Source organism: Melospiza georgiana, chromosome 8, assembly GCF_028018845.1.
Source record: "Melospiza georgiana isolate bMelGeo1 chromosome 8, bMelGeo1.pri, whole genome shotgun sequence".
NCBI classification, from domain to species: Eukaryota; Metazoa; Chordata; class Aves; order Passeriformes; family Passerellidae; genus Melospiza; species Melospiza georgiana.
This window is the reverse complement of record NC_080437.1, coordinates 34,519,036-34,640,931: the sequence shown is the minus strand read 5'-3', so window position 1 is coordinate 34,640,931 and position 121,896 is coordinate 34,519,036. Positions and strand designations below refer to the sequence as shown.

The following is a 121,896-nucleotide window of genomic DNA, read 5'->3' as shown; positions in this document are numbered from 1 at the left end:
ATGTGGAACAAACTGTACTAATACCATCCTAGCTGACTCTTCATCTCATTTTAATCCAAATTTAAAATGTTTTTTATTCTCTTCCCAATGAATTATCTTTATTTCTCCCTCCTCCTGCAGCTCTGGAAAGTGTTAACTCTCTAGCACAAATGAATATTGTACTTATGAACTGAAAACAAAGCTGGTCTTGCTTTTCTAAACAACAGAAAGAGAACAGAAAACAGATTAAGATATCCCATTACATTAAAAAAAAGCAACAATAAATTAGAATAAAATCTCATTTAGGCCTCCTATCATCTGTCTTAAGCTGTCTTGGTGTTTAAATTGTTCTTAAAGCCATTTTCTGAAACAGCCAAGGAAAAACTGTACTTGCAAAAGGCAGACAGAGATAGGAGTTTGCTTTTGATGTCATCATGCAAATGGAGAATAAAAGCCCAGATCTGCTGTGGGGCTGACAGTTCTGTGGGTGCTGTCCTAGCCCAGCTCTACAGCAGATAATGAGATAAGCAATGGTTTTATTAAGCAAATGCTGCTGAGGAATATGGTAATACACAAAGAAAACTTGGTTTGAGCTGTCCTTTGTTTCTGATTATGAACACTCAGGGCGTTCAGACAGTGCTCCACACCAAACCAGTCCATCCCAGTCCTTTCCTGGGCTGACCTGGGATTGAATCACACCCAGCCAAGTTTATTGGATAAACATGGACAGTTTCAGCTCAATTCTCATAGCATTTCCATCCAATACTGGGAACCACTGAGGTAAAATTAGATACTTTTTTATATCCTGACTTGAAACACTTTGTTCTGCATCAATCCATCACTGGCTGTCAGTACTTTTAAGAGCACTAATGCAAAATATTTTACCAGACAGCAGGACCTTAAGTGGGAATTAAAACACAATAGAAGTGTGAGACATCTGTGCTGCTGGTGTCTCTCTCACTGGTGAAAATTCTCTGCTTTAGTTTTACACTTTGCTCAATAAACTGTAATTTAGTTACAGTATAAGCAAGGTTAAATGCTGCTGTCTGTGGGCCAAGAGAGAAGTAACAGAGTCTTCAAATGAGAGGGGTTTTTTCACATTTATTTGCTGTCTCTTGGCCAGGCACCAAGCTTTCATATTCATAGCAGCATAAAGAGCAACCAAAACAACAACAAGAACTCCTGCTGAGACTATTAAAGTGTCATTTTCAGCAGCAGGACTCCATAAATCACAGAGACATCCTCCCCTCAGGTTCTGCCCCTGCAGCCACTGCAGCTGCTTTGCCCACACAGGTGACTGCATCAGCTTTGTTATGTACAAGGAGACCCCTGTGCCATGCCCTGCTTTTAGCTCAGGAAACTTCTTCCACGAGGATTTCCTGTGCCACAATGCAGCTCTCAGCCAGCTTTCCCCCTTGCATGCCCTGCCTTGGGCTGTGCACGATCAGCTGCAGGTCCAGCCCAGCCTGGGCTCACAGCCCTGCAACCCAGCAGTCTCAGATCGTGGAAAAACAGAGGCTCAGCAAGATCATCCAGCCCCAGGGAATAACTCAGGTGCTGGGCAGGTAAAACACAGCCCTCATTAGGAAAAACACAGTTCAGGTTAATTGCCAGCTCCAGATCTGGAGTGCAGAGGAGACATCGGGTCACGGATCAGCCACACGAACAGAAGGAGGAAATATCAAAATACACCAGCACACATCTTTGTGTTAAAAGGGAAAATTATCAAAGCCTGAGGACTAAAATAATTCAAGGTTAGGAGCAGCCCCTCCACTTCCAGCTGCAAAGATGCTGCTCCACATCCCACTGGAGGGATTTGGCATCAAAGAGTCTGGGTTGGGAAATAGGATGGAAGGAGGAACTGCTCTGGACAGCATCTGCTGGTCCTCATTTAACAACAATAAACTCTAATTCTGATGTCAACAGGCAGGATGTCTCACCTTCACATTTCACAGGCTTTATTCACCACATTATAAAGTAAATTTAATCTAAAGCCCTCTATTTAAACAACATTCTTGGGCTAAAAAAAAAGAAGTGACACCCTTAAATTCCCACTGCTATTGCAAAATATTTCTGCTGAAATGGGGGAGGAAAAATGTGGAAGAAAGGTCTCTGTAATGCCACTGAGAGCACAGATCAAATTCTTTTAAATCACACCCAGAAAATCCTCCTCTCCTGAAAGATTTAATAGCAAAGCTGCAAGGAGTAGCTGTGTATTAAGGAGTCTTTATTAAATATCCAGAATATGTTGTGTGGTATTTATTCCTTTCCTAGTGTGCATTATCATCAGCACTTGCACAATAATATATAATTTATATCAATAGCAAAGTTCTCATTGATATCTTTGAAAGCAGCTTATACCTAATTTACTAAAAGCACTCATCTGCAGAAAGTGTTTTGTTATTTATTAGAATTAATTAAATTCTTCTGTATAATATTAAAGCACACATCTTGTAAGTCCTTGAAGGCCTGCCTGAAAGGAAAAATAAAGTTTTACAGGCCCTATTTTAGCAGAGATAAATAAAGTCAATCAGTCAGCAACCTAGTCTGTTAAAACATGATCACAAAAGGAAAACTAGTTTCAAAATATTTCATTTTCAAATAGTAAAATGTTCTTCTTGATTTGGTAACATTTTAATCTGCTTTCTTGTATTACACATACCAAAAAGGGAGAACAAAAAAAAATTGCTGTGGTATGACAATTCAAATTTGTTCAGTGAACCAGGAATATTGCTGTCCAATTCTCAGTGTTTAGGAGATGAGCCTGTACTGCAAATGAGGAAATCAGAGTGCTACTGCTGCTAAATATGTGAAAAACAAGGAAAATGCAGGACAATAGCAAATCATGTGTTTGTTTCAAGATGTTTTAATATTAATTTTACCCTGAAAAATCCTTAATGTTGTTTTAAGATGACTTTTACCAAAAAAAACCTTTTGTGGGATTGAACTCCCAATCCCCTCCTGACATTTCTGCCTTATTGAGTAATTTGGGGCCCATTTGGCAGAGGCAGAGACCCCAAAGGCAGGGACTTTGTAACAACAAGCAGGGAGGGGTGGAACACAAAATCAGACAAACAGGGTGGATTAGAGGGACCCATGAAGGTCAGAGGAAAAGTGGAATCCAAATGCAGCAGAACAGCCTAACTGAGCATGAAAACTGGACATTATCAGCACCCTGGTGATAACTGCCCTCTGGAGCTAAAATAAAAAGTGTTATTTCATATTTGTCTTACAGCACAGCTCAGCCAAGATTAGGAAGCTATTTTGCTACTTTTGAGTCCTCAGAGTTGGAGTTACTTTACATCAATAATGTTTTTTCTGTTTTTTCTTCCACCACCTTCCAAGGCCACTTCTGGTGCCCTTGAAGCATTAGAACTGGGATTTTTTCATGTATTAAGTGTATTTTAACTGCAGCAAAAGCTGCTAAAGCCTCCCAAGACCTCCGGGCTCATCCACAGAGTGCAATAAAAAGAGTTTTTGCTGCTGTGACTCACCGGAGCCCAGCACAGAGCACAAAGGCAGAGCCCTGCCCGTGGCTGCAGCACCCAGGGGTGCAGCTTTGTGCAGGGATTAGCTCCCACATGCCAGCCCTGCAATCACAGCCAGAGCTCCAGAGCCTCCCCCAGCAGCCACAAAGGTCAGGCTCAGCTGCTTTGCCCAATTATTCCCCAGCCTGGACAAGAGCAAACACTGGGACTCACGGGCTGGACTCAATGCTGAACTGCAAAATCTGCTCAGCTTCTCTTTCTGCTTCCATTGCTGCCATTTGGAAGATTTTTTGGTGGTTATTTTTTTAAAATATATTTTCTCCAGGCTCACTGGGGTTGTTAAACCATCCAGAGTGAGACAAGCAGACCACAAAGGCAGCTGGACACCGAGCCTGGACTTTTAAACCCAAGAGCTGTGAAATACTAATCCTGGAGCGAGGAAAAATGGATTTGCTCAGGTTTAGGGGGCCAAAATGATCAATCAGCACACAAAGGACTCCTTCCATCACTAACGTGCTTTTGCTGGGAATAATATATGTAAGAAAATGGAGTATTTAACCTTTTCTCCAGAGAACCACTGCTTGTCAGAATTACTGGACGGCAGCGACGGGGATGAAGAGGAAATTCTTGTCTGTGGAGAAGATTTAGAGCTTAATCCTTTTGATGGCTTGCCTTACTCCTCCCGTTACTACAGACTGATGAAGGAGAGAGAAGAGCTTCCAATATGGCAGGAAAAATGTACTTTCATGGAAACTTTGCTTCATAATCAAATTGTGATTGTGTCAGGAGATGCTAAGACTGGCAAGAGCTCCCAGGTCAGTACAACAGACTTGGTTGGGGTTTTTAAATGCAGTTTTAGAACATTTAATGAGGTGTGAATTTCAGAGTCACTGTAACTATTGTAATCCAAGTATTAAGGCCAGAAAGGGAAAGTGAAATGCAGAAAGTGAATAAAGATTAATGGAGTCAAGTACAGATTTGAAATATATTAAACATTTTAATAACTTTCTTCAAGCACTCAAAAAAATTTGAAGTTACTCTGTGTTTTGCTTCTGGTTAATGCTGTATCAGGAAAGAAATACAGGGGGATTTGTCATAAGATAAAGTGACAAAACATTCGCAGGGAATGAAGGATTGAAATCAGCAGGGCTGATTCTCAGGGAGAATTAATGGTCTTTCACCCTCTTCATCCAGGAGCAAATGTTCTCTCCAACAGCACAAAATTACTTTACAAAACTCCTGTTAAAAGAAACCACTGAAGCCACAATCTCAGCTGAGTCTAAGCTCACAAGTATCAGTCAGACTATGAAATTCTGCTTTACCAATATATAACAAGCCAGGTCTGCTGTCACAGAGAGTAGAAAAGAATTTTCAAGTAAGTGCTATCAGCCAAAATACTGTTGTTTATGACTGGGATCAGGAGAAAAATTTCTCACAGGTAGAGCTGCAGGATAATTACTGTTTCAGGGCATCTCATATATCCTACAGACTTCAATGCTGGACACTTCTAGAGATCACATTTTAAACTAGACACATCACACCTCTCCCTGAAAATTCCTATGTTCCCATAAAAATGATTCACGTCCATATAATTTTTGGAGTGCCAAGTTTTTACCCCTTGTTATTGCCTGTAATTTACACACAAAAAACTTGTGTAATAGTAAACAACTTGCTAAGAAATGTTAGCTTTTAAATTGTCCTTTAACAAGGCAAATTTTATGGAACCTTCAATAAGATGTAGCACATTGCTGGTTGGTTTTTAAACGTTTCTAGAAATGTGTATAACTATACAGAAATAAATTATATGTGGCTGATGCACCTAGCTTTAGATGTTGATTCAACGAAGGATTTAAAACCTAATACATCCATTAAATAATATTTTTAGTGCAATTTTAATTTCTCATAACAACAAGACATGGATATTTTCCAGTGTTGATGTTAGTAAACATATAAACTAAGGAGCTGCTGGGTAAGTTCCTGGAGTAGTTCATGTGTTTGCAGAGTAATTCATCTGAAATTACAGATATTGGCTGTGGCATTTGTCAGTTTGAAATCCAGGGATATGTTCTCCATGGATATGATCCAGCAGGGGCAGGTTTGCTGCTGAGCCAGCCCTGAACACAACTGCACCGACCTCGCTGTGATGCCTCGGGTTTAGCTTTTATATTTTTCAGATTCTATTCTGCTTTAGTGTGCAAGTCTAGGCTTCATATTAGGGGATGGTGAGTTCTCTGCACGTAGCAGGGAGACAAAACAATTCCTGCTCCAGCTGGGCACCAAGGACAAATGACCCAAATCTCAGCCCAGGAGCACAAACACCGTGGGCTGGAGAGAGAAAAACAAGACAGGACTTCATAATCTAAAGCTGTAATTGGACAATTAATTCCAATATGCAAATGGAGCAGAACTGACCAAAGTGAGAGACCTGGTGACCAGTTGTCCATTTTGGGGCCATTTTGGGATGTGCTGCCCAAGGTGGACCTATTTGAGGCCTCTTAATGAATCCCTACTTTATTCTTTAGCTCTGTCCAGCCTCTGTTCTAGGGCAGCCTTCACAAGGCATCAGCTGGATCCATCAGCACGTGCTTGCAGTGCCCCTGCTGTCACCTCCTCCCCAGATGCCCCTTCTGCAGCAAATTCCAACCAACCTGAGTCCAGCTGAGCAATTCCCAGAAAAACCTTCTAATCCATGTTGAGAATTTAAGAGATTCCAAGAGCTGATATGGGTAATTCCCATGCATGGTGCAGGCCCTGTGAGCAGCGAGCTCTCAAGCTTGGTTTTGCTGTTCCACACTGCTGAGAACATTCCAGCTGTTCAAAATTCCAGTCCTGGAATGAGCTCCTAACAGCAATTAGCCTATGGGAAATTAAACTAATAATAATTAGTCCTTTATAATCTAATCAAATACAAACCCCACAGTTTGTATACCTCACCCTCTTTAAAATAAACATGTGTTTAGTCCAGAAAATACTTATTAGTCTTGAGATAATGGGATAAATCCATTATCCCAATATAAAGGTTCAGAAAATGTTATCATTGGTTTTGCAGTATATTCATTTTAATTTCCTTTACTGGACTCTTTCACGGAATTCACAGAATTTGCAGACTTCACAGAATCACTGGGCTGGAACAGACCTTCAAGATCATCAAGTCCCACCCAGCCCCAACCCCTCAACTGAACCCTGGCCCCCAGTGCCACATCCAGGCTTTGTTAAACACACCCAGGGATGGGGACTGCACCACCTCCCCGGGCAGCCATTCCAGAACTTTATCACTCTATTTTTCCTGATATCCAGCCTGTATTTCCCTTGAGGCTGTGTGCTCTGGCTGTGTCAGTGCTGCTGGAGACAGAGCCCAGCCCCAGCTGAGCACAGGCACCTTTCAGGAGCTGTGAGAGTGATGGGGGCAGCCCTGAGTCTCCTTTTCTCCAGGCTGAGCACCCCCACCTCCCTCAGGGGTTCCTCTTTACAAAATGAAAATGACGGGGGAAAAAAGATTAAATTCATAAGGCACTTTTGACAACATTGATTCGCTAAGCTCATAGCTTTGGTTTCCTAAGGAGCTGAGCGTGCTGATGCCGTGCAGCCCTCACCCTGGTGCTGTGCTGTCCCCGCAGGTCCCTCAGTGCTGTGCCGAGCACCGCATGGCCCTGCAGCCCCGCGGTGGTTTCCAGGAGCCCATCCAGCCCTCACCCTGGTGTCCTGCTGTCCCCGCAGGTCCCTCAGTGGTGTGCCGAGCACTGCCTGGCCCTGCAGCCCCGCGGGGCCGTGGTGTGCACGCAGGTGCTGCCCCGGGCCGCCGTGGCGCTGGCCCTGCGTGTGGCCGATCAGATGGAGCTCGGCGTGGGCCATGAGGTGGGGTACTGCGTGCCCTTCGAGAGCTGCTGCGCGCCCGACACCATCCTCAGGTTGGTGCCAATCCCTTGCTTCTGAAAATTTAAAAGTAATAAAATGGTTATAAAAATAGTCATACAGTTAGAGTAATAATAATTTGGACAATTTGGATTAGGACAATATAAGACAATAGAAACAAACAGTTGCGGATGTCCGGGTACCTTTTTCTGGGCAGTGTAAGCCCAAAACAGAACCCACGTTAACAGAGGATTAAGCCTTAAAAACAACAACCTGTTGCATATTCATACACCTCATACACGATGCATAAATTCCATTCACACGCAGGATTCTGTGTGGTCATCGTCAATTTCTTCCTCATAATCCTAACAGCGTCATCCTGCCCGAGCAAGGCAGGAAGAAGTTCATTTCTCCTGATAATGGAGCAATAAATTCTCTTTCTCTGAAAGGTTCAGGTGTCCTGTGGCTGCTATCTCGGAGTCTTATCTTTAGAAAATAAAGTGTCCTACATAGCATAGTTTCTACTTTAACATTTTGTTATAACCTAAAACTGTATTTAACACATTACTTAAGAGAATTAATACAGCATAACTTTCTAACACAACACATATAACATTTATTTGAATATTTGCAAAAAACCAGTCATAAAATACACATTTTTCACAGTGCCTTTGGAGGCCTTCGGGACAAGGTGTGGCTGGGGAAGCTGGCAGCACTGCAGATCTTGTAAATAAAAATCAAAGCTGCTTTGGAAAGTTGTAGAATTTTAAAATCACGGTGTATTGAGGTAGAAGGGACCCCAGAGGGATCACCCAGTGCAGCACAGGCACCCCAACAATCCCACCCTGGGTATCCCTGCAGTGTTGTCCAAACTCCTGGACAACTCCTCGGGGCCGTGCCCATTCCCAGCACCCTCTGAGGGAGAACCTTTCCCTAAATCCAGCCTGAACCCCTCCAGCCATTCATTCCCTCAGTCCTGGGCACCCTGAGCTCTGATCAGAGCCTCACATGAGACTGCAGTGAATGGGCTCTCTCCTCTGTTCTGCAGAGATTTTGTGATGAATCAGTAAGCACTAAAAGGTTTGAAGGAGGCATTCTGGGATAAATCATAGCAGAGATTTAACTAGGCAAGGTTACTGTCCATGCAAAACTTCATTAAGCACCTCAGTAACCTCTTTTTCTTTTCCTCTACTTTTGTTTTCTATTTTCCAGTACAGGAATGTTCATTACCAGAAGAGAACAGGAGATAATTTTTGCCAAGTTTAAATTCAAAAGCAATCAAAAAACATGGCTAGAAGGGGATATATCCATCAACAAGAGGACAATAGCATTCAGGGGGATTTTTGGGAGATAACAAATGCACTTAATGTAACAAGTACAGGCAGGTGACAGCAGGAACAGAGGATTCAGCTTTTGAGCCTCCCAGAAAGTTATGAGAGTTATTTTCTCTGGTTCCTTAATATGGGAGGCACAAAGTATCATGTCTAGACCACAAGTTTTTTTCTCAGCCCCCGGGTTCAAGTGAAGAAGAGGATACTCACCACTTCTGAAAATCAATTTCCACCACTCTTCCTCTTGCCTGTCCTTTGTCTGTGGAGAACTCCCTGCAGCTGCTCCTGTTGAGAGGGAGATGAATCCCTTCCTCTCACACATCAAAACCTGCTTCAAGAATTCCAAGTCCTGCTGTGCCACCAACAAAAATAATATCCTTTAAAAAACCTGTCAGCAGCAGGGATAGAAGAGAGGAGGGCCTTATGGTATAAATTAATTGTTCATCTTGATTCTGGCTCTTCCTCAAGTGCACCTTCTTTTCCTCATCCAAAGGGATTTGTTCCTAGCTCAGGAGTTGTTTATGGCATGTGATGGAAGATGAACAGATGATTTCAGGGCAGGAGGATTTCTGCTTTTGCCTGGAGCATCCTTTCCACCACTGTGTCTCTGAGTGTCATTGAATCACATCAGGTTTGTAGCTGCCAAAGGAAGGATTTGAACATGTAACTGAGACTAAAAATACTCCCTGTTCTTATCAAACCTTTCCTGTTGGAACAGAAAGAACCAAGCTGCCCCCAAGACACTGAATTAATTTCCTGCAATAATAGTCCAAGGCTTTTGGTACATTTTTGTTGCTCTGTTGGTGGAGTGCTGTGTGTGTGTGTGTTTCAGGTACTGCACAGATGAGATGCTGCAGAGGGAGATGATGTCCACGCCCCTGCTGAGCTGCTACAGCGTCATCGTCCTGGACGACGTGCACCAAAGGACGGTGGCCACAGACGCCCTGCTGGGCCTGCTGAAGGGGGTGCTGGCAGCCAGGGCAGAGCTGAGGCTGGTGCTGCTCACTGCCCCCCACATGTGCAGCGCCCTGCAGGGGTTCTGTGGCAGCGTGCCCGTGCTGCGCGTGCGGGGCCGGCACCGCGCCCAGGCCGTGTTCTCCTGCAGCCCCCACGGGGACCCCTTCCTGCCGGCCCTCAGGCTGCTCCTGGAGATCCACCACGCCAGGGAGAGGGGGGACATCGTCATCTTCCTGGCATCTGAGCAGGTGAGTTGTTCAACTGGTGCCTTAAGGTTTAGCTTTCGTGTTTTCCGCGTGGGAAATAACTCTGAACTTCATATAAAGTGTTAGCAAGTTCTCCTCACGGCCCAGTCACACAGAACAATCCTTTTCCAGGCCCCAAAAAGGGCAAACAGCAAACTGGGGAGAGCAACCTGGGAGGATGAGACTTCATAACCTGGAGCTGGAATTGGACAATGAACCCCAGAATGGAAATGGAGCAGAACTCATAAAAATGTGAAAACTCGTGACACGCCGTCCATCTTGGGTCCATCTACATTAGAAACAGAATCAATATTGTCTCCTATTTTTTAGCAAAATGCTGCGCAAAGAAACTTTGATTAAACTCCTGGCTGTCCATTCCAGTCAGATATTCTGAAAGCAACAACATTTCAACATTAACCCCCGTATGGAAATGGACCAAAGCTTATACAAGTGTGAAACCTCGTGACTCATTGTCCATCTTGGGTGTAGCCATGGCCAGGCTCTTGTACTGCCCAACGTGTATCCTGTGAAGGCCTTTAATAAATCCGTGTTTTATTCCTTTAACTCTATCTAGCCTCTGTCCTAGGTAGCTTGTCTAGGAACTAAACCTGTTCTCTTTCTGATTCTAATCAGGAAATGTGTTTTTTTAATCTGACCCATAAATACCTTGCTAAGGTATTTTTAAGTCGGATTAAAAAACTGCTGTCTTAGTAGCTAAGACAGCAGATGTGCCACCAGGTTTTATAATTTCATGGTTTTCCTTGAAAGAAGTCATGGCATACATAACACTGTGTTTTATTCACATAAAACATCTATAAAACACATAAATATTGTGTAGAAAGTATATATTTTTTTGCAGGTTGAAAGAAAGGCCACCATCCTTTTGTGTGATGCAAAAAGCTGTAGAAGCAGCACAAGGGCAGGGATTTAATAACCTGTCCTGGCATTGGGCATCCCACAGTTTGTGTTATCCCTGTTGGCTGGGAATGGACACACGGACACAGGTCCAGCCTCATCAATGCCCTACAGCACAGGGGGGTTTTACCTTCAACCTCCCAAGGAGATTTTTCCATTTGGATTCTTCTCCCCAACCATTTGTGTGCACAGTAGCAGGAGGAAAATGTCACTCCAGAGGTGTGGCAGAAAATCCAGGAATCTGCACAGGCTTGGCCATTCTAAATAGTGACACCTTTGAATCTCTGTAGACAGCAGTGGTTCCCTGAATTCACTGCACCAGCAAGTCCTTTAGAGCTGCCAAAGTAACCTCACAATCAAATAAATATTGCAGTATTTGTGATTATTATTATTATTATTTTCCTGATAATGATCCCCAATCTTCCACTGTGTGTCATTAAATCTGCTTTAGAACAACAAAATCCCCAGGAAATAATGACTTTTCTCAGCAAAGATAATTTACCACAAGCTACCCAGGTAGTGTTTGTTGCTTTTTGCTGTTAAAAGAGGGATGGATATGAAACACTTTTAATAATGTCAATAATCAGTTTTAAACCTTATAGACACCAATTTTACAAATGATAAAGTAATGAATTCTCTGTGTTAGTCCCCTTATTTACAATAGATAATGTCAGAGAAAAAACACACTCTCTTTCCACTTCAAAAGTTTCATTTCTGCTTAAAAAGGTTGGGTTTTTTTTGACAGGTAAATTCCCCACAAAACTAAAATAGGAATTTCTTTCTTGCCAAGAAGAGATCACTCATTTTTCTCTCTCTCAATGAACAGAACACTCATTATGGACCAGAACATCCCATGAATTCTTGTTTAACTGTGATTTAAAGTTTCATAGTGGTAATGGCTCACTGTTCCCAAGCACTCAGCTGTCTTTTAAACTAAACAAAAATATGAATTAACCAAGAACATCAGGATTTATGAGCTACCCTGCTGCCAGCCTTGCTCTTAGATGTCACTCTTGTATCTTTATAACAATTTTTATGGAGCACTTTCAACCTATAACTGCTGGAAATGTGGTGTCACTCTCAAAGAGAAACTCAGTCTGGCTTTTCAATTTTGCAAAACCTTTGCTAATAAAAATGCTTTTAAAAAAATTCCCTCTCAGACTGAGCAAGGCCATGAATTATTTTTGTATGCCTCTCAAAAAATGGTGCAGAGCATAAATGGTTTCTTTTTAACCCCCCCAACAAAAAAACACTAAAACCACAACAAAAAGCTTTTACAATTCCTGTCTAACCTCTGGATCTGTGAACTCTTTTAAAGGTGATACAAGTTAGGGACATTTTATTGACTTTATTAAATCTTTATAAGGTTTATTAATCATTGGGGGGGGGGAAATTCAAACCTTTACAATAATTACATCTTCTCAAATATAATAATTAAGGGAAAGTAGGGAGGTTTCTGCATATTTTGATCATTTTATGTGATGCAATTGGACTAAGAATATAACAATTTTGTAAGGAAAAAATGTATTTCTCTTGATTCCAGGAAATTGAGAAAGCTTATCAGCTGATCAGACAGGAACAGCCCAATTTAAACCCTGACCTTGGAGAACTCATCCCCATCCCTTTGTACCCCACAAAACAAGACCTGACTCCCAAACTCATTCAAAACAAGCAGAAATGCTGCCAAAAATACAGGAGGAAAGTGCTGCTCACCACCAGCTCTGGAGAACCTCTGATCTGGACCAAAAACGTGACTTTTGTCATCGATGTGGGTGTGGAGACAAGAAAGGTCAGTGAAGGGGAGCAGAGGCACTTTGTCCAAAATAAACTCTGCAAAAGGGCTTTCCAGGGCAGGGGAGAGGGAATTGTGCAGCTCAGATTAATGCAAATAATCTCTAGAGGATCATGTGGTTCTCTCTTCTTTCACAGCACAGGTTCTATGATATTTTTAACAAGCAAATTAATAGAATTTAAATCATTTTCATGGACATCTCATGAAAACCAAGCAAGAAATCGCAGTTACTTCCCAAATCCAATCAGAAATTGGATTTTTGAAGTTTCTAAAAGCAGATGAACACTTCCAGTTGAAATTGCCACTCATTTGGGCACCAAACCCATGACAGATTGTTTGCAAAATAAATCTCACCTGAGTCTGGCCTATCAGTCATGAATCTCTCTTCAGTATTTCATCCATAAAGCAAAATAAATCACTTCTTAGACACCTGTTGGTAGATGTGGTTTAGGAGATTATTCTTATCCCTTATTTAATTATTTAGTAATTGCCCTCACAGGGAATCTCTATTTTTTCAAGCTGCTTGTGCTCCTCCTGGCCATGTGCTCCCTTCCAAATACTGCAATTTATCTAATTGCATTAGAAATACTTAGATAAATTAACTAAATAAACTGATTTATCTAATTCATACTTAACCTTTTCCAGTTCATTCTAAGTTTGACTTCATTTTTTTGTTTTCCACCCTGGGAAGGATTAGTACAGCTGCAAAAAAAAAAAAATTTTAAAAAATCTCATTTGTTTTATTTCTACAAAACTGAAGTCCTAAGGGATGAGTGTAGGAACATGAACTGGAGAGCTGCACCACTACAGGTTTTGTAACTGTCTGGTTAAAATAAAAATTCCAGTAAGAGGCAAAAGAAACAATGTAATACATTTCCTTTCTATAGTACAAGGTGGAATAACCAAAATTGGAGTTAAGTGTTCCCAACATTTTGGAGCAGGAATCATTCATCCTGATTGGCCTTGCAGGTATTTCAGGGAAAAGCTTGTGAACTACCAGTACCTTTCATTTTCACTGCACAAATCTGCCATTTTAAAAGGTTTTTAACTGGGAATTATGAACTAACTCAGTCTCAAGGCAAGTTTAAAAAAGTTACAGTTTTGTGTGCCAGGAAGAAGAGCCCAAAAGCAGTTTTCAATTAGACCATGCTTATTTCTTAAACTTATTCCTACAACTGCAGTTTTCTTGGATGGCAGACATGAATTTCACTGCCATGGTCACCTGAAGCCCAGAGTACAATTCAACAAATTACAAATGTTGTGAATTTAAAATACAAATCAGTGAGAACAAACCAGATCCAACAGTCCTGATGTCTATCAAATCCCCTCCATCAATCAGTGATGCAATTTTTACCTTTAATTCAATTCTTTTGTTCAGTCCTCCCTCACCAGTTCAAACTCCCCTTCAGCCAAAGCCAGCTGAGCACAGAGGGAACAGGAAAAGTTCAGTGCAGAGCAAAATATCCCACCTGATCCTTACAGCTGGGGTAAATCAGCAATTCACCTGCAGGAAAGGAAATTTGTGCCCTGCACTGAAGGATGTTTTTTTTTAATTTTTATCATTTTTTTAATCTGCTTCAAGCAGGTAGAGTTGACTCATAAGGCAGGAGTAGAGAGCTGCCTTATCCTGGCAGTTTTAAGTCTTGCTGGACACCACAGGCTTGTGGCCAGAGCAGTGAATCAGCTCCTCAGCTTAATCCAAATAAAGCATAATTAAGATAACTATAAAACAATGCATCATATATCTCCAATACAGCCCTCATCTCCTGTAGTTCCAATATTAAGACAAAAATCTGGAGCTAGGGAGCAAAATGCTGTCAGAAAAGGTTGGGATTCTGTCACTGCAAGAAATAAATAATATTTTCTGATGTTTTTCTTGATGATAGCATTTTCTGCTTCAGTAAGGTACATTTCTTCAGGGGGGAAAAGAAGACATTTATCTCAGAGCACACTTAGAGTGACTGCAGAACATCTGTCAGTTTGTCAGGGTGCTGAGTGCTCTCCTTCCCAAGCTGCTGAAACGAAAAGAAATGAAAACTGTTACTACCCTTTCTGTGAAATGACCTAGAGAGAAATTGAGTACAGACCATTCATATTTTTGCAGCCCTTGTGTACTTGTCTGATGCTTGGTGTCTCTTTCATTTAAAGGTGTACAATCCTAGAATCAGAGCAGACTCTGTTCTAACCCAGCCTATCAGCCAAAGTCAAGCAGAGGTGCATAAACAAATTCTGGGCATGTCTCCATCAGGTAGAAATATTAGCTCAAAATTTCAATCCATTAGCTCAAATTTATTAATACAACCAACGTGGCAACGTGAGGATGAAGCATTTTAAAAAAGGTAATTTTCCTGAATTCTCTTCCAGGGAAAATCTTCTGCTTGTACCCTGAAGAATTTACACACAAGGAAATGAAGGCAGAAATTCCAGCTAAAGTTCAGGAATCCAACCTCATCAGCTTGGTCCTGTTCCTGAAGAGGATGGACATAGCAGGCTTTGCTCACTGTGACTTCATCAGCAGCCCAGGTAAGAGGATTCACCAATTTCTCATATTTTTATCATTATTTTAGAAGTTTTTTCCAGGTTAATTTTACCCTGTCACTCACAGGATTGTTTTTTATTTAAAGACTTGTAATAATATCACCCTGCTTTTCCCACTTACCTGCTGCAGCAGTTCTCAGCTCAATAGCACTTAGAAAAAAGACCATAAAGTATCTGAATGGAATTGGAATGCTAAAAAAAAAAATCAATATTCCAAGTATCTTCTCATCTAGGTTACATATTATTTTCCTGTAAGCCACAAAGAAAATTTGTGCCCTGTTGTACAAGGCATTGTACAGATATCCAATGAAATACATTCCTTTAATCAAAAGTTTACAAGCCAAATAAAGCACTGCTGTTACCTGGGGGATGTGTGTGGAGGAAATGAGCTTCCTCCTTATCCTCCAGCATCTCCCACCTCAAATTTACACTGGGCTGTTCCTTAGGGCAATATTCCTTATAAAATAAAGCCAAATACACTTGCAATACTAGCCAGGGAAAACACTGAATTTGAGGTAAGAGAATAAAGGAAGTTTTTCCCTGACTTTATAATTGAGGTTTTTTTCTATAGGATATTTTCCTCTTTTCTGGCTTATCACAAACCCCAAATGCCACTGCAGGTTCTTTGAAACCCATTAAAGTGAGGGAAATAGCCCTGATTTCAGCTTTGGGGATTGCTGGCTTCATTCTTGAAAATTTTCCAGTACAAACAGGAACATTTCTTATATTATCTTGCCTTTCCTTGTGCACTTACACAAAATTGGAATGATCTCTTCTATGTGTTGTTCACTGTAATTAATCAGTAATAAAGTGCTAATTCTCACTGCTGGATGTTGCAATAGATGGTTAAGTGGAATTTTCAAGAAAAATTTATTGTATTTTTCCCTTGTGTGTTGTTTAGCAGAAACATGCCTAATAGAAATAGGGAAAAAGCATGACCAGTCTGATGGTAATTAATTCAAAACCAATGAGAATTGGAGTATTTTGGCCTTGTGTCATCTCCTGTGCTGAACCCACAAAATCTGCATGGAAAATGCTTATGGAATAATTTGCTTCCACTCAAATTTAAAACATATTTTACTATTAAAAAATACACTAAAACATTTTAATGCTTTTCCTGGATATGAAGAAATTTGGTCTTGAACTGTAGAAGAAATTAGTAGAATTATATCAGGGAAAGCATTCAGCATTTTTGGATTTAAATGGGACAGCATTCAGAGAGAATGAAATGCTAGAGGCACATAAGGGTTTCACAGATACAGGAATTCTAAGTTTTAGCTGTATTTTTGGATAATGCAGCTGAAGAAAGATGTGTGAAAATTGTGAAGGTATTTGGTGAGTGAAAGAATTGGCTTTACTTGGATGGACAACACATATGACAAAGCTTTTGCTGACTAGATCAAGAGTGTCAGGTGTTGGTATTGAACAGTTTTAGGAATTACTGAATTATTGTCCACTTAGTACAGTGGACAAACTGGCTGAAGAAAGGAAAAATCCCACAAACACTGCAGAGGTGCTCTGAAAGGAGAGGAGAAATTCTGCACAATTTCCTTGTTTGCTTCCTGCCTTACACAATTGAACATTTGAGACACAGCTTTGGTGATCCAGCACAGCTCCTCCTTTAACCAGGACACCTCACACATTGGCTTTCTTTCCACTTTGGAGCAGACAGGGAACTTTTTTCCTACCAGCACTTGGACTGATCCCTACAGAACCCTCCAGGGATGAGTGCAAAGCTCCCACAGTCAGAACACAGAGTCTGGAGTGCCTGCTGTGAAATTCTCTAAAAGAAACTGGAGAGCCCAAGGGATAAATTTGTCAGGAGAGTCAGTTCCTGTGTTGGAGCAGCTCACAGAACTCCAAACACATCAGCCTTTCAAGCACACAAACCAAGAATGGTTTGGGCTGGAAGGGAACTTAAAGATCACCCAGTTCCATCCCTGCCATGGGTTTGGCTGTTCCATGGCTCTTCCCCTCCTTGGAGCTGAGTTCCCTTGGAGTAAAAGGAATAAAAACATTGCAGCATCCCCTGGGTGCCACAGGCTTCCCCTCCTCTGTTTCTGTCCAACATTCTCACCTTGTCTTTGCAGCTGAAACACAGGGAGGCTTTAGGAGTTTCAGGTGAATTTCTCCTGAACAAAGTCAAGTTTTCACTGAGATAACTGTGGAACAAACAAATCAGAAGGACACTGAAATCCATAGCAAGAAGTTCTTCTCAATCTGTCTCCTGCACATGGAGAACGTGCAGCAGATAAGAGACAAAAAATACATCAGTAAAACATTTTATTTCTGCTCAGCAACAATGTGCACAAGGGATTTTTTTTTTCCTGCTGCTCTTTGAGGAGAAATAAAAGCCTGGATTAGGTCTGACTCATTACTGCATTATGAAAGCAACAAACATGTCAGGCTTACAGCTGCTGCATTTAATTCATGCCATAATGGAGAGCAGCAAATGCAGCAGAGCTCGCTCCCCTTTCTGGAATTCATGAGCCAGAGGAAAATGAACCTGGCACTGCAGCTCCAAAGTGCATCAGAGGGATTCCTGTGCCCCTAGAACAGGGATGTGATCACAAGAACAGGGATGTGATTACATTCTGATAGGAAATCAGGATTCCTGTGCCCCTAGAACAGGGATGTGATTACAAGAACAGGAGATGTGTTTATACTCTGATCAGGAAATCAGGATTCCTGTGCCCCTAGAACAGGGATGTGATTACATTGTGATAGGAAATCAGGATTCCTGTGCCCCTAGAACAGGGATGTGATTACATTGTGATAGGAAATCAGGATTCCTGTGCCCCTAGAACAGGGATGTGTTTATACTCTGATCAGTAAATCAGATAGATCTTTGCTGGGGTTTATAAAGGGACAAAAGAATCCCAATGCCATAGATTGCAGCAAGGTTGAGTACTTTTGTAAATCACTGGAAAATCCTTATTTAAGCTAAGTGAATCATTAGAAAGATGAAGCCATGTGAAATTTCTCTGTGGGATCAAGGGGAAAGCATTTGCAGATTCTGCATTCATTCAGAATTTCCCTAAACAATTTGCAGATTAAAGGATGTATCAATGGTCATGGCCATGACATTTGAGAGCTATGCTTTCACAACCCCCTGGAGAATATATTTCTAGAAAATCCAGAATAACAAGAGTTGTATAAATTTACATAATTTCAAATTGTTTCAGAAAAATTAATTGTTGGCATATTTTTACTGGAGACTGTCAAAGACAGAAACTCAATCCACCATGTAAACTCTGCTCAGCAGAGATCACTTCAGGGCAGGTTTATTATCTTAAATTTACTTGTTAATTCTTTGTTGTATTAAATTCTGGATTTCATCAATTAAATGATGTGTGCAGACATTTTTCAGTAAATTCTGTCAGGACAGGGCAGGTCAGGCCCTTCCTGGCAGAAAAGCACAGCAGGGACCATCACCAGCCAGGCTGGAGGAGTGATGAAGCAGCATGAGGGGGAATGGAAATACTGCAAAGGATGAGCTTGGGGAGGTAATTTTTAATGATCAACTATCATTTCAAAATAATAGCTATAACTGGTGCCTTCAGAGCAGAACAGACACATAAAAAATCCTGACTCAGAAGGTACAGGGGGGGAAAAGAGAATCAGGACAGAGAAACTTGTGCTTGCAGAAGAAAAATCTTTGCATAATTTGAGGAAAACTTGGCACAGAGTCCTCCTTGTTCTCAGTTTGCTGTCCAAGGAGCAGTGTTGGGAAGCAGGAACAGCAAACACCCTTCCCAGGACTGCTCTCCCTGCAGGAATTGCTTTGGCAATTCTTTCTGCTGTTCAGCCCAACAGAACCTGCACAACCTGGGGTGTGCCAGGCAGAGCATCAGCTCCTTATGCACAACATCCCTTCACCTGACAGCCATGGCAGCTCTTTATTTAAGTTATTCCTCTGAAAGGAAAAGATCTATCAAAAAAAAGGTATTTTACATCCTCAGCATTTGCAGAGTAGGAGACCAGAACACAGGAGCTGTGGATCTCCAGAGAAGCACAAGAGAGCAGTTAAATGGACTATTAAAATCCCAAAATTTAAGTTTCATTCCTATCTTTATTATCCATTTATTACAGACCAAATCCCTAAATCACTTGCTTCCTGAAGCAGCAAGGATAATACTTTTTAATTTATTTGCTCACACCTTGAGCACTTGCATTTCAGCCAGCTGGGATGTGGTGCTGAGGACTACAGGTATAGCTGCCTTTAGAGACAGAATTTACTCTGTTCACATCAAAGTTACAGAAATACAAAACCAAGAATATCATTTTAAGTAGCTTGAAACTTTCAGATAAACAATTCCAGTGCTAACAATAACATTAAGTTATATATTTGCTTTCCTAAGCCTAAGAAGGATCACAAGCAGAATCTGTATTTACATAAAACTGGTCAGATTCCCTGAAATGAGTCCAGAGCAGCCAAAGAACACAGAGCAGGGAAAGAAAATATCAGATTAGGAAATACCTTTTAAAATTCCAGGGATGTGACAGCTTCTTGTTGAAAGCCCAGGACACATCTTGAGAGGTTTTTTGAGCTTTGCTGCTGTGAAAGCAGCAGTGGAGTCACAAATCCTCGTGGTTCACACCTCAAGGCAGCAGTGGCTGCTGCTGGCAAGAAGCCCTAAAAAACCCTACTCTGGTTTTTTATTTTTGCTTTTTTACTGTGCCTTCACCTGCTCTAATCCACCTTTACTGTCTTGTCCTTTCTAGAGCAATAAAACTCCAGGAATCTTTTTTTTTCTTTTTATTTTTTTTCCAGAACACTCATAGCAAGACAGGGAAGTAATTTGTGCTTATAAATCTCAAGACAACTAACTCTAGGGCATAAAAATGCAAATTACTGATGCCATCAGGGGGTTGAAATTGGCTGCCATATAACCATGTATTTTGTGAGCTCTAGCACAAACTACTTTGTTGAATTCTGGAAAACAGCTTTCCATGATCTCCTAGTAATTACTGCACATCTGAGGGACCCTTTTACTATCCCTGATTTTCAATCACTGATTTTTATTTCCTGTCACTGACTCATATTCATCATCAGCTGCTACTTCTCATTTCTTTAAAACTCCTAAGTATTTTCTTCTCAGATACTTCAGTTTTTGCAAGGGCTCATTGTTTATCCCACTAAACCCCATATTTTTTATAATAAATGTCTTCTCTGGATAGAATTGTACAGGCAGAGGGAGGAACTCTGAGACTGAAATGAAGCAGTTTCAAAATGAATTTGCAGGTTCCTCAGAGAATTTGTCTGAATACTGGGTGGTTTAAACTTAACCAAAGTCACATTAGCAGGTTGAGATGATGGAAAAGAACACGTAAGGGGAATTAATAAATGATTTTTCCCCTTCAGACATAACAGAATGAGGTTAAAAGCAACAGGTGCTTGTTTACTTCCCATTTTACTTTTACTGGTTAATTCCAGAGAGATGGCAATAAACAATTTTTTACTTTTACTGGTTAATTCCAGAGAGATGGCAATAAACAATTCACTGCCAATGAAGTCAAAACCTGACCTCAAGATTTTCTTGCAGATTGTGTGGGGAAAGTGTGGCTAAATGTGACCTAGCAGCTAATCACAGCCTCTTAGTCTTGGTGATGCCATTCCCACTCTTAATGAATGCAAGAAATTATTTCTGGCCATCTGCTAATGAAGATGCAAGTGCAGATGCACCCGCTGCCTGTGTGGGCAGCTGTGCTTGTGGCCTGGATATTTTATTTAGGGATTTTTCCCCATTAATGGACAGACTGACAGCAGCTGACAAATGGCCAGTGCAGCTTCCCAGGGCTGGGGTGAAGCCAAGTCCTGCTGCAGTGGAATTTCTGCCACCAGCTTCAAATTTAACTTGTTATCCATAAAACTGAGAAAATATCAACCAGTTCCTCAGGCTGGAGTGAGGAGAAAGTTTCTGCAGTGGTTGGAGAGCAGTTGTGAATGTAAATGAACTGCTAACCATGACAGGTATTGACCATTCAATATAACCTGGAATAGAAATCTACCTTGGAAAAGAGCTGGGAGGAAAAGAACCTTAAAGAACCTTCACACTTCAGGAGCTCCCAAATTTCCACCCATGTTTTTCATGCTCTGAAAACAATTTTTTGGGGTGTAGGCCTGACAACTTCAACTTGAGGATCCCTCTCTCAACCACATAAAGCTCTTCTATGCTTGTTTGACCTCCTTTTATCACCATCAGATTTCCTTTCAGACCTGCTCAGTCCCTAATTTTAAGGGTTGATTTGTTTAATCCTGTCCTCTCAGGACATTTTCTTATTTCCCTCATTATTTTTGCTGCCTCACTGTTCTCACTTCTACCTATGGAGGTTGTAAGGAAGTTATCACCCACACTAAGGGAAAACTGAGCATTGAATTTTGTGGAGTGAGAAAGTACAGCCAGTTGCTGGGGAGACATTTTCTTTTACTACATTCCCATTTTTCTTCTGGTGTTATTAGAATCTATGTAAAAAAAGTATAAAAATTAAAAAGGCAGTCAAGAGAACTTCAAAGACCTGCAAGAATGAAAGTTATAACTTCTGTAAATATCAGAATATCTCCTCTGGTTAAAAAAGATCTTTCCTAGACCTGTTCTGTATCTCAGCACCCCTCAAAAATGTGACCACCCCTCTTAAAAAAGAATAGACATAAAAAATCCACCTGAAATCTGCCAATAATGGAAGGAGTTTTGACAGAATCTAGGGGTATTGAGGATTGTGTCTGAGCTTCTGACATTAAAGTATCAAAAAAGTGATATGCAGCTTATGATTGTTACCTCTTCTTCCTCCAGAATTTTCTCAGCCTTTCATTCATCCATTACTTTTTGTTCTTAATCGTTTATTTTTGTTCTTATTTTTGTTCAAATAAAAGTATCATTTTCCCACAGCTGAAATATTACAGTGAGACTTCACACATTCATTCCTGTGTACCACTCTCAAGAACTGGAATTCTCTTCCCTTTTTCCTTAGCTCCTGAAAGCCTGATGCAGGCTTTGGAAGATCTGGATTATCTGGCAGCACTGGACAACGATGGAAACCTCTCTGAATTTGGGATTATTATGTCAGAATTCCCCCTGGATCCTCAGCTGTCCAAGTCACTGCTGGCTTCCTGTGAATTTGAGTGTGTGGATGAGATGCTCACCATTGCAGCCATGGTCACAGGTACTGCTGGATCAGCTCTCACTGCAGGCCTTGTGCCACCTGACCAATCCAGATTCCTTCCAAATCTATCCACAAAAGCAAATTTTTGTTATTCACATCCTGTTTATTTCAAGTAAATGAATAGATTTGGTTGTAAAAATCTTAACTGTAAGGATACAAGGAAAGCTAAGTAAAGAATTCCCACATGGAATTCCATTTCCAGGCTTTAGCTGCCCATTGGCTTTCTACCTTTTGTAAGAAACATCCCTTCAAAATGAAACTTTCTTATTTTAATCTATATTTGTGACAGATCAGTGCAGCAAAATAAAGAAAGTTCTAATTATAAAACATTGAACTGTTTACCTACAAAGAATTACTTTGTGATCTTGTCTCTCTGACAGAACCTTGGAGTCTTGGGCAGCAAACACATGAACCACAGGCTATCAGTCTGCATGAGTTGTTCTCCTTGTAGGACAACTTTTTATGCCCAAACTGGGTTGATTTTTAACTTGTGATGGTTTTTCTAAAGTACATATAACAAATGTAAATGTTTGAGCATAGGCACAATTCAGTTTTAGAAAAGCTCAAAAGACACAAAAGTAAAATGCACTGGAAGCAGAAATTTCAACATAGAGGAGCAAATTAAGGCATTAAATCAAAAGATGTCTTTTTATAATAAAGAAACCATTTGTTGGATTCTGGTTGAATTAGGTTGTCACATTAGGAAGCTTTTTTGGCATCAGTCTGGGAGAAAGCTGCTCTTTTGTGTTTGCAATACATATTAACTAAACAATATCATTGTCAAGTGCTAGAAATGAAGGGATGGGGCAATTTTCAGGCTAAGAACAATTTATTGCTCAGACAAACATCAGTCTCAGAGGCCCTGAGATTTCAGAGGAGCAAGCATTCTGCCATAGCTCAGAGCAGTCACAAGTTCTTTGTTGCAAGGCAATCTAGAACTTTCTAACCCCATGGACAGCTGCCACAGGGTTTATTTTGCTTTTCTGACCCATCACCTTTACTCACTTCTGCTGCACTGAGGATGCTTTTGTCCAATGGGCTTCTGTCTCACAGGCACACATCTGCTTCTGTTCTAACTTCTGAACTCTCAGCTCGTTCCATACAGCCCCACCCCTGCATTATAAACCTTCACCATCTCATCAGTGCAGTTTCTCACTCACTTCAGGCAGATTCTTACTTACAGCTATAGAAATAGGAGTTTATGATTTTTCTGCTTAATATCTGTGTATTGTATTTTTACATCAATCCAAGGCTGCAGATCAAACCCTCCAGTGTCTGTGGGAGTTTTTCTGATTCGCACAAAACAAGACTGGTAGAACACCCACAAAATAAACACTTAGTGAATGCAGCAGGTTCAGTTCTTCAGCACTGATCCAATACTGGGGGTTAAATGCAACCAAGGAGGGAAAAACCCCAAAATACCAATGGGTTTTGTGCATGCACCTCTGTGTTTTCACCGCTGGCTGGTTTTCCCTCAGCTCCCAGCTGCTTCCTGCCCGCCCCTCCCGGCACAGAGGAGATCGCTCGGAGCCGCTGGCGCCGCTTCTCCCACCCTGCCGGAGATCACTGCACCCTCATCAACGTCTTCAACGCCTTCAGGGCAGCCACTGCCGGCCCCACTCACACAGGCAAGTGTGCCCTGGGACCAGTGTGGGAAAAAAAGCAAACCCAAAAACCTGGTGGTTGTTTCTAGAATTGCTGATATGCGGGGAGAAACCTATGGGAGTAGCTATTGCTGATGAATATTAATTTACTAATTAATTAAAAATATCCTAGGACAGCATCTCTGAACCAACAGGGATCCATAACCATATTCCAGCTGTCCTTTGAAGTGGCACTGTGCAAAGCCAGAATGATGGTTCCTCCTGTAGAAGCACAAAATCCAAGTTTAGGGTGAATAGAAGCTGTTGAGGAGGACCTCAATTCCTCCAACAGCCCAACAATTCTGGTGGGGTTTTGATAGCTGTGATCTGAAAGGAAAAGTTATAGGACAAATGGAAAGTAGTAAATGTGATGATGTTTGCAGGGGTCTTAGGATGAGGGAAGAGACAAGAATGTTGACTCCCTATTTCAGAAGGCTTGATTTATTATTTTATTATATATATTATATTAAAACTATACTAAAAGAATAGAAGAAAGGATTTCATCAGAAGGCTAGCTAAGAATAGAAAAGGAATGGAAATGGAATCATTTACCCAGTGAGGTGGTGGAGTCATCATCCCTTGAAGAATTCAAAAAAAGACTGGATGTGGCACTTGCTGCCATGATCTAGTTGAACAGTTAGAACATGGGCTGGACTTGATGATCTTATAGGTCTCTTCCAGCCTTGAACTTCTGTGATTCTGTGAAATGATAACAAAGGCTTGTGACTGACCAAGACAGTCTGGACAGCTGACTGTGATTGGCCATTAATTACAAACAACCACATGGGCCAATCCCAGATGCACCTGTTGCATCCCACAGCAGCAGATAATCATTGTTTACATTTTGTTCCTGAGGCCTCCCAGCTTCTCAGGAGAAAAAATCCTAAGGAAAGGATTTTTCATAAAACATGTCTGTGACAAGTAAAGTCCACATTTGAGGGAACACAAATAAAAGCCAGGAGACTGCAGAGCAGCAGAAGCTCTTCACTGCATTTTCCCCTGCTCCAGTTCATTTCTGAGTCCAGTGCTCAGACAGCAGAGGGATAAATTTGCACTCACTGAGTAAAAACCTGGGACAGGGAAGCAGGATTGTCTCCTGTTCATGTGGAATGCTGAAGGGAGCTCCAGTCCTTTACCACAGTGCAGCACCAGCACTACAGGTGCGATTTGAACTCCATATCCTGGCCTAAATCTACAAGGCCTGAAAAATAGAATTGCTATTCATTCTGTGGTAAGCTTTATTCATAACAGAGCAAAGAAGGGATTAGATTGAGGAAGAAATAGCTGCAATTCTGTAAAACTAACTGAGTTATCAAGTATTGCCCACTTTGTGAGCTGAGCCTAAGGTGTCTGCATGGCTCGTTACCAGAACTTTGGACATGTCTGCAGCAGTGCAAGAGCATTTATTGCACAGAGCAGCACCTGTGCAGCAGTGGGATTCTGCTTTAAGCCAAACCATTGTTTGTCCCCACAGAGCTCAGCAGGGAGCAGTGGTGCTGTGAGTGTTTCCTGAGCTGCTCTGCCCTGAGCATGGCAGAGATGATCAGGGCCGAGCTGGTGGAGATCATGAAGCGCATTGAGCTGCCCATCTCAGAACCAGACTTTGGATCAGAAGCAAATCTGCTGAGCATCAAGAAAGCTCTTTTATCTGGTTACTTCATGCATGTAAGGAAAAACTCTGTGGCTTCATCTTCCTGCACTGTTAAATTATTTCAGAAAACCTAAGCTCATTAGTGAAATCTCTTGATTACCATAAAAGCCATTTTTTTTCTCAGTGTATCACACTTCTCATTTCAGCCTTTTCTCTGGGGTTCTTCTCTCAGTGCATGGAGTTCACACTCTCCACAGCAAGAAAAAAACTGCCAATATGCCTTTCACTCAAAGAACTCTTACACCTCAAAAAAACCTCTTGAAATTGCAATATTCTCCCAGGAATTACCTCCTTTTTGAAGGTGAAAATTGCCTGGAAATAGAGAAATACTTGGATATATTTAGGTGTGCATAGCAGACAGCTTGCCTCATCTCAGGAAGGCACTCTAACTGTAGCTGTAAATGTAAACTAGATTGATTTATTCCCACTTGAGTCCCCAGGCTTTCCTTCACATCCCTGTGCAGTCTCCATACCAAAATTACCTCTCCCAGCTGCACATTTCATGGCCTGACACTTTGTATTTAAAGTCTATGAAAAGTAAATGTGCTAAAGAATAGATGTTTGTATGTCTTCACACAGACCTGCAAAGCCAAACCCAGAGAGTTTTGCACTTACTTGTTGCAGCTTCCTTTCAAATAAACAAATGAACATTTTCTTTAAGTCTCATTTCATGGTATCCACTCCCAAGCTTTCCCACACAAGCTTGGGAAGTGGCTCCAGTTGAAAGTATCTGAAGGAAATTTTAATTTCTGGTTAAAATCTAAAAGGCACTGATCAGTTCAATCATGGATAACTCTCCACATTGTTTTTGGTTGTTTTTTTTTTTTTAGATTGCTCGTGATGTGGATGGCTCAGGGAATTATTTAATGTTAACACACAAACAAGTGGCCCAGCTCCACCCCTTCTCATCCTATTGCAACACCAGGAGGATTCCAGAGTGGGTTTTGTTCCATGAGTTCAGCATCTCAGAGGGCAATTCCATCAGAGTTGTCTCTGAGATCTCCCCCCATCTGTAAGTGACCTGTGATGCAACCCTCCTTCACTCCTAAAGCCACAAAATCATCACTTTGGGAGGATAATAAAAATAAGCAGGAAAGATGTGTGTTCTCAGGCCCTCACTGTTCTCAGTACTTGCCACTGTAACTGTAATCTATTGAAAAAGCCACATTATTAGCTGCAAAATTTCTTACAAGCTAAAATATATGGAAAAAAAATTCAAACAGAGTTAACAGAGCAGTGTACTCACACATGAATCCAGCTGGAAAGGTCTTTGCTCCCTGAAAAGCTATTTTCCAGCAAATCCTTTTCTTAACATATTTTCTGTAGCCAGCCAGCTGAATCATGGCCTGTTTATGGATTCAGGGAGAGACCAGAGTGCTCCTCCTGCAAAAATCTCTTTACACAAAGAATATCCATTTCACTCTCCCATCTTTTTCATTTGCCATGTTTATAGGAGAGCTTTTTTCATAATGTTATTGAACCACTCTGCTCTACAGCAGGGAAATTCCTATTTAATGCAGCCTGCAGCTCAAGTGCAGGCTGAGGATTTTCAGTGCTACCAAAAGCAAAAACTCCTATTACATTTTGCAGAGAATCTTGGATTCTTGCAAAGCTTTGGGCTTAAATATCAACTTTGTAGCTTCTTTTAGATATGCCTGGAAATAATTGTTCAAATATTTGAAAATTCAATAAAACTGAATAATGTTTTGTGTGATTTCCTCCCCAGATTTGCAGAGCTGGTACCTCAGTATTATTTCAGCAATCTTCCTCCAAGTGAAAGCAAGGATATTCTGCAGGAAGTGATCAATCACTTGGCACCTGTTTCAGCCACAAAGGAGGAACAGAAAACTGCCAGTGACAGCAAAGAAAATGAGGAATTTCCCCAAACTCCCACTGAGCAGAGATGTGTTATTCAGTGAATTCAGACTGAACCATCACACACTGGACAATAAATAAAAGCAATATATCCAAACCACATCCCCACCTTAACCTAGTAATTATTTCAAACTTTTGACATAAATACATTTAACAGAAGAAACAAAGAAAAAGCACTTTTCTAAATAAAAGGAGATGGATGCATTATTTTGGAACAAACCCACATGATTTAGCTTTGGTTAAAAACACATTGAGCAGATATTCAGGTTTTCTCTTGACACTGGGTTTTTATTGACTGCTTCTTGATGATATCAAAGTAAAATAAGATCCAGTATTTAAAAATATTCATTTGGTGATATTTTTAGTTGTACAAAACTGTTGACCCAACAGCAGTTCTGCAAATATTCTGAGCTCACAGTCCTGCATGGCTGCTCTGTAAAAACCTGGGGTTTGTAGGGCAGCTCAGAGGGAGAGATAATCCTTGAGTTTATCCATAATTCCAGGGATTCCATCAGCTGGAACTACAATAACTGTCCTCAGAGGCTTCATGGGCACATCATCAAAGGACCATCTGCCACCCAGACAGGTGTCACTTTCCTCTTGCACAGAGTAGTTGAATTTCAGAAGGGCTTTCTGAACAACAGAAACAAAAGCATTCAGATTAAAATGTTTAATTAGCATGAAGGTAATTCATCATCCAAACAAAGTGAAAATAATGAATCTATCATTCCCATGCTTATTAAGAAGGTTTTTTGTCCCTCTTGAAGTGTCCACCAAAAAGAACAACCAAAACATCCACTATTTGAAGTATTTCAAACAAGCATTATATTTTCACAGAATTGATATCTTTCATATTAAATTCTATAATGATTGCTACCTTTATAGTTTGGGATGAGAGAAATAACCTAGGAGGGAGGGGGAAAAAAGAAAAAATCAATGTTCTGAGGCTCTCCTTCTTTCAGGAGAGCCTCAGAGACTTGAGGCTTCTCTTGAAACTGCCTAGAGTCCTCAAAGTTAAGGAATCTGTAATAATATGAGTATAAATCAAATATTAAGGAGATGGGCACCAAATGAATCCTGAGGAGAATTTCAGAAAGCTCTTGGAAAGGTTCCAGATGGCTGCAGCAAGTGGAAGATCTGTTTATGCCTCTCCAAACAGGCAGGTGTCTGGAATGTACAGCATTTCTCTTCAGGGATATAAACCCCATACAGAAAGTCCCTTTTCATCAGCTTTCCTAGACAAAATTCCTGATCAGAAAAAGAACCTAATGAATGTTTCAAGTTCTCACACAAGTCAGATGAAGAACTCTGAGCTGAACCATCAATAGAGAACTTACCTGATTCCTTCCCTTTGAAGGAAAATTAAGATCCACTCAGTATACCAAGGCTTTAAATCTCATTTTGGATGAATTAGCACACTAACTGAGTGGCTTTGCTCAAGAACAATTTGAGCACCTTTAATCCATTGCAAGTCTGGTTCTAACAGATTTTCTGGTTATAATTGTAAGGAGCAGAATGAAGGCCAGGGCAGTGGCAGGAAAAGGCTGCTCTCAGTTTGATATGCTCCAGGTGCTGCTTGATGGCAATCTAATTAACATTGTGTGTGATCAGGGAGGACAGACACTCAGCACTAATTTAACACACACACATTATTAAGTACAGAGAGACATTTTATTTAATACCCTACATAATGTTTAAAATGACTTTTTTTAAACACTGGAAAGACTGTTAAAAAGAAAACCATGCTCAGTTTGAGCTGGGAATTACTGGAGTTTAGATGAAAGCACACAATTAGCCTTTAATAATTAACAAAGCTGAGATAAATAAATACAAAATGGCCCTTCTACAACACAACACCCATGGACAGACACATGAGCTCCACAGGCTTCTCCCCTGCAGCTTTTCAATAACATTTTACACAGAATTCAGCTTCAGCTGTTTCAGCTGCTGTGGCAGGAACACAAAAAATCCACAACCTGCTACAACACAATTCCCTACAGCTACCAGTGAATTCCTCCACTGACATTTCTCTCACTCTCAAAAAATAAAATTACAGCCCTATCAGAGCCTCTGTCAGAATGATTACACACAGGAACCTTTGCCATTAACCACCCCATGCATGTGCAAGTCCTTAGCCCTGCAGGCACTGCCAGAAATGAAAAATAACAGCCTCTTGATAAAGTAATGATATTGTATAATAGTGGTTTTAAAGCTTTGGGAACAAAAAAAAAGAAGGAAAAAAAGAAGCCATGAAAAATTCTTTGCATTTCAAAGCACATCCTAAATTTAATTTCCTGCATTTTGCCCTCACCTGATCTGGCTTGGGACCAGCAGAATTGTGTGGTCAGGTTGCCTTAGGAAATGGGAAGTAATATTTTCATCTCAGTGTTTCACCACTTTTTATTAATGTACTTGCCCTGGCTAGAATAGAGGCAGGAAAGGGAAGCAAGAGCCATCTCTCCTAAGAGTTTTTATTCTGAGCATTTTTTGCAAGTAACAGGTACCCAGGAGGGAACAGAAAAATCAATACACACAAAGAGCTTGATTGCTTCTCTCTCAACACTACTCCAAAACATCCTTGATTTAATTTCAAAATATTTGTGATCACCTTGATAAAAGTTCCCCTTGAATTTAAGGTGAAACATCTCTTGTTGATATGTAAAGAAAAAGAAGCATTTTGAATTAAATAGTGATGTTACCTCATGAAAGAATTCTTCCTCTGCATTTGCAAACATTAATTCCTCCTTTGGCTGATTCTTCCCTTCTTTCCTCTTAGAATTGCTCTTTGTGGCTTCTGTAAAGGTCTTGCTGATAAGGAGGTAATAGTGGCACTTCCCACAGGGTTTGTTTGTCCTCTGTGCCTCAGTCAGCTCCTTCCTGAAGAGGAAGAAATGTTCCCACAACTTAAATCCTGAACAAGCACCCAACCAAACCTTGTCATGTAGTGGCATAGAAAGGATATTCAAATTGCAGCCTATTCTCTTATGACACCTCAGAAAATCAATTCTGCAGATGCATTCCTTGTACTTAAACACACTATTTGTGCTTTAAACTATAAAAACATGGATGTTTTTCCACAGCTCACAGCATAACCCTTTTTTCCCTGAATCCTGTCCATGGTAGTGTGTGTGCAATGATTCTCAGTGCAACTCTCCTTAAAAATACATCACATTATCACTCCCTGAGGACTGTAACTGAAAAGACAGAACATACTCCTGCTCACCCTTGTGTTCAACATGTTGTCACTCCAAAACCTTGAGACAAAGAGGCTGAGATCTGAATTTGAGCTGTGACAAGTGCTGAATTGGGGTGACCTCAATCTGACTTCTAATCTCATCTCACAAGAGAGGAAAGAAGGCAAAAATGAAAGAAATAAAGATGATCTCCATTCTATCACTGGTGCCTTAGCCAACAAAACTTCCTTGTTCCCTGTTCTCAGTGTGCACTAGAATAATGTAATGCTGTGTTTCAGTGGATTAATTTATTTACATTCACCCAGCTTTTGATATAATCCATGAATTAGCAGAGATCAAGCAGCACTTCACCTGCTTTTTCATTCCCTGAAACTAATCAAAACACTGCATATTTACATGGGTCAAAACTAATTCACCTTTTAATCCTTTCCCTCAGCCCAAATCTCCCATTCCTGAGCCAGACATTAACACAGCAACAAAACACCCAAGCTGCTAAAAGAGTCCTCATTTTTAAATTTTCCCAGATCAGATTGAAAATAATCTGCAAAACAAGGATAAACTGCAACATAGATAGAGCTATTTCTATTTCTAGATAGATAGAACAGCACATTTTCTCAAATTATATTTGCTATAGAATTTGAGAAAGTTTTGTAGGTTTATAAAGATATAAAAATATTTTTAAAATTAACTAAAGACCATATATGAGATAATATTTTTTTGTTCATGCTTTACTCATATCTATAGCATCGATTGTCTGAGCACTATATACATAAGAGTTCTGAAAAAATATGATGAAAAATATCATTCAGCAAGAAAAAAAATAAACAAACTTACTGGAGCTGCTGGTGCATGGGCAGAGCAATCTGAGGGGGGACATTGATGAACCTCTCACTCAGGATGAGCCCCACAGGCTTGGTGCTGTCACTGAGGAGTTTGCTGAGCTGCTCCAGCACCTGCTGCTCACAGCTCTGCTCACAGTGGCTCAGGAGCAGCTCCTTGATTTGCTCAGCACACTGGGTGCCCTGCAAGCAAAGGGTGCATTTTATGTACCTGATACAACAGCTGTTTGCACAAAAAAACCCTTGAGTGTCACCTGAGTGTCACCTTGCAGGGAAATTCCTACAGGCCTGGTGGCAATTTCCCTCAGCAGCCCCTGAAGCACTGCACCATTGCTGTGAAATCATTCTCCAGCCTAAAGCTGAGGGCAAACAAAGCTTTGAAGTGATGGAACAAGGAACTGCAGCACCACAGCAAAACTCCAAACTGCACAAGATCAAGGGGAGGAAATACAAGAGACTGACAGCTCATTTATGCTGGAATTACTGGGCCCAGTTTTAACTCTCTGTTCCATTCTATGCTTCACGTTTGACCCAAAAAGTGAAGCCACTTCAAGTTCTATAACCCCAAAAAGCTAATCCACTTCAAGTTTTATCACCCCAAAAAGCTAAGCCACTTCAAGTTTTATCACCCCAAAAAGCAAAGGCACTTCAAGTTTTATCACCCCAAAAAGCAAAGGCACTTCAAGTTTTATCACCCCAAAAAGCTAATCCACTTCAAGTTTTATCACCCCAAAAAGCTAATCCACTTCAAGTTTTATCACCCCAAAAGGTAATCCACTTCAAGTTTTATCACCCCAAAAGCTAAGCCACTTCAAGTTTTATCACCCCAAAAAGCAAAGGCACTTCAAGTTTTATCACCCCAGTCCTCCAGAGTGGAATTCCAAATCCTGTCCAGCTGTCCAGACCTGTTACACAGGATGCAGTCTCATTTATTACTGATGGTAATATCTATAACCAGCTGTTACTGAGGAATACCAACCTTCCTTTCTGTTAAGTTCAAGCAGCTTATAAAACCAAAAACTTCATCATCATCTTCTTCATCATCAGAACTGTCTTCCTGCACTTCTGCTTGCTGTTGGATGAAAGGAAAAGCAACAGCTCATACTGACATTCTATTTCCAGTCTGTAGAAAAAGATGTTTTTCTTTCCAGGTGATGTCAGCAGATGAAAAGCACAGAGGAATCTGTACAAACACACACTGCACATTGTGCTGCACCCCTGGACACCTCAGTGTGCTCAGAGGCAGCTTTAGAGACCAGGCCATGCACCTTCCACAGCAGAGTCCTCTGAAAGGCACTGAAGGTTGATAGCTCACATTTGATAAGCAGCATCTCAGCCCAGGGAATGGCAGTATCTTAAACAAAACCAATTTCCTTCAGTTTCTGATGCAGTAAACCTGGAGTGTCTTGACAAGCACAGAGCAATAAAGCTTTGATAGGGAGTGGGACAAGGAGCTGTGTCTTTGTAGGAAAGTCACAAACTCCTGTTTCCTATGGAGAGGTGATGGTGACAAACCTCTCCATTGCATTTTCAGCATTACCACACTGAAATTCAGGGAGGGAAAAGCTTTCCATGTGTAAAAAGAAACCAGCAATAACAACACAGCAAATTCATTCTTTGCTTGAAAGTAGGCATGGAAAATTTCAGTTCCCATAGAAAAATTATTCTTAAAGCAGAAAGAGCAAGAAAGCACACAATAACAGACAGAATCCCCTTCTGAAATACAGAAATAATGTCATTTTAACAAAAAAAAAGCATTGTACTTCAATTACTAATATCATATCTGTCTTACCTTGATAATACTCCCAATATGGTTCTGTTGTATTAATATATCAGTTAATTCAGCAGTGTTAACAGGAGCTTTTAGAAACAACTGGAAGACAGGAAACAAGTATTAAATTTCAGGCACTGAGGGTAAATCCTGGACCACTTAATAGAAAATAAAGTGAGATTTTTATTTATCTTCCTTCATTATAATACTGCAAAAACTAGCAATCAGCTGCTGGAGGTGCTTGCTCCTGCACCTTGCACATGCTGGTATTTTCAAACTGGTACCCTCTGGAGTTTGGTATGATCTGAAAGCTGTGGCTATTCCATCCCTGGAAGTGTCCAAGGGCAGGCTGGATGGAGCTTGGAGCAATCTGGGACAGTGGAAGGTGTCCCTGGCCATGGCAGGGGTGGCACTGGATGGGCTTTTAAAGTCCCTTCAGACCCAAACTGCTCTGGGATTGTCTAATAAAGGAAAGAAAGTAATATTTAAAAGCTATAAATCAATACAGAGAATGTGAAGTGATGCCTTTGCACAACTCCTTAGATATTATTTATCAATGGACATATGAACCAAGCTGACAACTAGCCACAGTACCTGCTGTAGTAACTTCTTTATCCCATTATAGTCATTGTCTGATATGGAATGTGCTTCAAATTCAACATTCACTTCCTGTGGAGCAAAACAGAGAATATCACACACACTTGGCAGAGGTCATATCAGAACAAAGCTAAACTGTAAGAAACTTGAAGGCAATAATGGCAAAGAGCAGAAACAGAACTTATTTCCACCTTGCAGTAATCTCAGCAATTGTTATCATTTCTCCTGTGAGCTTTAGAGAACGTTTCTGAAAGTAACTTTTTAAAACTGACCCACCAATTGTGTCATGAACAAACCTTTAATGCTTTGCTCCTGCCATCTGGTTCACACAATTACAGCTGTTGTAGCCACAGACCCTTCCTGGAGAGAGGCTGACCCCAGGCAGTTAAACCCTGGCAACTCCAGCACTGGGGTCTAACACCTTAGCTGCAGATTGCTGCAGACATTTAAATAATTACACCCAAACCCACACTTCTGCTGTTCCCCCAAATCCTCCAGGCATCATTAACCCCACTGTGGAACTCTGCAAATGATGAGACCCAAGCACTGCAGCAGCCACAGTGGGAACTGCTGCTTCTCCTTCCAGAACAAATGCTGTGTGTCTACCAACATTCTTACTGGTATTCAAAATTAAAAATCACACCTGCCAAGGTTAATCTACTTCAAGATTACTCAACTTTTAATTGCCAGTTTCAATTACACCTCCTGAGTAACCTCAACAACTCAGCCTCACTTTTGCCACCGTTCAGCCCCAGAACTCTCTCCAATCTCACTCTGAGGTCGTGGCTTTTGCTGTCCACTGGAAGAACTGTGTTAAAATCTTGTTCGCAATGTAGAAAACAGTTGGAAGCCTTGGAAGCCAATAAAATTCAGAAGACAGTGGCACAGGCTGCCCCTGGATCCCTGCAAGTGTCCAAGGCCAGGCTGGACATGGCTTGGAAAACCCTGGGATAAAGGAAGGTGTCCCTGCCACAGCACGGGGTGGAACTGGATGGGCTTTAATGTCCTTTCCAAACCAAACTATTCTGGGATTCTACAATAAAAGGAAGCAAATTTATTTTTACAATAATAAACCATAGCAGAAAATAATAAAAGAGCCAATGCCCTGTGCTGACAGCATCATTTCCAAGCAGCCACCTCCAGCCCCACACCTGAGTGGGCACACCAAGGGCTGGGGGCTGTACAGCTGAGACCTCTGGGCCCCAACACTTGGAAAACAGCTAAAAAAAATCAAAAACTTTCAACAACAACACAGTGAACACACTTTGGATCACTGGCCCACAGGGACGCGTTCCCTGTGCTCCCACAGGACACGCACCCAGCACCTGCTGGGCCTGGCAGGGCCCTTCCCCAATATAGTATTTTCAGGGAACCCCCGGTGAGGGGAGAAAAATGAGGCATCTGACTCCATGGTATCAGAAGGCTAATTAATTATTTTATTATACTACATTATTCTATACTATATTACATTACCTCTAAACTGAATTTGCCAAGCACTCAACTCTGCACACACTGCACAGAACTCGTGACTGTCGCCCTCAGTCCCGACACACACACACGCACCTGGCCCTGACAGGCCAAGGAAACAAAACACCATCACTTTGGGTAAACAATCTCCATATTGCATTCTACTTTTGCACAAACATAGGCACTGCAAATGATAAGAATTGTTTTTCCTTTCTCTTCTGTTCAGAGAATGTGAAACCCAGAAATATCCCTGGGAAGAATTGTGCCTTGCTTTTCTCCGTGAAGAGAAACGTGGCGACACCCGAACACCCCCTGACACCCTTCCCAAGCCCTTCCCAAGCCCTTCCTGAACATCCCTGACAATAATCCCTTCCCAAGCCCTTCCTGAATATCCCCCGACAGTCCTTTCTCGAATATCCCCTGACAGCAAGCCGTTCCCGAATATCCCCTGACAACAATCCCGTCCCAATCCCTTCCCGAATATCTCCTGACAAAATTCCTTCCCAATTCAATCCCGAACATCCCTCCCAACCCCACCCGTACCGGAGCCGTGCGGGGCCGGTCCCGCTCACCTCAGCGATGGGCTCGTCCGAGTCGGAGCACGCCGAGCTCTCGGAGCCGCTGTCGGAGCCCTCGGAGCTGCCGGAGCCGCTGTGGGATCCCTGCTCCCCGGCGGGGCCCCGCGCCCGGCGCTTGGCCGGCGTGGCCATGGGCACGGAGGGGCGGTGTGGCCGCGGGATGTCGCTGAATGTCGCTGAATGTCGCCGAAAGTCGCGATGGAGAGCGGCAGGCAGCGCCCGCTGAGCGCGGAGCAGCCGCGGAGCCTGAAGGGGGAGGCGCGGCCCGCCTCTGTCCCCGTGAACCCGGATTTCCTCTCGGTGCTGTGGTGTCACTTCCTTGCGAAGGGAATTCCTTACAGGAATGGCTGTCAGGGATTAAATCCGCCTGCCCAGGGCGGTTTGGAGTCCCCGTCCCTGCAGGAAGGGCCGGAGGTGGCTCCAGGGCTGGGGACGCGGTGGGGATCGGGCTCTGCTCGGGCTCGATGACCTTGGCGGCTTCCTCAGCCTCAGGGACCCTGTGCTTTAAAAGTGTCTGAGCATCTCCGACAGTAGCAAAAATTACTGTAAGTAAAAACCAGCGTTAGTAAAAACTGCCGATTAAAGCAGGAATCAGGCTGCTCGCTCTAGAAATCGTGTCCCGGGTTCCCCCGACCCAAAGTCCCTGGATAATTCCAGATAAATCACAGAGAACGGTGACAGGGACAGCGCAGTAAGCACAACGTGATTCTGGGCTTTATGAAAATGCCAGTCGGGAAAACGCGTTCAGATGCCCTAAACACTGAAAGAATGCTCATTAATGATCAAGTTACATGCAACGTGTTCCATTGAACGCTTTGTGTCTAATTAATGAAGAAATGAGCTGTTAATGAGGCCGTGGAAAGAAGAGCATTGGGCACTCGCTGTTGCCAGCCAGGGGAAATGCAAGGCACAGAGCCCTGGGATGTAACTCCAGCTTTATAAACGTGCTTCAAGTAGGCTCAAATTTTCATCTTCCCTTTAAAGCCTCAAACGCATCTGTGGGGGTTTTTATTTTGTTTTGGTCTGGGGGTTTTGTTTGTTTGTTTTTCTGGTTTTGTTATTTTGTTTTGTTTTTTTAAGGCTGTGTTTGCTCTGGGAGCAATTAGCTCATTGCCAAAATTCTAATACTGATATCCAGGGAAAGAATTTACAGGAAGATTGAATTTTCCTATGTGTGGGATCTGTCAGGAAAATACCACACTGGTAATTGGGGTAAATATGCACTTAGAGAGTGGATTTCTCTCTAAAAATTGTATTATTTGTGTATTTGCTTATGTTTTGTGACTTTGAGTTTAGCACAAAGCTTGTAACGAACTGAGAAATCTCATCTTCCATTTTTATGGCAGAATAGATGTTTTCAGTCCTGCCTCGTTTCCTAGACTATCAGAGGAGACATATGAAAATTATCTATGTTACTATAGATGTATAAATGTGTGCATATAGACACATATATTAAATTAAATCAATCTTTGCATGCTCATTTTGCTGAGCAGAGGCTGCATGGAAATTAATAGAATAAATAATCTTTTTGTAGATAGGAGCTGATTCAATTGCAGAACGTGCTGGCATTGTAGGACCTGCTACTGCTTTTACAAAATATTCTTTCAAATGTGTTCCCCTTGATGAGTTTAGCAGAGCCTCTCCTTTGAGCAGCGTTATCTAAAGGCAGCATATTCTTTTCTGTCCTTATCAGGGTGGGTGTTCCTGCCTGGAGAATGCACAAATAGCTGTTTACTCCTTGTGTAAGAGCAGTACAACTGCTAGCAACTCACTCCTTGGAGCTGCTAAAGTCACTGTTAGAGTCCAAAACTCCTCCAAAAATTAGATATAATTAAGATAAATTCCATTCTTGTGTTTCAGGGTTCTGCTGTACCTCCTTGGTGAACAATGAAGGTTCTGCTGCTGAAGGATCCCAAAGACAAAGATTCAGGACCAGATCCTTATATTGAAGTGAGTAAACTAAAAAAAAAGTGTTACTTCTTTATTAAATATGAATGCAATTGTTTCAAGTCAAACAATAAAAATTAGGAGTGTCTTTCTGAAATTATGCTGGGAGAAAAAGTATCTTGGAAAATAGCCCTTCCTGCCAAAAATTGTATTAATTATGGGACATTTGTACTGAATTCATTGTAAAGCTCTCAGCAAAGTACTGATATTGAACCAGGCTCATTTGAATTAATTAGTATTGATTATGTTTATTTGCACAGAATAAGGATTACAGAAATTCTTTGTGTTTTTATGGGAATGTGATGTGAAATAGAGCTTACCTGTTGCTGGGGTCCCTTCTGCTCCTGCCCTTGGTCCTGTGAGTAAATCTCACTGATAAGAGGAAGAATTCCTGATAAAGGAGGATTATTTCTTCAGAAGAAACCTACTGACAGAATTACAGACATGCACAGGGATATTCACAGGACTGGGTGGGCGCTTGGGGGCTTCAGAGTTTTGTGCTGGTGTCTCCTGTACCTCAGAAGGTCCCACAGCTGATTGTTTAATTAAATCTTGTAATAATAAATAACTAACAAGTTCAAACTAGATTTACCAGGGAAAGGAAATAAAATGCCTTTTTAGTTTGCTTTAACAAAGAGAAATGCTTGTGCTGACTTAGTCAGCTCTTTGAAAAAGCAAAAATGCTGTTTGGAATTTATTTCAAGAGCTGAAAACCTTTTCTTGATAGGAATTAGGATCATACAACTTGGAAGCAACGTTGATCCCAGCTTTGTCATTTGAATTCACCTCTCTTGACAGCTTATTTGAGAAGGTAAATTTGAAATTCTTTCAGTTGTTTTATTTCTAACAGGATTTGGTTGCCAAGATCCCATTTAACCATTCTCTGTGTGGTACAAATAATTCTCTGGTTGTACAGTAAATTTCATGTACAACATCAAGGACCTTGCCCTTGCTTCTTAAAGAATTAAATTGTTCAAACAGAATTCACATTTAAATTGTGAATTGTCACAAGTGTTGGGGCATTTCTGGCAGTTATTGAAGCTGTTCTGGTTGCCACAAGGTTATAAATAATTGATCAGCTGATTTTTAAAATTAGTTTATAATTAATTTTTGTTTTTTTTTTTACTTCTTAAATTTACTGTTTCTAAATAGCTTTCCCATCCAGAGTGCTATGGGGGCCTGGTTTTTACCAGCCCAAGAGCATTAGAAGCCATCAAGATATGTTTAAAAGAGAAGAGTAAAAAAGAGGGTAAGTACATATTGATATTCCTTGGCCTTTTTCTCCCAGCATCTTCTAAAGTTTGGATTTTAATGAATTTTATTTCACCCACCAGTAGATATTTGGAGCATGTTTTTTTTTTTTGAAAAAACCTGAATTTCATAATTCTTTTAGAATCATAAAGGGTTTATGCTACCCTGAGCTTTTAAGGGTTGTGTTTTCCACACTGAAAAATGAAGGGAAGGAGCTTTTGGTGCAAGTTACCAATTAGTGAGAGCTTTGCCAGCCCTGGTTCTCTCTTGCAGAAGGAATATTTTTTGCTGCAGTACCTGGTTGATTGCTGACTGCTTTCCTCCTTAAAGAGAAGATCATCTCACAAAAACTGGCCATCACTTCTGTGCCTGTGTAATTCCTATGAAAAGCTGCAGGAAAAGGGAGCTCTCTCTCTCTTGGATAAGAAATTTCTCAAGTGAATTCATTATTAGCTAAAAAATGAAGAAGTGCTGAGGCATCCAAGGCAGGAGATGAGGAGTGAGGAAGAATCCTGCTAAATAGAAATACCCATCACAATGAAGTGCCAAATCCTTCTAAACTCTTCCAAATTCTTACCTTGGGTGATTCTGGCATGGAGTTTCTACTTTACCTGCTCCATTTTTGGGCTGTGGACAAATCAATGTCCTGTGAGTAAGGTTACACCTTTGAGTAAGCAGTAAATGCACTGAGACCCTCAGCTATTGTAGCATTTGTAGCAGTAGAGAACAATATATTAAGATTTTAGGTCAAAAAGTATCTCTAAATTCCATCCCTAACCTTGATTAGGACTTTTGGAAAATAAATACTTTAATGATAAAAATGAGTCTGTAGTTCTTATTTGGGTCCTCTCAATGGCAATAAATCCTTGAGTTTTTTACTTCTGATTTTTATTTTTACTGTTCTGGTTTGTGTTTCTTTTTTCACCCCAGTAGTCCCAGAAAAAACTCAGTGTCCTGTGCTGCTCTGATTAAACAAGACAATAAAAAACTTGGGGTATCTATTTTTGATCCTGTAGGATTTGTACATCCAGATTTGCTGAATGTGTAGTGGAATTTTAGCTATTATTATAATTTTCCTGTATTTGTGGATTAAACAAAAGCCCAAAAAGTCATTTATCATTCACATTCTGTTGCCACGTGCTTAAATTCCATTTAATTTAGTATAATTTAATGTTTTTCAGCCTGGTCAAAATCTCTTAAACAAATGTGGAATATCAAACCAACATATGTGGTAGGAAAAGCTACAGCTTCTTTAGGTAAGCTGGGGTTTAAAAAAAGAAAAATTGGCTAAATCTGACTTGTAAGTACAATCTTTGGAGGAAGAGCTGTTATTCAATGGTGCTGAGAAAGAAATTTAAGTTTTAAAGTGGTTAATTTGGAAGAGAGATAATTATGTAAACATTGGAATTATCCATGCTCCAGCCAAGGATATCCATGGATCTGATCCAGCCTCTGGATTTCTGCTCCTTCTGTTGTAATCTGATGGCCACTGCTTGAAAAATTGGGTCAAAACAGGAAAAAAACCCCTTTGTTCTTAATTTGAACGTGGTTTTGTCATTACTTTTGGAATTGAAATTGGATGAAAGGGATTCTAACCTTGCAGAATTTTATTTGTACACAAATTATTTGTGTGCCTCCCTTTCCATCCCAGGGTTCTGTGGCAGGAAATCTGAATTGTTCTCATTGTTTGCCATGGTTTTCTCTTTGCTGCTTTTGATCCTTCAGGAAATCTGAATTGTTCTCATTGTTTGCCATGGTTTTCTCTTTGCTGCTTTTGGTTCTGCAGGAAATCTGAATAGTTCTCATTGTTTGCCATGGTTTTCTCTTTGCTGCTTTTGGTTCTAGTGGAAGAAATTGGTCTTGTTCCACAAGGAGAAATGGCTGGAAATGCTGAGAAATTAGCTGAATATATTTGTTCAAGTAAGTGGTTAAAATGTTGGAGTTAAATTAAAGTAATCCTAAGTAAATTAAGGTCCCTTCCATCATTTCAGAATTTCCTTGAGGCAAAATCAAGTGCACTGTGAGACAAAAATACTTCAAAATGCATTTACAAGATATTAATCTACATGTAATCTTAGACCCTCTAGTTAATTAATAAATACTATATGAACCAGCAGGAAAAAGTTTATTTTTACTGGAAGATCAGAGCTGTAATGACTGGAAATTGCTGCTAAATCAGAAGATTTAATTGCTGGTGATTTTCCCCAAAATTACCCTGTGGTTTCAGAGGGATCTGGTTTTCAGCACCAAAACTGAGTGGTTTTGAAGAAATTAAATTGATGCTTTAAGTTTTGTTTAACCATTTTGTTATGGTTAAACCTGTAACTCTTAGCCTATTATCAGATTATTGGGGAATTTTAAAAAAGTCTGTTCGCTGACTTCTGTTCTTACTCTAAGTTGTTAAAATTTCCAGTAGCAATAAGGAAGATTTTTAGACTTAGGAGCTGTTTATTTTTTGAGTGGATGGCTCAGTAGGAGCAGTGAAAAAAGAGTTTTTGTACAGATGTGAGGCTGCTGAGCAAAGCCTGCCCAGTAGCAGAGATTTACAGGGAAAAGAAAAATGGGATGGGAGCTGGAAAGGATTGGTTTTGCTGGGCACACTGCTCTCTAATTCACTGGCACATAAAATACTTCAGCTCTAGGGAATATTTAATGGTAAAAATGGAAGTTGGCAGCACAAGATCAAATAATAAATTCTGAAAATTAAAAATGCAACGCGAATATGTTGTGAGTGAAGAATAACCCATCTCCTCTCTTCTAATAGCAAATGTGTTAAAGCAAAGAAAGGGTTCAGCTGATTTTTAGTGCTGCAAAATCTACTTCTGGCAGTGAATTAATATTTGCTGGGACTTTTTCAAGCAGAAAGACAAGAGAAATACCTGTTTATTGTGTTGTAGGAAGGTGAAAAAAATTACCCAAGCAGTGAATTTCAGTCACTGGAGCCTGTTTGTTGTTGAGACATAGAAATATCCTCCAGAATTTATTTGGCTCTGCATATTTAAATGCTCTCAGCTGATTAAGAGCTTTAGAACAACCTTGGAAGTACAGATTAAATTATCTCATGTTCCCTGTTATGTATAAATTAATTTCTGTTTGTGCATGAAGAAGTAAATGAAAATAATAGCTCTGAATTTCCTGTATCTTGAGAGATTATTGCCAGAATAAAAATAAAAGCTGAAATAATGAGATTTTTTTGTCACCACCTTTTGTGCTTTGGTACCCAATTCAGTTTAAGGAATGGGAAATGAAGGAATTTACTCTTCTCAAGGCAAATATTTGGCTATAGAAGCAGGAGATCCCAGTCCTTGTTGTGTGGTTCAGGCCTACCAGGGAGTTTTTCTGTACCAAAAGAATTGGTGTTTGCTTACAGGTATCACACTGACACTTCAAATAACTGCCATGACTTGCAGGAGAATTGATGCTGGAACATTCCAATTTCATCGAATTTTAAAATCTTTTTTACATTCTGAGCCAAGTTCATTCTTCCTCTAATTTTTAATTTTAATTTAAGAATATCTGGTTTCTAAAGAAACCTCAGTGTGGAGTCAGAACACTCAGGTGTGTCTGGGTTGACTCCTACAGGGGTCTTTCCATTTGATTTTCACCCTGCTGCCCTTTTTCCTTTTTTTAATCCCTGAAGAATGTCTGCTTGCATGAACCAACAATCTCCTTCCAGCACTTAAAAACATTTCTTCTCCAGTATTTGTCTCTATAAAATGTATTAACAAATCTGAATTAGTAATAAAATAATTTCATTTCTTTGGAAAGCTGAATGCAAAGCTGTATCAATCTGTGTAGAATTTAATATTGAAATTTTCTCTGTGTTTCTCATCTATAGAAAAGGCAAAAGCTGTGCAAAGCAAGTCTGCTGTTAAATTCCTAATTTGACAAAAGCAAGTGAGGATATCCACTCCCACCCCAGCACTGCAACCAGAATCCTTTTTCCTTGGGGAATTAAGAAAATGGAATTGCAGAGAGACCAAAACTTTCCAGCACAGTGTTGTCCTTTCTTTGTCTGCCTGAGTATTCTTTTGTGGAGAGTTCTGTCATTTATTGAGTGGGACAGATTTGAAATATCCAATTGAGGCAGGTTGTGCTGAGGAGGAGATAAAGTGCATTTCTGTTCCCCTTGCCCTTGTGCAAAGAAAGTTATCTTTTTAGCCAATATTCATATTCTAGTTGTGGAATATTTTTAATGTTCCTGCTAAGTAGCCTGTCCTGTGGATTGGGGCTGCAGATGTTTTCAGTTACCTCCAAGCTGTGTCTATGGTGAGGCATTTGATAAATCAGCTTTTGATACCTTTAAAATGTATTAAATCACATTTACTCTTTATTAAAGGCCTGAGTTAATTAAAGTTCTTGTTTGTGTGTTTACAGGAGAGAAACCCAATTCCTCAGCTCTCCTGTTTCCTTGTGGAGCCCTGAAAAGAGAAGTACTTCCTACAGTGCTTAGAGAAAAAGGTTGAACTTCCCCTGGAGACCCATTTTAATTAGTCAGCGATGAGAAAAGTTGTATCTAAAGCTTGTGAACCAAATTGGAAGAAGTAAAAGTGGAACTTGCTGAGGAGAGGACCGGAGTAAACACTGGGAGCTTGGCTGGCTGCCCACAGCTCAGGGACCTGCAAATCCTCCACAGAACTTTCATGTGTCTTTTTAGCTAAAATAGTTACACTTCAGTGCAGGTAGGATGTTGTGAGTGCTGAACTGAAATAATAGAAATTAATGAATGAATTAATGTCCTGATTGCAGGCATACCACTGGAAAGCCTCACAGTTTATCAAACAGCCCAGCACCCTGATCTGCAGGAATCTTTGAGCAGTTACTTCTCCCAGCAGGTACTGGACACTGAGGTACTTTGGCATTTTCTGAGGGAGGTGGCAATGCCTCCCAGGATATTCCTGTTTTCAAAGTCGTGTAACTGGAATATCACTGGGCATCTTTGCTGTGCATCACAAGTCAGAATCCAGGAGTAATCTGCCCTACATAGTTTGTGTAACAATAATCATTGCTTTTCATTTTTCAGTATTGGCTTTCTGGTTTTCCATGTTAGGAGCCTCCATCATAGGATTGCAGAATCATGGAATGGTTTGGGTGGGAAGGGAACTTAAAGCTCATCCAGTGCCACCCCTGCCATGGCAGGGACACCTCCCACTGTCCCAGGCTGCTCCAAACCTGTCCAACCTGGCCTTGGGCACTGCCAGGGATCCAGGGGCAGCCACAGCTGCTCTGGGCACAATTCCTAATTCCCAAATCCCATCCACCCCTGCCCTCTGGGCTAAAGCCATTCCCTGTGTGCTGTGCCCATGTGCCAAGGCACTGCTGGAGTGAGCTGTGCCAACCTCTGCTTCTTTCACCCAGGGCATCCCTGCCAGCATCGTGTTCTTCAGCCCCTCTGGTGTCAAATTCTGCCTCCAGCACATCCAGAAGCTTTCAGGGGATTTGATCAACCAAGTCAAGGTATCTTCTCTTACAAGTGGTGGAATATGAGAGGCAGTAAATTTGGGGTGGGCAAATGAGATACAACGGCTGTTTCAACCACTGCAAACCTTATCTTTGGTTTGTGTTTATTCCTCTGAAGAAAACCCCAGTTTATAACAAATACAAATGATATTATATAGATTTATAGAATTCCAGAAAGGGTTGGGTTGGAAGGTACTTCAAAACCCATCTTGTTGCACCCCATTGCCATGGGCAGGGACACCTTCCACTGCACCAGGTTGCTCCAGCCCCATCCAAGGTGGCCTTGGGTGGATTTTAAAAACAAAATTGTTCTCCCCAACCAATTTCCCCATCTCCATTGGGATAGACTTCATTTTCCCTGAGTGATGCCATGGTGTGAGGAGTTGTTGCTTGCACCAGGCTGCAGCTGATTAAAATTCCTCTCACTTCTCCCTGTTCTGTGGGGCTCGGAGCTTTCAGCGTTTGTAATGTTGAGATAAATACTCATGTCCCCGAGTCACTGCTGAGCAGCTCCATTGCTGGGTGCCTGTTAATGCTGCCAATCCCCATGCTGGGCTGCAGAGCTGAGCCCTGACAGTGCAGTGCTGTCCCTGCAGTTTGCTGCCATCGGCCCCAGCACGGCGAAGGCGCTGCGAGACGCTGGCATCGCCGTGAGCTGCACTGCAGGGAGCCCCACGGCCCAGGACCTGGCTGCTGCCGTGCACACAGCCCTGCAGCCCCACAACTGCTGCCTCTGACAGCCCAGCCTGCCCAGCAGGGCACTCCAGGAGGGCTTTCCCAACCTGCAGACCCGTGGGTGTTGGGATTATGAAGCACTGTCCTGGTCAGGGATGGCTGTGAGAAGGTTACACTGAAATATCTTAAGAAATCTGGGATCTGTCCATCATCCTTAAAGCATCCAGCTCTTCCCTTTCCTCCTGTGTGCACTGTGAATATTTTATCCTTGAAAAGCAGCTGTGAATACTGAGAAACTGCAATCAGCCCCAGACCTCACCTCAGGTATCCCCCAGCACACAGCTCAGGTTGGATTTCTCTGTATGATCACTTTTACTTGCACATCTTTTGTAGGAAAAACCCCCCTATTCCAATGAAGTACTTTCTTTTGTAAACTTGTTTGCTTGTTGTTCTACTTGTTTTCAACTATTTGTATAAAAATGTGAATTGGAGATTCTTTGTGGAACAGGAGAATTCTTGCTGTGAAGTTGCTGCTGTCAGTTCAGGTCAGCTGTTGCCCCTTGTTACCCAACCAGGGTGTTCAAAATTAGCTTTTGGTTTCTGTTCCTGTAATGAAGGATTTATTAACAGGGAAATAAACTGGCTTATCAGAGTTAATAATGGTGTTAGAGTTGTCTGTTCTGGATGTGGTTTATGCTTTAATTGTTTATCTCTGGAAGGGGAAAAATAATCCTATTTAGCACTAATGCTCCCTCCAGCTAATGCCAAGGGCTTCACAGGAGATTTGAATCATAATATACTCATTTATAATCCTCCTGAAAGTCATTTGTGCTGTTAGCACAGTGCTGAGGTTCCTGCAGTAACAGAGAAAGCCTCATTTGCTGCACACTTCAGGTCAAGTCTGAGGATGGGTCCTGAATTTCCATCCATGAGAGGCTCCACAGCTGGAACAAGAGGGAAACAAAGTTCTGTTCCTGTAACCTGAGTAATTCCAGTGTGGGGTCACCACTGGGCACAGCAGGACAATGTTTGGCTTGTCAAACACTTCCCTGTCTCAGGATGAAATGGAATCTCTGAGGGCACAAACTGCTGCAAGATCCCAGGCTGGATTGGGTTGGAAGGAACCTTAAAAAGCTCATCTAATTCCATATGAATGCATGTAAAACCCATTCCTACCTTTCTGAAAAGTGGTTTACACTGTTGTTATGCAATAAAGAACCACATTTATTTGTAGAAGAATATCAGGACATCAGATGTTATATTCTGGATAATTTTATCTTCAAATAATACATATTTAGCAGAAAAAAACCCAGAGTCCTCAAATGATAAGACCCCACTCAGTGTTTGATTGGAGATTACAGATATTTCTCAAAAAAATTAAAAATTTGTCTTTCAAATAGTTTTAATTCTGTTGACCAGGTTGCTGCTCTGAGGAGGGTCACAACCAAGAAAAACAAGGCAGACTGATGTGTTTATATGTAATAAATAAATTTTTATTTAAAAATATCCTCTCATTTATTCACAGTTTCAAGTCTGAAAAAGATAATACTATTCTTGATCAATTCCAACATAGCTGAAACCATTCACTTTCCAAAACAAAATCCCAGAGATGGCTGATAAATTGCAAGAGTCACATCAGAGCTAGAAAGGCACAGGTTTTTGTGCAGGATCCTCCCTGGGATTGGGAAGTGCATCCAGAATCTCCTGGTACAGCTTGGGCTGCCTTCAGCAGTGCAAGTGTTCCAGTGCAGCCCTGCTCACAAAACACATTTCAATAAATACCAAACCAGAGCAGCTGTGAGGTTACATCTTTATGCAAAAAACAGATTTCACTGCAAGAGAAAAAACAGGAATTTCCCCATGGTGCAAAAGTTCCAAAAGGAACTCCAAGCTGGCATTTCAAACAACGAAACGCCATGAGCAGAACGAGGAGAGCTGTGTGGGGATAGAAGGAATCCCTGTGCTTTCCCAGGGAACAAGAGTGAGAGAGCTCACCCTCAGTGAGCACAACCCCCATGGGAACACCCCAGTGCTCCCAGCAAGGCACTGGTGCTGCAGCTGTGCAGGGAGCCCTCACTGCGGGCCAGGGCAGCCCTCACTGCAGCTCTGCATTCACTGCAGGCCAGGGCTGCCCTCACTCACTGCAGCTCTGCCCTCACTGCGGGCCAGGGCAGCCCTCACTCACTGCAGCTCTGCCCTCACTGCAGCTCTGCAGGGCTGCCCTCACTCACTGCAGCTCTGCCCTCACTGCAGCTCTGCCCTCACTGCAGCTCTGCAGGGCTGCCCTCACTGCAGCTCTGCCCTCACTGCAGCTCTGCCCTCACTGCAGCTCTGCAGGGCTGCCCTCACTCACTGCAGCTCTGCCCTCACTGCAGCCCTGCCCTCACTGCAGGCCAGGCTCCCCTCCAGCTGCTCCAGCAGGCTCAGCAGCAGCTCGCAGCGCTCCAGCAGTGACAGCCCCTTGTTGGCAGTGGCCCGGAGCAGCAGGGAGTAAACCTGCTTGTTGGTCCTCAGAGCTGCTTCCTCCTCACTGCTGCCCCTGCAAAGAGAGCACAGAGCCCAGCTCAGACCACAGCTCTGCCTTCTGCACATCATCAACAGCATTATTCAATAACGTTAATAATAATATGAAATGTGAGTATCCCAACTTGTCAGAATTCAAGACATCCCTCTGGCTGTCCTGGATTGCCCAAACCCCTGTCAGGGGGCTCAGAGACCCTGGCACAGAGCCCAAGATGCCCCTGTGGGTTTGATTATGACCCATGGAGCAAGTTACCAACCTCACATGAAGAATTACAAGCCACAACAGTTTAAGGAGGATGATAGTGAATTTATCACAGGGTGAAAAATAGATTTTTGGGGTTTTTAGAATGGGGGTTCAGGGGACAAGACGGAGGGATCTGGGCATGTCCAGCCTTTCTCCTTCTTCTTCTTGGCCTCCTTCTGCTGTGTTGTTGGCACTTACAGATTGGTTTAGAGTAGAAGCTCACTGTCTAACACAGGTGATAGGTATTGGGAAGCAATGGTTAATATTGTACATGCAGTTTTTAGTACAAAAAGATAACACCACCCTGGAGCAGGCACAGTGCCTCTGTCTGTCCTACTGAATGAACCTTGGCTGGACAGGAGAGAGAATTTTATAGATAAGGAACAATAAACAACCTTGAGACTGAGAACTGGAGAGCTCTGACTCCTCCTTCGATCACCAGGCTGGGAAAAGAGACTTTCTAACCCATCTCAGGGTCACTGTGAGCAGTGAGAGTCCCTGAGACCAACGGGATACTGGGACACTGGACACTGAGTATCCCAGCAGGATAACTGGGGACACCCTCAGCCCCCACCACTCCCTGCACTGCAGTCGGGGCATTCTGTTTATACTGCAGGCAGGAACATAAAACATAAATATAATAAAATATAAAACGTACAAGCAACAGTCAGGTTAATTCCAAGTGCTTCAGGAATGACTGAGAAAGGTTGAAGCAAATTAAATTCATCACACACTTGGCAGGAATCAGGTTCATGTATTAAACTGAACAGGTAGTCAATAAAAAGCCACTGAAATGCAAAGTATTTCTGGGATAAGTTACAAGTATTCCCAGAACAAAGAATTACTTTCAATTACTTCTCCCCTCCAATTTGCACAGCCAAGTTCTGTTCTGCTCATGATTCCACTTTGGGAGGGTACAACTGATTTCATCCATTCTGACTGCCAGGCTGCAAGTTGGGCTATCCAACACTGCATTTCCTACACATTCTCCTGGTTTTTGTCAAAGTGCACCTGAGACCCTGAAGCACCATTTGAGCTCCAATTTCCCCCCTTTTCACCCCATTATCAAAGCAGAGGGCAGAACTTCTCTGCAGAACAGAAGGGAGGAAATGCACACAGGATGCACAGAAGGCACAAGAAAGGTTAAATCAAAGGCAGTTTCAAGCTTAGCCTCAAAGTTTCAAGGAGCTGAGGAGATTTGTAAGAGTCCCTTTGCACAGCATTCAAACTGTAACTAAAGTTCCCTGTGTGGAAACTTCAGTGCAAAACCTCACAATGATGCCAAGGTAAATGTGGGGGCAAAAACCCTCCAAAACAAAAAATGAGGAGTTGCTCATGTTATGAGACAACAGAACTAACCCATTTACTCAGTTAGCTGTGATATCTGCTTGGTAACATATAAATTATCCTGTAAAAATCCTCTGTGTTTTACATATTCAGATTGCCACCTTGTGGACGCTCGTTTTTAGGAGGTGAAAGCTCCTAACATTGCCTGAAAAACAGCTAAAAACACCCAGGCTGAGTTCTCTTGTTTTTTATTTATCAGTCTCCCACTTTCAACTTCCTGAACTCACAATGAACTCATTTCACAGTTTACTTTTAGCAAAACAGCTCTTCCATCAGCAGGGCTTCAATCCTCAAAACTATTAACCCAACTTCCAAGCCTGAAAGAATCCTCTCAAACTAAAGCCACATTTTCAGAACTTCACTTTATGTAACATTAGGAGCAGCTCCTGCAGTCACACACTTGCTGCAGGGGGAGTGAAAGGAATTTTCTGGGTCCCAAAAGGAACACCACACACATTCAGATCAAAGCAACAGAAGGACTGGGGGAAGGAATTTGCTGCCACACCAAAGCTCAATATCTCTTCAGTCAGCACAAAAAGAACTCAGGTTTATCCTGAATGCCAACAGCAGGACAGAAGACTCCATCAGGAATCAGTGAATTCCCTGACCCCCATATCCATCCCTCTCCTTGCAGCATTACTGATGTGCCTGAATTTCTGCTTAGGAGTTCTGCTTGCCAAACTCCACTGACACTTTATCAGCAAGATGCATCAAGAGACCAGCAGCAGCCAGCAGCTGCTCCCCCAGAGCAGGAACTCTGCTCAGTCACACACCAATCTCACTCCATTCAGGATAAAGGACACCGAGTTCCAACTTACCCAAGCTTCTTTTTGCTCGAAGTTAACAATTTAATGGATTGGAGGAGAAGGAAAGACATCCTGGACTCAAAGATCCCGAGCAGTTTCAAGACTTCCTCTTTGTTGAGGCCTGCAGAGGAATCACTCACTGACACGCTCTCAGCAGGACTTCTATCCTTGCTGATCTACAGGAGACAAACAGCCCAGAACAATTCCACTGAATTCCACCTCTTAAATACAGGCAGTGATTTAAAAACCCCTCTTGCAGGTGAGCTGACTTTTCCATGTGTTACCCAGACTGCCAGCAAGGGACACACACATCAGCACAGCCTGAAGGAATTCTTGTCTGAGGCATCAGGAACATAACTCACACTGGCTACAGACAGCCCTGCACGTTTTAATATTTAAATATTAAATATACCACAGACAGAGAACTTTTCTATTATAGATAAGTTCTGAAGTTCTTAGAGAAGACTTTTAAGGGATAGGAGAGGTGCACAAAAAGAAGTCCATTCACACAGTCAGGCAGTCCACATCTGTACAGAAATGTTTTAATCCATCTCTGGATCATTTCTAAAGGAATTTCTTTAATCCACTTCCAGGTTAAGGGAGAACTGCAATACATCTAACTGCCCACACTCTTTAAGCCTGGCTCTGTGGAAAAGTAACCAAGGAATATTTTAACTGCCAAATGCCCCCTCATTTGTGGAGGCACGAGCCAGAAGGGAGCAGGTATCACACCACTTGAAGCTCCTTTACCTGTTCAGTTTCTGCCACAAGCTCCTTCCTGATGAGCTGAAATGCACCCTTGGTTTTGGTCATTATATCAAGGGCCCCAGACAGAGTCTTTAATTTCCCAGCACTGCTGTTCTGACCTAAAAAAATGAGTACAAAAGGCTGATGTTACAGACTGTATTTTATTTCCATCCAAAGACTTCAAGAGTTAGGAAGAAAGCCCTCACTGCCCCAGTCAGCTGAAAAGCAGCAAGATAAAAGTGCCTTGTCTCCTCTCTTGAGGAAAATTCTATTCTGAGCAGCAGATTGCTCCTGCTCTCATATAAATTTAGTTATCTAAAAATGAACCTAAGTGGGCAGGGGTGGTTTGGGAAGCTGTAAAGGCAGAGCTGCACTTACTGGCCATCTGGAACTCTGCAAAGGCCAGGGGTGGTTTGGGAAGCTGTAAAGGCAGAGCTGCACTTACTGGCCATCTGGAACTCTGCAAAGGCCAGGGGTGGTTTGGGAAGCTGTAAAGGCAGAGCTGCACTTACTGGCCATCTGGAACTCTGCAAAGGCCAGGGGTGGTTTGGGAAGCTGTAAAGGCAGAGCTGCACTTACTGGCCATCTGGAACTCTGCAAAGGCCACTCTCTCCAGCTGCACCCGCAGCAGCTCACAGGGGGCGTCCTTGAGGAGCTGGAAGAGCCGCACGGCCTTGCTGTAGTGGAGATCAGCCAGGACACGGTGCTGCTTCCTCAGGTGCTCATCTCCAACCTGCACCACAGCAGGGCACAGTTAATCCCCTCTGCATGGCCAGGAGCAGCCACTGCAAGGGTTCACTTGGACAGGGCTGGGAAACAGCACTCGTTTCTTTGGTTAAATAATTGAAATAAATACATCCCAGCTATAGGTAGAAGGATAAATATCAGCTCCACACATATTGAGCATGTTAAGGATGGAAGGCAGAGAATGAAAGAGCCTGGGGCAATACCTGGTTCCTGAGGCAGCTGTGGTACATGGAAGCCAGCCTGTGGTGGATGGTGGCAGCTCGGTACTGGCACAGGGGCTGCCGTTCAGACACGGTGTCAATGTCACAGTACTTCAAGGACTTCATCATGGCTTCACTGACTTCCTTCTCTATCTACAACACAAAGAAATACAAATGGAAGGGAAAAAATCCCTGAAGAGGGGCTTGTCACAAGAGCATCTAATGTAAGACAAAGGGGAATCAATCTTAAGAGAGAGAGGAAGGAAAGGGAAGCGAAAGGGAAGCGAAAGGGAAGCGAAAGGGAAGCGAAAGGGAAGCGAAAGGAAAGCGAAAGGGAAGCGAAAGGAAAGCGAAAGGAAAGCGAAAGGAAAGCGAAAGGAAAGCGAAAGGAAAGCGAAAGGAAAGCGAAAGGAAAGCGAAAGGAAAGCGAAAGGAAAGCGAAAGGAAAGCGAAAGGAAAGCGAAAGGAAAGCGAAAGGAAAGCGAAAGGAAAGCAAAAGGAAAGCAAAAGGAAAGCAAAAGGAAAGCAAAAGGAAAGCAAAAGGAAAGCAAAAGGAAAGCAAAAGGAAAGCAAAAGGAAAGCAAAAGGAAAGCAAAAGGAAAGCAAAAGGAAAGCAAAAGGAAAGCAAAAGGAAAGCAAAAGGAAAGCAAAAGGAAAGCAAAAGGAAAGCAAAAGGAAAGCAAAAGGAAAGCAAAAGGAAAGCAAAAGGAAAGCAAAAGGAAAGCAAAAGGAAAGCAAAAGGAAAGCAAAAGGAAAGCAAAAGGAAAGCAAAAGGAAAGCAAAAGGAAAGCAAAAGGAAAGCAAAAGGAAAGCAAAAGGAAAGCAAAAGGAAAGCAAAAGGAAAGCAAAAGGAAAGCAAAAGGAAAGCAAAAGGAAAGCAAAAGGAAAGCAAAAGGAAAGCAAAAGGAAAGCAAAAGGAAAGCAAAAGGAAAGCAAAAGGAAAGCAAAAGGAAAGCAAAAGGAAAGCAAAAGGAAAGCAAAAGGAAAGCAAAAGGAAAGCAAAAGGAAAGCAAAAGGAAAGCAAAAGGAAAGCAAAAGGAAAGCAAAAGGAAAGCAAAAGGAAAGCAAAAGGAAAGCAAAAGGAAAGCAAAAGGAAAGCAAAAGGAAAGCAAAAGGAAAGCAAAAGGAAAGCAAAAGGAAAGCAAAAGGAAAGCAAAAGGAAAGCAAAAGGAAAGCAAAAGGAAAGCAAAAGGAAAGCAAAAGGAAAGCAAAAGGAAAGCAAAAGGAAAGCAAAAGGAAAGCAAAAGGAAAGCAAAAGGAAAGCAAAAGGAAAGCAAAAGGAAAGCAAAAGGAAAGCAAAAGGAAAGCAAAAGGAAAGCAAAAGGAAAGCAAAAGGAAAGCAAAAGGAAAGCAAAAGGAAAGCAAAAGGAAAGCAAAAGGAAAGCAAAAGGAAAGCAAAAGGAAAGCAAAAGGAAAGCAAAAGGAAAGCAAAAGGAAAGCAAAAGGAAAGCAAAAGGAAAGCAAAAGGAAAGCAAAAGGAAAGCAAAAGGAAAGCAAAAGGAAAGCAAAAGGAAAGCAAAAGGAAAGCAAAAGGAAAGCAAAAGGAAAGCAAAAGGAAAGCAAAAGGAAAGCAAAAGGAAAGCAAAAGGAAAGCAAAAGGAAAGCAAAAGGAAAGCAAAAGGAAAGCAAAAGGAAAGCAAAAGGAAAGCAAAAGGAAAGCAAAAGGAAAGCAAAAGGAAAGCAAAAGGAAAGCAAAAGGAAAGCAAAAGGAAAGCAAAAGGAAAGCAAAAGGAAAGCAAAAGGAAAGCAAAAGGAAAGCAAAAGGAAAGCAAAAGGAAAGGCAGACTTAGATGGGGTTTTGGGAAGGAATTGTTCCCTGTGAGGGTGGCAGGCCCTGGCACAGGTGCCCAAAGCAGCTGTGGCTGCCCCTGGATCCCTGGCAGTGCCCAAGGCCAGGCTGGATGGGGCTTGGAGCAGCCACTATCCCAGGAACAAGATGGGTTTTAAGGTCTTTTCCAACCCAAACCATTGTATGATTCTACAATTCCAGTACCAACTTTGCTCCCTGTTGTGTTTTCCAGGATGGCAACAATGCATTTTCCAGACACAATGAAAGCCCTCTGTTACCTGCTCCTGAGCCTTCCTGGATAAGGGAGCATAATCCTGCTGCAGAGTTGCCATGGTGAAATAGGTTGTGGACAGCTCCCAGTTCACAGAATCCCAAACAGCTGGATGCACATCCCTCTTCCCCAGAGACCTCAGGGCCTTCAGGTAGTAGTCAATAGCCTACAAGTGTCAAAATCACACACACAGTTACTGCCTGCATTTCTAACAACTATGAATCAGCTTCCCTTTACTCAAAATACCTCCCTGAGCCTTTTTCTGTATTTCCCATTTGATAATCACTTCAATTCTGACCGTGCAGTTCTTCTCCCTTGTGTGTGTTCAATATCAACATGTGAATGTCACAGCAATCAAACCTCAGCAACACCACCAAAGCCCCCACAGCAAGGATTAGGGTACTATGGAAGCACCCAGATTATTCCACCCAAATTTAAATATATTTACCAAAGTATTCACAAATACCTCACAGCAGGAGGAATTTTGGGGTCTGGGGTTACCTTATTGTAATAAAGGGCCTCTTCTGGGGAGAATTCCCTTTTGAAGTCCCCCTCAGCTGCACAGTGGGCCTGGGCACAGATCCTCATCAGCCTCCCCGTGTTGCACAGCAGAAGGGCAGCATTGGTGGCATCATCAATGGACTCAAAATTCTGAATTCCTTCTTCAAAGCAGGAGAAACTTTTCTTCCAGAGCTGCTGCTCTGTTGTTGAGACGTTTTTACTCACTAGGGTGAAGCACAAGGCTTAGAGACTCAAATTCCTCAGAGTTTGAAGTTTTCCCTGATGGCTTTTCAAGATCATTCTACACATTTAAAGGAATTTCTATAAACTGTACATTCCATTATTCAGTTTAGGCTCAGTTAACTACAGTTTACAAGCCACAGGGATCTAGTGTAAACAAATAATCACAGCAGACATTAAAAAACTACAAAAGCCATTTAAATGCCCTCTTTATAAACAGAAATAGATTTTTTCATACAATCAGTGAACTTGATCACTGCTGTAGCTCCATGAAATGGTCAGGAATGGAAAAAGGATACTTGCCCACTCTCTCAGTCTGCACTGCAGCTGCCTGGTTCATGTAGAACACTCCAATCTCATTCCTGATATTGCCCATCCTCTTCAGCACCTGGATGTGCTGCTCTGGGTTTTGGCTTTTTAAGTTACTGAAGAGGAGGATTTCATAAGCTGCTTCATAGCATTTACAGCTGACAGAAAGCTGGTATTCCAAGTCTGTGGATAAATCTGTAGCCCAGGCAAACACTGGAAAACAAAATGCAAAGCCTTTGAGTCAAATAGTATTTCTCTAATTTAAGTCTAGGGGAAATTGCCCAGAGAAAGTACAAGACTCATGTCAGGTAGATTCTGTTGATCACTGAAGCAGTTACAGCCTTTAGTTGCTTCACAGCTTCAGGCCATGTCATACAAGACCTTGACAACCCCCTTCTGTGTGACAGGCAGGATGAGCCTTCTCTGAAGGAAGCAGAAGTGAAGTGCAATAACCCCTCTGCCACAGGCTCTCCTGGGGCATGGCTTTGAGGAAACCCAGTGGAATTATTTATGTCTGCCACATATCCAAAGTCTGGCACTTCTCCTGAGTCAGGATCATACCTTGGCACCTGGATTCTCTGTGAAGGCTGTGTAATATCTCCTGATCTTCTTTAGTCTGGTAATTATATTCTTCAAGGTAGGCTGCTCTGTTGTTTGCATTCTGAGCCAGCATTAACTGGATATCCCCACAAAGGGTTAAGCACTGGCACAGGAACCCCAGCACCTCGGGCAGCATGCTGCCACACAGACAGCAGTAGGTATCTGGTGGGGAAAAACCAACATGGATCAGGGAGGGGGAAAGAGAATTACACATCAAAAGGCTTGACACAGACTGACAAGATAATTGGGTTTTCTGTTACCTGTCTGCAGACAGAGAATAAGTGTGACAATGTGTTATCCTCAGAAGAAATAACTTATTTTAAAGTCACAGTTGCCCTGCACAGCTGATGGTTTAAAAAGAGCCCCAATGCTGTGCAAGATGAGCAGTCACTCTGGTAATTACAAATGCTAACCTCAGACTTGACCAAGGGAAAACTGACTTTTTGCAGATTGACTCAAGGGAAATACAGCCTGAAAAGGTAATTTCCAAAAGGTAGAGTTTATAAAAGACTATAAAAGGCTGAAAGCTGCTAAGTCCTGTGAGTTATTGAGAGGTCTATTGATGCTTTGTGCTAAGATCAAGTGGGTTTGCTTTATAAACCTCCTCCTGCCCTAAGACAGGAGCCTTCCCTTATGGCAGGGAAATAGCAGCACTTTAGCACTAAGCTACTGGCATTTCCCAGTTGGTTACTCTCATTATGGCAGTATTAGTCTAAACAGCCTGATTTTACTTTTTTCCTTTTCCTCAGTAATACTTCAAGATGTATTCTATTTTAGAGGAGCATCCAATTCAGCTGCTGAAGAGGTTCAGTACTTCTCAAGGATATATTTAAATAACATGGGAACCACCAGGGAATAAACACCAGCTTGCAGCAGCATCACTTGGAGCACAGAACACTGTCTTGGCCTTGGCACCAGGACAAACTCTCCCAAATTCAACTGCCCTGGAGCTCCAATGTGCCCTCAAGTTGCCAACCTGTCAAAATGGGATCACATCTTTCTATTGATCAGTGACAGAAGTTATCCTCACTTCAGACTTCTGCCCTGAATACTGAGCTGGACACTGAGTCCAGTTAGACACGAGCTTGTCACACTTGTCACTGCACACCACAGGGAAAACCATGCCCAGCAGTGTGTGATGTGGTGACAGGTCTCCCCAGGCAGTGGCACAGGTGACAGATGACTCCAGGAACTCACCATGGCACTGCAAGGCCAGCTTGATGTAGCGCAGCGCCCGCCCGTACTTCTGCAGGACCATGGCAGCATCAGACAGCACATAGTAAGCTCTGGATGATTTCAGGATGAGCTGGAGTTTCATTTTGTACTGCCAGGATCCAGGAATCATTCCTGACTGACTGCAGTGCTTCCCCTTCTGGAAGGAGCCCACTGTGAGAGGAACAGAACCCCATCAGTGACTCTCCCCTCTAAGACATGCCAGAGGCACAGCAGCACGGGCAGGATGGGAACTGCCTGATCACAGCCCTGCACAGGCAGAGCTCTGCACTCCATCTGCAGAACAACCCAACACGTGGCACTTGTCCATCACTGCTCCTGGGAATGCAGTGGGACAGTGACAGAGCCTCTCTGACCTCACACAGCTGGTGGAACACAGGAGCAGAGGCCAACACTTCTCCCTCAGGGAGCAATAGAAAAATCCCAACAAAGTCACAGGCAGAATTTGTCATGTTCTCTACCACGTCCTCAAGATAAATGCCCAGTTTCTGTATGAACAGAACCACAAGAAAGTCACAGGCAGAATTTGTCATGTTCTCTACCACATCCTTGAGATAAATGCCCAGTTTCTGTATGAACAGTCTCGGTCAGAAAGCTGCCATGTGTGGGTTTAGCCTCCAGCACACAAGAACCTGGATAACCTGGTCCTTCTCACAAAGAAAACCAAGCACTTTCTCACACTTATTTCAGGATATCCTCTGCATAAGGTTATGAAGCTTTTTTTTGATGCTGCAACGGTTACAGAGCCAGAATGAACAGGTCTACAGATTTAAGGCCTGTCCCCACCAAGGGACAGAATTTTGCCCTGACAGTATTCACACACAGGAATGTGTCTCTTGCTTAAGGTGGATTTACAAGGCCTGACTTGCAAACCCACTATCTTACCACATTATATAAATACATAGTAAGTAAATATAATAAATCCTTAAGCAGTTCATGTTCCACTAGGACAAAGACCAATGTAAAACTGTAACACCCCACCCTGCTGAAGACACAAACACTGCACATACCCTGTATCCATCCACTGCTCACAGGCAGTTCTCTTGAAGTGAGAAATTCCAGGATTTAGGGCACTTATCCTTTCCATATGTATATAAATATGTACATGTAGCAGAGAAAATACATAATTCACATCACAGAAAACAAACCCAGGGATTGGGAAACAAAAGAGAGCAAGCAGCTCTGCTGCTGCTTCAGGGATGGACTCAACACAGATCCAGGAATCTGTGTGAGTGTGAATAACTCAAAATTGAACTGGCTTCTTATTCAGAGATTTTTCAAAGACAGAAAGGAGGAGAAAGGAAAGAATGAAGAACTGCCAAAGTAGGCAAGATAAATTTTTTCTGGGCTATGCTTACAGGGCTCCTTGCCCTGCAGAGAACTCCACTTCTTTCAAACAAAAAGTCTTTCCTGGAACTTTTTATGTCACTGCAGAACAAAATAAAATAGTGAGACTGTATTCTGAAACTCCAGGAGTTTGAGCATTTCAGCAAACAAAACATCTTTTATTTGCTGCTTCTTTTCACAACTGTAGAGGTACAGGAAAAAACCCCAAAATCCTAGTTAACATTTTATATGCAATTCAAGCACCTGATGTAGGAACAAAACCTGCCAGAAGGGAGAAATTCTTCCAGAAAACATCCAGGCCACACACACATAAAGAAATTAAGGCTATTTTTAAATCAACCCACAAAACTTACGGTGCTGCACATACCAAACCTCAAAATACCAAGCCTTTATGGAAGTCATCTGAAAGCCACATCTAAATAGAGTCCAGTAAAATCATGTGTTGACTAATAAAAGATTCTTTGCTATGCAAAATAACTCAAATGAGCTCCTCTGTTCATATTTAAAAAGGAACAGACTGTTCTCCAATTTTCAGTGCACTTTTCCTTAGGCAATGCTGTAATTAGTGCTTTAAGCACACTGTTTTGACAATCAAAATAAAGTAGCAGCAGTTTGTGTTGGCACTGGAAAGGTCTTATTTTGCACAACAATACCACTTACTTTTGTCTAGAAACAAGGCCATCTGTTTTTCCAGAGACTCAGGACCACCACTGGTGGATTCATCCTCATATTTCAACGGGATTGGAGTGCTGGGGTCAGCTGCAGGAAGGTCACCTTCCTTTTTAACACTGCTGTCAACAGACTTCAAACCCTGCAAAAGGGAGAAATGCTTTCCTTCACCTTGAGAGCAATATTTAGCAAACAGCAGATGAAGGATGGGGTGGGAGGTGAAGCATCCTCAGGAAGCTGGCCCTGCACTCACCTCCAGGACGTGGTTGAGCACCAGCCTGCAGCGCTCCTCAGTGCCATGGCAGACAGGGAAAGCACAGCTGGGCTTCAGGGGGGCACCAGGGGGGGAACAGAAGAAATGGTCAGCACAGGAAATATAAAATCACTGGCCAGAAGATGCAAATGAGAGGTAACAGCAAGACAAAGTGGAATATGGTAAGGAAAAAAAACCCTACATGAAGCTTTTACCATAAAATTCAAACACCTCAGATTTTATGAGCAGCTCATGAACTGTTTTTCTTTGCCCACTTCAGTTCACCTGAAGGCAAAACTACCAGGGCAATGAATTTCATACCCATGAACTGAACCATCCAGGAAATCCCTTAAACACCCCAGTGCCACTTACACGTATTCGATGCACGGACTTGTACTTTTCTGGCACTGACAACTCCCCAACAGATTTGATGATTGCCACTGCTTTATTGTCATCTGGGGGATCAGAACTGTTGCTGTAGGAACCGTTTTCATCACTGTCTGGCATCTCTTCCTCTTCCTCACTGTAACTTTCATCAGAATTGCCATTTATAGGGAAGTCTGCACTGTCTTCTTTTTTAGGTTCATCCAGCTGAAAAAGCTCTGATAACATGTAGTTTGCTGAAGCAATAATCTTTGCAAAGAAGAGAAAAAAATTATTCATTCTCAAGTTCAATTTTTCTTTTGAGAGGCAAGAATATAAATGATCTTAGAATAAGGAGGACAGAGGACATGCAAAGAGGTGTTTGATAACCTGCAAACAGAGCCTGAGCAAATTCCCTGGAAGGAAAAGGATCCAAGCTGATCAAGTTTAGAGGAGAATAAAAACCAGAGAACAAGTACTGCCTGTTCTGACAGCTTGCAGATCACAGGAGACAACACAAGGGTCTTATGCAAGCAAAAAAAAAAAAAAGAGATCCCACTGGGGTTTTGAAAACCTTTCACAACTCTACAAGGAATCCACATTTCTACATTCTTACTAGTTTCATGTGTCCCATGTCTCCTCTCCATTCTAAATATGACTCAGATTTTCACATCACATTTTTGGGATTCATTTTCAGTTGAAAACAGCTTAAATCATTTAGAGACTCTCTAGCCCAGCCCACTTATCAAGGCAGGTGCTCAGAACTGTGTCCAGCTGGGCTTTGAGGATCTGCAAAGATGGAGACTGCAACTTCTCTGGTTGGCCTGACCCAGTTTTCAGCCACTCTCAGAGTAAAAATGTTCATATATTCACATTTTACACTTTTTCTCCAGGATCTGCTCCCAGAGGGCTCTCTGGCAGCAAGAACAGACTGAATGCAATGAGAAGTTCCTTTTTAGAGCAGGACAGAAGACTTGTGCTGTAATGAGGGGCAGCAAAAATACTAATTTAAAAAAATAGCATGGGATTCTTTAAAAATAAAATCAACTTCTAAGTTTGTTTATAAATTTAAATTCTCTCCTTTGAGAGGAAGAAGTAACACACTATTTATTACAAGGCTTGTTATGATTACAGCATATTTACATAAAAGTGCAAGAAAACTTTGAACTCTCACTTGAGGATGTCTGCCATTGTCCAACAACTTGAGACAATTCAGGAGCAATGTTCTGATTGTGCCATAGTGTTTCTTGTTCTGGTTTTTCTTCAACATCATATTGCAAGCAACTCTAAGAGAAAGTTGAACAAAACAGTGAAATCCCTGGATAATTTCTTTGTGCTAGAAAAAAGAAATTTTAAACAATATTCTACAGCTATTGATCTTCCAAACTTTATGATAAATCTACAAGACTTTATCAGCAAAGAAGTTTACATGGAGAAATGGTGAAAAAGAAAAGTCAGTTTTGATCTAATGGGACTAAGATTTAGTGAGGTTGTATATGATTGTCATTTGATCATGATTTTTGGTCTGTGTTCTGAATAGAACTGCACCAAGAATGAAATACTGCAATAAAATTGATAAAAACTCACTTGTACAGCAGAATTGCCACTGGCATTGTAAAAGGGTTTTGGTATTTGTCTTCAGTCTCTTCACAAAGTGTGGTGAGGTCATAGAGCTTTACTATGTCACTCCCACTTGCTGAAAAAGAAAATCTTTCATTAATTAACATCACATTAACATCAACCTTTTCAAATTGATCTAAACCTTCTTACCTTTAAACAGCCAATAGGTGTGTCCTTCTTTGGTGCAATTTGATTTCAGAAAAGATAAGATATTTTGAGCAATATCTTTTATCACTTTGGTAGAAAAATTGGAGTTTTCCAAATTGGGAATATCTTCAGTCTTGATCATTTCATATTTCTGCAAAGAACAGAAATTAAGACTCAAGCTCAGGAGGGTTTTGTGACACCAAAATTAATACAGCAGTGTCTCCATCAGCAGCTAAAACAAAGGCTGTTATTAAGATAAATTGAGTTAATTTCTGTGATTTACTTTAAGCAAGCACATCTTGATGACACTACTCAAACAAAGCTTTAAGAAGGATCCATTTCTGTCACAAACATGGCAAATGGAGAACAAAAGAATAGGAAAAATATGGGGGAGAAGGTACAACATCTAAAACCTAGTCAGCCTAGGAAAAACCCCAGGCTACCAGGTAGAACAAACACAGCTGGTCCACAGTAGAACAGCAGAAACGTTCATCTGTCTTGGCAAGGGAGCACTGCAGATTTCAAGATGTAAGAAACTGATTTCTGCAGTTGCATTTTTTATTTTTGCCTTCACTCAAACACCAGGGGAAGAAGGAATCTTGCATGCATGAAAGGGAGGGGAAGAAAGAATACACTATTTTTAGCTGACTGCTGCAAGCTGTCTAAGATGCTTCTCCTTCTGCACCACAGGATTTTTGTCATCTCTGCTCAGAACAGTGTGAAGGATCTGTGATAACTGAGGCAATTTTAGAAGATGAAGAATGAATTATTATTTTAAGGCATAATGCAAAGAGCCAGACTTACCTGAACAATTCCATTGACATGAAAGCACATTACAAGCTCTGGTACGTTGCATATTAAGTTGTCCAACCAATAGTCAATCCCTGTCAGCACATTTATTGGCTTGTTGTTATCCCTAAAACAAAATATTTCTAGTGTTACTTAAATCTTGGTTTACCCCTTCAGGAAACATTAGGAAATTAGGAACACTAGGAACATATTCAGGAAATATTAGGGATGTTTAAAATGGAATTTAGGTTTAAGTCACCTGAGAGTGGATGAAGACTAAAACAATGATTTGTGAATTGTTGTATTAATCATGAGTTATAACTAAACAGATGTGCTGATCTCTCCAATGGAACATGCTCACGTTCCATCAGCAGTTTGGAGGTTTTGCCCACATTTAACAGGCTTCAAATGTCACACCATTACCAAGATGATCAGTACCTCAGAAGTTCTAAAGGAATAGCACTTTTAGCTGCAACTAATTATAGCACAAACTTACTCTCAGGCCTTCCAAAGCTCCTTGCAGAGCAAGGTACTGTTAATTCTTAAATGTGGCTTTAAAAGATGAAAAACACACCAAATCAGCTTCAAGTTTTTGCTCATTCTTTGCCCATGTAGAGGGAGGAACAGGATGAGTGGTAATGAAGGGATTGACATTAAATTGGGACTGGAATGGTTCTGTCTCACTGCTCAATAACATCTTAAGTGCTTATGCCCAACAAGCAGCTACTGAAATTCAGACTCCCAGGAAGATAAATTTTACTGCTCTCTTTTATAAAAATAGCAAAAAAATGCAGATAGCTAACTAGGAAGCAGAGTAACAAATCAGTCAAGGCTGCTATAAATAGTATTTGTGAATTTCTAAGCTCACCTGAGACGCAGGCTCACAGCAGGGTATCTCCCACCTCCAAATATTGGCATATTTGATCCCACCAACATGTGGATATCTTCAAAGGTCCACAGGATATTACGAACAAAGTCATTTTTCAGTCCCTTCATTAGGGGAAAACAGAATTGGTCAGTAAATCAGTGGCATAAAACTCATTCTCCATGACATTCTGAGGAATTATGAGACAGCAAGAAGCCAAAGCAGCAAATAAAAGCCAGCACGTGACAAACCCAGCACGTTCACAGGAACTTAAAACTGCAGATGCCACAAAAGCTGCAGCTACAGGGACTGAGGTTTGGCCTTGGCTCCAGCTCAGCCTGGCTTGGAGGCGCTGGTTTAACCTGGGGGTGCAGCTCTCACACACAGCATACCTGACTGCTCTCCCCGTCATTGAACAAAGGAGACAGGTTTTGCTCTCTGGGGGCTGAGGCCACGTGCCCCACTAGATATGAGGGCTCAAGAGGCACATTTCCCTGTGGAGAGCACAAGGATAACCAGTGATTCTGCTGCTGAGGTCAAGTAAGCCATTTAGAAAGATATGAACAACAAAAGCGTGTAAGGGAAAAACCTTTACCTCCATCATCTTTAAATAAATCTGCATAAAACTGCAAAAAGCCTCTAGGCAGTGACTAGAATGCTTCTTTTCTACAGTTAGTGCCAAAATGTTGTGTTTTGTAACATTTTCAGAGGCTCTGGGAAGAAACCAGGAAGTATTTACAAGAGCTCCTTGTTAACCCAGGGTCAACACCACATTATCAGTGTCCAGAAGCAAAACCTCTATCCTGCTGGTTTATTTCTGAACTAAAGAAAATGGCACTGTGCAAATGCACAACAGCTTCTTTATGATAAACAGTCTGCTGAATGGGGCAATGGTTCCTCAAGAGGGTGGAAGAGAGAAGAGTCCTTTTTCTAAAAGCTTTCAAGCACTGAAGCATTTCTCCACTTCACACAACACATGCAGTTACAATTTTATGGCCAATGTAGGTTAGAAACCCCCTAAATTTGGCAGCTTAGTTGGTAACATTGTGCAAGCACAACTGTAGCATCATTATTATATAAAAGCAGACTGAAGACAGCAGACCTTTCAACCTCTCCAAAATTTAATCAATTCTGGTTTGTATTACTCACAAAAACCACAAGAATTAACAGTTTTCATAAATAAGTTTAGCCAGAATAGAAACCCTGAATTAGGGCCTGATACTAATCATAGCTTGTTGCATAATTGCTGTAAACATCTCCCCTTTCACTTGTGTAATCTCATGGCAAGTATTTTTAAGTACTGCTTAACTATTTTCCATTTTCTGAAATTTTCATTTTCCTCTTCCCCTAAAGAATTCAGGGCCACCAGAAAATGGATTTTAATGGCAGATTTAAAAAGAAAAGCCAGAACTTTAAGCTTCCAAACACATCTTCTGATTATGAGCACTTTCCTACTCTTAGGTAAAGGCAGGGATGAATACTCTTAGCCAAAGGATTTGTTTCTCAAGGACACTGGGAAAAACAGCAATTTAGCATTACAGTGACAGAACAAATATCTGAATTTTGGAGCTCTGAATCACTGGCAAATCTGGAACTGCACCTCCTGCCAAGCTCTCCTCATGCCTCAGCTCAGCTCTCTCAGCAAAGGGAGCTGCAGCAGCACTGCTGAGAATCTTTCCCCACGTGTGGCTCTACAAACACTGTGGTGCCATGTAAAACATTCTTCACACCAACCTGGTTGGAGGCACCTGGATCTTCAGAGAGTGAGGAAGGCATTTCAAAAGGAGCTGGCCAGGAGGCCCTTCCTGCTTCATCACTCTCACCTGCAACAGGACCCTCCTGGTGCTGCTTGGAAGTGGAAGGAACAGGCTGAGCAGCTCCATCTCCGTTGATGCTGACAAGGAAACATTTACAAGTTCAGCTGACAAGATGCAAACAGATCCATTTTTAGAGTTGTTATGTTTGATGCACCCTTGCCAACAAATGACTTGGCTGATATGCACTTAATTAAGTCATGCTGTTTATTTTATTCTTTAGTACTTCAATTTTAAAGTAAAATACTTCAAATTCCATGAAAACATGACCTCACCCCTCAATTCCCTCTGTTTAAGGAAAAAGCAGTAAATTAATCAGACTATAATGGAATTTTAACATTTACTCCAAGACCAAAAACCAATGAGAAGTGGTGCAGAATTCAAGTTTAATGCAGACAAAAGATTACCTGTAATATAAAAACTTAGAAAGTATTGCCTTCTGGTACCAATGTTCTTTACTCTTCTTTTTTCTTTGCCATTTCTGATCAATCAGCCTTTGATAAAACTCTTTCAGCCATGTCCAGTCCCCTGTCTGGGCAACAGAAGAAATATGAAAATAATGTCAAGAAGCATCTGCAAAGTAAACCAAGTGCCTTATAAACTTACAAATACTCCTCCACGGGAAGAAACTGAGAAAATAACATCAGAGTTGAAATCCTGAATTGGTCATTTATTGAGAATACAGCTTCTAGGAAAGTTATGTTCTTACTGAAAATTTGACTTCATTAGAAAATCATATATACAAGAGGCTACATAGTAAGAAATACATATTGCTTATAAAATCAATCCAGTGTTATAGCAACACTGAAGTAATTACACAGAAGTGAGACACAGAATATTAACCCTACAATGCCATGAAATCTGCAGCAGTTTACCCACAAACTACACTGAACAGAACACCCTTGGCATCCACATATGGTTTTTAGGGATTTCCAGACATTTTCTTGCTATTCTGCTCCTGAAATAATGCATTTTGCCCACACTGCACAGTTATCAAGAACCAAGTGGTTCACCTGAGATGATCTCATGAAGAGCTCCTGGATATCCAACTCATCCAGCAGGAGTGTCCTCCCAATCCTGTGCACTGCCATGCTCACATGGGACTTGCTGTAAGGGATCTTCAGGAGTTTTTTGATGTTCTTGCAGAAGGAAAGTGAAAAGAGAGAGTATTTAATATAATTATACTGCCTGGGATGACAACTGTCAGGAAACTAATGCTCCATCACGTGTCAATGACTTGGAGAGACTCCAAGCCTAAACTCCACCACTCCAAACATCCCCCCCTTCCTCCCTCCCTTCTTCTTCCTTCAGACCCCTCTGGTCAGTCAGGGTCCCCTGTCCTGGCTGTGTCCCTTCCCAGATTTCCATGCACTTCCCACCTGGGAAGCAGGAAAAGCCTTGGCTCTGTGTAAGCCCTGCCCAGCAACACCAAACACATCTCTGTTATCAACCTGTGCTCAGGACAATCCCAAAGCAGCCCCTTCCCAACCACTGGGAAGAAAATCAATGCCACCCCAGCCCACATGGTCAAATAAAGCCTGACAATGCCAGGGATCTGGAAACCACCCACAAGAAAATGCATTTGCTGAGGGCAGAGAACACCAATGACAGTGATAAAGAGACCAAATCACCAGTAGGAACAACACACATGGCTTAAACACATCCTGTGATTGGATCACCATGACCAGGTACCAACAAAACTGACAAAAATATCCAAGGGCATGATTTGGATTGTAAACCTTTATTTTCACAGCATCAATACCAATTCTTTGCCAGGTGTCCAAAGCAATCCAGACAGAGATCTAAATTTGAATACAAATCTGACAAATATTAACATGAGCATGTTTCCTCTTCTGAGCAGCCTCATCTGAATTCTATAGATATTACCAGCACCAAAAGAGCTGACAAACTGACAAAAATCAAATGAAAGGAGAAGCTGGAGGGGAGCTCTCTCTTGTATAAGAATAGGGGAGAAAACCATCTTGAGAGTAACAGTTTGCATCAAAAGAACTGATTTCAAACACACAAGACAACTACCTTGCAAGGCTGATGTGCTGCATTCACTAAACTGCACACTTCAGCTGCAGATTATCTGTAGAACTCCAGAGGAAATATGATTTTTCTCTCTACATTTCTTATTCAGTGACCACAATTCCCTTACTTGGTGATCTGTGATTCATTAAGGGATTTTTCCTTTTCCCCAAAGGACACAAAACTGCCAGAAGCCATCACAGTATCTTAAAATGAAAATTTATGCAATGTAAGACTTTAGGATGTGTCCATACCTCTGAATCAGATACAACATCCACATCATTTCCAACTGAGTCAATGAAGTCATAGGCCATCCCAAAGCTATCAAAAAAACATTACAAGTTAAGACAGTTCCAGTGTGACATTACAGACCTGGCTTTTATATCTATTAAATCTCTGAAAGGCTTCATAAAATAAGAAAAAAAATTACCCAGCTAAACATCCCCTAGTGTAATGAGACTTAAAATTACCAAAGTAATTTCATCTTCATATTCTGCAAGGTTTTCAAATATATCTTTCAAAGTGCTTAGATCTAATTCCAGGACATTCTATAACACTTAAAGTTTTGTGGAAATCAAGAAAAAATGGAGAAAATGAAACTGAAAATAGGAAGAGTTCTTCAAGAAGTTTCTCTTTAAGGCATTAAGCATATTAAAGACTTTAATTTTAGTAGCTATAATTGAATTTTACCCCTTATTCACATTTTCCAGAACTGCCCTACATGTTGTAACAGACACATTGTCTCTTCCTCCACCCTCGTTAAGGAAATTACAAGGTACTTAAGCTGGAATATTTCAAAGTACAGATCATTCTTTAAAACAAATCCAGATACCACTAAAATCCAAAACACACATGAAGTGCAAGTTACACTTTCGTTATCAGCTTTTTAATACGGACACTAGAGAAAGAGATTGAACTGCCAGCCTCTATTTGGCAATCAGAGTATCTAAAATAAACATGAAAAATTCATAAAGCCCTGAAAAATATGTTACTCTGCTCTGAAAAATGCAGCTCCTAAAAGAGATAATGAGAATATAAACACAGACCTTGAACAAACTGTTAAATTTCACTGACTGACTGACTTGGTGTGAATTTGCTTGTTCAGCACAGGATTTTTGAGCCTCCTGTTTATGAACACTCTGAACTCAACTCATTCAACAATTCAGCAAACATCCACACTGAAAGGCAACACTGCTGCTTGGGTGTGCCCCTCATTTCACCCATGGTGTGACAGAAACATGAAATCCTGATATAAATATGAGATTTCATTTGTATTAGTCAGGTCCAATTTCTAAAGGTCCAGAAGAGCCATACATTGGTTTCCAAGGGGAACCAACCACAAGTCCCATTTCACCTGTTATCAAAGGCAGAAGGGCTGGCTGAACCAGTCCAGTTTGATCTGGGGAGGAACAAAAAGTCAGTTTGACTGTCTGAGGCAAGGTGTCAACATGCACGTGAACAAATAAACAAAACCATCTCTGTGTGTTATGTAAATAATCAATATCAGCAATCATTTACTAATGAGACAAGATCAGATCATAGAGGCAACAACTCAAGATAAAAAAGTAGAGGGAGAAAGGTTGAGACAAAGCAATATGAAGTTGCTGTGGTAAAACCTGTACTTTCTACTTTAAATGACACAGGATCCAAGTTCACAATCAGAATTATTCTTAAAGGCCTGGAATAAAACAGGGGCTGCTGTTCTTTACCTTGAGAAGGGTTTACTCTTTTTGCTGTTGCCCAGAATGGTTGTCCCTGCAGGTCCCAGCTTGGCACTTTCCCGTAGCCAGTTGGCAGGAGGCAGCTTCAGGTCTGTTTTCTCCTGCAGACGGGCAAAGGCTGCCTGAGGAGGGGCTGAGGAGTATTTCACCACAGCACAGCTCTTCACCTCATTGCCTCCGAGGAACAGCACCGAGCCCTGCTTTCCAGAGAGAAATTAAACCTTCTGCTTAATAGCTGGCAATTAAAACCATCAGGCTTGTTCTGTGATAAGTTATTTTTAAGGCTATGTGAGCAAAATCCAGTCCTATAGTCACTTCCCTTTCCCCAGCACATACAGTTTCCCAGTTATCCCAATTCCAATTCATGTCAAGCATAAGCTTCACTTTAGGAATTATCACAGAATCATTTAGGTTGGAAAAGACTTCCAAGATGATTCAAGTCCAATCTGTGATGCACCACTGAACAACACATCCAGTCCTTCCTTGGACACCTCCAGGGATGGGGACTCAGTCTATTCCAACGCTTGACAACCATTTCCATGAAGGAATTCTTCCTAGTGTCCACCCTGAGGCCACTCCCTCTGCTCCTGTCCCTGTTCCCTGGAGCAGAGCCCGATCCCCCCGGCTGTCCCCTCCTGTCAGGAGCTGTGCAGAGCCACAAGGTTCCCCCTGATCCCCCTTTTCTCCAGCCGAGCCCCTTCCCAGCTCCCTCAGCCCATCCTGGGGCTCCGATCCTTCCCCAGCTCCGCTCCCTTCCCTGCACACACTCCAGCCCCTCAATGTCTTTCCTGACATAAAGCCCCAGAACCAAGCCCAGAATGTGAGGCTGGACCTCAGCAGTGGGACAAGCCCTGTCCTGGTCCTGTGGCCACACTGTGGCTGATCCAAGCAGGTGACAGTGACCTTCCTGTCCACCTGAGACACAAGAACGAAGTGCCACTAAGGTCAGCTGCCCACACAACACACAATCAGAAAGGCTAAAACGAACACGACTCCTCCCACTGAAGTTTGTGAAAGTAGGTGGTTATTAACACTAAGTGTTCCCTACACCAACATTAAAGCGAAACATGCTTCCACCTTATTATTATTAAATAATAATAAATTAAATAAGCTTGGTGTTTGCCTATTTCTTTTCAAACACGCAGCTGTCACCCGTGTGAGAGGAGCTTTGAACTAACACATGTCGCGGGAAAAACAGCTCCACAGGACACCACTTACGCAAATACAATGCACTTATGCATAACAACAGCAACACCGCTCGCAATTAACGCTTAATCATAATTAGCGTGTTCCCTACAGCACTCCGGCCCTGACAAACTGGAAAGAGGATCAAAAACACCGCTTCAATTAAAACACCACTAGGGGATGTGTCTGTAGGCACCGCTCGACCCCCCCTCAGCCCCTCTACCTCACCCAGCACGGCCCCCACTCAGCGCCGCTCACCTGCTTGGGCTCCTCGGCGTCTCCCCTCAGCGGGGCAGCGGCGCCCGCGCCGCAGGGCTCCTCCATGGTCGGTGAACGGAACGGGAATGGAGCCGGGAATGCAGCGGGAATGGAACCGGGAAGGGGCGGCGAGAGCGGAGCCGCTTCCCGGGGTCGTCCGGCCGGGAACCGCCGCCTCTCGCGAGACTTTTCGAGAAGGCGCGGGAAGGGCGGGCTCGGAGGGCGGCGCCGTGAGGGGCGGGAGGCGGCGGCGGCTCCGTGAGGGGCGGGTGTGGCGCTCCCAGCCGGGTCAGGGAGGCTTTGAGGTCGGAAAAACACACGGCTAATCTGTGAGCGATCCCTGCTTTGTCAATTACACCGAAGCACGGAATGTCACGCCCAGTCGTTCCTTAAGCACCTTCAGGGATGGGACTCCACTACCTCCCTTGGCAGCCCCTTCTAATTCTTGGCCAGCCTTTCCATGAATAAATTTTCCCGGATCTCCCATATAGATCTCCCCTCGCACAGGTTGAGGCCATTCACAGCTGAGCCAGAACGTCCCCCCGAGCCTCCCTTTCTCCAGGCTTGTCTGACTTTCCTTGATAACCGGGACCTTAATGAAACAAGCGAAAACTCGGTCGTGGGGTATCTCAGCATGGGAGAGGATTGAAAATTGCAATGTCCTGCCCTCTGTACACTGAGTTCAACCAAAACTAAGCTCACATGGCTTTAGTAAGCAAGTAATTCCTAAATAGTGCCCATGGGATTTTTAATATTTATTATTTTCCGTGTAGATTGTATTCTTCATTCTCTAAACCACAAGAGGCAGTACGCTTCATGATTGGTCAGGGAGTACAAATGCTGATTGCCTCTTAAATTACATCTATATCTATATTTATAGCCACATACACCTTTTAATATATATATACACACACACACATAGATTTAGATCATGGAATCACAGAATAGTTTGGGCTGGAAGGAAATTTAAAGATCATCCAGTTCTACCTCAGCCATGGGCTGCAGCTTCTCTAGGCACCCTGTGCCAGGACCTCCTCACCCTCCCAGGGAACAATTTCTTCCTAATATCCAATCTAAACCTAGTTTCTGTTAGTTTGAAGACAAAAAGAACACAAGTGTCATCTTCTTTCCAGTCTGTCAAGGCCAAGGAGGCAAAGTTTGTGCTAAAGTGGCCAAGTGTGCTGCAGTTAAATAGTTGGGATGTTTCCAAGCCAGCGCTTAAACTCAAAAGAAAAAAAAAATCCTTAGGATGCAGCGTGTAAATATAAATATATAAATATATAAATATTTAAATATTCGGCATGTGTTTCAATTAAAATGTGTGTATGTGGAAAGCCATTTTCAAGAGAGCAGGAAGTTACATCTTAAAAATTCTTTCTCTAACATCCTTTGGGTTTTCCTCAAAACCAGCTCTCCTTTCCCCACCCATTCCCATTCGGGCAGTAAAGTGTCACTGAAGCGATTGTGCAGAAGTGATTTGTTTCCAACATTCAATCCTTTGAGGAGCGGTAATTCCCCGCTCCCCTGCAGCAGCGGAGCGGGAGCGGCGCTGCTCGGGGCGCTGTGGAGCTCCGGGAGGGCTCTGAGGTCACAGGGGAGGAGGTTCCACAGCCCGGCCGCCCCCTGAGCGCGTCTCCAGGGAACCGCGGTGGCGCTGGCAGAGTGGCCGCAGCGGCAGTGACATCGAGCCATGGCTAAGGACGGGTCAGAGCACAGCGGGGGGCACAGTAGCGACTGGGTAAGGGCCGAGTAGGAGCCCCCGTGTCCCCCACAGGGCTTCTTGATCCCTCAACTCTCAGAGAAAGCACCGTGCTAAGGGTGACTTTGTCCTTCAGTCAGGAATGAGTCTTCCCGTTCCTGAGGTTTACGAGGAAAGTGTCCCAGTGTGCAAAAGTTCTGGCTTGTTAACCAACCCTGACTGGATTTCCACCCCCCTGCCGCCCAGTTTTCCAGCAATGCTGGAGGTCTCTTATTTGATAGTTAGCCCTGGTTGATCTTCCTTCTCTTCTGGAGAGCTCCAGCCAAGGTTTGCCTCAGTTCTCGCCTCCAGGAGAATACTCTGACCCCATCAGAAACGCTGGGCTGGAACATCTTGGTATTCCAGGGCACTGTGACACTGCTGGCACAGGCTGCTCCTCACTCTCTGAACCCTTTGGCCTGATGTTGGGTTGGGCTGTTCCCAACAGTTTTGTGCTTTCAAACTTGTGCTACACATGAGTAGCATGGGGGAAGGGGGGTTAGAAGGTAGTTGTTTTCCTTGGTGGTTATTGCTGTGTAAACAGTTTTCAGAAAGTTCCTGGACATTCTTGTCTTGAAGATTCCTAAAATTCTTGTCTGGTTGTTTTATCTACGTTTGAACGTCTTTATGGTCGGGTTTGTGTTGTGTGTGTGGGAGCCTCCTCATTTTTCCAGGCGCCACTAGATGCTGCTGCAGTCCAAGTAATAAAAAATAAACGGGAAAATACCATTTTACCCACATTTCTGATCAGATTTAATTGTTATTTGGGTTTGGTTGTTTTTTGTTTTTTGGGTTTGTTTTTTTTTTTTTTTTTTTTTTTTTCCAGTTGGCTTTTATTTTAAAGGCTCGTAATCTTCATTATTTTCTAGTTCACTCACGATGGACTGGAGCTGGGCGAGCTGGAATCAGTAACAAGCTCTTCACTAAAGCATGTCCTGAACTCCGTCGCCGCTGTGGGCCAGGAACACAGAATGCCGCTGCAGTACAAAGCTCGGGTGCAGGTGAGCTCCTGTGCAGCACAGCCCATTTTCGGAGCTCTTGTGCAAGTTGTCACTCGCTGAGTCGCGAGTAAGAGCAGCGCTCGGGGTCGTTAGCGGAGCAGTCACAGCGGGCTGGCAGACTTTGTGCCTCAGGGGATGCAGTGATTGCTGCCTGTGCTGCGGAAGAAACATATTTCCCTGTTACTCACTCATAATTTTAGTAGCTCCGAGTCCTGCTGTATTACTGCTGATTTTCTCTTTTATTATTGAAACACCGAATACATTATGATCAATCTCAGCCCACAGCCCGTGTGTAAAGAAGGTTTAATGGAAATTTGATCAGCTGTTTGGCAATGAATGTTGGAAATTCAGTATATTCACACAAAGGAGTGTTCTTTTTGATCCTTAAAAAGTTAGGAGCTCCTCATTTCAAACATTTTTAAGGCTTGATTAAAAATGGGATTTGTTAAAAAAATTTATGATGAAAGGAAATACAGTATTTTTAAAAATCACAAGTATTTAAAAAGTTACAGTGCTGTAAGCACCTTTTCCTATCCTTATTTTCTCATCACTGGGCTTTGCTTAACCCGCCTGCTTTTGGCACAGAACATTTTCTATTTTCATTTTCTATAAGCACAGCAATTACAATGGGTTCATTTCACTGGTTTTGCTATAGTGAAGGGCAGAAATGAAGGGCTTGGAAGGAATATTTAAAAGGGAAGCTTGGAACTATGAAAAGGAGATTATACTGTAACATGAGTATACACTGTGTTAATATTACATCTACCTTTTTGTGGAACATCTGGCCTTAGCCACTGCCTGAAAAGGGTAGCTTTTATCCACTGGTAAATATACCTAAAAAAAGGAAGAGAATCTGCCTAGTAAACCAATTATCCTGAGATCTGACCATGGAGCTGCCCCCGTGCAGGCATATTTTGTGTCTGGTGAATCTTCTTGCTGGATCAGGCCTCCAGTCACAAAGATCTTTAGAAGTCATTAAGGTTCCCCTATTCTTGAAACACTTGTTTTAGACTGTGCTACATTAAAACTTTAGGATATTGCACTGATAACATTTAGAAAGTCAGCTATGTTCAGTATTTCTAAAATAGCACTTTTTGCAGTTGTCCTTTTTTTCTTCTGAAACTCTGGTTTCATTTAGAGACTGGATGAACATCATGTTAAAGAATGAGATTATAAATTAGTTAAGCAATTAATACCTCTTCAACTTCCCCTGCAACAAGCAGTGTCCATGACATTCAGTCCATAAATCACAGACTAATTCAGTTTTGAGGTCCCTTTTGTAGTTTATTTTAATTAGCTCTAGGCCTACTCTAAATCAAGCAAGGCAGTCCTGACATATATCTAGCATTTTGCTGCTTTGCAGACAGAATGTATAATTTCTTATTTGAAAATTTGCACTTTTATATTAATCATGTATATATTTAGCAAATCCTCCTGGTCATTTTATTAAAAAAAAATTAAAAGTCTACATTACCCCTATAAAATTATGTGCAGGTGAATATTTAACACAGGAATATTACTTCTGTACTAGAGCAATGACAGCTGTAATCTCACAGTATAAGAACAAAGACTAATAGACTCCAAACAGAGTTTAATTTTTTGGTTTTTTGCTATAATTTCTTTTTTTGCAGAAAGCAGGAAACAACAATTTCCCATTCTCTTCTCATGACAACAGACATGACATATGCAATGCAGTCGAGTATTTTGACCTGGTGAGTACCCAGCACTGAGGCAAATCAAGCAACTTCAGATCTATTGGTCTGTCAGAGATTAAATTTAAACACAGCATCTTTTCTGTCCCCTAAAAAAAGAAAAAAAAAAAAAAAAAAGAAAAATTAGATGGTAAAAAAAAAAAAAAAGAAAAAAAGAAGAGAGAAAATACATGCTAAAACTGTGAGAAGAGAAAAATGTAAATAGCAAAGGAAAATACACTTTTTATTAGTAGAGGGTTGGAACATCTGTGGGACTCTCATTGAGAATGGTATGATTCAAAGGGAAGCAAAAAGCCATGATTTGGTCTCTGACATTTTCTAATATTTTCTAATATTTCTGTTTTGGTTTTGTACCCAGTTAAATGTCCTATTAGTCTGCTCTAAGTGATTTGCCTTGCAATGAATTTTTGTAGATATCTCCGGAACTTCTAATTTGCGTTCCCAAATATTCAGACTCATCTTTGTCATAAATTTAAGCAAAATCCACAGGATACCCACAAGATATCTCAAAAACTTATTCTTTGAATTCTTTACAATACACCTCTTAAAATTTATGCTGCAGAAGCCTCAACTTTGACTAGAATTAAATTTTGTATGGGCTTTTCTCTGTGGGCAACAGTTTCATGTTCTTCCATTCCCCTTAGATTGTTGGTATTATTCCAGGCAGCAAAAGAAATAGTGCAGTTCACAGGATAATGAGTAAAGGAGGAATCAGTGAATTGTGATATAGTGTTTGTCTGATTTTGGGCTCTGTCAGGCCTAGACTTTTTGGAATTCATTATTCACTGAGTAACCTCAATTTCTGTGCACTTTGGGCAGTGTCTCATTGTTGTAGAGATACTGATCAACCATAATTCCAGCTAAATTTCCTGCGAGCTGTGGAGTGTGAAAATCAGGCTCTGTCTCTCTGTGTTTGGACACACAAGGGATAGCACTGAAGATTCAGATTTCATGGTCTGTCTCAGTTTCTTTATTGCAGTCCAAACCTGGAATTATTAACCTATTTCTTTGGGTGCCTCTGAAGATTAATTTAGCCGAGTGTAGCTAAATAGCCTTGAGTAGCTGGTGTGCTACAGAAATGCAGAGTAAAAGTGGTTTATTAGCTCTGAGAGGTGGAAGGTCAGCAGATTTCCCATTATATATGCAACCAAAAATGTTCATACAGGCGAGTCTGACAATATTATTTTTAACTTGCTAAAGGTCGACCGTGAGTTCTTGCAATCACTGTGGTAACAGTTTCGTTCACTTCCCAGTGGGGTAGTGACTGCTACAAGATTCATCTGTGAAGCTGTGACTGGAAGTCATATGGTTGCATGAATTTCAGTTTCCTGTTTTTTCCCGTAGGGCATGGGCGTGAGGAAGTTGGATCCAGAGAAGCAGAGACAGAACTCCCATAACTTCTTCGAGTGGTCTCGTGCGCCGGGACGGAGCAGCCGCGAGGGCTTCGTCACCGTGTACCAGAGCACGTTTGTGTCGGGTCAGAGCCCCGAAAATGACAAGCAGTGTCACAGACGCTACCCCAAACACCACTGCCAGAGCCACAGCGACCAGGAACAACGCTCCAGCACACCTGCTACTGAGGATGAGACAGCCCTGAAGCCATCCCAGACACCCGAGACACCCGAGACATCCGAGACATCTTCACCAGCAAACACCTCTGGAACACCCACCGAGCAAGTGTGAACTGTTCACTAGTCAAACCAATGGTGGAGGAATAAACATTGAGTGAAACGCACCTGGCAGTACCTTGAGAGTTCATTACCTTGCATTGCTCTGAATACATACATTTCTAGAAAAGCTTTAAAGAGGAGCACCACCATCCCTGGGCAGCCATTCCAGAACTTTATCACCCTTTCTGTAAAACATTTTTTTCCTAATATCCAACCTAAATTTCCCTTGGTGCAGCTTGAGGCTGTGTCCTCTGGTTCTGTCAGTGCTGCCTGGAGAAAGAGCCCAAGCCCACCTGAGCACAGGCACCTTTCAGGAGCTGTAGAGAGTGATGAGGGCACCCCTGAATCTCTTTTTTTCCAGGCTGAGCATCCCCAGCTCCCTCCCTTCCCTCTGAGCAGCAGCTCAGTGTTCCCAGTGCCCCCAGCCATGGGCAGTGGATGGGGCTGGGCCCTTCCCAGTTATAAGGAAAAACAGGATTGTGCATATTTTTAGACATATGTCTGCTAGGGGAACACAGACAGGGATTGTGCTTGTGTTACCTGATACTGGGTGACCCTCATCTTGATACAAAAGCTCCTTCAGCTTCTGAGTCAGTGGCAGGGCTGTACCTCAGGCAGCTGACAGCACCTGTACTGACACAGGAGCATAATGGACCTGGATCCTTGAGGGATTGCCACAGCAGGGAGCCAAACCCTGTGTGTTCAGGCAAGAGAGAAACATTTCGGAAAGGTTTCATGGCTGAGAAGGCAGGTGAGCAGCCATTAGCGAAAGTAGATAAAAAAGAAGCTGTGCATTAGATTGCTGTGCAAAGTCAGTGTCCTGTTTGGTAAAAGCACAGCAGTTGTAGAAGTGAAAAAAGAAAGAGTGTTGTGAACAACATTTGCGCACTCAAAAATTTGATTCATGGCTGTAAGGGGGAAAAATCTTGAGCTGAAGTGAAAGGCTGCATGGAGGCTTGAGTTGGGGTGGACTGGATCTTAAAAAGAGCTCATGATTTTATAGTTACATGTCCCCAAGGAAGATAATTCAAACCCAATCCTCCAAGCACTCTGCTCCCAGAACATTCACTGGTGTTAGGATGTGGCAGGCAGTTGAGTCACACCTCGAGTCAGACCTGCAGATGATGTGTTTTCCTCTTCTGGATCATTTCCATTAATATCAATAAAATAATAAGCTAAGCTATGTGTCTTGAAATATCCTACAAATAAGCTTGTTGCTATGCAAAATAATGTTGACTGAAAAAAAAATCAATCATAAGTTTATGAGATAATTTCCTTTTTTTACAAGATAAATGGAAAAATAAACCCTTGACCCTTAGAATTCCCTGCATTGTAAGAGCTGCCTTGAACATGAGCTCAGTTACAAAATGACATTTCTGCCTTTCGGTGAACAGATGCATTTTTTGCTATCAGCAGGCAGTGGCTGAAGGCTTTTTTGTGTGCCATCAAAATAGATGGGATTAGATTCCCCAAACGTGTAGCATGTTTATTAGCACATGTTGAAATAATAAACTCATTTTTAAATGGAGTTCCCCCTGTTAGAGTTCTTGGGGTGCTGCACAATACATCAAAATCCAAAACATCAATGAACAATGTAAAACCAAATAAAAAGCCAAGTAACATAGTGCTATTAAAAAGAATTGCATTTTCTCAAAGTAAAGACAGCCTGCCTGACAGCTCCAGAGTCAGAATTTCCAGAGCTTCAGCCAACAGTTTCATCCCCAGACTGATTCAGAACTGAAGTGTGTGCCAATCACATGGTGAATGAAGTGCCCCATGCTGCTTGGCAAACTCCAAAGGGCAATTTTGGACCTCCATCAGAAGGAAGGAACACATTCTTGTTCCATTAGTAATGTTTATCTGTGGTTCAGCATTACAACTGGATGTGGTGAAATAAATTGCTGGAGTTTGTTATGCCTTAAGATACCAATAGAAACACTCCAGATTTCTTTTTTCCCCCTTTTTCTTTTTTTTCTTTTTTTTTTTTTTTTTTCTGCCCATTTTTGGTTAAAATGTGGCTTTAAAAAACGAAAAAAATGTACCTGTGGATTATTGCATATTTTCAACTATATTGTAAAAAAGATTGCAGTGGAGAAACTGAAGAGATCATGAATCCCTTATAAACTGAAATAAACTGTGGTGGGTTGAATAAAGCAGGTGATTCCCACACATCTCATGCTCTGCCAGTGTTTCTTGGGTAAATAACAGGAGAGACTGAATTTGGAAATGAATAATGAATTCCTCAGATAAATTTGTGTGCTTTGGATAGAAACCATCAGTTTGTTTACTCTTGTGATAATACTGTCTCTGTGAGGAAGGTCCTGTTGAGTTAAAACATTTTTGAACATGCATTTTCTTTTGTTTCTTTGGGAATGGAAGAAATTGAAATAAGGCTGATGACTCCCCTGAAGTTTTCAGGTCAGTGCAGGACAGTGCTCTTGGCTGGGAGCTCATTGGGATCAGATGGGTGTAGGTGGGCTCAGCAGAATGATCACACTGTGGGTTAAATCAGCCAAATACTGTTCTAAGTGCTGCTGATAAGGATGGACTTCTTTTGTGCATTGTTATATTTAAGAAAACAAACCCAAACACCCTCTTTACAGAAACAGCAGCCTCATCCTCCAATCCTTTCCAAGGAGTATTGGTGTCCTCTGTTTTTTCTCCTGGGCATGCATCAATGTAGGGACTGCCTATGCAGCATTTTAGGAAATCTTTTTTGTGTTAATTTAAAAGAGTTTCAGTGTGTTACTTAAATTCACAGAACTGAAACAAAATCAATTTTAAAAAGTTAAACCAGAGGGCTGAACAGGCACCCCATGGAATGGGCACAGCCCCAGGGCTGCACAGCTCCAGGAGGGTTTGGACAAAGTTCTCAGGCACAGGGTGGGACTGTGGGGTGTCTCTGCAGGGCCAGGAGCTGCACTGAGGATCCTGTGGGACCTTCCAGATCAGGACATTCTGTGATTAGAAGAGCTGAGCTGAGTAACAACTTTGCCACTGAGGTTTCCATGCCCAGCTGAAGCCCCCTGGTTCCCAGGTGGCCTCTGGAGCTGTGCTGGTGACAGTCTGTGCCTGTGTCTGCAGTGTTGTGTTCACTGCTTCAAACTCTGCTTGCTTTTCTTTGCCTTCTTTCCATCCTGCTTGCTGATAAGGAGATGTGAGGACATGGTCTCCCTCAAAGCTGCCGTTGCTCAGCCTGTGATGCCCCTGCTAAGCTGGATGTCCCCTTTGATAGCTGTGTCACTTGTGAGGTGTTGTGACCAGTGAAAAGCTGTTCCCAGTCATTAGAGACCCTGGTTCTATGAGAGCACACTGGCTTTGGTTCAATAGAAGGCAAAATGGAAATTCTGTCTTTTGTTTACTTGGTGTCTAAGGACTTAAAGAAGTCCTTAAAGCTGGGCCTGTGGGGAGCACTGCAAGGGGGAGTTCTGCTGCTGCTGGAGCTGCTAATTCAGTGGAGATGCAGCAGTTTGACTTCCAAGTCATCTGCTGTTAATCTAATCACTGTGTTCATAATCTCATCACTCCATGTAGCTGAAATGTTGTTGCTTAGCTTGTACTCTCAAGGTTAGAGTGAAGAAACTTCATGTGGATGTGGCACTGGAGGTGAGTCCATTTCCTTCCCTGTGCTGCACAGTTACACAGTGACGATTCTGTCCCAGCTCTGCCTAAGCCCAAAGATGATGTCCATTTATTTACAGTGATAGAGTTCATGTGTGGATGATATTAAGCTTCTTTAAATACTCTTTTACAGTTGTAAGCTTCTTTAAATAGTCTTTTACAGGTGTAACATTTTCCTAACTGAGGAAAATATTGGTGTTACTGTGGTGGTGCTGATGTTGAACCAAGAGTACAGACAGGCCTGTATCTAATGGAAGTGTTTATGTTGGTACACTGACCACACTGGTTGGCAAGAAATGAAATTTCTGAAATTAATTAGAAACTTCTTAGGCATCTCTGTCTTCAAGCCACAGTACACTACTATTATTATTATTATTATTATTATTATTATTATTATTATTATTATTATTATTATTATTATTATTATTATTTTTCCTTAAGACTCTCCTGCTGCTGATACCTTATCTGAAGAGCAGTAGATGGCAAGGACAGACCTCCATTCCACTCTGGAATGGGAAAGAACTACACAGAGCTGCCTCATCCCAAATTTCTGGGTTTATTCCTGCTTCCCCAACAAAGTAATTAAATAACTAGATGTTAAAACATTGTCTGTGTTTTAACAATGTAAATTGTCTGTGTTTAAACAATGTAATATCAATGTAAAACATTAATATCTAATTAAAGGGAAATCCGTTCAACAGGGAAGCAATCATAACTGACCTTAAATTGGGTGTTTAGCCATAGTGGGTGCAAACGAACCAGTAAAACCCAATTTATGATTTGTTCAGCTGCTTTTATGAAGATCATGTTACCTCTTGTGTGGTCAAGCTTGTTATCCTTCAGTATATTCACCTGAAAGTGAAAAATTTCAAATTGTCATTTTTGAAATGTGGTGTACAGAAAAAATGTAGTTTGAAACAGATAAGTTTAATTCAAACAGAAGGAAAGAAGTGCTCGGAGGAGACCTCTGGGACTGCAAGGACTGGATCTCAGGAATTCAGGAGTGCCTGCTCACAGGTGAATGCCCAGCCCCCTGAACCAGGGAAAACCCTGTGCTTTCTCACAAGGCCAGTGTTTAACTGCTGCAAACAAAATGCAGCAGCTCTGGCAGACCAGGTAGAGGGTGGTGGTTTTCCAGGTTGCCTGAACCAGTTCAGAAAATCCAGAAGAGTCTTAGGAATTTTTATTCCTTTTCATTTAATTCCTCCCTTGCTGTGGGATCTGTAGAAACAGTGCTCACAGAGCACTCCTGTAATAGCAACGAGTATGTATTTTTGTGATCCTTTTCAATAGTCCATGGAATGACAGATTTTGTAACAGAAACAATTCTATGAAAATAGTTGAAAATGAAGGTCTCCTGTCCCTCTCTCACCCCACCACCCCCAAAAAGGAAGGTTGTGTTTAGGCTGCCCAGTGCATTCCAGCACCTGCAAATGGCAATGTTAACGTGCAAACAGAGCAGCACAAGTGCCAAGTCCTGTGCCCAGATGTAAACTGTTGTGGGCTCAGGCCCTATGGTATTAACCAGACACTCCAATGGCATTGGAGGCATGCATTAATGACCCTGAGTGACCCTCCTCATCTTACTGCTTAATTAATCAATGCCCAATGGCTCATTGGCTGGGCTCTTTTTCAAGCTGTGTCTCCCCTCACTGGGAAATCAGATGCTGGATGGCTCTGTCTGCTTATGGGAAAGGCAAACCCAATAAATAAAGTGTGATTTCCTGATTCCCCTGGGATATAGGGATTCTTTTAAACAATGCTTCTTCAGTTGAATTGAAATTAAAACCCAGCCTGACCAACATATTGCAGAATATTTCATGGGCCGAGTTAAGCACCAGGTTTAGAGACTTAAAAAAGAGAGGATTGGAGGAGAAGACTGTTGATGCAGAAGCACAATATTTTCCATCAAAAATGCCTAATCCTATCTTTGTTCCTGGTGTTAATCTCCACACTTCCAGCTTTACATCATTGCTATGAAGACTTTCAGTGCATGTGGGATGTTAATTTTCATTCTGAATTAAACGTGCTATCATTGAGACGAAAATTAACATTTGATCTTCCGACTCTTTTGTGACCTGCAGTGCAGCTTGGTTCCACAGGAGGGCAGATGTGTAGAACAGCTTGATTTTAATATGTTATATCAGTGGAAGAGCTACAGTTGGCAGTTGAATTATCAGATTTATACTGATATCAGTGAGCTCTCAAATTATGTCAGGGATATGCAACAACTTGATTCCAGTATAAATAGAGATATCTCATGGGGTTTGATGCTTACAAAGTTCAAAGGTTTTTCAATACTTATTTATTTTATTTTGTCTCAGAGAGCCTATAATCTGATTACTTATTTAATCACCAATAGTATCCAGCAAATTCAAAAAATTGGTTTTTTGGTTTACTACTTGGATTTAAACCAACGTTTTATTTCTCTAGCATCAAGTTTTCAATATGTGCTAATTTATGCTAGAGTTTTCTTTATGCTTCAAGCTAAATTCAGTCTTAAATATAAAACAGCTTTAGCCTTTGGGTTAAATAATTCCTTACAAAATTTGAAATTTCAAACCATATTTGCCTTTTCAAGTGAGTTGAAAAACAAGTGAAACTTGTTTTTTTTGGAGGCAGAAATGTGTGTGTGCCCTCATGGCTTGGCTGATCCCTTCTTGCAGAGCACCTGGGAGGGAAGCAGCAGTTCCTGTGCCCTGTGCTCAGGAAATAGCAGGGATCTCCCCAGTCTGTCCTGACTCATTCCTGACCTGAGCAATTCCAGAGGGGACCCCAGTGGAGCCCTGCAGCCTGGGAATGCTGCATTCTGTCAGTGCTGGCCAGCAAAGACTTTCCGTGGGCAAAGCCATTTCTTCTGAAACTGGAGAAAAGTTCCCAGCAGCCGGAGCCGGAAGAGGAGGGTGAACATTTCATCTATTTCATGTACCAAAGTCCTTGAAGTGAAGAGGGTTTATTAACCAGTGTAGACATTAAGAGCCCAAATTTCCAAGAGAAATGCAGTCCTCCAGTTGCAGGAATGGTGGTGAGGCAGCCTGACCTTTCCTTGCTGTGCAGCTGGCCCCTCCTCTTCCCTCTGAGCTGGACTGGGCTCTCTCCAAATACACAGGAGCACCTGGAGGAGAGATTAAACCAGATTTCCTGCACCATGGAGCAGCTCTGAACTGCTGTGGAAGCAAATATTCAGAGTCAGCGGAGGATGGTGGGATGGGTGGTGTTCTCTTGGTGTTCCATTGGTGTTCTCTTGGTGTTCCATAGGTATTCTCTTGGTGTTCCATTGGTGTTCCATAGGTGTTCTCTTGGTGTTCCATTGGTGTTCCATTGGTGTTCTCTTGGTGTTCCATAGGTGTTCTCTTGGTGTTCTGTTGTCTCCAGCCCCCACAGCCCACAGGAGGCAAACCAACCCCACTGTCCTTCAAAAAGAAGCTGTCAGAGGGTCTCTCAGCACATGGGTCAGCCTTGCTTGCAGATGTGGACGCTTTTATTCCATATCCTTCTCCTACAACACAGCTTTGGACTACTAAGTTGTCAAAAAAGAGTGTTTGGGAGTTATAACTTAAGGAGGAGGGTTTTCCTCACCTCCACTCCCTCACTTATTCTCAGGTTGCTCTTCTGTTCAGACTCCAGATTCTGACCTTGCTGCCAAAGCAGATATCAGAGGCCAATATGGCAGCTGTCATACAGGCAAAGATCCTGCTGAGATTTGTGAGATAATTCATGTGTCAGAACACAGGCCAACTGATAATTTTATTTATCTTGATGTGCAGATGTCTGGTTGGATAAATTCAGAATCATTTCAGTCCACTGCCCAGTGGATGGTCTAAATGCTGGTAACTAAGGCAGGAATAGAATCTGTCACAACTCTTGATGTCCTTAGGACATGACACATTGGGAGTCTGTCCTCACGTTTTCCTTGCACTCTGATAATGAGTATCTGCAGCTGCTTTGTCTGGTGGAAGCCTCTCTCCCCCTTTCTGGACTGGAGGCAAACATGCCAACATTGCTTTTCCAGAAATGCAAAAACTTTTCCAGCCAGCTCCAGATTGTTTTTTGTTTTTCACTTCTCCCTAGTCCCCTTGAACTTCCCCCAGCAGGATTTTTGCAGTCCATTTCTAGAAATATTGCATTCACTCTGACACAAAACAATATCTTTGGCTGTGATAATAAATTAGGCTCAGTGGGAATTGAAGCTTGTCTTTTGTCCAAGGTGATATAATGGGAGCCATTCATAATGAAGAAAAAAGTAATTGTTATGCGGCATTTTTGTATTAAACATGCCTCCCCAAATTATCCAGAGTATAAAAGAGAATGTTTGGAGAGCTTTGTTACAACCATGCTTGAGAAAAATGCATGTGAATGTGCTCTTATTTGCATAAATAGGATTTCTTAAAATACAAAACATTTGTATTGCACTGAGCTCCCTCAAGCCCTGCTACCTTACAAGAAGGATCACAGTTTTATCATTAATCAAAACAAAGCCAAAATCAATAAACATGCATAATCAAGACTCTCTGATTCCAGTATGCAAATACACTACATATTGATGAAATGCTTCTGAATCTAAAATAGTTTTCCTCTCTTTTTTCCCCTCAGAAGTCCCTAAGCCTTTTAATTTTAATATTTTATGCACCGCAATGCAAACAGTATAAGAATGAGTTTGTGTATCGGAGATAACAAGTTAAAAGATAAATGTTGGATGAATCTCCTAATAGTTTTTGCTTGCTCTGCTGGCTTTAAAGGCAGTTTATGCCTCCGAAGGGCTGGTAATTACTTGACCTTTCAGGTCCCAAACCTGCCAGAGCAGTTGCTCTGCCGTGCTCCCTCCAGCCGGCACCGGAGCAGTCGGGGCTGGGCCCTGTGCCAAGGCTGTTTGTTAATTAGTGAAAATCATTTGTTCCTCGTGTTTAGGGTGATGGAAGGGTTACCTTGCAGGGGGATGGAAATGGCTTCAGGCAGGACAAGTTTGTGTCCTTGGTGTGTGGCTGAGGTGGTGGTCAGCACCTGCAGCTCCTCACCCCTGGCAGAGCTCAGCTCCCCTCACGCACACGGAGCATGAGCATAATTCCTGATGCACGTTTAGTGCTGCCTCCTGCACTTATAAATTCCTTATCACACTCACATACACTGTGGCACAAGGCACAATGTCATCTGATGCTTCCAAAGGTAAACATTGCACCAAGAGTGTCAGTAACTCCAGAATGTATTCATTGCACTGCCACAGCTAAGAACCTTTAACAGTGCATGGCTGAAATTAATGCTGCAAATTCCTTCACTCTGAATCACAAATTTCTAACAAGTGAGCTGTGATGGGGGTGAATCTTATCAGCAACTGCACTTACTCAGAAGCTGTGCATATCTGTAGCAGGTATGAAACAGATCCAAGAAATGGGTGCATCAACAACCAAAGAATTAAAATAAAACAAAATTCTATGAAGGCCATAGTTAAAGGAAAATAAGGATGAAAAAGATCAGCATTAGAATAGCTAGGCTGCAATTAAGTTGAAGAAATTCCTTGTTTGCTAGTCAAATAATAAGCCATGTCAGAGCTCTAGAATTGGCTATTCCAGCATAATTGCATCTCTTGTGTATCTGTGGGACTCTGCTAACCACAGGCACGATCCTCTCGTGAGAGTCATCCCCTCCTTGCTGATTTATCAGCCCTGGGAAAAGTTTAAAGGTGTGATGTTTATTTTATATCATCATAAGCTAAATGTGGCAGCCATCATAGATTAGGAAGCCCAATTTCAAACTGTGAGAGTCTTTTAGGCTGATTAATTTGCTGGGGGGATTTCACAGTGAGTCTGTCTGTTTCCCAAGCCATGCTTATTTATATTTGCTCAGTGCTTGCTTCCACAACCATGGAGTGTCTAAATAAATAAATAAATAAATACATTTCTATAGGTAGAAATAGGTGCTCACCTGAAGAGAAATGGTAGATCCTGTGTGCAACTGAACTACTTAGAATCATCCCCAGCAAAGTCAAGAGTGTCATGGGTTTGTAGCATAGATATAAATAAATATGTAGGGTGAGAGGTGCAGTGAGCTCCTCAAAGTTACTGCTTGATTTTTGTTTACTGTGCAGGTGTTCTCCAGAAAACTTTGTACTTTTTCTTTTTTAATTGATTCTTCAGTGATCTGAACTGAAACATTTCATTTAACAATAGGATGGGGGTTTAGTTTTCATGGCAAGCACTTGCACAAAGGTACTTGCCAAAGGGAAGAGTGAAGGTTGCTGCAGAAAAGGGTTGATGATAGGAGGAACTGATATTCCTCAGCATCTCCCTCACTGCTCAATTTCCCAAACCAGCAAAAAGAGTGAGACTTGTTTCTTTGTTTCAACCTGTGCTCACACAGCCTGAAACAGAATGTAGCCACTGCCCTTTTCTTTGCAGATTTTGGTAGTTGCAGTGCATTGCTGCTGGACTGTCACAGTGTTAAGGTGGCTGTGGCCGATTTGTTACTGCGCTACATCCATGAGATGTAATGGCAAGCCTTCTACTTGTGCTGCTTGTTGATTTTAGCTGTAACTTGTCATTTTGGCAGGTCTAAGGCTAGTGAGAAATTGATATGACCTGGTGTATCAAAACAAGTCTGACATTAAATCTTTTTCTACTCAGTTATTTTCAAAAAGGAGAAAGAAACTGAAATCTCTCTGATTTTGGCAAGAATGGCAAAGGAAAATACAACTGAGGCCATTTCCTTATTGCTTGTGGAAGGTGTTCAAATAAATAAGAACCTGGACAGAATGCCAGTAGTGATGTGAGGGATTAATATTTTTAAAGCTCTTGGGTTTCTTTGGCTCAGCCTTTCTGCAGAAGGGTGGAGTGTTTACATGAGCCACCAGCATCCATCCCCAGGGGTGCCAGCCTGGCACCTCACTCTGTTTTGCATTAAAAAGGAGAGGGAAAAACTGAGCTGGTGATCCTGTAGGAACATTGAGGAGGGTCACAGGTGGGGTGAAGGACAGCATGATCTTCTCCTGCAGGTCTGAGGGCTGCAGGTTTTAATGTCACTGTGTGCTGATCCTCCTTGCGTTATTAATCTCTGGCTCCATGGGCTGCCATTTGCATTTAGAGCCTTGCAACGTTTTGTGTTTTCAAAATATTTTTCACATGAGACTTGTGAAGTGCATTGAAGAAAACAAATGGAGCTCTCTCCACCCACGGGGTGTAATTGACTGCTTGGCACAGCCAGGACTGCAACGACAGAAACCCCCTCGCCTTCATCTCCTTACCCTGCTCTAAACATTTTCATGACCTTTTTTGGAGAAGTCTGGCAAAAGTAATATCAAACAGGGGACTTTTTTCCCATGTCCTCCTCTGTTTTGTTGCACAGTGTGGTCTGTTTTAAATAAGCTCCACAGTGCAGTCATTTAAGGGAATGAAGATATTTCATAGCACGCTTAGCATTTGCATTTGAATATCGGCCACCCTGCTGTTTGATTAAACTGGAGTTTAAGAAAACTATAAGAATTGAGGTTCATGTGCAGTGCAGTACTTCACACTCGGATTGCAAAGGTTGTTGAAGGAAAAAAAAATGATAATATCCTTGGAAGTACATGACTAATGAGAATATATATAGCACTTCTGAGACAGCTCAAATATATAATTATTGTGAGGATTTCACAGACACATAAATATAATGATCTTCAGCTAAGTAAATTGCTACCTACCAATGAAATAAATATGGTCCCTTCAGAATTTGAAATAATTCAGTGCTGTAGGTGGTGGGAAATGATTCACCTTAGCTGTTATCTCTGGAACAGTAATATAGAAATATATCTGCCAGTACTGTTACATTTACATTGTTCTTCATATCCTGTGGAGTTTGTCAGAAGATCTGCAGTCCCTGCTGGGTTTCACCCCCTTATTTTGATAAGGCTCCTCACAGCATGGCTCAGCCATGGGTTGGAGCAGCTAATATTGTTTACCACAGCAGGCATCCCAGCCATAATATTTTTCCAAGAAACACTGATGTGTTTAAAGGTCAGGTTGATACTGATTTGACTGCTAAACATGAATTCATTTTTCTGGGAGTAAAGGGGTGTACATGCCTTGGGATAAAGGTTAAACTGTTGTTTATGCACTCGATAGGTGGAAAACACAAGGCTTTAATACACAAATCATAATAGCCTGGTCGGTCAGGCAGGGAGATGTGGTGCTTTACATGGAAATGGAAGCTTGGAATCCACAGGCTTTTCTGACTGTTGCTGTAGAAAAAAAAAATCTCACTGATAACTTTGAGGCTTGCCTAGAATTTGTAACGAGTTCAAACTCTTTTCTGGGCACAGCAGGCCAGAATTCATCCAGGTCTTTTGGCAGCACTGATAAAATTGAATTTTGCTACCCCTGATGAGGTGTCAGGGACTGGATCCTGCTCCTACAGCACGAGGAGGGAAAGGAAGGCAGGTGGGAGAGGTGGACAATCCTACACATTTGGATTTGCTGTTTTGCCATCTCTGGTGGGGTGGGAGTGATGTGGTGGTGTCTGCTTTTGCCAAAGGCAGCTGCTCTTGTCCTCCTTAGCTGCCCCCTGTCCTCCAGGTGCCTTTTCCCCTGGCAGTGAAATCCTGCTTGGGAGGGCTGGCTCAGCCTCAGACACGTCCAGCAGGCAGCTGAAGCAAACATCTGATTTTAAGGAGGGTGTGATGGGCTCTGAGAGCTTTGCCTGGGCTGCCTGGGCTCCCCAGGGAGCAAACCTCAGCCAGGACCTGCCCAGCTCCCATTTCCTAGAGGGGGAAGCTGAGAACTCAGAGCTGAGCTGAGCTCTGCCTGCAGAGCCCTCTGCTCTCCTGCTCTGGCGCCTCCAGGCAGCTGAGATCCCACAGCTGAGAGGGGCTCAGAGACCAAGGATACCTGAGCACCCTTATCTGGCTTCTGTCTGCCAGGTGCTTGTTCTTATTGAAGTCCCATTCCTCCCAGTCTGTAGAAAAATGATGCAGCTCCCAAGGGAGATTGAAAAATGATGCAGCTCCCAACCCCACACTCAGTTTTGTGGGAAGTGTTTTTGCTTCCACCAAAGCGTGTTCTTTGCCAACACCGTCCTTAGTTCCTTGCACTGTGTCCATGTCAATCACCTCCTCCTTTCCCATTCCTCTCCTGTTCCTTTTTCCAGCCTCTCAGAGCCTGAGTCACCTCACTCACCCATCCTGTAAATCCTTTCCTTTCAGCTCTCTCCTCTCTTTCTGTGTTAAGGAAATCTTTATTCTCAGGTTACAAGGAGTGGCTGCAGCCAGGTGGGATCACATTATATATTTCCTTAACTACATCTTTTGGTATTTTGGGCTTTTGGAGCCCTCAAAGCCCATCCAGGCCTGTTCCTCTTGAATTATCTTATAAATGTTTTCTAGATTTGCTGTTATACTTATTTCTACAGGTTTTTGTCTCTGCAAAGAGGCCAGTCCTGGCACAGCAGCTCAGGTCACTCCTTTGATGTAGTTTTCAGTGGGATGTTCTGACACCTTGACCATCTTGGCATTTGCTTTGAGAACAGATGGAGGAAACAGTCCATAATACTCCTGTTGGCCTAAAAGCAGAGACTCCAGTAGTGCCACGAGCAGCTGGCTGACATCAATAGCACAGGATGTGTGTTTGATTAGCTTTGCTCTCACAAGAAGGACCCACTGTATTGTTTTGAAGAATGTGTTCAGTTGTTTTAGCAAACTTAAAAATCCCCCGTTGCTCCAGAAATAGAACATTCAAGTGAAATGTCTCCCATGGCAGGGATAAAAAGCCTTGCAAAATGTTTTGTCTACAGATCACTCTTAATCCTGAAGCTGTATTAGTTCAGAAAAACTTCAGGATTTCTTGTTTTCCCCCCAATCTCCTGAAGACACATAAATCTAGAAACCCTGCAGGAGGATTTCTGTCTTAGCAAACAGTGCTTGGCTGCATTTTGGGTTGGTATTTCAGCTCAACATTACAAATACTTGTGTCAAAGATCTTGGCTGGAATCCTGGAATTATTTCAGATGCGATGGTGTGATAATAAGAAAAAAAATCCTCGCTAGGCTTTCGTGCCTGCCTCTTATTTCTGCCAGGTTGCCATTGCTCTCTTACTGAAGAGGAAAAGCTGTAAAAATTACATTGTATTCCTCAGGTTTCTCACAGGAAAATGATTCCTGTGGATGTTTGTAAGAAAACTGCTTTGCTGTTTTTTCAAAGCAAAATGTGGTGCAGAATAAAGAAGGTTTGCTTGAGGAAAATCCAGCGCTGACTGGAAAGGAGAATTCTCATTTCCTCTCTGATTTTCTGCTTCCACCCCCGTTCCTCCCACTCAGGACTCCCATGCCTTGTTTTCCAACTTCATTACTAATCATTCCTCTGCATTGATAACTTCTAATTGCTTTTGTGGAGAGCCACCTCTTTGACTTCCTTGTATTTGGTGCTTTATCCCTGAAACATTTGCAGGAGTCTCTTGTTAGCTTAATTCTTTTACAGGGGTAAGTCCATATTCCTTTAATATTTTAATAAATATAGTATTCCTTTAATATTTTAATAAATATCATATTCCTTTAATATTTTAATAAATATAGTAGTCTTTTAATATTTTAATAATAATAGTATTTAATACTATAAAAATAGATATTGTCTTTATTATCTATACTTGTTTGTGCAAAGAATTTAGGTGAACATTTATATGTGGCTGATATTTCAGCAATATAATCCCACAGATTTTTCTAGAAATCATAAAATTGAATTAAAACTCCAAGTGTTTTTGCAAGAATAGCACAAACCAAACCTGTAACTATGAGATCGTTCATATTTGAATAGTTTATATTTAGATAGTTTATATTTAAATAACTATGAGATAGTTTATATTTGAGTAGTCCTTAAACTTGCCTGAGCAAGTTTAAGGCCTATTTAAATGTAAAAGGACAACAAACATCTCAGTATTAAAAAAAAAAAAAAAAAAAAAAGAAAAGAAAAAAGGGGTTCTTGTTAATAGTAAAAGGCAAGGGTTGTGGACACCTTCAGATTAGAAAAGGCAATTAATATTTATTTCATATCAAAGTAGATTGCTAATTAGGGCTGTGCTCTTCCCATCCCCCAGGGAAATAATCAGGCAGCGAATCTCATCTGGAAAGTTCATGTATGGCAATGAGGAGCTCATCAAAAGCCAGCTCAGACCTGGCCGACCTGATGAAATGCTCAGGCTGCCTCACAGGCTGTGCTCTCTAATGGGGTCTAAAAGACCTGGTATTAGAGAATTTATTTTCTGCTGTTCTAAAAGGCCATGATTATATATAGCTCAGTCACTTGTCAGTGTCCTTTCATTAACGTGCCTAAAGAATCTTAATTGCTCAATCAGCAGCACAGATTTTTGGTCTGCTGGTGCAGTTTGAGGGGTTATCCAAGCCAAACAGAGAAAATGGAAATCCTGCCCGAATGGATCCTACAGAAAGAACAAACCATTACAGGAAAAAGTCAAGCAAGACTAAGAAGGGAATTTGAAGAGCAAACAGCTGAAGATGGAAAGATAAACAAGAAATTATTTCAAATATACCCAAATCAAGAGTGGCAGGGAATAAGGAACAAAGGCAGGGCTGGGTGTTGGTGTGTCAAAAAATGACAGAGCTGAAATAAACCAAAAAAATTGAAAAACAACAGATAAGCTAAACTAGATGGAATTCTTTGAACTATTAAATAACATTTCCTTTTTGACAAAATCTTGTCTATATCCAATGGAAAATTTCAGCTCTTGTCAGCCTTCCCAGCAGCATCATCAAGGTCCTCTCTGTTGAAAATTGAATGGTTGGGGTTTGGATGAAGAGTTCATATCTTAATTAAAAAATTAAAAAAAAGAAGATGATGGGGAAAATTCCTGTTTCCGACCAGATCTAATCTTTACTGTGCTGTAAGGTTTTTATTGGAAAATTATAGCTAGTATGAAAACCATGCCTTTCTGTTCTAGTAGAATTTTTTTGTTATGGTTCACTAGTTCAGATAATAAATTTGGATTTTCAAATGTCTCTTGTAAGCTGAGCAAGTGAATTGTCAGGAGAGAGGTAATTTTTCTTCAGTTTTGTAATTACTTTTTAACCTGAAAAAAAAAACTCTCAAAATATCAGAACAATCAACTGCTAATGTGACAAACAATTCCAGAAATGTATCCCAAGAATTATTATTACATCTCATTCAATCTTTCAAGAGTAAGGATACAGCATGAACAAAAAGATGTTAAAATTTACAGAGGAAACTAATGCTGAAGAGAGGTGGATCAAATGAGGAAACCAGTTTGTGTTGGTGTTTGGACATCATGAAAGAAATGAAATTAGGTGTTAAAGTTGCATCAAAGCATATTTGAGAGAATAATTTTAACTCCCCACATGGAGGCAACACTGGTAGTTTCTAAATTCTTTCCAGACCCTCAGGAAAAAAAAAATCCAGAAGTTCCTGTAAGAAGATAATGGATAACCTTTCAGATGGATAAGTTTCAGGAGTTAAATAAAAGACTATTTTCAGAAATGCATGAAAGGGAACTATTTTACTGCCTTGTGTTGCTTCTGTGCAGAGCAGCAGCTGAATTGCTTTCCCTGAGTCTGATCAAGCTGTATTAGAATGGGTTTAGTGGGGATGGAAGAGCTAACACAGATGATTACAGCAATTGGGAAAAACTTCCCCAAAGAATTTAAACAATGAATAATAAACTCAAGCAAAAAGCCTCCAAGATAGTTCAAATAAAACCTGGGAAATTCAGTAAAAGATCTGTGCAATTTTCATTATGTTTTCCTGTCTGGATGTGCATTTAAACTTCTTCAAACTGATTCTTTGATGTTTTGTAGATTGTGATGTGCTTTGAGGTATTTGTGTGAGGAAAGGGGAACAGCCAGGATTTTTCTGTCCCTTCTTTAAATGCCCTGTTTGCTATTTCAGATTTAACTGAAAGGTAGAGGTTGTCTCCTCGAATCTTTATGTTATTAAATCAGCAGCAAGATGTCTGACATGGTTTGCCATTATTCCTAAAAAAATAATTAGCCAGTGTAGTGGAGTCAACCCCAGTGGAGCACAGGTAACTCTGCTTTATAACCTTCAAGACATGAGCCTTAATTACACCCTGGCAGAGTCACTTTAACACTCGAGTCCATTTTGCTGCATGTTGACATTACTAAATTATCTCATGTTCAAAATGCAAAGTAGCTGATTTTTTCCTAAATGTATTTCTTGGCAACCAAGAGATAAATTGGTCTGGTTCCATTTTTAAGAAGGGCTTTGTCCTTTAATGGTCCTTAAATTAATCCTGGTAATTCCACCTGAGAGGATGGCACTTTTAGAAAGCACAGAACAAAATTGTGCATTGTATTGCCCGCATGCATTTACAAATATTCTGTAGTCTGTTCACACTGAAAAGAGATTTCTACAGTTATTTAAGAAGTGAGATATAAATAGATGAATGTCATTAAAGATCAGCCTCCCTGCCTTTGAATTTAATGGCAGGCTTTAGATGAAGTGAAGGACAGTTTGTCCTAGAAGATTGTGAGTTCATTTTCAACAGAACTAAAGCCCTTAAATTAGGAGATGGGCACATGTTTATACATATACAGCATAAGAATGTTTAATGTATCTCCTACATTTCTTAGTTCATCTAAATCATTTGACTGATCTTTTGGAATAAGAGGCTGTCAGTAATTGTTTTATTTAGCGAAGCTGTAAGGATCAGTGTTTGGGAATCTACATCCCATAGCCTTTGCTCCTTCACAACAAGACATTATTTCAGGCACAGAATTTCAGTGTTTGTTCTGAGATTTTTTTTAAAGGGTGTTTAGGGGGGGCAGAGCAGAACCCAAGCCTGTCACACATTTCCAAGGTCTCTCCAGAGTTTTGTTTTAAATCTGTGATCTTGTAGTGCTTTACAAGTACTGCTTTGGAGAGAAGGGGATCCTGAGTTCACCAGAAGGGAAATCAGAGCACAAGAATCTGAAGAACCAAATGTGTGAGGTGCCAATGCTGAGCTGGGCTGGATGTTCCACACAATCCACTCATTTCAGTAATCACTATGGGTTTCTCTGGGCCTGGATTGAAGGCATTTGAGACAGTAGTTCATGTTCAGACTCAGGTGTTTATTATTTCTTATCAGTAAAACAGTCTCACTGCTGTGAGTTCAGCAGCTTTTCATTAGAAGGCACAAAATGGCCAGCAAGCTCTTGTTCCAAGGTCTCTTAAGACTAAACTATCCAATTAAGAGCTGACACCTGGATTATTTTCCCTTTTAACCCAATAACTGATCCCAAAGAGCCCCCAGTGGGGACTTTTCTGCCCAATTACAAAATGCCACCCAAACCCATGGAGAAGGATGAAGAAGAAGCGTGAAGAAGAAACCCAGGACAGCACCCTGTGCCCTCCATCTTGCTGCTATCCACAACATACTAAAAACCCCAAACCCTCAATTTCTCACCAAGTGACACACCTTCACTGCTCTCTGTAATCTATTTCACACTTTAGTGGATTCCAGTCTATCTTAAAGTCTAGGAAACTTTCTCCATGAATGAGGGTCAAAGTCAGGGCTCCCCTGGGGGTCAGGGCACCCCAGAGCAGACACAGAAATATTCCCTGGGTTTCCACAATCATCTGTGTTAGCTCTTCCCACTGAACCCTTTCTAACACAGCTTGATCACACTGAAGGAAAGCAATTCAGGTGCTGCCCTGCACAGAAGCAAGCAGCCAGGCCTTTCCTTTCCTCCTGGGGCACGGGGATCCAGCCAAGCACACCCCCAGCCCTCAGCTGCTCCTCAGGGCCCCCCAAGGCCCTTCTCCATCTGTGGGAGAGATGGGGGTAGGATGGTTGGGATGGATAGAGATGGGATGTCTCTGCAGCCAGGTTGTGGAATTTGGGGTTTATTGCAAAGGGCCTGGGTGCAGGGCCCTGCTGGGAGCTGCCAGCCACAACTCAAAGCAGAGCAGAGAAGTAAGAGAGTGGGAAAGAGAGAGAAGGCAAGAGAGTGGTAAAGAGAATGAGAGAGTAAAAGAGGTACGGAGTAAAAGAGGATAACAGAGTGAGGTTCCCATTACAATACAATAAATCTTCTGTGCTGAATATTCTAATTCTCATAACCAATCTAATACAAAGTACAAATCCCATAGCATTTCCATACAGCCTATAAGAATCATTACATTACCATACTGTGTTACATTTTAAACTCTAAAAACTCCTCTTTGGCCCCTTCTGCCAAGCTGGTAGGATCTGCTCTGACCCTTGGACCTGTCTGCAAGCAGAGGGTGATGAAACACCTTTTACCCTCAGCTGGCCACACCATTGTTTTCCAGTTGTTCAGTAACTGAGGGATCTCAAAGCTTGCTTTCATTTCAATCTCATTTATAATTTCTATATTATCAAAATCTTTTGCCAGGCAATCATATCTATAAGGCTTTCCTGTTTCATCTTCCCCAACATCCATCCTCATTGCCCTCCTGTGGACACTCCGATAGTTTGATATCTTTATTGTATTGTGGGCACTCCGGGGACTGGAGGCGCGGGGATCTTTGTCCCTACGGGCATCGCGGAGCGGTGTCACCGCTTGGGACCGTGTCAGAGCTTCTCTTTCACCGCTTGGGACCCTGTCAGTGCTTCTCGTTCCCTTCCGAGTCCCGGGAAGGGCTGTGTGTGTGAGGGAGCCGGGGGATTCCGGCAGATGGCGCTGCTGCGAACCGTGAGGAGCCGCGCTCCCCTCAGCCCTCGGCGAGGGCGGCCTGTGCCTCCACACGCGGGCTCGGGCACGGGTGTTCATCGCGAATGTCCCAAAGAGGCTTTTCCGGATGAAAATACTCCAGGAAAAAAAAAAAAAAACAACCTCACTTTACTTAGCGTAGCATAATGTGTTTTAAACACCCTAATTATAGCTACATATGGCAATTCATAAATAAAACAATGCACGAAGTTGTTCAGCCATGTACCAGATTCATTATTTAAGACCAGGGAGATATCAGGCTTGGTACCTTCAAAGAAAGAATTTTTTTATTGACTAAAAAACAAAAAACAAAAAAACAAAATCAATATAAACTATTAATAAATCTGTAACAGTGTATCAGAGTAAAGATGGGAGTCTGCCTGCTCCCTTTGGCTTGGTCGTGGTGTTGAAAAATCAGTATTTTGTGGTGTACAAAATCAAGAACAAATATAGAGGACTTGAAGGGTCTTACAATCCTTTTCGGTAAAGTAGAGAACTTGAAGGGTCTGTACTTACAGTCCTTTTTGGTAAAGGTGATTACTTAAAATTCTGGATTCTAGGCTAAGACAAAAAAGTGAGGTTAACAACAGTAGTTCAAACCCTCTTCCAAATGCTTTTTCTCTAAAAATTGAAATAGCAAATTTCCATCTTGGCCAGACGAGTAATGAGGGAGGAAAGAACTTTTAAAAGAGTTGAACTTTTGATTCAGTATCTGAACCTTCCTCTGAAAATCTAGGCCAGGGACTGGAGGTGTTAACACTGTCTTTAATCAGCAGGATCCTGTTCGTTCAAGAGGCCTCAGAGAATTTGGATTTGAAACACGGAAGTATTTATCAGTTCAAAGATTAGTAGCAGATAAAGTGTCTTCTGTATCAGACTTTTGCAGTTGCTGCAGATAAAGTTAGCACAATATGCTACTTTTAAATGGATACAGCCAAAGTCCCACCATCCCTCTCTTTGAACAAACCTCCTGTCAGCAACAGAGCTGGACTTTCCCTCTCTCCTGCCATGCCCATTGCAGTGAGGGCAATTCAGGGAAAAGCAAAAGCCACAAGATTATTTTCATCTTTGTCTTTCCTGATTTAAAGTTCTGCATTGGTTCCCTTGGGAATGAGAGATTTGGTATGGAATGACACCATGACCTGCAATAACACAGAGAGATGGGCAGAGTGGATGCTCCAGAGAGAGATTTGTGTGTGTATGTCTTCCTACCTGCCTTTGATGGGATGGAGACAATATTATAAAGTAGCTCAGAATGTATTGTGCAACTGAATTAAGTTTAAGTCTAGATGCTGCCAAAAGGAGGGTCCAGGCTTTCTCCTGGTTCTCAGACTCATGGTCCTGGTGTGTCCCAGCACTGGCAGTGGTGGTTGAGGGATTTTGGAGTCACTTAGATCAGCAAGGTGCTTTTGGAGTCACTCAGATCAGCAAGGTGATGCTGCTGAAAGCACACTCATTGGAGAGGGGAATGTTTAGTTTAGTTTAGATTCTTGCATGGGCCACTAAAGCTGAATCTGAACAAGAACAGAAGCACTCAGGATGGAGATGTCAGGATCACCCCTCCAAGAGTTCACATAGTCTTAAGTACCCCTCAGCTGGCTGCCACACTGTCCCAGGAATATTAAGTAAAATTTGCTGCCTAACCCACAAATGGAGTTGCCAAAAATTTCAACTTCCTGGCTACGTAGACCTGAAGATGTCCAAGCCTTAAATGCTCCTGTTCCTTACCTGTGTTTGCCAACTGCCTGAGAATCCTCCTCGGGCTGAGTATCAGCTTTGACAAGACCAAGTGAAGAGCTCCAGGCAGAGCTCAGAGCTGATCCCCAGAACTGTCAGAGCTGTAGCTGGAGAGGGATGGGAGGACAGCAGGAGGAGAAGTGAGCTGAACACTAAAATGCTTTTTGAATAGCTGTGATCAGACAGCTCTTGTACTTACACAGGGAAATGTAATCTGTTGCATAAACAGATGTATGTTCCATCTCCTCCTTTGAATAATGAAATTCAAATCTCATCTCTCAGGTGAATTGAGTTCTAGATGGATGGGGCAGGAAGCCTTACTAATTTTTCCCTTTGGTCCAGTGAACAGCAGTAGGAGGAGTCAACAACCAGTGCATGGAATACTCAGTTTGAAAGGGAAGGGGCTGAGTGGGATCTGTCTTGGATCCAGTGTCTGTTTGCTTTGGCATACAGGAGAGGGATGCTCTAAAGCAAGTCTGAAACCTATTATGTATTGACTTGCAGCATCTCTGGGAAGTTATCGAGTCCTATTAATCCTAAAATCAGGCCTTAATATAATTTATTGAGGGAGCAACTTGTGCATTTATCTGCTTGTCAGACTGTGTGCAATACAGAGCTCAGTCTTTTTATGACCCTCAGTATTGTCTGACTGAGAATGTGGTGAGTCCCTGGACAAAAGGACTGCTGTAGGTGAAATCTCTGCTGCTGTGTGGGAGTGTTTATGCTGCAGATGAGTTCCCCACCTACCAGGACAGGGGACCTCTGGAAATCTCAAGTTTCAGGCAATCCGTGTGAGAAGAGAGTGCGAATGGTTTTGGTTGATTCTGCTGAAAGATTATTTGGTTCAGATTGAACTGTGCCTTTTTAAAGACCAAATGTGCTTTGGAAGCATTACCTCAGAGACTGAGGTTAGAGGGTGGTGGGGTTTATTTATGTGGGGTAAAGACAGAGGAGATTTTGGAAGGAATGACTCTATGTGCATAATGACATTGATTTGAGTAAAAACAGACTCTGCCTCCACTTCTGGAAGATAACAAAAAATTGGACTTTTCTCCCATAATCGTGATTAAATAAGTGCCCTGTGGCTGCTTTTCTGGTGTCAAAATTAACTAAATATATTTTGCATTGCTTTTATTGCAACTGGCAAGTGAGCAAGTCCCTAATAGTAGCAGAGCCGTTGTGTAATCAAGGCTAATCCTTACTCATGGTAGGAATCAGAGCCAAAAGCCTATAATCCTACTCTAGGCCACATTCCTCTGCAGTTTTCCTCTTAATATCTCTTGCTTTTTGTTCCTTAAAAACTGTTTTCTGTATTTTTGGGTTAGATTCTTGACTTAAATTTTGTATTACTTCTTTTGAGGTTTTTCCTTTCATGGGGAAAGTGTTCATTGATTTTGCCTCGGTGCCCTCTTCACTGCACTGCAGCCTGCCTTGATGTCTCCAAAGGCAGCACTGCTGCATTGCTCACATTCCAGATTTTTATATTTCTGCTTTATTTATGAGACTCTCTGATTTTATGTAATAAAAAAGAGGAAATAAAGTCTTTGTGGCTGTGGAGAAAGGTCTACCATAAACCATTTCTCTCTGTAACAGAGAGAAAAACAAAAGACCTTCAGATTCGGTCCTCTGTTTTTGGAGACCTGACTCAGAAGTTTTGAATAACTCCAGCTGAATGTCTCCATGTTTGTTTTCCACTGGATTGTGGTAAGAGGGACATGGTGCACATGCACACCTAGGTGTTTGCAAAGGTTTCTTTGCCTCTGTTGAACAAGTTCTGGAGTCCTGTGCTCTATACCGCTTCTCAGTTGCTGGAGATTAATTATAACTCTAGTACCTGTATATGCCAATTTCCTGATGCAGTGGGTTTATTGTAATTAACAACTGACAGCTGTTCTGTGGCTTCTTGCACAGAGTTATTTTGTTGGAATAACTTGGATCAGTTGTTGCTCCCAACTTTCATCTACAGCTTTGGTGTCTGTACTGGCATGGCCTGTGGGTCCATCCAGTTTGCTAACAGCTATTCTCCCAAACTGCAGGAAACTCCCAGGGTATTCCCCAGCTCTGTGGGAAAATTCTGCTCGGAGACCTGTGGGTGATCATCTTACAACCTGGAGCATGGGAGTGAACAGTCCCTTTTATCTGGCTTTGAATGGGCCCCAGCTCTGTCAGAGCCCTCCCTGCCTGTGTGCTGGCCTGTGCCAGGAGGGCTCTTTGGGAAACAGGATCCCAGGAAACCGTGCACAGCAGCCAGCCCAGGTGGGTCCCACTGCACTCTGCTGGCAGGGGATGCCTGCTGTGGAGATATGGGGGTGATAAAGGGGAGAATTAGCCAGGAAAAGCATTGGCTAAACTGAACATTTTCCACACAATTTTTTTCTTCTTGCTTTCTGTGTCTGTGCATCCCTGACTGATGGAGGTACCAGGAGATACCAGACCCAAAGTGGCAGCACATCAGCAGCAGCAGGGTCATGAAGCAGCTGAGGCAGGAGGTGCCTTTGAAGCCTCGGTAGATCCCACTCATCTAGTAGATCCCCTCTCCCATGCCTGGAGCAGCCCCTGGAGGGGGTTCTGCTCCAAAGCACTCTGATGAGCCTTTTCCAGCCCCTTCCAGCTGGGAGGGAGATCCCTGGAGAGGACCCTTTGTGCAGGGCTCCATTCCTGCCTCTGGAGGCTTTGGCTGCTGTCATTGTTCCATTTGCTGGACCTTGTTCCCTGGGAAGGGCTCGAGTGCCACTCAGGTTACCCCATCACCCTGGAAGTTCCCAGGTGAGCTTTGAGCAAGAAATGATGGATCATGGATCATGCTCTAGGCAATGCTTCAGCCCTTCTAAAATCACCAAAAATCAATTTCTTGTTCTCCTCTCCTGTCTTTCTCTGTTTTCCTCATAAACTACTTATTTGCTCATTTTCAGGTATTTTTCCTCTCTGAAATTTTATATAATTATTGCAAATATAATCTTGGGAATTGAAGGACAGTAAAAGGAATCCCAAATTCCTTTCTAGCCAAAGAAGAGCCAGCACAGGAAACAAAGCTGTGTTAAGATCTTTTTTTCTGCCTAAGATAAAAATATGTTTTAAACTGTGGGGAGATTGCAATGCTATCAATTATGAACTGAATGAGGAATTTTGTAGCTGGACATGTACTGGTCATTAATTCAATCAGAAAGCAAGATTTATGACCAGTCTGCAATGTACTCATCCTGCTTTAAACTGTATTGAAATGATGTAATTTTGTATTAAATTTATGTAATGCTGGTAGAACCAAGATCAATATCTGTTTCAAGTTTGTTGTTTTTCTTCCAGTTGTTTTAGGTGGAAGTGAAGAGTAGAAAATCATTTATTTATGAAGTTTTGTGCCTGTTAGAGCTGCAGGCACCAAACTCCCCACTGGATACAGTGCCATCCTCAATTCCTTCACCTGCGACTTCATTATCACTTCATAATCTGGAAACTTAATTACTGCCATTAATTACTACCACTGCACAACAATTTCCCACCAATGCATGTACTAAACTCTGTGCTCAATGTAAGAACTAGGTAGACATTTCCATGGAGTCTCAGGCAGTTATTTGGGATTTGTGTGGTCATTAGAAGTGTCTGGAATGCTGTGTGGTGTTATCTGCCACCTCTTCTGTTTCCAAATAAACTGTGCTAGTGAAGTGTGAAACCAAAACCACTTGATCCTTTGCATCTTGAAGTCACAGGGAATTAAAATGAATTAAAATGAAAAGTTTCATTGTCTAGCAAAGAATTCTTATTGCTTGTCATCAGCAGCAATGAATTTCTTCCTTGCTCTTGGAGTTCGGAAATCTCTGCCAGTGCACAGCCATGAATGAAGAGTTTTTACACAGAGCAGTTCTTTTTTTCCTTTTTTTCATTGATAGGAGTTTTGTCTGTTTTTAAATGCGAGACTTGAAGCTTTGTTTTAAATCATCTTAAATCTAGAGGGGTTTTTGGACAGTTTTACAGGACAAGAGCTGGCAAGGTTTTGAAATAGCTCCTATGGACAGATTGTGGTGTCTCCATCTGAGGAGGTGGGTTGGCCTCAGAAGTCATTGGGTGTCAAGATCCTGTTTGTGCCATGGATTGAACAACAAGACCTCAAAAAGTCCCTCAAAATTCTGTTATTTTGTGATTAGGCAGGAAGTTTCCAAAGTTTGCTCCCACATTTATCTTGTATAAACCCAGCTCATTCCACTCTGATGAGATTTATTCCAGGAAGTTTCAGGAGCAGATTAGGAAGCCCTGGAAGAATCCAATGGCAGTTGTCTCTTCTGGCACCACATTTGTTTTTTGACTCCATAATCCTAAGAGGCAATGAAAAAAAAAAAAAATAGAAGACACAGAGCTATAAATAGAAAGACATCAGAGGAAGGACTCATTGGATGAGTGTAATGAATGGCAAAAGATGGTTCACAGGGAGGAAATGTCAGCATTTATTACACGGAGGGCACAAATAGCTTCCTAAAATCAACAGTTTATTTTGCTGAACTTTCCTCATGGCAAACATGCAAGCTGAAGGATCAGAAGGAGTCAGGATGCACTTCATTTCTGGTGGTCTCTGCTAATAAAGATTGAGTTGGTGAACATTAGGGTGAGTCTCCACCAGTCCAGCTCACTGCTTGTCCTTTCCCACATATCCATTTCCTAAAGTGTAGCAATTCACTCTTGTGATCCTGAGCAATCCCTTCCTCCTGGAGTTTTAAATACTAACCAGGGTTACATACAATCCATCTTTTGTGCAAGGGGAGCAATAAACATCCTTTTCCTGCTGTCAGGGCCCTGTGATCTCTCTGTGCCCTGTAGCTGCTGTGCTCTCGAGTGGCTGGGGATGGAAATTGGTGTTTGCCAACTCCCAGGGAAGCACCAGGACCCAACAGAAAACAGGAGCTCCACAGAGGCTCTGCAGCATTTTGCACACTTTTGGTGGTGCAGGATGGTGGTTTTTTTTCTTTTCCAGCTTTCAAGAAGTGCCTGAAAAGTAATTTTTTGTTTAAACTAAGTAGATATTTTAAACCAGCTAAACCACTTTATCTGTGAACATTTGTGCCTCCTGTCCAGCCTTGCCCTCCAATGGACTTGCAATTTCCTGTTAGCTATCACACCTTTGCAGCAGGTACATCTGCCAAATCTTTGCCTAGATTCAAGCCAGAAAGGGTCATTCAATCTACTTTAGTCCTGCAGGTAACATCTACTCCAAGATTTCACCTGGCTATTTTATTTTTGAGTGCAATCCTTTTTCATTGAGCAGGAAGAATCTGAGTTTCATTTATTAAAAGAGTCTTTGTTCTCTTGTAGGAGGAGAATGTAGTCAGAGATAATCTTTATCGCCCAGTCTCCTGATAATACAGAAAAGCAGCTATCTTGAGAGCTGGCTTTCAAGTAGAATGGAAAAACCAGGGTTTTTTTTCTTGTGAAATTTCATTTTTAATTTTAAGTAATTGAAAAACAGGAAAAAAAATAATTGGCACGGTCCCTGCATTTGAGATTACTGCAAATAAACTTTAAATAAATTACAGATGGCTCTTTTATTTACGAAGTGCTCAAAATGCCTCAATTGACAAATATATTTAGCTGGAGTGTATGATGAAGTGATAAGCAAGTCAACAAAGCAAACCAAAAATAAGAAATTATTCTCTGTTTTGAGGATGCCCACAAATGGCGAGTGTTGATAGAGAAGCACAGTCATCAGAACCAGGGGATTAATCTGCACATAATGAGGACTGGGCTCAAGCAGGAGGAGAAGTTTCAATAACAACAATGGGAGCATTGTTGGGGAAAAAACTGCAGCAAACCCATCTGCTGGAGCCACGTGACAGAGTCCCACACAGAAAGGCAGAGCAGGGCTGAGCATCCCAGGAAAATCTGGTGCTCAGCTGAGAGGAGATCCGAGCCGGAGCTGCCTGGACCTGCCTTCGGAGCCCCTTTCTGATGGGGACAGAAAATAACAGCACGCTGCAAAGAAATTTCAAATAAGAAGTTCACACTCGCCCAGTTGATGGAGTGACCTTTCCAGAAACTCTTACAAATTTCCAGCCTCTGAGTCCTGGGTTTGAAATATGAATTTAAAAGGGAGGGGGGTCGGTGGGAGAGGGAAGATGTAGAAGGGTAGTGTGTCATTTCTTTTGGTATTTTGTTTCCAGATCTATCCTTTGATCTCTGCAGCAGTGTAGTTCAGACAATCTGTAGAAATATTGCTAAACCAAGTTACTTTGTTATATTTTACTTCAGCCATTTGTCAGCATATGCCATAAAAATTTTAGTTTTCTCTCTTGATCTTTATCAGAGATTGCTGTTTCTCTTTGATGTCCCCCTCCTTATTTGACATTTGGATCTGGTTTCCCATTTAATTATCTAACTCTCTATTGCTATTTTAGTTTAAAAGTTCACTGCAATATTTCACTCCTCCTGTTTCTCAGTCCATTCCTCTGTGCTCCAGCTGAGACACAAGAAAATGATGAAGGTATTCACTTTCTTAGGGGGATTTGTGTCCAAGTCCTCCTGTGAACAGAGGGGAGCACAAGCTGTGGTCAGTGAGTGTGGGCAGCAAACATGATGCTGGGGCATGCTGGATCTCCTAAATCAAAATATCCAAAGTCCATTCTTTGATTAAATGGTAAATATAGTCTTGTAGTTTTGAGAGTCCAAAATGTAAACAGCCTTGCAGTCAAAATAGCTGTAAAATGTCATTTAATACAGTCCCAGTTCCTACAAACCATCTTGTGAAAACACCATCATCACTGCTTAGCTGTGTCAGAAAACAGAAGGAATTCCTCACATTTTGTAGCCCAGGGAAGGAGATTTGCTCTCCAGAGAGACAAGCACACAGAGGACATTTTACCTCCTTAGTCCAGAAAGTTTCTCACGGTGCTGGAAGCTCCTCAGGATAGCTGGTTCTTGGGATGTTCCACAAGCCACCAGCCCCTGGATGAGGTGGGGATGAGCAGAGGATGGCCAGGGTGGTTTGGGTGGTTTACTGAGTGGCTGCACAGTGTGGAGATGTCCCTGGGATGCAGGAGGGACTCTGGCATGGCTGGAGAAGTGGGAACCTGTGAGGTACCTGTGCCACATCACTGATGGGATGAAATCCTGCTGAACTCCCACAGGAACACAGATTTCAGCTTCATCCAAAACCCAACTAGAGAGAGGGGGAGAAGTCTGGGCACTACTTCTTGCCCTGGAGTTCAGGGCAGGTTAGGAGAACCTCCCTGTGGGTGCTCTGAGACAAAGGCTCCAAATATTTCCATTGGTTGTTGTTAGAGCAGAACTGGAGGCGAGCACAGCCACGGGTGAGTCCTGGCATATGGCTGAGGGGCTTCAGTGGAGGGTGTGCAGCTCCATCTGGCAGCCCCAAGGGAGCAGATCCACTGGAAGCCACAGCAGACTGAACATATTGTGCTTCTGGCTGGGTGACCTCCTCCCCCAGCCCAAATTTGGCAGCCAGACTAAAACCGTGGAGGAAAATACAACATTTGATCAAACCACTCTTTTTTTCTTTCTTTTGTTTTTTTTTTTTTTTTCCCTTACTTCCACTTTTTCAAATGGAATCTTTGAAAGCAAAGGGGAAACCAGGGAAGAGGTGATCCCAACCTGCCTATGTTCAAGAGTCTGATGCTTGTCTAGCATGAAAGCATGAAGCAGACCTAGGTCCAACCCCCTCCTCTGCCTGGGAAATCTGGAATTTGCACTCCCCACCACTAAGAAAAATAACCCAGCTGCTGAGATATGGAGAGATGTATTTGGGTTATGGAGACATGTCTGTGGTTTTTGCCACGCATGTTTTCTGTGAAGCCAGTTCCTCTTTGTAGGCAGTACGCAAATATTGATGGAGCAGAAGAGAAGGACTGTGAGAGAGACTATCAGGTATAACATTTCCAGCCAAAAATATGGAGGTAATTTGCTTCACTTTCTGCTCTTTGCACTGCAATAGCTATTTTTGCCTGCCAGATAAGGCACTTCCCAAAGGATGGTGCTTGGAAATGTGCTCCTTTGAAGACAGGCAGAAAATATTCTTTCACTTCTGGATTCCCTGAATATAACCAAGGTTTGAAACCCCCATGTACCACATTTGAAGCCTGTTGTGAGTAAATTTGCTGCCTGCATGGAGATGAGGCTCTGAATTTGTCTACCTTGCCCTGGTTCACCTCATCTCCCAATGGGAACTGGGATTTAAGAGCAAAACAAATAAAATGCTTAAAACCCAGACTAGATTTTTGGCAACAAAACCTAAGTAAAATAATAAACTGTATGATCTTGCTTGGTAATTGAGAGGAAGCTGTTCCCAAATCTTCCTTCTGTGTTTTCGTGGATATTTCAGATAAGTTTATCTCCTTGGGTACTACAAGGACCTTGATCCCAAGGCATTGGATTTGAAGGACAGTCCTCTTGTCTTCCCATGAAGTTTTATTCTAGCTGAAGTAATTCAAGATTTCTTGGGCAGTTTCCAGCTTACTCTTCAGTTCAGGGGCTGGGGAGCAGAGTTGCCTCTGTGAATTAGGAAGAGGTCAGGATTTTATTGAGCATTTTTTTAAATACAGGAAGGAGCTTGGATACTGGAAGAGGTGATTTGGAGTAATATTTTTTGGTTTTGGTAATATTTTCTTTTCCTTGGTGTAATTCTGTTCAGGTCAACTTTCAGCACATATAAAACCCCTCATCTCTACTGGGAAGTGCCAGTGATACACCAAGGACTTGGGAAAACACTGCCAGGTCCCTGGCTCTGCCTTTGGCAGTTCCCTCAGCGTGCTCCAACAGCCGGCACAGAAAGAATGAAATCACAGAATCACAGAATGGTTTGGGTGGGAAGGAACCTTCAAACTCCTCTCATTCCATCCCCTGCCATGGCAGGGACACCTTCCACTGTCCCAGGTTGTTCCAAACATAAACCAACTTTGGACACTTCCAGGGATGGGACAGCCACAGATTTTCTGGGCACCCTGTGCCAGGGCCTCACCCCCTCACAGGGAACAATTCCTTCCCAAAATCCCATCTAACCACTCTCTTTGAGATACTTCAGCTCCACGGTTGTATTTGCTTCCCTTGTGCTTCTGCATGGAAAAGAGAGTTTTTGTTTGATTTCTAGCCATACACTAATTTAAAAGACCACTAATATGTTTCTAAGTTTCCTTTCAAAGTTTTACAGGGTAAAAAAGAGAGCTAAGGCATTAAGAGCTTTACATGCTCAGAAGGACAGCAGCAGAAAAACAAAGGCACTTAATCTGGGATACACAAAGCAGGAAGGGGGGCAGCATGATGTAGCTGTAATGAGAGACGGCGAGATTGACGTGGAAAAGATGGGACAGGCAGCAGAGTATAAATAGAGCTGCAGTTTATTTGTAACTTTCATTTTTAGGTGGGGATGATTGACACATGGATGGGCTGGATGAAGGTAACCTCCCTGATCTTTAACTTGCAGGTCACATGGAGAAAACTTTGAGAAAATACTCCAACATGTAGATGTCAGATTGAGTGACAGCCGCGTGTGAGGTGAATTGCATTTCCTGGCTTTTTTACATGCATCACTTCACAGAAATGATGGCTGCCATCGGAACAAAAAGACGTCCTTCCCGACCGGGGTCAACAAACTGACAGTGCCCACCCATTAATAGAAAACACTGTCATTTAAAATAAAATGCTATGGAGAAAACTTCAAAAATCTATTAGCCAACACAGCAGATAGTATCAGTTTCTGCCCGTGAATTACTGTATCCCGTTCCAGTGTTAATGTACAGCGCAGTGTGTGGTACGATTTTCATCTGTAACAATATATATAGAATGCCATATGGCTGACAGCATGCACTACACATGTCAGGCTCTTCTGTTTTCTAGCTCTGTACATCTTATTTGCTTCTGGCTAATTATCTTGTTCTGTGGAGGGGAGGGAGAGAAAATAAGAAAAGCCAATGGGAATTCAAAAATCAGGGGTAACAAATAGTGCCAGTTACTTAATTCCATTGTTAATGTGTTCTTGTGTTTCTTAAAATGCAATGCTTTTTAAAGGATGCAGTTGCACGTCCATTGCTCGAGGTGGAATGTGGGGCTGTAATAAAAGCCCTATGTGTGGCATTTAAAAAAAACTCCAAAAAAAACAAATCAGAAAGAACAGCCCTGCTTTATGCTGTCCATTTATATTGGTCAATTCTAGGCATAATTTTTCCAGCTGCTAGAATGTGCCCATATTGCTTTCCTATTCCTGTCTGTCTAAAAGTGCCCGTTTTTTGGTTTTTTTCCCAACAGAAACAAAAGAGTGCTGAAAAAATCTCTCTAAAACTGGACCCCTGGATCTGAAATGGTCTAAGGATCTCCTCAGAAGTTTAGCCTTGATTTTTATTTTTTTTCTGAGGGATTTGGTATTGTTTAAAGGTCAGAACCCCAAGATTTGTCTTCAGAGATTTAGTCCTGGCTTATCTGTCAGTCACTTTCCCCCCTGTACAGCCTAGAGGCGATTGCCAGCACTTCCCTTGCTGTGCTCCCCTCTTCTTGAGCACTTGATCCACAAGGAAATATCTTGTCCTGGACTAGAAGGAAGCTGCCATCTCTTCTGTAATGGAAAGTGGAGAGAGAGAAGGGGAAATTTGGGCTGGCACCTATATTCCAGGATCCTAAATGGGGCAGAGCTCCTATGAGTGCTGCAGCCTTCAAGCTTTGTGTCCCTGCAGGGCTGAGAGGCAAAACACTTCAGTCCAAGGGTGGAAGGGATTGGTTGGCCCACCATAAGCCTAAAATAGTGTCATTTTTGGGTCATTAACTTTTCCTGGCTGCTGCTCTGGAAATGAAGCTCAGTGCCATGCTGAAAACTCAATACAGCTAGATAGGAATTGTAAAATTGGTCAGGAAAAGCAAATGGCACAAATAAGTGCCTTGGTGCAGCCATGGGCTGGCAAAGGCTACACAGGAGTGTTAACATTGCTCTGCCTTTATAACAGTTCAGGAGTGAGAGGCACAAAGTGAACTCTGGTTTTAACCTGCACTGCATGATCCTCCATCAGGAAAAGAAGATTTGATCCATGAATGTGGTGTTCAGAACCACCCTGATGCAGTACCTGTGTTCTGTGGGAGTGGGATGTTCCAAAAGGGGGCATTCTTTGATCAGGAAGGCAGTTTTTCCTTAATGTTTGCAATGGCAAAATGATTTTTATAGTAGAGATCTCATTGAAAATTCAGGAAGCAGCCAAAGTTAACAGCAGTCTGCTCTGTTGTGTGAGGATCCCTTGCCATATTTGCTCTTAAACCTAATTAAACATGACCATCCATTTAGGAAAAGACCCTCTAGTATCATTTTCCAAAAAGTTTTCTTAATTCAATACATTATCACTTTATACCATGACATTTTGCCCAGTGATGGGGACATTTCTGCTAAAATTGTGATGTGATTGCAGCTGGAGTTTGCTGTGTGTTCTTCCTGTGAGCTCTCATGATCTCTGTATGAATTCCAAATACATGGTATTTCATTAACACACATTTCTTCTTGTTGATATTTCTGTTGATTGAGTCAAATTCCTTCTGCACAAATTCCACGGTAATTATGAAGAAGAAGCATGTTCCATGCTCCCTTTTTGGTCTGAAACCTGCTCCGGCAAATGGCATTTGATTCTTCTCTCCCAGTTCAAGTGGAGTTTTCATTTTCACACCAGAGGTGTCTGAAATTCCAGAATAGGGACATAGTGCAGCAAGGCAGAAATAGAAAACTTTTAACAGGGAAAATACAGATTTAATACAGTGAAAACCAAAAAACTGAAACTCTTAAAATACCTCTCTGAACAGTGTTTGAGTAGTTTTTGCAAAGCTGAGAAAGAAATCCCAACAGCTTTGGGGGAAGGAATGGCCTTGGGCAGAAAAGTGAGGCCAGGGTGGCCCTGGAGCTGGAGAAAGAGAATTGAGCTGAGCTCTCCCATGTGTGTGCTCACTCCAGAACATGAACAGGATTGGCTTTGCTCTACACTTCTATGTTTTCCCCCCAAAAAATAAGGCTATTTAGAAAAATAAAAGTATTAGTACATGTTTGAGTGTGAGCATCTTACTGGAAAGCCACGTTGTTATATACATGTCTATAAATCTTATATACCATGAGTTAATTTCAGCTTTCACCCTTAGTCACAGAGATTCAGCCTTTCCAAAAAGAGCTGTTAACAAAGATGTGGTATGAATGGGAAAAAATATCTCATTTATCCATGGCAAATTACAGGACAAAGTTCTCCTATGTTTCATTAGTGCAATCCATAGTACTTCACTTATTTGACCATCATTTGTCTGGCTTTCTACGAGGGCAACAAAAGCCATGGAGCATCTAATGTCTGTCAGACTGATCAGTCTGAGGAGGTTTTTGCTATTGAATACATTTTTTTATGGCATCTTGACAATAGCACTGAGTTCTGTTCCCCTCCAGGCTCAGGCAAACCAGACAGTTGCCTGGAGCAGATGAAGTGAAATGGCCGTGGCCCTTTCCCAGTGCTGCAGCAAAACCCCTGCATGGCCAGAGCAGCTCCTGCTGCTGGGCAGAGCATCATCCTGGAGGGAAAACAAGGCAGGTATGGCCAGCAGGAACAGGGAGAGGGAGCCTGCCCAACAGCCACGGGAAATCTCTTCCTTTTCTATCCCATAGTCAGCAGAGAGCCACACACACTCTGCAGGGTAACCTTTTCCTTCTGTCTTGCTCCTCTCAGCCATGGCCCAGCTGAGCTCTGGCCAAACCCTTAGCTCCTGTTTCCAGGATACAAACATTCCATACTGCTGTGCTGCTGGGAAAACTGGCATCCACCTGTGATGGCCAGGATGTCTGCTCAATGGCCATGGGTGTCACTTTGAGACAGCAATATCTCATTGATGTGCAGAAATAATAAATACCTCCAGCGCCTCTCCTGGAGCTTGTACACATTCCTCTTGTAGTGAACACTAAATATTGCCCACCTGCACCTTGCCCACCTGCATTTTCCCTCCTGGTTAACTGATCCCACTTGGTTCCTCCTTCCCCTCAGTCTGCTGCTGTGAAGAGACTTTACAGGGCATCTCTGTTCCTCTTTGAGAAAATGACTCTGTGTGTTGGTATTTGCTTTAGGATTGGCTTCTGGGTAGTATTAATCATTAATTCCAATAAACTTCAAGGTTTGAGCCCCATTTTCGTGTTAAAGTTTTACAAAGAACATTTAGGATGAAAGGTTCAGAATAAACGTGAGGTAAAATTATACTGGGTTTGAATAGCTCATGTATTGAAACCACCACGAGTGATTAGCTTTTCCTGTTTGGTCATTAATTTTGGCTGCAGGCACACTTTAAAGAAAGCAGAAAGCCCATGGAGAAGTCACACCAGGCCTTTGCATCTGTCCTTTCCACCAGAAACAGCATTCCTGTTTGCTGTCCTGTGTGACCCTGGGGGCTATCCTGTGCACCTCACTTGTGCCAGAGTGTCCCCATTCCCTGGAGCCCAACTCCAGGGGAGCAGTGGGCTCCACGCTGGGACCTCTCTCTGTGTTATCTCCTCTTGGCTTTGGTTGCATGTGAAAATTCAGCTCTCTCTGGTTTACTCCCTCAGGGACTTGGGTCTGTTTGGGGACAGGAGGTGTATTTAATTCTCTTTATCCAAATACCACTGTGTTTCTTCTCCTTTTGCTAACTTTTAACCTGCTGTTGGATCTGCCTATCCCATGGTAATATTTCCAGCCTTGTGTATCTGGCTAGTCAGTGGGAAGGACAGTTCCCAGAGCAACTGCTGCAGTAAATGCTTTTTGGCATCCAGATGTGTATTCTGTCATTTCCCATGCCGTGCGTGCGCTGTCTCTCGCAGCCATGGATCAACAAGTGTGGACAGCTCTGGAGGCATCTGGTGCTGTTATTTCTGCTCTCTCTATTTCTGGTGCTGTTATTTCATTGCTGACACTGAGGAGGTGCTTCCTCACAAGAAACAAACCCACTCCTGTGTGACACCTGTGCTGTTACAAAGGGACCTCGGCAAAGTCAGCAGCAAATCTGCTTTTCCCTTCAAGTTTGACTGGCTTGTGCAAGTGGGCAATTTATTCTCCATTTCAGCCTCAGATATAGTTGGAAGCTTCCCACCAAAGAGGTTGTTTGGATGCACTATTTAAGAGCACAATTCCCAGACAGGTGCCCCAGGATGGGAAGCTGATCCTGCCCTGACAAACCCAAGCTGTCATTAATCCTGCTCTGTGTTGGATCTCTCTTCCAGAGTTGCCCTGGGTGACAGAAAGTGAATGCACAGGAGATCTGGGACTCTTGGTGCTGCTTTATGCCTTGCTCCTATAACTGCAGAAAACATTTAATCCATTTTATTCCAGCAAAATGAAATTTAGATACACAATTAAGAAAAATGCCTCCCATGGGATTTCCTGTAGCCCTAATAGCTGGATTTGCTTTCTGCCATTATGAAAAAATTGTACAAAGGATCTACAGATTCAGAAGCTATAATGGGTAACTTTCAGCTCTTTGAATTATTTAATTATTCTTCCTCTATCTGTACCATATGCTAAATAATGCTGGTAAATTTGACTGTGATTTTTATTGTTTTACAGTCTTGAAACATTCATAATCTTGGCTAATCCTAAAAGTGTTTGCTTGGGAGCCTTATTCATTATTTAGGCCAAAATATTCCAAAATGTCTGTTGGCTCTGGGGCATTGCTTTTTTCTGAGTTTTAGTTGGGTTTTCTGAACTTGTTTTTTGGAGCAGTGCAGAGCATTCCCCTTCCACTGGTGAGGGCAGAAGTTTCAGAGGAATAGTTCTGCTTCCTTCAGAGGAATATCTCTGTGCTGCACTGAGGAGCAGGTGCATGGTGGGGCTTTTCTGTAGGAGGAGTGGTTTCTGGTGATTGCTGGACACAGGGCTGGACTTTAATGAAAAAATTAAGCTTTAGAGATGTGGAGGGAAGAGGGTGACACACAGGCAGGGTGAGTGGCACTGTGGCACCAAACACTGTCTCGCTCCATGGCTGTGAGGTGCTCTGAGCAGGAGTGGGGCTGAACACCAAAGAAAGGGGAGAGAGCAGAGGACAAGTGAGGGAAGGAGAGAGCTGAGCCTGGGTCTGCAGGAGAACATTTGAAGTGAACCACAGAGAGCAGTAAGAGCCCTCTTGCCTGTCTCAGAGTGCTGTGGCAAGGAGAAGCTGCTGCTGCTGCTGGAGCTGTAGAGCTGCACGTGGAGGAGCAGGAGTGTTTCAGTGCAGGACGTGCAGCAGTGCTGCTCCTCACCTGTCCCGTGGTACCTGGTTCTTTCTGCCAGCACAGCTCTGCACTGCAGCCCCTGGGCTGAGGTTTCCATGTGCTTTCCTTCCCCTGCAGAACCTCCTGCAGAACATCTCCCTGTGCTGCTGGGTTGTGAGGTGCTGCCGTGTGTTCCCAACACTGTAGATTAATAAACCTGAACAAGCACAGCCTCTAATGACAGCAGCCTGACCAACCAACCAGCTTTGGGAAGCAAACTGCATTTACTTCCCATGCTCAGCTCAAAGTGTAGCAGTGATCCTTGACATTAATTATACAGACTTTCACACAGCACATGTACTTGCAGAGAAAGGACATCTACTACAAAACTTGTGCACAGTCAAGCCTTCCCATGCTGGTGATGAATATTTATGCCAAGAATGTGGAGTGCAAGGTGGCATCTTCCTTGATGGATTGGGGGCTAGATGTTATGACTACATTATTTAGACCACTTTATTATAAGGGTTACAGTTTTTATTGCCTGTTGCAATGCAGAGAGATACAGTAGATCTTCCCAAAGATCAAAGTGTGTCTCTAGGGCAGCCAGTAAATTAGGGGAGATTATAAATGAGTGCATAGTCATTGATGTCTTGAGAGCTCGGCTCAAGAGATCAGAGAGTATTCTTTCCCCCTTTCTGTTCATAAGTGTCTTTCCAGAACAGATTACTTTTTTTTTTACACTTAAAAGCAATATTCATGGACTTCATAAGAACAAGCATTTCAGTAGGACATTCTCTGATCACATCACTCCCTGTTGTATATGGACTTATTATGGACTGCTGCTTGCCTGTAATGCAGGCTCCTGGAGGCTGATGGCAGGAATGTGTGTTTGGAGGATCGTATCACTTAACTCATGTCATCATATTTTACAGCAAGCACAGCCTCTGTAGGAACTCTCTCACCAGAGTGGGAGCTCTTCAAAACTCTGTTACGAGGTGCAAAGAGTATATGAAGCAAAATAAAAGCCAATTAGAGAACACTTCACTATCCTGAAAGGGGAAATTATAGCTATGGTGGGGAAACGTAAATATAAACCAAATCACACTATGCCAAAAACTGCAAATAAAACCCCCCAGAATAAGCATCCATTTCATGAAGGGATTTGAAGTTAACTTTTAATATCCAAGTTGGGAGAGAAGTCAGAATTGTGTCTTTGAGCAGAAGATGGAACAGAGCTCTCATTCACTACTACAAATCTGGAGTCTCTATATTGTAAGAACAAACTGCATCTCAAACATTTAAAAACTTTTTTTTTTTAACTTTCTGTATATCGCATAAAATAGAAAGACTCAATAAAAAAAATCTCAAACCATAGTTTTCTGGACCACTCAGCTTTAGAGAAATGCTTTGTGGGGAAATCACCACTACAGAAATAAGTGAGTAGGATAACATGATCAAGTTTTATGGCAGTTATCTGCCTTAGTGGAGACACCAGCCTTAGGTTTTCAGGGATGGCTTTGATTAACTCATTCCTCCTAGTGCTGGTCAGTCTGGGAAGTTGAAGCCTGGTGATAGTTCCTTGTGGAAGGAAAGACTTCTAGTGCAGTATGGAAATCAATGAGCAGATCAGTCCATAGTGCTTTTCCACCTGTCCATCTGCTCCTGTAGTAAAGTGAATGACTCAGGTAACATAGCAATAGTTCATTTTTCTGCCCTTGGACAGCTGAGTCAGTTTTCATCAGGAATGTGTTACCTTTTCCTTCAGGTGTGTTCTGAGCCACGAGCCAAGTTCCTCTGAGTTCAGTAAAACAGATGTTCTGCCTTTGCAGTGACAGGAAATGGTCAGTGCCATTCGTTTTATTGCTTGTTTAAATTGAGGATTGACCATCATGAAAATACCATGCAAGGGGTCAGGTACAGCAAACATGGTTTTGATAGGTTTGGCATTCAGAATAGTCTGAATATCTGGTTAGGTGGAGAGGTTGGTATTGATCTGCTAGTCTTGGCTTTGTGTGGTGGGGCCAGGTCCTGTGCAAGCAGTGGGAGGAGGTTTTGCATGAGCTGTAGATTTCATGATTGACCACTGAAGTCTGCATGGTCACAGGGTACAATGTTACCAGCCCTCAGCACTATTTCCAAGTGACCTGTACATTCTCTTTTTTAACTTTATCCATTCCAATTACTCAAAGGAAGCCAAAGATACCACAAAGATGCCATAAAACCCATTTTGACTGAAAAGAACAAGGTGGAATGTCCACGGCAGAAGTAGTTTCTGGACAACGATCAGTTTGCCAAGATGAAACGTGCCATTGTGGCACAGTGCTGAAATGCTTCACTCCTCACTGGAGAGGCTTTGGATGTGCCTTTGCCTTTAATCTTCTCTTGCCATGACTGGTAAGACTGATGAGGACTGGCAGCCAGCACCAGCAGAGCAGTGGATTTTGTTCTGAAGATCAGCATGTCTTGGATTGTGACCAAGTCACAGATTCCTTGAGCTGAGGCAATACTACAAGTCGTAGATATCCCTTGGCCACTGTAGCTGCCACAGGAAAATTGGACATGGAAGTTTGGAAAGCAACATCTCTTTGAAGATGGCACCATTTTGATGAGGAAACCCAGTCTGTAAGACATCCCTGATGAAACCTGCAGCTGTGTAAATGGCATGAAGTAAATCTCAGCTGTAAATAACATGGTGTGGTTGTGTTTGCTGTGTTGGCACTGGAGCTGACCTCGATGAGTGACAAACCATGGAGTGACACGGACCGTGCTGTCCCCACTGCAGCGCTGGTGCAGCTCAGTTCCTGAGGGCTCAGCTTGGTTTCGGTGAGCAGCAAAGCTGTGAAACATCTGCTCACAACTGTAGCAAAAATGATGGGATCAGTTCTTACAGAAGGAAATTCCTGCTCCCCAGGTGAATTCCCTTGGAATTTGTTTCCCCCTCTGGACACAGAGGATTTGATGAGTGACAGAAAGCCATGTCAAGAATAGGTCTGATTGTTGATGCTTTTTCATATGGAGAGGAGTGGGTTTGTTGGGGAATTTCTTTGCTTGAAATGTGTAGCTTGTTTTCTAAGATGATCCCAGAGGGATTTAATTTTTGTCTTTATGGCCTTATGCTTTTCCACCTACCCCTACAAAATACATCAATTTTTGAAACTTGACGTGATACTTTCTTAAATGTCAGTTTGTACCAACTTTGAGGACATCTTTTGCTGCTTTCACAGAAACTCCAAACTCTCTAATTCCCTGCCTTTGTTCAGAGGCCTTGATTACCCACTTTGGTTGTTACACAGTGTAGCTGTTTGCTTTATTGTTAAGATCCATCTGAGGACAAGCAAGGTTGAATGGCCAAGGCAATGTAAACACATGTGACTAATCCCTCTGATCTAGTGCTGTTTGGGCTTTAATATTCTGGGCTGAAAGATAATGTCTGAATGCCCCTGTCAGAAGGGCTGGGAAAGAAACAAGAAACAGCTTCCTTTGGATCTGAAAAATAATCTCACAAGGCTGTAAGGTGGTAAATTGAGATTTGGATCATTAAAATATGTTTAATTGTTGGGGTTTTTGGGACATGATGAGTGTCTGAGACAACCTCTCATTGAGGTTTGAGTGTTCTGGATATACTTAAATAGCTTATTTACCCCTTTCATGTTTTTGGACAGAAAAACAATACACTTAAAACATTTTAGCTTTGAAGGTATGCCGGAAAAAATTCAGTCCCTTTCTGCTGTGATGGAAACGTGTGGGAATCTAACCTGAGTTATCTGGAATGATGTGTTTTCTCCATGTTCCTGGATTGCTACTCTGGTTCTCAGTTCCTTCTGGGTAAGGAAGCTTCTACATGAATCACAGATTGTTCATCAATGTTTGTCTTCCAAAAACAGGTGAATTGACTCAGTAAAAAAACACTTGGCCTCAGAAATGTAGGTGCTGGTCTACTGTAGTAAATGCTGTGAAAAGTGATGGGAAGTTCAGAGATGTTTGAGTCAACCATGGATGAATCCTTTTCCTCTGGGGAATGTAGTATTGACCAAGTTTGGGCAATGCTCTGAGACACAAGGGGGATTGTTAGGGTGTCCTACACAGGGCCAGGAGTTGGATTTGCTGGTCTTGATGAGTCCCTTTAAACTCAGCATAACCTGTGATTCCATGTTTCTAGTTTTCTCCTGGAACCTGAGGGAAGTGATCGAGTTCAGAGGATGCAAAACACTGAGTTTTCAAAAGCCCTGCTGCCCGTCGGACAGGTCTGTGCCCTGAGCCCGGCCGGGCTGGGCAGAGCTCCGCCATGTCCGTGAGGGCAGGGCTGGCCAGGCTATCGGGGCCGAGCTCCGCCATGTCCGTGAGGGCAGGGCTGGCCGGGCTATCGGGCTCAGCACCGCCGCGTCCGTGAGGGCACAGCTGGGCTGTCGGGCCTCAGCTCCGCTGTGTCCGTGCGGGCAGGGCCGGCCGGGCTGTCTGGCTCAGCTCCGCCATGTCAGTGAGGGCACAGCCGGGCTGTCGGGTCTCAGCTCCGCCATGCCCGTGAGGGCACAGCCGGGCTGTTGGGCCTCAGCTCCGCCATGTTCGTGTGGGCAGAGGCGGCCGGGCTATCGGGCTCAGCACCGCCATGTCAGTGAGGGCACAGCCGGGCTATCGGGCTCAGCACCGCCATGTCCGTGAGGGCACAGCCGGGCTGTCGGGCCTCAGCTCTGCTGTGTGCGTGCAGGCACAGCCGGGCTATTGGGCCTCAGCTCCGCCGTGTCCACGAGGGAAAGGCCGGCCGGGCTATCGGGCTCAGCTCCGCCATGTCAGTGAGGGCACAGCCGGGCTATTGGGCCTCAGCTCCGCCGTGTCCATGAGGGAAAGGCCGGCCGGGCTATCGGGCTCAGCTCCGCCATGTCAGTGAGGGCACAGCCGGGCTGTCGGGCCTCAGCTCCGCCGTGTCCGTGAGGGCAGGGCCGGCCGGGCTGTCGGGGCAGGGCCGGCCGGGCGCATCTGCAGGGCTGGTGGGCCGTGAGCTGATTGCCATTGATCGGGATGCTGCTGACACCCGCTCCGAGCGCCCGCTCCATCGCCATGGCAACCAAGAGCCCGAATACTTGTCCACATACTTTAGGAACCTCATTAAATCAGGCAGCAGGACAGCAGCTGTGGGCTCAATGTGTTAGGCTGACAGCCGGGGACTCGGTTTATGATGCTCAGGTGATTTTTGGCCCTCTCTAGGCCAAACTGTTGAGAACGCGGGGCTGGTGGGACAGATGGCAAAATAAATAAATATTGCCAATATGTTTAATGTGCACACATCTTCTGAGAGGTGCAAAGCAACCTCGCTCAGTCTTATCAACTCTGGTGATTTTAAACAAAGCATAAATAAAGCATAAAAGAGCTGAACTGAGCTGAGGGTTTTCTTAAAAATTTATTTAAGAAGATGATTTTAAAAGCAAATGGATTGAACTGCAGGCTCGTAGCAGATCTCATAGCTACGGGCTTGTAGCAGATCTCATAAAATGTTGCATAGATATAAGCAATTAAAGTTCTCTATCTCGACATATAATCATGGAAATTCAGCTGTGCAAGGCCCAGATCTTGAGAGGTTGATTCCATTTTCACCAACTCCATGAGACTCTGCCAGAGGTAACATCAGTGGAATAATATCCAAGATTTCTTCATCAGAGGAATTTCTCATGCTTCAGCAGAATTAAATACTCCAGTAACGTCCTCAAATTTGGGTTTCATCAAGCTCTGTTGCACTCCCCTGAACTGGGGTTTGGAATTATTAGCACAAAAGGGACTTTATACCGTGAGGCTAAGCTAAAGATAGATTTAGCCCAAAACCACTCTAAAATCATATACAGTGCATTATATGTGATAATGATTGCAATTATTCCATATTCTTCATAGTTCACCTACTTTGACTTAGGGTGTTAGGAAGCAGTAAAGTCAGAATGTAATTAGACACTTCATGTCCTGGTATTTTGCATAATTCTGAGTTGGTCTGGACTTTCCCATTATTGCACAAATAAAGTGGGAAAATGGTGGCGTGGAGTTCTCTTTCTTCTTTTTAACACAGATAAAATCAGTTACATCACTGAGCAATGATTCCCTTTGGCCAAAGGTGGTCATCCAGAGGATATTTGTGATGCCAATAATTTCCAAAAGATCAAAGAAAGCAAGGAAAACACCAAACTATGTGAAATATGGCCTACCAACTTGAAGATCTCAAAACTGTTATGCTCAACAAGAGGTGAAAAATAGTAATGCTGTCATCCAGGTGCTTTAATTTTTTGTGATAGGGAATGACAGATGCCTCAGCCCCTGAACTATAATTTGTAGATTCTAAACAAAGAACCTCAATTAGTAAAGCAATTATTAATATTGGCTGGATTCCATTCTGCCCAGGGTCTCAGACTGTACCCAGTCCAGTTGGCTGCCCAGGACTGTCTGACCTGGAACTTAAATTAATTTGATAATTCCTTACATGATTTGGAATTGCTCCGGATCCTTAACCACAGAGACAGGACTGAGTCCTTTGTTTTGAATTTGGGTTTTTTTGGCAGCCATTGATGGTGACATTTAAAATGGTCACAGATCATGGGGCATGGGCACCAAAATGTGAAGGTTTCCACCTGTCTGGCTGATGTGTGGTGTGCAGTAAGGAGATTTTCTCTCAGCTGGAGGACTGTGGATGCCCACCCACAGTGCTGGGACCAAAGACAGAGACCTCTCAAGCTGAGCATCTCTTGTGGGGATTCCTCTTGTGGGGTCAGTTTGGCTGCCCTCAATGCCCACCTCTCTTTTGTCCCCAGACTGGTTTGCAAAAGCAGAGAATTGCTGTTGTTAATCTGATGGATGAGCACTGCTGGAGATGGAGACACCTAGAAAACCTGGAGGAGGAAGTGGTGGAGTCACCATCCCTGGAAGTGTTTAAAAAACGTGTGAATATGGCTCTTAAGGACTTGGTTTAGTGGTGCCCATGGTGGTGGTGCTGGGTTGACTGTTGGACTTGATGATCCTGAAGGTCTTTTCCAACCTGAATGATTCTCATTCTGAGATCTGAATCTAAGGTGGAGAATGGCACTTGAAGGTTCATATTGCTTCCTTTGGCTTAAAGAAATGCATTTTCTCATGGAAAGGAAATCTAGTGAGGGATTAATAAATCCATAAAACCAGCCTCATGCTCAAAGAAATCCTTTGTCTCCAAATATTTACTGGAAATAAACATTTCCAGTGGTCTGGCCACTCCAGAACAGAGCTATCTACCTGAGATGAGCCTTTGGTCTCACCTCAAGCATCACCATCCTTATGCTGAACTTCCATGGGTTGGATTTCTGTCTGGAGGCACAGCTGCATTTTGGATATAGCTGTTGGGAAGATGGGAATGCAGGCATGGGACAGAGTGGGTTCTCTCTGTGGTTCTGCAGGGTTTCCATTAATTGCATTAAAGATTAAGCAGTTCCATTGGATGGACCCATCTGGCCTTGCCCACAGACCCTAGTGCAGGTACCTAAAATATCAGTCAGTCAATAATTAAGGTGCATCTGTCAGGGGAACTGTCAGGATATGTCCCTTAGAATAACATTTTCAGACTGCTCCAGCCATTTTAGGAATATGATCTGTACTATACATGGAAAATTGGATCTTTTCTTCTTTTGGCAGGTGTATTTCCTCATTCACCGTCTTTAATTCTTTTGTGTATTTGGAATTCTAAATAAGTGCATTGCTTTATATAATTCATGATCAAGGACACTTGTTATGCAGCTAATTTTATTCCATCCATTGAAAAGCAAAATGATACAAATACCTTTCTTGACTGTGTGAATAAGATGAGCGAAAAGAATCTAAATTTAATGACCAAATCTGGGTTGCTTTTCTCCTGCAGCAAACTCCAGGGAATCTGCTTAAGGAACCAATGAGCACAGAATCAGGGTTTAGATGTGGCTGTTTTACCTGGGAGAGCTGAAGGATTGGCTTAACAGCGTTTTCCATGAGTCCTGCACAGGAGAGGAGTAATGCCATGGCATCTGCAGATAATATGTGACTGTCAGGTGCAGGCAGTGGGTGATAAAAACAGTTTTTGGTCTCCAGCATGACCCATAAGAGCTCGAGGAAAGCTGCTGGGGCATCCCCTGCCCAGTGTTGCTCAGCAGCCCTGATGAACAGCCCCTCTTGGGGCCAGCTGTGCTCTGCCAAGTGCGGCACCAAATGTCTGGGACACGGCTCTGTCGGCGCTGCTCACCTCCACTGCACAGGGCACTGGAGGCTGTGTGGGTGTTGGTCCTGGAAAAGTACATTGCAGTCCTGAGTTTTGATAGAGTAAAATTACTCTCTGAGTCATAAATGAAGTGATTTAATGGTTAGTCTGTACAAAAAATATCCAAAATAATGTCATACAACGGAAGGGAAAATCTTATTTATAGTGGCCAATCATTAGTAACTGACACAGAAGCTGCCCATTTCATCCCTGTAGTGACACCTTTATTCCTTTCTCATATTCATTTTATGGGTTCTCACTTAACAGATAAATATTTGCACCATATAATTAAAATTAATTAATTTTTAAAATGACTCATTTAAAATGACTTTTAGTAAAACCAATTAAACAGCAAATATTAGTTTTGCTTTGTATCAGTAGTTTAAAAATGGCTTTTTAAGTTGGGCAGTAAAATACAGCTCAGTGAATGCACCTGTATTTCTAATTAAGCAATCCACATAGAAAAAAATAACAAGAACACTTTCAAATGATAGCAAGTGAAAACCAATTCAGCTTCCATTTTAGTATTTATTGTGCCCAAAGATAATTCTGAAATCTCATCAACTCCTGAGACTCCAGCAAAGTTATTAAATTTCTGTCTTCACTCACGGACATTGCTGAAGAGTTGGCTGAAATTAAGGTCCATGACAGGCAGGAGTCCCGTGGGAGTCAGCAGGGTTATATTAGCACGGGAGGAAATCAGCTGTCCTGGTAACTTTAATTTCTTTTCCCAAATCCTGTAACAAATTCCATTTCATTATGCACCATTAAAGCAGTTCCATGATGGGACTGATGGGTTTCCTTCTCCATGTTTCAGTGGAGCAGCTGGAGACATGAGACAGTCCATGGACCATTTTAGAAGAATTACCTAAAACTTCTTGGTCTTTTTGTCTCAGAAGGTTTTAGTTTACACTTTAAAGGAAATCCACTGTGAGATAAAGGCCATCCAGTTGGGAAGAACCATTTCCCAGGTTTTTCTGAAAGCACATGAATTTGTGCATGCTGCAGACAGACACCTCACTCATTCTCAAGTAGAAATGACCATTTTTTCAGCAACAAATTAGTAATAAAAAGAAAACTGGTCAGTTTCTGTAAGACCAACCAAATTCCACATAAAAACAATGTTTCATTTTGTATTTACAAAGCAGCTCTGGTCCATTTTTCTTCTCCCATGCTGACCCCATGACGATGGCAGTGAACCATAGAAGATTCTGGTTCCTGCTGGTGTCTGATGTGACTAATTCAGACACTCAGAACAACCCAACAACTCCCTGCCAAGTGTTTCAAGGTGAAATTCCCCATCACTCCTTTGGAAAAGCAGAGTATAGGGTCTGAAAAGGAGTGTGCTGTGTGGGGGTTCTGCACCATGGAGAATATGTTGGATAGAGCATCCGCTCCCCTGAGACCAGGGTCATCCCACCAGGACTTCATCTTGGAGATGCTGCCTGTGAGGGAGCTGTCCTCATGGGCAGGAAGGGATGAAAAGCAGGTTCAGATTCAATTTATTCTTTCCAGAGCTTGTGTGACTGGGTAGATGATGTGTTTGGC

At 42.3% G+C, this 121,896-nt stretch overlaps 5 protein-coding genes across 8 annotated transcripts; 3 read left to right on the top strand and 2 right to left on the bottom strand.

Moving 5' to 3' along the window:
• Positions 1-4,012: 4,012 nt before the first annotated feature.
• On the top strand, positions 4,013-27,474 carry DHX32 (DEAH-box helicase 32 (putative)). Its single transcript, XM_058029450.1, has 11 exons — positions 4,013-4,282; positions 7,185-7,375; positions 9,483-9,855; positions 12,311-12,556; positions 14,708-14,807; positions 14,924-15,082; positions 22,070-22,261; positions 23,740-23,889; positions 25,379-25,569; positions 26,386-26,567; positions 27,282-27,474. The coding sequence occupies exons 1-11, from the start codon at positions 4,013-4,015 to the stop codon at positions 27,472-27,474; spliced, it is 2,247 nt and encodes a 748-aa protein (XP_057885433.1).
• A 220-nt stretch (positions 27,475-27,694) lies between these two features.
• On the bottom strand, positions 27,695-36,139 carry BCCIP (BRCA2 and CDKN1A interacting protein). Its single transcript, XM_058029096.1, has 7 exons — positions 35,871-36,139; positions 33,829-33,903; positions 33,256-33,336; positions 32,443-32,535; positions 31,459-31,646; positions 30,130-30,307; positions 27,695-28,063 (listed from the first exon to the last, which is right to left on the bottom strand). The coding sequence occupies exons 1-7, from the start codon at positions 36,006-36,008 to the stop codon at positions 27,893-27,895; spliced, it is 924 nt and encodes a 307-aa protein (XP_057885079.1). The 5' UTR covers positions 36,009-36,139; the 3' UTR covers positions 27,695-27,892.
• A 55-nt stretch (positions 36,140-36,194) lies between these two features.
• UROS (uroporphyrinogen III synthase) lies at positions 36,195-45,856 on the top strand. 3 transcript variants are annotated; one of them, XM_058029458.1, is made up of 10 exons: positions 36,195-36,421; positions 37,737-37,826; positions 38,551-38,634; positions 38,976-39,072; positions 40,256-40,330; positions 40,920-40,994; positions 43,452-43,535; positions 43,824-43,909; positions 44,433-44,531; positions 45,131-45,856. In XM_058029458.1, the coding sequence occupies exons 2-10, from the start codon at positions 37,764-37,766 to the stop codon at positions 45,269-45,271; spliced, it is 804 nt and encodes a 267-aa protein (XP_057885441.1). In that variant the 5' UTR covers positions 36,195-36,421; positions 37,737-37,763; the 3' UTR covers positions 45,272-45,856. The 3 variants fall into 3 exon arrangements, with proteins under 3 accessions (XP_057885441.1, XP_057885443.1, XP_057885442.1); XM_058029460.1 differs by lacking the exon at positions 38,551-38,634; XM_058029459.1 differs by lacking the exon at positions 40,256-40,330.
• A 1,642-nt stretch (positions 45,857-47,498) lies between these two features.
• EDRF1 (erythroid differentiation regulatory factor 1) lies at positions 47,499-69,918 on the bottom strand. 2 transcript variants are annotated; one of them, XM_058029153.1, is made up of 25 exons: positions 69,829-69,918; positions 68,374-68,582; positions 66,919-66,985; positions 65,647-65,772; positions 65,041-65,165; positions 64,554-64,713; positions 63,212-63,313; positions 62,823-62,944; positions 61,970-62,081; positions 61,169-61,316; positions 60,986-61,094; positions 60,573-60,684; positions 59,408-59,668; positions 59,036-59,107; positions 58,774-58,924; positions 56,731-56,919; positions 55,495-55,695; positions 54,924-55,146; positions 54,385-54,604; positions 53,891-54,049; positions 51,827-51,976; positions 51,456-51,609; positions 50,880-50,995; positions 50,142-50,305; positions 47,499-47,748 (listed from the first exon to the last, which is right to left on the bottom strand). In XM_058029153.1, the coding sequence occupies exons 1-25, from the start codon at positions 69,892-69,894 to the stop codon at positions 47,559-47,561; spliced, it is 3,708 nt and encodes a 1,235-aa protein (XP_057885136.1). In that variant the 5' UTR covers positions 69,895-69,918; the 3' UTR covers positions 47,499-47,558. The 2 variants fall into 2 exon arrangements, with proteins under 2 accessions (XP_057885136.1, XP_057885137.1); XM_058029154.1 differs by lacking the exon at positions 63,212-63,313.
• Positions 69,919-71,499: 1,581 nt separating this feature from the next.
• Positions 71,500-76,333, top strand: TEX36 (testis expressed 36). Its single transcript, XM_058029519.1, has 4 exons — positions 71,500-71,566; positions 72,436-72,567; positions 74,199-74,279; positions 75,624-76,333. Exons 1-4 carry the CDS (start codon positions 71,519-71,521, stop codon positions 75,960-75,962), a joined length of 600 nt encoding a protein of 199 aa, XP_057885502.1. The 5' UTR covers positions 71,500-71,518; the 3' UTR covers positions 75,963-76,333.
• The last annotated feature ends 45,563 nt before the right edge of the window (positions 76,334-121,896 follow it).

Bases quoted from the DNA above. Each gene is read 5' to 3' on its own strand.
- DHX32 (XM_058029450.1), top strand. From the start codon at position 4,013: ATGGAGTATTTAACCTTTTCTCCAGAGAACCACTGCTTGTCAGAATTA. The intron at 7,376-9,482 runs GTTGGTGCCAAT...TGTGTGTTTCAG, and splicing joins GCGCCCGACACCATCCTCAG to GTACTGCACAGATGAGATGC. The intron at 25,570-26,385 runs GTAAGGAAAAAC...TTTTTTTTTTAG, and splicing joins TATCTGGTTACTTCATGCAT to ATTGCTCGTGATGTGGATGG.
- BCCIP (XM_058029096.1), bottom strand. From the start codon at position 36,008: ATGGCCACGCCGGCCAAGCGCCGGGCGCGGGGCCCCGCCGGGGAGCAG. The intron at 31,647-32,442 runs GTTGGTATTCCT...CTTTGCTTGCAG, and splicing joins TGAACTTAACAGAAAGGAAG to GGCACCCAGTGTGCTGAGCA. The intron at 30,308-31,458 runs GTAAGTTTGTTT...CTTCCTCTTCAG, and splicing joins CCCATGCACCAGCAGCTCCA to GAAGGAGCTGACTGAGGCAC.
- UROS (XM_058029458.1), top strand. From the start codon at position 37,764: ATGAAGGTTCTGCTGCTGAAGGATCCCAAAGACAAAGATTCAGGACCA. The intron at 37,827-38,550 runs GTGAGTAAACTA...TTTTCTTGATAG, and splicing joins GACCAGATCCTTATATTGAA to GAATTAGGATCATACAACTT. The intron at 40,331-40,919 runs GTAAGCTGGGGT...TTTTGGTTCTAG, and splicing joins AAAAGCTACAGCTTCTTTAG to TGGAAGAAATTGGTCTTGTT.
- EDRF1 (XM_058029153.1), bottom strand. From the start codon at position 69,894: ATGGAGGAGCCCTGCGGCGCGGGCGCCGCTGCCCCGCTGAGGGGAGAC. The intron at 68,583-69,828 runs GTGAGCGGCGCT...TCTGGAAAGCAG, and splicing joins ACGCCGAGGAGCCCAAGCAG to GGCTCGGTGCTGTTCCTCGG. The intron at 62,945-63,211 runs GTATGCTGTGTG...CCCCTAATGAAG, and splicing joins ATGACGGGGAGAGCAGTCAG to GGACTGAAAAATGACTTTGT.
- TEX36 (XM_058029519.1), top strand. From the start codon at position 71,519: ATGGCTAAGGACGGGTCAGAGCACAGCGGGGGGCACAGTAGCGACTGG. The intron at 71,567-72,435 runs GTAAGGGCCGAG...ATTATTTTCTAG, and splicing joins GGGGGCACAGTAGCGACTGG to TTCACTCACGATGGACTGGA. The intron at 74,280-75,623 runs GTGAGTACCCAG...TTTTTCCCGTAG, and splicing joins CAGTCGAGTATTTTGACCTG to GGCATGGGCGTGAGGAAGTT.